A 144179-nucleotide genomic window follows, 5' to 3' on the forward strand; every position below is an offset into this window, starting at 1 on the left:
ATTAATCATTGATTACTAGAAGGTTCCTCTTAGGGATATGCATTTTAAAAGTCAGCCTTCTAACATGAACTATGTACAATACATATGAGATATATTTTCTTCAGGAACACTCAGCAATGAAAGAGAAAAAAAAAAAAAAAACCTTTCAACTAAATGACTTGGAAGTAGCCCTGCCTACGTGACTCATTATGGGCCACTAACATGAGTCACAAGTACCAAAGCTCAGTTACACGTTCCTGACATTGTGTCATCACATGACTGTGCTGACAAGCTTAACTGCTTAAACTTTAATTTCATAATTAACTTTTTCAAGGTAAGATGGATCTGGCATCAGTGATTACCAAGCTTTCAGTAAAAGCCTGGAATATGTAAAATGTTTTGTTGGCAACTTAGAGACTGCTAAGTGTAGGTCATATAACATTAGTTAATGCTAAAGGGACTATGATTTTACTTTTAACACTGAAATTATGATGAAGTGTGGCCTTTCTAGCTCTTGGCTAATTTTGTTTCATTATGACTGATGTTTCCCAAAAGGAAAAGTTATTTTCCTGGTTACTTTCTCTTTGGAAAATTCAGATACTTCCAGTGGTACCGAGGAAAACATACAGTGCCAAACTTTGATTTGCACACATGTACCCCATGGATATTCCCCATTTGATGAGTTGACTTGTGGACATAGACAGACATTTGGCATATCTTCTCACTGAGTTGAGAGCATTTGACTGACAGGTGAGGTAATCCTGCTGTTTAAAGGACATGCTTTGGATTTACTGGAAATATATATTTTAAATGATGAATAAATTGATAAATAAATATTTTAATGCATTTACTTTTTATCTAACACTGTTTAGCTTTACACCTAATTGATTTTCTCTTCCTCACTCTCTCTGATCAATTTTCTATACCGATAGAGGCAAATGATGACATGGATAATCTTAAAAAAAATAGATACTTTTAAAAAAATCAGTGTTTATGGGCTGGTGCTTAATTCTGAAGCTAAAGAATAGTCTGTATCATATTCTTCTCCATTGTAAATCTGCAAGAGCACCAGATCCTGTCTTGTTTGACTATATTAAGGATATAGTTCAGTGTGTGGCATATAGTAGGTATTTTAAACTATAAATTGAGCAAAAAAAAATTATTATTAATTATTAACAATTACACTAACAGGGCCCATGTTGGCAGACCAGGAAAGCAATCCAACCCAAATTATCCAGTTACCAAGGTCACTAGGGTTCACTGCATGCTAGAAACTGACTATGAAGTACTAAAATTTAATTCCTTTGTTCTATGTTTCTTTTGAATATTTTACTTTTGACTTTGCAACTAAGAACGAAACAAGTATCAACAGGCTCCTCAGTTCTCACTGCCTACACAGTTCATTAAATTTTCTAGCAATTATACTTACATTGAATGGAAATTTTCCCAGAAAAGTTTTAGAAGTCTTTTGTCACTTTCATTGTTTCCAAAGTTTCCCACTTTGGAAGATATATTTGTTGCACTTCTCAGTGAATCTGAACATGATCCATGTTCTCTAAGGATAAAGAATATTGGCTTATTGATTCTGATAATAAACTCCCATGGCACTGGCACCAAGTCAGTATCACTTCTTCATCTTCTTTGGTGTATTCTTTGTCTTTGCCACATGTATATTGAGTATTCACAAATTGAGCCAGACGTCTTGGAGTATGAAGTCAACTGGGCCTTAGCAGTACAAAACACGTTAGTGAGGTGACAGAATTCCAGCTAAACTATTTCAAATCCTAAAAGATGATGCTGTTAAAGTGCTACACTCATTATGCCAGCAAATTTGGAACTCAGCAGTAGCCACAGGACTGGAAAAGGTCAGTTTTCATTCCAGTCCAAAGAAAGGCAATGCCAAAGAATGCTCAAACTACTGAGCAATTGTACTCATTTCACTTGCTAGCAAAGTAACGTTCAAAATTCTCCAAGCTGGGCTTTAACAATACGTGACCCAAGAGCTTCCAGATGTTCTTACTGGATTTTAAAAAGGCAGAGGAACCAGAGATCAAATTGCCAACATCCGACTGTGTGGATCACAATAAACTGTGGAAAATTCTGAAAGAGATGGGAATCTGACCTGAAAGAGACCATCTGACCTGTCTCTTGAGAAACCTGTATGCAGGTCAGGAAGCAACAGTTAGAACTGGATATGGTACAACTGATTGGCTCCAAATAGGAAAAGGAGTATGTCAAGGCTGTATACTGTCACTCTGATTATTTAACTTATATGCAGAGTACATCATGAGAAACGCTGGACTGGAAGAAGCACAAGCTGGAATCAAGATTGCCAGGAGAAATATCAATAACCTCAGATAAGCAGATGACACCACCCTTATGGCAGAAAGAGAAGAGGAACTGAAAAGCCTCTTGATGAAAGTAAAACAGGAGAGTGAAAAAGTTGGCTTAAAGCTGAACATTCAGAAAACTAAGATTATGGCATCTAGTCCCATCACTTCTCGGGGAATAGATGGGGAAACAGTGGAAACAGTGTCAGACTTTATTTTTTGGGCTCCAAAATCACTGCAGATGGACATTGCAGCCATGAAATTAAAAGACACTTACTCCTTGGAAGGAAAGTTATGACCAACCTAGATAGCATATTAAAAAAGCAGAGACACTACTTTGCCAACAAAGGTCCATCTAGTCAAGGCTATGGTTTTTCCAGTAGTCATGTATGGATGTGAGAGTTGGATGGTGAAGAAAGCTGAGCACCAAAGAATTGATGCTTTTGAACTGTGGTGTTGGAGAAGACTCTTGAGAGTCCCTTGGATTGCAAGAAGATCCAACCAGTCCATCCTGAAGGAAATCAGTCCTGAATATTCTTTGGAAGGACTGATGCTGAAGCTGAAACTCCAATACTTTGGCCATCTCATGCAAAGAGTTGACTCATTGGAAAAGACCCTGATGCTGGGAAGGATTGGGGGCAGGAGGAGAAGGGGACGAACAGAGGATGAGATGGCTAGGTGGCATCACCGACTCAATGGACATGGGTTTGGGTAGACTCTGGGAGTTAGTGATGGACAGGTAGGCCTGGCATGCTGCGATTCATGGGGTGGCAAAGAGTCAGACACGATTGAGCGACTGAGCGACAGAACTGAACTGAACTGTTGGATCATAGAAAAAGCAAGAGATTTCCAGAAAATTATCTACTTTTGCTTCATTGACTATGCTAAAGTCTTTGACTGTGTGGGTCACAACAAACTGTGGAAAATTTTAAAGAGGTAGGAATACCTCTTGAGAAATCTGTATGCATGTCAAGAAGCAACAGTTAAAACTGAACACAGAACAATGGACTGGTTTCAAATTGGGAAAAGAGTTCATCAAGGCTGTATATTGTCACTCTGCTTATTTAACGTATATGCAGAGTACATCATGTGAAATGCCGGGCTGGATGAAGCACTATCTGGAAGCAAGATTGCTGGGAGAAATATCAGTAACCTCAGATATGCAGATGACACCACCATTATGGCAGAAAGTGAAGAGCAACAAACAGCCTCTTGATGAAAGTGAAAGAGGAGAGTGAAAAAGTTGGTTTAAAACTCCACATTCGAAAAACTAAGATCATGGCATCCAGTCCCATTGCTTCATGGCAAATAGATGGGGAAACAATAGAAATAGTGACATTTATTTTTGGAGGCTCCAAAATCACTGGAGATGGTGACTGAAGTTATGAAATTAAAAGACACCTGTTCCTTGAAAGAAAACGTATGATCAACCTAGACAGCATTTTAAAAAGGAGAAACATGACTTTGCCAACAAAGGTCCATCTAGTAAAAGCTATGGTTTTTCCAGTAGTCATGTATGGATGTGACTATACATGACTATACATATAATTGGACTATAAAGAAAGCTGAGCGTGAAGAATTGATGCTTTTGAACTGTGGTGTTGGAGAAGACTCTTGAGAGTCCCTTGGACTGCAAGGAGAGCCATCCAGTCCATCCTAAAGGAGATCAGTCCTGGGTGTTCATTGGAAGGACTGATGCTGAGGCTGAAACTCCAATACTTTGGCCAGCTGATTCAAAGAACTGACTCACTGGGAAAGACCCTGATGCTGGGAAAGATGAAGGCAGAAGAAGGGGGCAACAGAGGATGAGATGGTTGATTGGCATCACCAACCTGATGGACATGAGTTTGAGCAAGCTCCGAGAGTTGGTGATGGAGAGGGAAGCCTGGCGTGATGCAGTCCATAGGGTTGCAAACAGTTGGACTCTACTGAGCAACTGAAATGAACTGAACTGAAAATCACTGCAGATGGTGACTGCATCCATGCAATTAAAAGATGCTTGCTCCTTGGAAGAAAACCTTTAACAACCCTAGACTGTGTATTAAAATCCAGAGACATCACTTTACCAACAAAGGTCTGTCTTGTCAAAGCTATGGTTTTTCCAGTAGTCATGTATGGATGTGAGAGCTGGACCATAAAGATAGCTGAGTGTGAAGAATTGATGCTTTTGAACTGTGGTGCTGGAGAAGACTTTTGAAAGTCCTTTGGACTTCAAAGAGATCAAACCAGTCCATCCTGAAGAAATAAATCCTGAATATTCATTGGAAGGACTGGTGCCAAAGCGGAAGCTCCAATACTTTGGCCACCTGATGAGAAGAGCTGACTCATTAGAAAAGACCTGAAGCTGGGAAAGATTGAAGGCAGAAGGAGAAGGGTATGACAGAGCATGAGATGGTTGGATGGCATCACTGACTTGATGGACATGAGTTTGAGAAATCTCCAGGAGATGGTGATGGACAGATGGTCCTCCCTGATGGACAGGGAGGCCTGGTGTGCTGCAGTCAGTGGGGTCACAAAGAGTCGGATGGGACTGAATGACTGAATGACAACAGCCTGTTGAGAAATTAAGTTGAATATGTAGTTTTAGTGGTTCACTGTGACACCATGATTCCATCACTTGGCAATGATTTGCTTTGTAGTTTATTCATACATGAGCAGAAGTCCTTTCTTCCACCTAGGAGAAAAAGAATCTATCATTCCATTTGGCTCAAGTGAGGTTCAGGCCTTGCTTTTGTGAGAATTATTTTCTCCTGATCAGCAGCCTCACTCTCCAGTTAAGCAAAACTTTTAAAGCATCTGAACGTTGATTAAAGGATTAGCCAACACCATATATCATCCATTATGAACAGGGGAGACTGAGAAGAAGTAGAAGAAAGGTCAAGAAGAAGAAGAGAAGGGAGAATAGATTTTGGCTCATACTCTCAAATGATCTAGTAGTTGAAATGAAATGAACATGGCCCAAGCTTAAAGATTGTTTAAAAAGATAGGTAGACATGTATATTATCTAGGGTGAAACAGATCAACAGCCCAGGCTGGATGCATGAGACAAGTGCTCGGGCCTGGTGCACTGGGAAGACCCAGAGGGATTGGGTGAAAAGGGAGGTGGGAGGGGGGATCGGGATGGGGAATACATGTAAATCCATGGCTGATTCATGTCAATGTATGACAAAAACCACTACAATATTGTAAAGTAATTAGCCTCCAACTAATAAAAATAAATGAAAAAAAAAAAAAGATAGGTAGAATACAGATGGCCAAAACGCACATGAGAAGATGCTCAATATCACTAATATTAGAGAAATGAAAGTCAAAACTAAATTGAGGCATCACCTTACCCTGGTCAGGATGGCCATCATCAAAAATCTACAAACAAATTCTAGAGAGGGAGTGGAGAAAAGGGAAACTTCCTCCACTGTTGGTGGGAATGTAAACTGGTGCAGCCACTATGAAAAACAATATGGAAATTCCTTGCAAAACCTAAAAATAGGACTACCATATGATGCAGCAATTCTACTCCTGGGAAGATATCCACAGAAAATGATAATGTGAAAAGATATATGCAGTCCAATGTTCGTTGCAGCACTGTTTACAATAGCCTGAGACACGCAAGCAACATAGATGTTCATTGACATATGAATGAATAAAGAAGATGTGGTACATATATGCATATTACTCAGCCATAAAAAAGAGCAAAATAATGCAATTTGCAGCAACATGGATGAACCTAGAGACTGTCATACTGAGTGAAATAAATCAGACAGAGAAAGACAAATATTTTATGATATCACTTAGAGGTGGAATCTAAAATAAATGGTACAAATGAGCTTATCTGTAAAACAGAAATTGAGTCACGGACGTAAAAAACAAATTTATGTTTACCAGGGTGGAAAAGGAGGGGGGGGAATAACTTGGGAGATTGGGATTCACTTATATACATCACCACATATAAAACAGATAACTAATAAAGACCTACTGCATAGCACAGGGAACTCTTCTCAATACTCTGCCATGGCCTATGTGGGAAAAGAATCTTAAAAAGAGTGCATATATCTATATGTGTAACTGATTCAGTTTGCCCTACACTTGAAACTAATAGAACATTGTAAACCAACTATACTTCAATAAATTTTTTAAAAAGGTAGATAGAGCAAGATGCTGGGATCTTCCTTTTATATTTGAACATATTAAGACTTAGAGATAAGAACATTGGAGACACAAGTTTTTATGCTTGTTTGTCAAACTTGGGATCATTGACTTAGATCCAGCAAGCTATCCTGTTAAGACATTGAAGACATTTTACAGTGAAATAAGATGGGTACCTAGATGGGGCAGTTGTGTTGAGAGTTTCCATTGTTGTTATCAAGCTAGAGGAGATGCCTGCCGGTAGAAGGAACTTCACTAATGAAAATAGAAGGAATGGTAATGATGTAAGTTTTTTAAGAAGTAAGAGAGGAACACAATAGTATTTACTGTCGGAAAGTAGCTTTCTACAAAATTTTCTCTGTCCAGAGGGAAAAGATGAATATAAATGTAGGCAGAGAGAGATATGAGAGCTCACCCAAGATGGATTTTAGCTGAGATGGAGGGTTAAAATGAGAGAGTGGAAGGGAAGCCTCAAGAAGAGGAAGGTCAGGCAATTCCTGTCTTGTCATCACTAAAGAACCAGCCCAGTGATCTACTAAATGATTTCACAGGTCTGGAAGGGATCCAGCTGAAGTTTGGCCAGTCACTTCTGCACTTGACCTAGTACTGCTCAGGGGCTGGAGCAAAACTAGAGGAAAGAAAGTCGGGAGCCGTCGAGACTGGGATTGGCCAGCTGGGCCTGATGGGTATGAAGCCGTGAGCCTGGGCTGGTGGAAGGGCGGTGCTGGGGCTGCCCAAGGTCTGCTCTGCTGCCTGGGAGTCAGAGTGCCATCTGGAGTTCCTGTTTATCAGGAAGGCTGATCAAAAACTGCTAACTAGTGAGAACCTCCTGTTTAGCTCAGGAAACCCTACCCTGCTCTGTGGGGACCTAAATGGGAAGGAATTTCAAAGAAGGATATATGCATACATAGAGCCAATTCACTTTGCTATAAGCAGCAACTAACACAATATTATAAAGCAACTACACTCCAATAAAAATTAATTAAAAACACTACTTTCGTGTTCTCTCTCTGTCCTCTCAGAAGATTAAAAAAAAAAAAAAGATTAATCTCCTCTCTATTGAGCATAAGCTTGGGTTTCCTGGGGCTTCATCTTATTTTTATTGAAATGTTCAGCTGTGTAATGTTAATACGCTTTATATATGAATCACAAGAAAAGTAAAAGAACCAAGCAGGCTCTAGTGAATTAAGTGTAGAGAAAAAAAATATCAGTCATATGCCTTATAGGAAAAGAATAGCCAGGTTAGATACTATCACTGTTATCAGACAGTGCGGTGCCTAAAAAAAAGAAAGAAAAATAGTTCTCAAGGTACCCATTCCAGAAGAGAGCTGATTTCATGAAAAATTTAAGGATTTGAAAAATTATTCTGAAGCAGGCACATTCTAAAGTGCTATATTTGACATGAACGAGAAGGAAAGATTCAACAAGTTTGACTTTTCAGAAGTTTTACCTATATGTAATTCCGTCTTCCTAATTATGTGGGCCTTGGTTACTAAAGCTGGAGAAGGAAATGGCAACCCACTCCAATATTCTTGCCTGGAGAATCTCCTGGACAGAGGAGCCTGGGGGGTTACAGTCCAGGGGGTTGCAAAGATTCGGACACAACTTAAGTGACTAACACTGGTCACTAAAGCAGGCAAAGAGAAACATCCAGAACTTTATTTTAGACTTGGTAGTAACAGAACACAAATTATTATGCTGTGTATATACCACATATTCAAAACAAATCATGCTCTTAATACAAAAATTGAACTGCTAAAAATTAAAATTAATCCTACCCTGGGGACGACAGAGGATGAGATGGTTGGATGGCATCATCGACTCAATGGACATGAGTTTGAGCAAACTCCGGGAGTTGGTGATGGACAGGGAAGCCTGGAGTGCTTCTCTGGGGTCTCAAAGAGTCAGACACAACTGAGTGACTGAACTGAACTGAACTACCCTGGGGAAAATCATTTGGATCTTTGCATTCCTATAGTTTTAAATGTGAAGATATTTTTAAAGTAAAATAAAACCCAAGGGATAAAAATATACCAAAAATACAATAAACAGATTATAGCAAGTTATTTTGTGTATATTGACAAATTGATATATAAAGGTTATAAGGAAATTAAAAGACCTAGAATAACCAACACAGTAGTGAAGGAGGAGAACAAAGTCAGAGGACTAATGCTCCCAGATCTTAAGACTTACTAGATAAGTTGCAGTTATCAAGACATCAAATCAGCCAAGCACATCCATGGAGCAGAATGGAGAACTCACAAATAAACCCACACCAATATAGTTAACCAATCTTTCACAGAGAAGCAAAGGTAACTTAGTGGAGAAAGGATGGTGTTTTATTTAAGTTTTTATTTTATTTTGGAACATGGCCAATTAACAATGCTGTGACAGTTTCAGGTGGACAGCAGAGGGACTCAGCCATAGATATACATGTATCCATTCTCCCCCAAGCTCCCCTCCCATCTAGCCTGTCACATAACATTGAATAGACGTCCCTATGCTGTATAGTAGGTCCTTGTTGGTTATTCATTTAAAATATAGCAGTGTGTATATGTTGATCCCAAACTTCCTAACTATCCCTTCACCCCACCTTTCTCCCTGGTAACCATAAGTTCATTTTCTAAGTCTGTTGTTGTTGTTTTTAAATGATGTTACTGGAACAACTGAACATCAACATGCAGAAAGACAAATTGAGACGCAGACATTAATTCTACTTGGGGCTCAGCTTCTTGAAGGCTGTAGGTTTATTGCTCTGCTGTGCTTAGTCGCTCAGTCATGTCTGACTCTTTGCAACCCCGTGGACTAGCCCACCAGGCTCCTCTGTCCATGGGGATTCTCCAGGCAAGAATACTGGGGTGCGTTGCCATGCCCTCCTCCAGGGGATCTTCCCAAGCCAGAGAGTGAACCCAGGTCTCCTGCATTGCAGGTGGATCCTTTACCGTCTGAGCCACCAGGGAAGTTCAAAGATACTGGAGTGGGTAGCCTATCCCTTCTCAGGGGGTCTTCCCAATCCAGGAACTGAGCTGGGGTCTCCTGCATGGTAGGCAGATGCTTTACTAACTGAGCTACCAGGGACGTCCCTGTTGGTTTATATTGTTTATCACATTTAGGAAATTTTCAACCATTATTTCTTTGGGTGCTCTTTAAGCCTCTCTTCCCTGTTTCCTTTTAGGATTCCAATCATACAAATGATGGATCTTTTGTTACTTCCCCTTGGATCCCTAACGTCCTTTCTCTCTCTCTCTGGTGGGAGCTAGTTAGACGCCCTGTCACTGTGCTGCGTCTCTAGCCCCGGAGTTTCTAACCACTTTGCTTCCTTCTTTCCTTTTTTTTTTTTTTTTCCTTTTGGCTTCCTTTGGCACTTTTCCAAGGTTTATAGCTATATATAGCAGATAAGAGCAGGGCAAAATCAGTTTACAAAATCATGCCTAGACTGTTATTCTTCTTTAAAAATATCATTCTGATATTTTTGTAGAGACTAAGCTGATTGTCAGTGAAACTAATGGACCAATAAATAACTATTGCAATAGTTGAGGTTAATATGTGAAACATATCACTGAAGTGGAAAGGGATAATAATTCAGAAGATATTTTATGATCAAATCAACTGAACTTGTGCCTAGTAACTTAAAACTTCATTGATATGTACTGAGGCTTTAAAAAAAAAAAATCCAGAATCCTTTTCCTGTAACTTTCAAATCTTGGTAAGAATAGTGATAACAATAATAACTTATATGATATCACTCATATGTGGGATCTAATTTTTAAAAATGATACAAAAGATCTTATTTACAAAACAAAAACAGACTCACAGACAAAGGAAACAAATTTATGGTTACCAAAAAGGAAATGCAGGGGGAAGGGATGAATCAGGAGTTCGGGCTTAACATAAGCACACTCATATATGTGATAATCGACAGGATCTCCTGTGCAGCAGCACGTAGAACTGGACTCAGTGTTCTGTGACAACCTATATGAGAAAAGAACCTAAAAAAGGATTAACACATGTGTATGTACAGCTGAGTCACTTTGCTGTACACCTTAAACTAATGCAACATTGTAAATCAAATATACTCCAATAAAGATTTTAAAATATGAGATTACCAGCCCAGGTTGGATGCATGAGGTATATCTTCTTCAGAGTCTGCCCTAGTATACATCATGCTATAAAGCCTTGCTAAGTAGGAGTTTGATCATTTGTTTTATTTCCAGATAGGCAAGAAGGCAATATGGGCATATATCACATAGATCTAGAAAAGAGAGTTTGGAATTGAAGAAGTCACAGTATCACCAAGGATATTACTGTAAAAATACTGGGAAGACCCAGAGGGATGGGGTGGGGAGGGAGGTGGGAGGGGGGATCGGGATGGGGAATATGTAAATCCATGGCTGATTCATGTCAATGTATGGCAAAACCACTACAATATTGTAAAGTAATTAGCCTCCAACTAACAAAAATAAATGAAAAAAAAAAAGAATTGATGATGAAACAAGGAAATGTAATTTGGATGAAAAAATTCTTTAAATCTAAAATTAATTTTTTATTTTTATTTATTTATTTAATTTATTTAATTTTATTATTTTAATTTATTTATTTTATTAAATTTATTTGTTTATTTATAAATTTATTAAATTAAATTGATTTTATTTTATTAATTAAAAAATTAATGAATAAAAATACTCTGTAAATCTAAATAAAAAATATGAGATTAAAGTCTGGAAAAAACACTAATGTAATAAAAATTAATCATCATGTTGTTAATACATATCAAGATGTTATTTTGTGTTAACTATTGTGCTAATGCCTTAAATAGACATTTTCAGGTAATCATCTTACAGGAATAATTGTATTAGGCGGTCATTTATAATAACAGTTTTTTTATAATTGAGATTGCTATGGTTTAAACTGGTTAAGAAAAACTTGTCCACATCTGCTCAACTAGCAAATATAGATTTGTGGCTTGGACACAGTCTTTAAACTTTGTGGTTAACTGTCTCCATATTAAATCAACAGATAACTAATGACTTGATGCTCACTTTTTAAAACCAAAATAATAAGCATATTCTTATTAACGTTTTGAAATCTGCTGTTAAAGTTTCAAGTATATTTAAGCTGTTTAAATTCTTACTCTATGTTGAAATCTTAAGACATTGTTTCCCTCATAATCTAAGGGACATAATATCCACAAGAAACAATAAATTCCACCATGTTCTTATCAGAACTCATGTCACTGACTCATGCCTAACTAGCAAGTTACTGGCATAAGTAAGAAGGGTTGTGTGCCCTTGAAGAAGTTATATTAGATTATATTTAACACCAATTTCCTGCCATTCTGGCCTCTTTCCATCCAGCCAAGGAAATTAGAGGAAGAAAAGATCCAGTAGTGACTGAACAACAGAGTGTTGCAAATTAACAATTACTATTGCACCTCCCTCCTCTTCAATGGATCACAGGCTGCAGCTCTAAGTGAAATGACACAAAAATTTCCATTGATTGTAATAAGTGTTTGGCAACAGTGATCTCTTCTATCATGTATGGTAGAGCTTGAATTTGTCACTAAATTGCTGTACTAGATACAGTATGTTCCCAACTGGTTAACAATGCCGATTCAAAATGAGACTCTGAAATTGCTATTCCACTTGTCTTATTCTGAAAACTAGTTTCTGGAGCATTGTTAATGACATATTCTTTTACTAGCTCTCAAAATCCTTTCTGATTATTTTAACAAGGGAGAGGATGGACAAAGAATTTCCATATCATCTGTCATAATGTAACCTAAGAGAGCACTGCATTTTGGGTTAGGTGAATTTGTATTAATATGTTTCTAAAAATGATTATTTTTCTATCTATAAAATGAAGCAAATATGAATTATAATGCTAACTTTGTTCTAAAATTCCTCAAAGAAATATTGGGAAGAGATACCAAAAGTGGTTAGCTTAAGTGCTTTTGTAAAATCACATCCATAAGGGATCATTTGGTAATTTGAGGGTAATTATTAGTTTAAATATGTTAATAACTTTATATTAATATATAAATATCATTTATACTATCATAATTTATATAAATATGCATTTTAGTCTTACTAAAATTATTTTTTTACCCTATAATATATCATAAATAATTTAAAACATATGACTGGCCTAACTTTATCAGAATTATTAGGATTTGAAAGTTAAATAGAAAAATTCAATGAACAGATTTCTTGTCAGTTTAGAAAATTTGTTCAAGGTTAGGTTTGTGATGCAAGTAGAAATGCACTTAATCATATGTTAATTAAATCAAAAGAAAACCATTTGATTGATGGTTTAAACTTTTCTTCAAGCATCTTTCCTTAATCAACAGAGCACCTATTACTTCTGCACCAGGCACTAATTTATGATCAATTTTTAGTGTCCTTGGAAGAGTTAAGTCATTCCTGAGGACGTTTTCCATAGAGGAACACAAAGCAGAATACTCAGGGAACCATGTAGATGTTTGAGGTGCTAAGGTCAAACACCTGAATATTTTTAAAGGCAGCTACTTTTCATCGGCCTAAAGCACAGGTTTACGGAGCACTCACAGGGTGCCAGGGGTCATAGGCACAGCAGGAAACAGACAGGAAACTTGCCCCGGATCCTACAATTGATAACACACAAGCAGCTTAGTGGACTGCAAGTTCATAATGTAATTACCCAAAATGCCGAGGGATTTTTCTGAATATCTTCTATTAAGTATATACACCTGGTAATCTATATATCTCATTATTTATTTATCTTCTTCACATGTTCATGTAGGAAAGACCTTTTTTTCCATTGTTCTATGGAGAAATAAAGGTACAATGCAATTCAAGAACTTAGAGTGCCAGACAAGTCTGTTGAGGCAAAAATGCTACAATAAACAATATTCTGGGGATCTGAACCATCTTATTCACATAAGAAGTATATGTCAATACAGAGGAGGAAAAAATCCTGGTGCAGGAGCTAGGAAGCCAGACACTGAGCCCTTTGCAGCTAACTATACTCATCAATATCTAGTGGTAAAACTAGTGACTTCTTTTGAAATTTGGGTTGCCTCATCTATGAAATAAGGGCAGTGAATCCAGAATCCTCAGTCATCATTCAATTCTACATGTATGTGATTCATAACTTCGGATATAAGTGCATTGAAAAATGTTATAGCAACCATTTGAAATAAACATACTTATTACCAACTTCTACTTGGGCAAGGCAGAGAGAGTTTTCCTACATAAATTTTTTTTAAGTTTTTGTTGTTGTTGTTGTTGCACTGGGTCATCAATGCAGGATGGACTTTTCTCTAGTTGCGGTAAATGGGGGCTACTCTCCAGGTGTGGTGGGCAGCCTTCTTACTGAAGTGGCTTCTCTTGTTGCGAGCATGGCTCTAGGGCACTTGGTAGTGACAATAGGCAGGCTCAGTAGCCGCGGGTCCCAGGCTCCAGAGCAGAGGCCCAGGAGCTGTTGCACACAGGCTAGGGGATCGAACCCACGTCTCCTGCACTGGCCAATGAGTTCTCTCCCACTGAGCCACCAGAGACACCCCCTACATGCTTTCAATGCGCAGAGTTGGCTTTTCAATACCTGTGGAACATAGGAATACCTCTGCGTTTCTACTGAACATGAAATTTAAATTTAGCTAAATTGCTTTTTTCTTTACGTACTATCTTCATTTCAATAATTTGAATTAAATGTCATAGAATTTAAGGAATAAATGGATTATTCTTGTCTGTTTACACTCATATTCAAATTATTTTACACATTAATGTGGATAAAACTAATTTTGAGAGGATTTATAATTGCATATGGCAGGCAAAGGGGCTCTCCTGGTGGCTCAGACCGTAAAGAATCTGCCTGCAATGCAGGAGACCTGGGTTCTGTCCCTGGGTAAGGAAGATCCCCTGGAGGAGGGCGTGACAACCTACTCCAGTATTCTTGCCTGGAGAATCACATGGATGGAGGAACCTGGTGGGCTACAGTCCATAGGGTCGCAGAGTTGGACACAACTAAGTGACTAAGCATGCACGCATGGCAGACAAAAATGTATGTGACTCTGAGCCAAAAGTTAGATGTCTAATTTCCAGTTACATAGTTTTCTGGCTCCAAATTGAGAGGAACCAGGATGCATACGAAAGGAGGCTTGGGATTGTTTATGAGGGTGAGGTGTTCAAACTAAGAGATAAGTCATTGAACATAAGCGCCAACTACTTTTCAGTTCTGTCTTTCCTTTTCTGACTTTTCTGTTGTCTCTTTGCTTCAGCTTGACTAATAAATTCATTCGACAAACTTTTTTAAAAGGCACAAACATGAGGATACTATAGGGAATAAAAGTTGTTCTTGAACAATTTATATGTTGTTTATCATATATTTATCATATAAATGATAGTATAAATGATATTTATATAAAGTTATTAACATATTTAAACTAATAATTACCCTCAAATTACCAAATGATCCCTTATGGATGTGATTTTACAAAAGCACTTAAGCTAACCACTTTTGGTATCTCTTCCCAATATTTCCTTGAGGAATTTTAGAACAAAGTTAGCATTATAATTCATATTTGCTTCATTTTATAGATAGAAAAATCATTTTTAGAAACGTGTTAATACAAACATATTTGTATTATATTATATTAATACGAATATAAATATATGATAAATATATGAATATTTATCTCTTACCATGATATCTTTATACAACAATAAGGTGTCAAATATTTCAAGAATGAGAATGAATAATTATAAATTAACCTGAAATTGTTTGACCACCTTCTAGTTAAGTGACTGTTTATTTTGGGAATTTGTTTTTTAAATATGACTTCTAACGTGCTGAATCTAGACTTGCTTCCATGTCCTAAATGCATGGCAATTCCTATCCTTACCTGATGCATTTTAAAATTAAGAATGTGCTCCGTACATCAATGGACTAATAAGGACCTAATTTTTATTGGTTTCTTTCTAAATAACATATTTTGAATAATTGTGGCTAAGTCATTTACCATTTAATATGAAAGTAAATAAAAATGTTGCATAAAATGTTTTCTTTCTCAAATATTTTATGATCAATATTGAAGCAATAATTTTTGTGAGCAAATCTTGCCATATTGAACTCTGATAACCTGATACTGTGCTACTCAAATTTCATTTTGTGAGTGCTAGTTTTTCTTGGACTCATTTCTATTTTGTCACTTCTCTTGCTGAGAAGCCTTAGTGCCTGGCTCTGTCCCAGCACAGTCAGGGGCTAGACCTTTACACAAAGCTTCCGCCATTTTCAGACCCATCCATACTCCTAATTGACAGCTCCAACTCTGCACCTCCAATGCAGTCAGGCTGTCTTCTCAGACTCATCATTCCCCACCCAACACAGAAGATGGAGCATGGACAGTTCTCATGATGGTCTTTAATCTTGGTCCAGAGTCTGTTGCTGAGCACAAGTGGACTTACCTTTGTCCCTGCTCTGTTATTATCTGACCCCTCAGGGACTCTGTTTGGACCATGCTGATTCTCATCACTTTTCCTCATAAGTCACACAGGTTTTCAACATAGTGTCTCTGGATGCAGAGCCATTCACTCTACATACTTTATTTTATTAATAAAAAATTTATCATCTTGGGGATAAAGTGTGAGGAACTCTTGTAGTATTGTTTCCAACTATTTCGATAGCTATTACAAAGAATCTTGTCTCTCCAGCTAGATTATGGGCAGCCATTACACCTTAAATTCATTAAATAAAAATGCTGAAGTAATAGGGATAAAAATAAAAGGAGTCATTCCCCTAGTAGAATCTCTTAGATTCAGTGTTCATTATTTGTCTGAACTTGCACAAAGTGTGTTGGGGCAGGAGTTTATCAGCTGGTAAGGAAGAGGGAGGAAGAGAAAGGTTCTTAGTCTGCAAGGAAAAAAAGAAATAGCCTATATAAACTTACAAGGAAGTGGATGGATTTTGTGCTTTGTAGAATTTGTTTTTTGTAATCATTTCTTAGGTTTAAGTGTGTGTGTGTGTGTGTGTGTGTGTGTGTGTGTGTGTGTGTGTGCACCCGCGTGAGCTGTTTTTGCTGGGATCTGGCATGAGTAACTATACAGCTTTGCTCCCCAACATGTACTCCATGAACCAGCGTCATCATCATCATTGTGAGTTTGTCAGAATGAGGAAACTTCAGTACTACTCCAGATCTATGGAAACAGAATTCTCATTTTTAACAAAATCTTCATCACCACTCTGGCCTGCCTCCCCCAAGCCTGGTGATTCTTAAGTACACTTAATTTTGAAAACCCCTGGTCTATATCATGTGTAGGATACAGTGTGGGTGGAATAGGTCATGTGGTCATCGCTACAGATAAGCTTGGCCGTGCAACTGGAACGGAATATAAGACTTGTTCACTCTATTAAGCTGTTCGATGAAGCTGTGCTGTGCGGTGCTTAGTCTCTCAGCCGTGTCCAAAAGCTAGGGATCCAGAAACACGCATCCATTTACACCATCTGGCATAAAAATTTCAGGAATTTTCAGAGCCCATCTAGAGTTCAAATATGAAATGCAATTGTTAGTTGTAAATTAAGTAAGTGACAAGATCAGATTTGTGCTGTGGAAAAATGAATAGCAGTGGTTTAAAGGAAGGAGAAAAGAGAGACAAAATTTGGAGGCCATTTTAAGATCCAGTTAAGAGAAGTGCAATTTCTCAACATATATTCAATATCTGTGCTGTACTTAGTCATGTCTGACTCTTTGCAACCCCATGGACTGTAGCCTACCAGCCTCCTCTGTCCATGGGGATTCTCCAGGCAAGAATACTGGAGGCGGTTGCCATGCCCTCCTCCAGATGATTTTCCCAACCCAGGGATCAAACCAAGGTCTCCCACATTGCAGGCGGATTCTTTACAGTCTGAGCCACCAGGAAAACCCATATATATGCAAAATCCAGGAAAGAACATTTAAATTTTAGATTGTAATGCAACTGTTAAATATTCAAATTGATGAATGAGGATCAGGAGGAGCTAGTTAGTTGCTAAATAGAAGTCTGCACACTTAACCTAATCCTATTTTCTGCTCCCAGATTTGAATAGGATCCTTTCATCTTGACTCATTAGGAATCTTCATGAGCTTTTGCACAACTCTAGAGATTTGTAGATTTACCTGGTACCAAACCCTCTGCAGTGACTTTTGTATCATGGACATCAATTTCACTATTGTCATAGGCTGTTCATTTCCTCAAGAGACATCCCTCTGCAAGGGTCTGTGTTCCATCTCCCTTCCACTATGAAAGGCTGAAGATTCTTCTTCAAGGCTGAAAGTTCTGCTTACCACCCCATCCTGAAGGAGGAAACTACATGATTTTCTTTTTGTTTGCTCCAACAATTTTCTACTCATGTTTCCTTTCCCTACTGATTTTTCTGAGGTGACCTGTTTCCATCCCTTCCCCTGTAACTACCCAGTCCGATTTAATTTTTTTTTTTTTAAAAAAAGCCTTTAAAATAAAATATAAAATAACCCTTTAAAGTGATATTTGAAGCGACATTTGACAAAACTTGTCATAAGGGACACTTTTACTGCTTGTGATGATTGTAGTTGCCGCTTGTGACTCTCATCCTGACTTTCTCTTTAACTTTTAAACCCAGATTTATAATTGACTTTTAGTGCCCACTCATGTTCTTGAGTACTTAGTCTGTGCCAGTGTTGTCCAGGACTTTAAGCGAATTCACTCATTTAGTTTAAGCAGTAACCGGGACAGGTATCATAACAGGTTTAGCATTTGGTATATATGTCAAACTCTGAAGATTCATTCTATTGAAAAGAATCAGCAAGCTTCAGTAGATCTTAACATAAAAAAATACTATACTGAAGATCCTGCTTCTCCTTGGTGTCATAGTTTCCTAAATTGTAATGCAGTAGCTAAAAAACATCTGCAAATAAGAATAATGTGTGAGTCTTATTTAAAGTTTTAGGTCAGTTTCGCCATGATACATCATTCACCATCTGTCAAGTTGTCAGCCTGTGGAAGGTCTCCAGAGAATAAAGAATATTCAGCTAGAAACAGTCTCCTCCAATTTTCTCTTTAAATAATGACTTGGGTCAAAATCGCTCTTACTCAGTCACTGCTAAATAATATTTCTGATATGTTTGACATGTTACTCTGCATTCCATCAAACCAAATTTTGATCATATTTTATAAGACTTCTGATATGCAATGGTTTTCTCTCAGTGAGCTATCAAACGTGGTAATTGATGCCCAATATCTACCTCTCATCATTTTAGTTTTTGCTTTAAATTTTTCTTTGCTATTTTTTATCTCTAGACCCTGGCATTACTTCATGATTTATTAGTACCTATGTTCAGTTACTTAGTTTCGTCATCCATTAAATGGGAGTATAATAGTGCCTATGTTGTAATGTTATTATGAGGATAAAATGAGTTAGTGTAGGAACTTCTAACTGATTCATTATTAAAATATAGGGTTAAAAATGAATTTATTTCTCTGAGTGAAACGAGAATGATAATTAAAGGGGAATTATTTGCATTCTTTACATACTTCTATTCACTCATTGCAGGAACATGCATGCCCGTTAAGCTACCAGCATGACTTAATCTAATAATGTGCTTATTTACATGAGGCTCCTCTAGGCCCCAAGAATATATTCGACTCTTCTGATGTATATTTCCTGCACTTAGAGACTTGGTTTTCTTTCTCTTCCTGTGTTGCTTCACATTTGTTTCATTATGCTCTTGCCTGTATAATGTGCATTAAAGATGTAAATGTTCTTGTTCTTTTAACTTCAACAAAGTTTTTGTAATATTAAAAAGTAATCAATAACCACTCAAATATTTGTGGGCAAAGATGTTAAAAAAAATGGTCATAGGCAGATCATCTCCCTCCCCCAGCCTGCTGTCCCCAAGCAAAAGTAATCAGCCTCCTCCTCCAATCCCAGGCTCTTTCCCACATGATGGAGTATACTAGATCAGGGGTCCCCAACCCCAGGGTCACAGACTGGTATTGGCTTGTGACTTATTAGGACTGGGTCACACAGCAGGAGGTGATTAGCGGGTGAGCCAGTGAAGCTTCATCTGTATTTACAATGGCTTCCCATTGCTTTCATTACCCACTGAACTCCACCTCCCATCAGACCAGTGGTGGCATAATAAATGTAATGTACTTGAATCATCCCAAGACCATCCCCCATCCCTGTCCATGGAAAAATTGTCTTCCATGAAATTGGTCTTGTCTTCCATGAAACTGGTCCATGGTGCCAAAAAGGTTGGGGACCAGATCATGTTCATCTAGCTTGCTATTCTAATCTCCATCTGGAGCGAATCAATTTGTGCTGTAACCAAGAAGGATGAAACACTGGAAGAAATTGTATTAACCTGGAATAAGTGTAACATTTTCATTTATGGGGGGAGGATAGTTTTCATTAGCACATTAATCTAAGCTTCCCTCCATCTGCCAAAAATAAAGAGCAGTCAACTGATGTACTGCATTAGTGCTAGCCATCACTTGACTTCCTCCAAATGGTGCAGCTCTTAAACTGCCCTGTTTCCTCTCTGGAGGGGTCTTCTTGAATGTAAGTTCCATGATGCTGCAGCTACAGTGAGGTCTAAAAGTCAAATCTGATCAGGTTATTTGCATGCTTGAAAATCTTGTACTGTTTCCCTGCTGCTTATAGGATAAGGTCAATTCACTCTTACAAGGTCTTTCGTGATCTAGCATGTTTGTATCTGCAGCCCATCCACTTCCCCTGACCCTCCATCAGGATCATTGTGCTTGCATTATCTGGAAAGCAACGTTTTCTGTATATCCCTGCTTTGTCTGTTTAACTCATTTGTCTTCCTGGAGAACTAGCTTAAGATCCTTACCCTTCAGACCCCCAAGTAAGAATACTTCACTGCCCTTTCAGGTCAGAAAATATTATCATATTTTTGCTGTAGCATTATTGCTGTTATTTTTTTTTTTTCAATATTTCCTTCTGCCACTGACTGTGGGCTCCAAAGATAGGTCTTAGATTGTCAGAGCTGCTAATATTGGTAAATTATTCTTTGCTACAGATACTTCAAAGACCAAAAGGTATTTTTGAAACTTTTAGAAGAGAGTAGAGAAAGTCATGCATGGAATTTTTTCATTAAGCTGGGCAAGGATAATGAGAAATCTGGGGAAAGGCTTAGATAAACTAAGATGGGATTGCAAGAGGATAGTTGGGTAATTAACATTAATTGGGCACCTCTTAAGTGCCAGGAATTTTACTGGAATCTTTTTATGAGTCCACTCAGACAAGTAAATAAGGTTGTAAAGAACTTAGAACACAACAGTCCAAGCTGAACCATGAAATAAAAGTTAGTTCCGGCCACTAGTTTCTCAAATCAGAAAACTTTTAACCATGTTATCTCCATGCTTGCCAAATATTCAATCAAATACATAAAGTATATAGAGAAACAGTTTATACTCATGTTAACAATCATGTAATTCTTGTGTTTAATTTAGCTTTTGGGACTTGAGCCTAAGAGTTTAGGACTGTTTATTGATCTAGACAGAGGCACAGTAGAAGCTACCTCAGTGTATATAGATTATGAAACTCTAGATTTTAACAAATTAAGATACATTATGAATCTTATGGAATAAATTTACTTTGAATGATGCTGACACTTTCAAGACTCTTTATAGAAGAGTATATAGATCATGTATTAAAAATCATTGATTATTTTTAGGTTTTGTATACTTTCTGTGTGAACATAAGAAAAGTATTAATAGTGAATTTATTTTTTTGGTTGTGCTATGTGGCTTGCTGTGCCTGAGTTCCCGACCAGGAGCTGAACCTCAGGCCACAACAGTAAAAGCCCTGAGTCCTAACCATTAGATAGTCAGGAAAATCCCCTGAATAAGGAATTCTTCATCCAAATTTAATATTATCAACAAATATTAAATCTAAAACTCATTTAAATTAAGTAATTCAGATTAATTATAATATTATTATATAATTAATTATTGTATGAATATAATTGTGACTATAACAATATAATAATGATATGCATGTATACTCAGGCTTAAGTATACGAGGTGTCTGTCTGACACATGGTGGGTTTAAGCAAGTCTTAATTCACATTAATTTTCTTCTTACATATTTCAATAAAACTCTGAGGGCATATCATTAAAATTACTTCAGTGAGGGTAGTTACAGAGCAAACATATGTCTCCAAGGTTCATACATTCTTCTGGGAGTTTGGAACCAAAAAGAGAAGTTAAGTAGCTGGAAGAATGGATGGGAGATGAATACCTGAGAACATCCTTGTTGTTCTGACGGTGCCATTATGACAACAGTGTCAGATGCAGTCAAATTGCAGTGATTTCTCAGGGCTGCCATAGTGAAGCAGGACAGATTGAGTGGCTTAAAAACAGAAATTTATTTTCTCACAACTCTGAAAGCTACAGGTCTGAGACCGAGATATCAGGTTGGTTGATTTCTTCTGAAGCCTCTCTCCCGGGTTGTAGAGGACTGCCTCCTCACTGTATCTCTGCATAGTTCTCCCTCTATGCTTGTCTGTGTCTTGATCTCCCCCTCTTATAAGGACACTAGTCATACTGGCTTACAAGCCAAACCATGTGACCACATTTTACCTTAACTACCTTTTAAAAAGTGCTTTCTCCAAATAAGCCACATTCTGGGCTGCTGGGGGCTAGGGCTTTAAAATACAAATTTCGAGAGGAAACAGTTAAACCCATACAAGGTTATATTCACTAATAATTACAGTTAATTTTTAATCAATGTTTATTTTGTATGAAAAGCATTGTTCTAAGGACATATATGTGTATCATCTCCTTTAATTCTCACAAGTTATGAGGAAAATACTATCATCATTCCTAGGATAGATATGGAAAACTTGAGGTCCATAGGGGCAAATAACTTGGCTACCAAGTATAAAAGTCAGGAATTGAATTCAAACAATGTATTTGCAAGTCTTTGCTCATAACCAGAAGAAATTACTGCACCTATGAGGTTGGAATCTCCTTAAAGGTGAGATGTTGAGCTCATCCTGTATTTTATTCATTCTTATATTTATTCACCATTGATTCATTAACAAAAATACCAAGCATATTCATAACACTTGTCTATAGAAGTTACTTAAATATGTTAATAATATACTGACACATTAGCCTTATCTGACATCATAGAAGCTTATGGCATAACTCATCCATATTGTAACTTTTGGTACTGATTTCAGAGATGACAGAAAATCAGTTGGGTGCCTATGATCTTCTATCAGATAACAGAAACAAACAGAAACAAATAAGACAGTAAAAGTCACTCTTGTGTCTGACTCTTTGTGACCTCATGGGATATAAACTACCAGTCTCCTCTGTCCATGGAATTCTTCAGGCAAGAATACTGGAATGGGTAGCCATTTCTCTAGGGGCTCTTCCTGACCCAAGGACTGAACCCAGGTCTCCCACACTGTAGGCAGATTCTTTACCATCTGAGCCACCAGGGAAGCCCTTGATCTTTTTTTTTTTTTTTTCTGCAGAGCAGTTATGTTTATTTGTTGTAAATATTTAAAATATTTTAAATATACCAAAGGTTATTTATAACCTTGTTTGTTATTTCTTCACTTTTCAATATAACATAAAAAACTGGCTTCTCTAATCTCTAAGAGGCCCCAGTTTCTGTATTTGTTTTAGGACCAGACAACTTACTGACCTCTCCTTTATTTCTTTTTCCTTTTTTTAATTAATTAATTTATTTATTTTACTTTACAACACTGTATTGGTTTTGCCGTACATTGACTTGAATCCGCCATGGGTGTACATGTGGTCCCCATCCTGAACCCCCCTCCCACCTCCCTCCCCATCCCATTCCTCTGGGTCATCCCAGGGCACCAGCCCCGAGCCCTTGTCTCATGCATTGAACCTGGACTGATGATTTGTTTCACATATGATATTTTACATGATTCAGTGCCATTCTCCCATGTCATCCCACCCTCAGCCTCTCCCACAGAGTCCAAAAGACTGTTCAATACATCTGTGTCTCTTGCTGTCTCGCATGCAGGGTTATCGTTACCATCTTTCTAAATTCCGTATATATGCATTAGTATACTGTATTGGTGTTTTTCTTTCTGGCTTACTTCCCGCTGTATAATAGGCTCCAGTTTCATCCACCTCATTAGAACTGATTCAAATGCATTCTTTTTAATGGCTGAGTAATATTCCATTGTGTATATGTATCACAACTTTCTTATACTTGATCTTAAATATCGTAGACCTTAGAGTTCAAGGGGGGAAATAGACATCAATAAAAAATAACACTAATGTGTGAAATAGTTATAATTGTTCTGAAAACAAACAGGAATAGAATAATAAGAGTTTCTAACAAAGAAATATAACCTATACTAGTAGTTAAGGAATACTTTTCTGGATAAAGATCTGCTTGTGTTGAATCTACTGCAGAAAAAGTAGCAGCTAATTTGAGTTCCAAGAGATGGTAAGACGATATGTTTAGTATTTTGTACATATGGATAAAACAATATCTACAAAAGCCAGTGACCAGCTCAAGACACTTAAAGGAAGTTTGTGTGGCCAGGGTGCAGAGAGAGGGGATGAGAACACAGTAAACGAGGTTGGAGAATTAGGACTGTGGTATGCCATGTTGATTTTTTTTTTTTTCTTTAAATCCTAAACACCCATGGCAGATTTTTGAAGATTTTTTAAGGGTGATGACATATTTGCCTTTTAAAAGATCACTTTGATCGAGGTGTGGACAACAGGTTGAAGGAGGGCAGAATGGATGAGAGAAAACCTATTGAAAGACTATTTGAAATTGTCCAGGTGAGACACTGCTGTGGTTTGGACTTCAATGACAGTGAAAATGAAAAACCAAAAAATATACTCAAGAGATGATTAAGAAATGAAAATTACAAGTTGATTATGCTCCACAGGTCTTGTGGAAAAGAGGCACATGGAGATTCTCCTGTTTTGGGTTTGCATAACTCTAAGGATGGTGGTGCCACTCAGAACAGGATGGGGATTCTGGGCAAGGACAAGGTCGGTAGAGTGAATATCACGGATTTGACCTTGGTAGCATTGAACTTGATGTACATATGTGGACTAAGGAATTTTTCTAGATTAGCATGGTCATTGGTCCTACAATGTCCTGTGTACATTTTGTTACCTGGGAAAAGAGTGTAAGGAAATAGTGATAAAAGAAGAAGAATTAGAATTAAAGTTTGAGGAACTGAGAAGTTTAATGGCTGAAAGAGAGGAATAAATTGGTGAGAAACTACTAAGAAAGGGCCAGAAAAGTGATCAAGAAATCAGGAAAGCATGTATTTGTGTACATTAAGATGAGTAGTGCGGGAAGTAGGGGAGATTTTTCTTGACAAAAGACAAGGTGGGTTATGTAAGATCAAGACAAAGTAAGTGCTAGCTATCAAAGATATGCAGTATCTCTTGGACAAAAAACTCAGCTCCTGGGTCTAATTGCCACCTTCTCAAGATTATTAGGATTAGAATATAAGGACTGGTTCTGAAAATCAAGTGAGTCATAGAGGCCATACTGAATGTTAAAAACTATTTCTTGTTGCCTATAGACATTGTTAATGGTCTATCGACTTTTAGAAAAGCATAGGATTGGTCAGTCCAAGTAACAGTATTTAGAAATCATGTAAGAAATAATCATTGTCTTGGATATATACTTATCATGTCAAACAGTAGGAAGAGCCCTGAAGTATGGAAAAAAGTTGGATTCAAGATTGAACAGAAGAAGTGAAAAGACTTGAGCAGAGTGGTGGTTGAAGGGGTTACTAGTGAATGGGCTGATATGAAGAGGAAGATATCATTTTGGTATTCAAACTGTTGAGTTCTCAGTTATTGTTGAAATTCGCTCTTTCCTTGGTTTCCATATCAACATCTTTTCTCCAAGATCTTTTCCATCTCTGTTTCTGACTGTGAAGCCTCAGAACTTTATACCTAATGCTGTCAGATATTCCCACCAGTATTCCACAGACACCTAATAATCAATATGTGCAACTTTAATGCTACTGCTTTCTCATTTTCTTTAATGGCATGCACCAATATGTTGTATCAATCAGAGAATATTTTCCTCACTGTAAGTGCTTGCCTTAAGCTGGTACATTTTGCTTTTTGACCCTGCTAATCAAAAAGTCGGACACGACTGAGCTACTGAACTGAACTGAACTGAACTGAATCAAAAAGTCTCCCTGGAGAAGGAAATGGCAACCCACTCAAGTATTCTTGCGTGGAGAATTCCATGGACAGAGGTGCCTGATGGGCTATAGTCCATGGAGTCGCAAAGTCAGACATAACTGAGCAACTAATACACACACACACACACACACACACACACACACACAAGTATACTCTAACTATGAAAACTGCTTTTGAGTAAAAACTAGTTTATACGTAAGGGGAGGTTGGCTGTTTGAAATTTATTAAGAGGATATGTGAACTTTGGTCATCTTCTTTTTATCAGCCAAACCAAAATCAACCTCCTTGCTTTTTTGGTATATTTCTTCCTTATTTATGATGCCCTGTGGATATTTTTGCCTTTTATCTCCCCTTTATTACTTCTGTATTCTCTTACTAGCTACCATTTCTGCATTCCCTCTCAAATACTCTGCTTGCTGACAGACAGCCGGTAGTATCTGTGGAGCCTAATAAGAAATCTCTGTATTTGTTAACAAAAGGGAAAATAGCTGCTCTAGTCAGTGTTTAAGGGCATCAGGATTTTTAATCTCTATTATTGGACATATAAATCAAATTTTGCAGAAGTTTTCTTCTGGGTCATCAGAATTGATATATTATTCTATTTGCATTAACAAAGATAGTGATACACTTTGTTTCACCATGTTCCAAAAATAAAACTTGGACCTTCAGGACCAAAGCATTTCATATTATTTTCTCATAGAAGTTTCTAAGGAGAGTCAGTTAAGTAACCCATTAAATGAGAAGAGCAATAGAGCATTCACTTTCATCAGGCATGGATATTTTATTGCCATTTTACTGTAATTTTTGTTGATCTAAAAAATGCCCTTTTTATTTTTTAACTAATTTTTGTTGGAGTACAGCTGCTTTACAATTTTGTGTTAGTTTCTATTAACAGAGCGCTCACTGTGTGTACAGCGAAATGTATCAGCCATACATATACATATATCCTCTCCCTTTTGGACTTAGAACTCTACTAAAGTGTTGTTTTTTAAAGGTGGAATGGGACAATTGCTTTAATTCTCAACAATGCAAGGGGAATGGAGGAGAATGGGAAATAACTAGGGCACGTTGGCTAAGACAGTTCCTTGGCAGGCACAGCTGGAAGACCAGTTGGATCCCTCTCAGCGGGGTGATCTCTTAGTGACTCTATCAGTTACACTAAAACTAATTTGCCCCCTCTCACTCCTGAAGTTCCACTAAACCCCTGTAATTCTGATAGGGTAGACTAGAAAACACAGAACTCATGTTGACTGTCAGCTATGATAATAATCCATAATGACTTGCAGCCATGAAATTAGAAGACACTTGCTTCTTGGGAGGAAAACTATGACAAACCTAGACAGAGTATTAAAAAGCAAAGACATCACCTTGTCGTCAAAAGTCTGTATAGTCAAGGCTATGGTTTTTCCAGAACTCATGTACAGATGTGAGAGCTAGACCATAAACATTGCTGAGCACCAAAGAATTGATGCTTTAGAATTGTGGTGTTGGAGAAGACTCTTGAAAGTCTCTTGTACTGCAAAGAGATCAAACCAGTCAATTTTAAAGGAAATCAACTCTGAATATTCACTGGAAAGATTGATGCTGAAGCTGAAGCTCCGATACTTTGGCCAGCTGTTGCAAAGAACTGACACATTGGAAAAGACCCTGATGCTGGGAAACTTGAAGGCAAAAGAAGAGGGTGGTAGAGGATGAGATGGTTAGATAGCATCACCAACTCAGTGGACATGAGTTCTAGCAAACTCCAGGAGATAGTGGAGGACAGTGATGCCTGGCATGCTGCAGTCCACAGGGTCACAAAGAGTTGGACATGACTTAATGACTGAACAACAACAGTGGCAACAATTAGCATATATTGCCAACTAGTGGGCTTCCTGGATAGCTCAGGTGGTAAAGAATGCATCTGCAGGAGACCCCAGTTTGATTTCTAGGTCAGGGAGTTCTCCTGGAGAAGGATAGGCTACTCACTCCAGTATTCTTGGGCTTCCCTGGTGTCTCAGATTGTAAAGAATTCACCTGCAGTGCAGGAGACCTGGGATCAATCCCCGGGTTGAGAAGATCCCCTGGAAGAGGGCATGGCAACCCACTCCAGTATTCTTGCCTGGAGAATCTACATGGACAGAGGAGCCTGGTGGGCTACAGCCCTTGGGGTCCCAAAGAGTCAGACATGACTGAATGACTAAGCACAGCACACCACCAATTAGTAGGCACTCTTTTTGATCCTGTAAAAGGCTAGTGAAGGTGAATGGTTCCTAAGTTAGGAAAATGATTGTCATCCTAGATATTCTCCTCAGATTAAGGTGTTGCATCCTCCCAACCCCATCCTAAACCATATCCAGTTACTGAACAGACACACATGATGCCATCCAAACACACGGAGTTTGGGTTCTAAAGCCTTTGGGTATTCATTCCCTCTCTTCCATCCTAGGTGATGAGGATTATCAGATTCTCATCATTTTCAGGTTCTCATCCTCATCTCAAGTATGGGGCTAGTTCATTTGGGCTTTTCTGTAAGATGTTATAGAAAAACTGGAATGGACTTTTTGGTCAACCCAATTTTTAAATGCTTAATAATGTTCTTTCTAAATTGTACCTTGTCCTCATATAATCCATTCTTCACGCTGCCTTGTTAGTTGATTTTTCTAAAATATAAACTGGATCAGTTACTGTTCTTCTTAAAAGATTGTCATGGCTCCACAGTGCTTACAGAATAAAATCCAAATTGCTTCATGGCCCAGACAGTTTTTAGGATATTGCAAATCATGTTCTCCAAAGTTATCTTTCATTATTCCTTTTATTCTTCTCAATCCCTACCAATCTATTAATTCTTTTAGTTTGCCCAATATACCACGTAATTTTAGAGACTTAGAGCTTTGCCGTTCCCTCTATTTGGATAGCCTTTTCTTTCCCTCTTCCCGGCTGCTTTCTCTGGCAAATGCCCACTCATCATTATAGATAAAACTCAGATATTATATTCTCAATGAAGCATGTGAGGTTCTCACAGTTATTGATCCATTTTCTCCTCCGTCCCACCATGGTACAGCGCACATGTTATTAACTACTCTCATCATTTCAGCTTCATTCCCATTTTTCAACCCAGAATTCACGAAGGAAGCCTAGGCACACAGCACAAGCAAGCCTGGCACATAATCAACAGCTGGTGTTATTCCATCATCCTTTCAAGCTTGATGTATTCAAATAAGAGCTCCCCCTCTGCCATCTAATGTCCTCTGATTGTCTGAGCTGGTAAAGGTGTGATTATTCTTCTTATCATTTGGGATTAAGTTCTTGGTGTCTGCTCTAACTTAGCTTTCTCCTTCACTCTGGATGTCTAATCAGGCAACAGGATCATTCTCTAAAACAGAATGTGGGCTTCGCCACTGGCTCAGATGATCAAGAATCTGTCTGCAGTGTAGGAGACCTGGGTTTGATCTCTGGGTTTGGAAGATTCCCCTGTAGAAGGGAATGGCCACCCACTCCAGTATTCTTTCCTGGAGAACTCCAGGGATGGAGGAGCCTGACGGGCTACAGTCCATGGGGTCGCAAAGAGTCAGACACGACTGAGTGACTAATACACACTCACACACACAAAGAGAATGCAGAGCCTCCAAGGTTTACCTTCAAAGGATAGTCTTCTGATATAGTTTCCAGTTATTGAGTTTTACTGTTCCTTTCTTTAGTTACCCCAGACAACAAAATGCTGCCTAACACAGACCAGGATGCACCCCCTTTTTTTAACAGTGTAGCCTAGCTTTTTAGGCTATCAGCATGCATCTTTCTTCTGACTCCATTTAGGGCAAATAAACTAGATTAGAACTTTCAAAAGATTTACCTAGCTGCTAACTTAAAAAAAAAAAAATAAGCCTAGTAATTTAAAAACACATAAACATAATATGACTTTCATAGCACATATTTCTGATGCTTCACCCCCATATTTGCTACCTCTACCTGCAAGTTCCATCCTACTTTACATTTAGTCTTGAATCAGTTATACCAACTCCAAAGGGTTGGTATAACTTTGTAGGCGACTTTTCTGAGTTTCTAGCTTCTGAACTCCAGTCTGCTTTTGTGTGTAAGGTACTATCTTACCACCCACTGTCTAGGAATTAATTTTAGTAATTCAACCAAGAATTACCATGGAGGTCTTTTTCTGCACACTCCTTTCGTATCTGCAGAATCCTCATCCTTCAGATAATGTAAATGGTGAACGTGCTTTACATGAGAACCCACTACTATTGAAATATCACTTCTGCTAACATATCATAGATCTAAACTAGACATACAGTTTTACATTATTTGAAGGGAGTGAGATATTTAGTCTTCTAGTGCTCAGAAGGGAGAGAAGAATCAAGTGTGAGTGTATGCTAGAAATTTCTCTTGTTAACCTATTTGGTTTAGTGGTGTTTAAAATAAAGCTTCAGGAAACAACCAATTGTGTTTCCAGGGGAGAATGAAGGTTGAATTCTAAACAGCTGACTTATTAGACTTTTGTGACTCAGTTTTTTTGGAAAAGGACATTGAATGTATCATCTTGCCAATGATATTGTCCTGTTAAGGCAAGGATTTTTCCCTGTACTTCTTTTAAACAGTCAGAAAAGTTTTCACTGAACATGAGGATACTAGTTTAGTAATTTATAAAATAAATCAATAAAGTCTGAATTAACAGCTGCCTGACTGTATCTGTACATGAGAAGAATTTCCTGCTTCTTAAGTAAATATAATATTTCCTTTGTGAAGCTATTTCCAGAGAGAGTTTTATAATGATAGAACAGTAATGTAGTGATCCAAGGAATGCCCATTGAGTTATAATTTAATAAAATTGGATGTTTTGGTATTATAAGTTTGATTGAGAGTGTCCTTCCATCTTATAAATAAGTTTTGTTCTATGTGCATAGCCAACAATTGATTGTCCCCAATGAGTCTGGTTTCAAATTCACATATTATGATTAGATATGATTCAGTTCTCCATCATTACATAGCCATACAAAGCTATATTGCAAAAGGAAAGGTCAGTAATACTATTCTACTTTACTTATATTTTGATATTTTTATCATCTTAGATTTTCTGTGTTAATTCTGATTCTTTAAAATGTTGCCTTAAAATATTATTTCTTTTGATTACTGAATTTATCTGGAAGCTCCCCTTAAATTTTGTATTAGAAGCAAATACCTCACTTACCTCACCCTAGTCCTAGCCCTGTGGTCATGCCTGACTTCTCAAGGATGGGGGAGAGCAATTCTGTCTTATATACTAGGGAAATAGAATGGACGGGGATTGATGAATGGTGTCAATGACTAGCATACCGAGGTAATATAATAGATTCTATTGCAGAATGTCTAATTGGAAGACTATGATACAGCAAAACTCAGGGCATCTTTCATTCTTCATCAAATAACTCAAAAGTGTAATTCTAGTTACACAGTTTATATTCCTATTATTAGTAAATTATCCTTTTCCCCCTAGAAGTCTGTCTTAATAATTTCACTTTGAAAAATCTCTCTTTGAAAGTCAAAGTCAAATTTTTTTTTTCTCAATCAATTGAGATGAAATAATTGCACTGTTGTTACATAAAAGCTCCCTGTGGCTTTTAACATTTAGTACTTCTTTAAATTGCTTTTTTCAGGTATTCAAAAATGTTTATGTTAACTCAGTTTGTGGTATGTTTTTAGCATATTTTGATTTGTTTTTCCTAGCTCACCATGATTCTTCTCTCTCTGACTAATAAACAACAACACCTGAAAAACAGCCCAAAAAAGTGTATGGAATTTAACAAATATCTCGGTTTTAAGAAACATAACATTCATCTTAATAATGCCATTCAGTGTCCTCTACGATTGTATATTAAAATGCTTTACAGAATTTTTTTTACATAGTTTATTTGTTATGAAGAAATGTTTTGAATGAATGCAATAATGTATTCTTTTCAGCAATGTCAGTTACTAAAAATAATGTGTGGTTATAAGCAGAGACATTACTTTGCCAACAAAGGTCCACTTAGTCAAGGCTATGGTTTTTCCAGTGGTCATGTATAGATGTGAGAGTTGGACTATGAAGAAAGCTGAGTGCTGGAGAAGACTCTTGAGAGTCCCTTGGATTGCAAGGAGATCCAACCAGTCCATCCTAAAGGAGATCAGTCCTGGGTGTTCATTGGAAGGACTGATGCTGAAGCTGAAACTCCAACACTTTGGCCACCTCATGAGAAGAGTTGACTCATTGGAAAAGACCCTCATGCTGGGAAAGATCGAGGGCAGGAGGAGAAGGGGATAACAGAGGATGAGATGGCTGGATGGCATCACCTACTCAATGGACATGGAGTGAGTAAACTCCGGGAGTTGGTGATGGACAGGGAGGCCTGGCGTGCTGCGCACATCAGGGGGTCACAAAGAGTCGGACAAGACTGAGCGACTGAACTGAACTGAACTGAATGAAATATCAAAAAACTTTTTTAATGTTAACTAATAAAATACTTACATATTTCATCAGCTTTAGAAATATGACTGGCTATTCCACAAGAATTTTTAAGGTTTAGTAGTAGCTTTAATGACAGAAACAAAAGAAAAATTTCATCTCTAATGAAAGCCAGGTTTATTCCAAGCAGAAAGTCGAAACTCTCAGCAGATGTTTTTCTGCATAACCTTTCCATTCCGTGTAGCTGCAGTGTGTAGGTCTGTGCTGGGTCTATTACTCCACTATAACCTATACCTCAGCATTAACAGTCCTCACTAGAGGGCTGGAAAGTCTCACTTTGTCATAACATTAATTTGTTCTCTCAGCCTCAGACACCAAATTAGAAACACGAATGCTCCACCATAACTTGTGTGACCTTTTCTGCTTGCTAGGAGGCTCAGAGAGAGAGTTGGTATCAAAGGAGGTTTGGTTTTGTTTTGTTGTTGAACACTTTGAAAAAATTCCATATATTGACAGGCAACTTACTGCAGTTCTATCAATTGAGAAACACACGCCCAAAGCAACTTTATTACAAGGCAAATTATTTTTGGCACAGAGTATTTTCAGTGTGTTGTTCATGGAATTAGGTCCTGAGACAGTTCAGAAAATATGTGAGATGCTTCGATATTTTTTTATACACTGTATCCTATTTATGTATGTATGTAAATAAATACAATTAATTATATAAGTCAAATTTGAGATAATTTGAAACTACATGATTTTAACATATCAGGTAAAAATTTTACCTGCAATATGTAGTTCTGAACAATTACATTAACTCAGAATAAAAAAGGAAATAATTTTTTTCCCATGATTCACTTTCTAAATGAAGTACAATGACCTTCAATCCTGGCAAGAAGTCTAAAAAGATATTTTTTTACCTGAAAGTCACTAAGTGGGAAAAACAAGGTTTTCATAGATTTTCAATTAACTTATTTTGTCAACAAATAATAGTCTATATATATATATACATATATATATGTAAAAGTGTATACAACATAAGAATTCCACTTCTGTGTACACACTAAAAGTGATCACCACAATATATCTAGTTGCTCTCCATCACCATACTATTGACCCCCTTTACCCATTTGCCCATCTCCCAACACCATTCCTCTCTGTTCTCTGTGAGTTTTGGTTGGCTGTGCTTTTTAAAATATTTTTACACATACCAGTGGTATCGTTGTATTTGCCTTCCTCTGACTTATTTCACTTAGTTTAGCACCTTTGTGGTACATCTATGCTATTATAAATCACAAGATTTCCTTCTTTTTTATTGTTGAGCAATATTCCATTGCACACGTACAACACTTCATTATCCATTCATCTGCTGATGGACACTTGAGGTTGTTTCCATAACTTGACTATTTTAAACAATGCTGCAATGAACATAGTGGAGCATGTAGCTTTCTGAATTAACGTTTTTGTTCTTTGGATAAATACTCAGAAGTGGAATAGTTGCATTATATGGTAGTACTATCATTTTTTTAAAGGAAAATCTATATTTTTCAATAGGAGCTGCACTAATTTACATACTCAACCACAGTGCACAAGGATTCTCTTTTTTCCATATACACTCGGACATTTATTTGTAGACTTTTTGGTGATAGACATCTGACAGGTATGAAGTAATACCTCATTGTAGTTTTCCTTTGCATTACCCTGATGATTAGTGATGTTGAACATCTTTTCATGTACTTGCTGGCCATTTTTATGTCTTTTTTTGGAAAAAATACTTTTTCAGAACTTCTGTCAATTTTAAAATAAAATTGTTATTTTTCATTGAGTTGTCTGAAATCTTTATATATTTTGGATAGTAACTCCTTATCAGATTTTTGATTTGCAAATATTTTCTCCCATTCAGTACATTGTCTTTTCACTTTGTTAATGTCTTCCTGTGCTATGGAGTCTTCTTGTTTTGTTTTTAGCTTGATATAATTCTACTTTTAAATTTTTGCTTTTATTGCCTTAGCTTTTGGGCTCAGATCCAAAAATTCCACTTCAGGGCGAATGTCCAGGAGCTCACTGCCTAACTTCTCTTCTAGGAGTTTTATGGTTTCAGGTCTTACACTCAAATTAATTCATTGTGAGTTAATTTTTGTGTGCAATATAAGATGGTGGTCTAATTTCTTTATTTTTATTTATCTGTCCAGTTTTCCTAGCACCATTTAATGAAGAAATTGTCCTTTCCCCATTGTATATCCTTGGCTCCTTTGTCTAAGTAAATTAACCACACATACGTGTTTATTTCTGGGATTCCCATTCTATTTCATTGAGCTGTGTATCTGTTTTTATGTCAATATGACACAGCTCCCATTGAGATAGCTTTGTAGTATACTTTGAAATTAGGGAGCAAGATACTTCAACATTTGATTGTCCTTCTCAAGATTGGCTATTTGGGGCCTTTTGTGGTTCCATAAATATTTTTTGAACAATCTTACTTGTCTATTTTCGGCTATGCTGAGTTTTCGGTGCTGGGGGGTTTTCTCTAGTCGCAGTGAGCAAGTAGCAAGGGCTTCTCTCTGGCTGTGGGCCGTGGACTTCTCGTTGCGGTGGCTTCCTTCTTGCAGAGCATAGGCTCTCGAGTCCTCAGGGGCAGTCGCTGCAGCGGGTGTCGGGAGTCGCTGCTCCTGGCTCTAGGGTGCAGGCTCGGTAGTCGTAGCACGTGGGCTTAGTTGCTCCGTGGCATGCGGGATCTTCCCGGGCCAGGGGTCCACCCCGCATCTCCTATATTGACAGGTGGACTCTTTACCACTGAGCCACGAGGGAAGCCCTCAGGCATACTTTATATTCTAGTTCTCCACATGATATCTGGTGAAAGAGGCCAAGATCAAGAGGCCTGAGAGCTGGGAGTCCTCCACCATAGTTGTGGATCTGCCATCAAAAGTTCTGGGGCCTTCGGTGAGTGCTCCAACTTTCCTGGGCCTGTTTCCTCTGCTCAAAAATGCCCCTTTGCTCACTAAGTTGTGTCTAACTCATTTGCAACCCCATGGACAGGAGCCCACCAAGCTCCTCTGACCACGGGATTTCAAAGGCAAGACTTTGGGAGTGGGTTGCCATTTCCTTCTCCATCCATAAATATTTTATAATTAATTTTTTCCAGTTCTGAGAAAAACTCTATGGGAATCTTGATAGGTATTGCACTGAGGTTTTGTAGATTGCTTAGGATAGCATGGACATTTTAACAATATTAATTATTCAGTCCATGAGCACAAAACAGCTTTCCTTTTCTGTCTTTTCCAATTTCTTTCATCAATGCCTAACAGATTTCAGAAAACAGGTTTTTCACCTCCTTTTTAAAAATTATTCCTGGGTATTTTGCTCTATTTGTTACCATTGTAAAAAGGATTCTTTTCTTAATAATTATCATATTTTTTATTAGTATATAGAAGCACAACCTATTTCTGTATATTGATATTTGTTTTGCAGCATTATTGAACTCATTTATTAGTTCTAATAGTTTTTCAGTAGAGTCCTGCATATATTATCAAATCATCTTGCAAAGAGTAACATATTTACTTTCTCCTTTCTAATTTGGAAAGCACTTATTTCTTTTCCTTGCCTAATCATTGTGGCTACAACATCCAATATAAATGGCAGCAGTGGGCAGTCTTATCTTCTGGGCATTCATGATTTCAGAGAAAAAGCTTTTAGCATTTTGTTGGGGAGTGTGATCTTAGTTGTGGGTTTGTCAATAAGATTTTTACTGCATTGAGGTACCTTTCATATGTATACACTCTGTTGAGTTTTGTTATAAATGTATATTGAAATTGTCAAAATCTTTTTCCACAACAACTGAGATGATCATGTGATTTTTAAACTTCAATTTGTTAAGTAGTACATCACATTGATTGATTTACAGACATTGAACCATCCTTGCATTCCTGGAATAAATCCAACTGAATCATGCTGTATAATCCTTTTAAGATATTGTTAAATTTGATTTACTAATATACTGCCGTATAAAGTAGTATAATATTACTAATATACTTCCAACAACACAAGAGAAGACTCTACACATGGACATCACCAGATGGTCAATACTGAAATCAAATTGATTATATTATTTGCAGCCAAATATGGAGAAGCTCTATACAGTCAGCAAAAACAAGAGTGGGAGTTCAGATCATGAACTCCTTGTTGCCAAATTCAGACTTGAATTGAAGAAAATAGGGAAAACCACTAGACCATTCAGGTATGATCTAAATCAAATCCCTTATGATTATACAGTGAAAGTGACAAATAGATTCAAGGAATTAGATCTGATAGACAGGCTGCCTGAAGAACTATGGACTGAGGTTTGTGATATTATGCAGGAGGCAGGGATCAAGACCATCCACAAGAAAAAGAAATGCAAAAAGGCAAAATGGCTGTCTGAGGAGGCCTTACAAATAGCTAAGTAAAGAAGACAAGCTAAAGACAAAGGAGAAAAGGAAAGATATACCCATTTGAATGCAGAGTTTCAAAGAATAGCAAGGAGAGATCAGAAAGTCTTCCTCAGTTACCAATGCAAAGAAACAGAGGGAAAAAATAAAATGGGAAAGACTAGAGATCTCAAGAAAATTACAGATACCAGGGGAAATTTTCATGCAAAAATGGGCACAAAAAAGGACAGAAATGGTATGGACCTAACAAAACAGAGTAAGAGGTGGCAAGAATGCACAGAAGAACTATTCAAAAAGATCTTAATGACTCAGATAACCATGATGCTCTGATCACTCACCTAGAGCCAGACGTCCTGGGATGTGAAGTCAAGTGGGCCTTAGGAAGCATGATTACAAACAAAGCTAATGGAAGTGATGGAATTTCAGGTGAGCTATTTCAAATCTTGAAAGATGACACTGTGAAAGTGCTGCACTCAATATGTCAGCAAATTTGGAAAACTCAGCAGTGGCCACAGGAGTGGAAAAGGTCAGTTTTCATTCCAATCTCAAAGAAAGGCAATCCCAAAGAATGCTCAAACTACCGCACAATTGCATTCATCTCACACGCTAGTAAAGTAATGCTCAAAATTCTCCAAGCCAGGCTTCAGCAATACGTGAACCATGAACTTACAGATGTTCAAGCTGGTTTTAGAAAAGGCAGAGGAACCAGAGATCATATTGCCAACATCTGCTTGTTCATTGAAAAAGCAAGAGAGTTCCAAAATAACATCTATTTCTGCTTTATTGACTATGCCAAAGCCTTTGACTGTGTGGATCACAACAAACTGTGGAAAATTCTGGAAGAGATGGGAATACCAGACCATCTGACCTGCCTCTTGAGAAACCTGTATGCAGGTCAGGAAGCAACAGGTAGAACTGGACATGGAACAACAGACTGGTTCCAAATAGGAAAAGGAGTACGTCAAGGCTATATATTGTCACCCTGCTTATTTAACTTATATGCAGAGTACATCCTGAGAAACGCTGGGCTGGAAGAAGCACAAGCTGGAATCAAGATTGCCAAGAGAAATATCAATAACCTCAGATAAGCAGATGACACCACCCTTATGGCAGAAAGTGAGGAAGAACTAAAGAGCCTCTTGATGAAAGTGAAAGAGGAGAGTGAAAAAGTTGGCTTAAAGCTCAACGTTCAGAAAACTAAGATCATGGCATCCAGTGTCATCACTTCCTGGCAAACAGATGGGGAAACAGTGGAAACAATGGCTGACTTTATTTTTCTGGGCTGCAAAATCACTGCAGATGGTGATTGCAGCCATGAAATTAAAAGACGCTTGCTCTTTGGAAGGAAAGTTATGACCAACCTAGACAGCATATTAAAAAGCAGAGACATTACTTTGCCTGCAAAGGTCCATCTAGTCAAGGCTATGGTTTTTAGTGGTCATGTATGGATGTGAGAGTTGGACTGTGAAGAAAGCTGAGTGCCAAAAAATTGATGCTTTTGAACTGTGGTATTGGAGAAGACTCTTGAGAGTCCCTTGGACTGCAAGGAGATCCAACCAGTCCATCCTGAAGGAGATCAGTCCTGGGTGTTCATTGGAAGGACTGATGTGGGAGCTGAAACTCCAACACTTTGGCCACCTGATGAGAAGAGCTGACTCACTTGAAAAGACCCTGATGCTGGGAGGGATTGGGGGCAGGAGGAGAAGGGGACGACAGAGGATGAGGTGTTTGGATCGCATCACCAGCTTGATGGACACGGGTTTGGGTGGACTCCAGAAGTTGGTGATGGACAGGGAGGCCTGGCATGGGGTCGCAGAGTCGGACACGACTGAGTGACTGAACTGAATTGAACTGAACTGACACTATGATAAATGCTGGGCTGGGTGAAACACAAGCTGGAATCAAGATTGCTGGGAGAAATATCAATAACTTCAGATATGTAGATGACACCACCCTTATGGCCGAAAGTGAAGACCTAAAGAACTTCTTGATGAAAGTGAAAGAAGAGAGTGAAAAAGCTGACTTAAAAGTCAGCATTCAGAAAACTAAGATCATGGGATCCAGTCCCATCACTTCACGACAAATAAATGGGGAAACAATGGAAACAGTGACCGACTTTATTTTTTCGCACTCCAAAATCACTGCAGATGGTGACTGCAGCCATGAAATTAAAAGATGCTTGCTCCTTGGAAGAAAAGCTATGACCAACCTAGACTGCATTGAGTCAGTTCTGAGTTGGGTGAACCTAGAACCTATTATACAGAGTGAAGTGAGTCAGAAAGAGAAGGTAAATACCATATTCTAACACATATATATGGAATCTAGAAAAATGGTATGAAGGGTTTATTTACAGGGCAACAATGGGGAAACAGACATAGAGAACAGACGTATCGACATGGAGAGAGGGGAGGAGAGGGTGAGGTGTATGAAAAGAGTAACATGGGAACTTACATCACCATATGTAAAATAGATAACCAAGGGGAATTTGCTGTGTGGCTCAGGAAACTCAACCATAGGCTCTGTATCAACCTAGAGGGGTGGGATGGGGAAGGAGATGGGGGGAGGTTCAAAAAGGAGGGGATATGTTTATACCTATGGCTAGTTCATGCTGAGGTTTGACAGAAAACAGCAAAATTCTGTAAAGCATTTATCCTTCAATAAAAAATAATTTTTTTTTTAAAAGAGCAGAGACATTACTTTGCCAAGAAAGGTCCATCTAGTCAAAGCTGTGGTTTTTCTAGTAGTCATGTATGGATGTGAGAGTTGGACCATAAAGAAAGCTGAGTGCCAAAGAATTGATGCTTTTGAACTGTGGTGTTGGAGAAGACTCTTGAGAGTTCCTTGGATTGCAAGAAGATCCAACCAGTCTATCCTAAAGGAAATCAGTCCTGAATATTCATTGGAAGGACTGATGGTGAAGCTGAAGCTCCAATACTGTGGCCACCGATGTGAAGAGCTTACTCATTTGAAAAGACCCTGATGCTGGAAAAGATTGAAGGCGGGAGGAGAAGGGTATCACAGAGGATGAGATGGTTGGATGGCATCACCGATGCAATGGACATGAGTTTGAGCAAGCTCCAGGAGTTGGTGATGGACAGGCACGCTGCAGTTCATGGGGTCACAGAGTCACACATGACTGAGTGACTGAACTTACTGTTCATTTTTACATCTATGTTCATAGGAATATTGGCTATAACTTTCTCTTTTATGGATTTTTTTTGTCGGGTTTTTGGTATCAGGATAAGTCTGAGTGAGTTTGCAAGTTTCACTTCCTATCCCATTTCTTTGAAGTTTGAGAAGGATAAGTGTTAACTCTTTTTGGATGTTTGGTAGAATTTACCAGGGAAGCCATCTTGTCCTAGAATTTTATTTGGGGGCAGAGGTTTGGTTATGCATTCAATCTCCTCATTAGTAGTCAGCCTATTCAGATTTTCTATTTTTTTCATGATTGCTTTGGACAATAGCATGTTTCTAGGAATTTATCCATTTTCTAGGTCATCTAATTCATTGGCATATCATTTTTAAAGGCAGGATCTTAAGATCCTTTGTATTTCTGTTAGGAGTTATAACTTTTTAAAAAATTTCTACTTTTATTTATTTGAGCTTTATCTCTCTTTCTTGGAGAATCTAGCTAATGTTTTGTCAATTTGGTTTATGTTTTCATAGAACCTGCACTTAGTTTTATTGATCTTTTACTTTTTTGGAGGATGTTTCTATTTCACTTATATCCACTCTGAGTTTTATCTCCTTTCTTCTATAAACTTTGGAGCTTGTTTGTTCTTTTTTCTCCATGTTTTTAGGTGTAATGTTAGGTTGTTTATTTGAAATTTTTCTTATTTCTGTAGCTGGGACTGTGTTGTTATGAACTTCTCTCTTAAAAATGTTTTTGTTGCAACCTCTATGTTTTGGAAGGTTGTATTTTCATTTCCACTTGTCTCTGGGTATTTTTAAATTGTTTCTTTCATTTCTTCATTGACCCACTGGTCTCCAGTAGCATGTTGTTTAATCTCCACATTTGTTTCTGTTGTACATGAATTCATAGACTGACTAAAATCTATCTGAAATATAAGAAACATATATCAAGTACTAGGAAGTATTTTTTGGCTGCACCATGCAGCATGTGAGATCTCAGTCAGGAATTGAACCCACACCCATGCATTGGAAGATGGAGTCTTAACCACTGGACTAACAAGGAAGTCCCAAGGTCAAGTATTCATAATCACTCTTGCCTCAGGGCACAAGAGATTTGCAGAACCACTCTCATGCTTATCATATTCATGAATATTCATCTAAGGAGTTTCTTTCCTCTGGTTTAAAGTGGACTATTGAGCCATATTTTTGGTGCTGAAATGTCAACATGTCCTTGCCATTTCTTTTCCATTTAGAGTATTTGTTCCCAAGAAATAACACTTGGACTTGTCATGGACCGTAATGGTCACCTCCGATCTGACAAACAGTTGACAGCATTGATATTATTGTAGGTTCTTGTCCCATCCATTCTAATCATTACTCTCTAGAGTGGATGCAATGCTCTCCCCTGCCCAACGTACTCTGTCACTTGTTGGGGCAACACAGCACAGGGATTCACACCAAGAATATCAAACACACGTAGGAGTAAACTTAGTCCATTATTTGCCATTTGACCTCAGCAAGTTATACTACTGACCTCTCTCAAGTCTGCGATTTAGGACTTTGGGACATTGATATGTATATGCATATATATATATATATATACATTTTTATATGTATAAATAATCCTAGGAGATTATATATGTGTTTTATGTATGTATTATATATGTGTATATATATTATATTATATATGTATTATATATGTATAATCTCCTAAGATTATAAAAATTAACTGAGATAATATAACATTATGGTTCTTCCTAGCAAATACTGTTACATATAGTTGTTATGATTATTATCATGAATATCAAAATCATATACTACCTTGAAATATTATTTCCTTTTATTCACTTAATAACAGAGCTCTCAATTCTGTTTTCACCATATTTTCTCTCACAGACAACTTAGAAGGAAACCCTAAGGGACCTGGATCAGAAAACAATCAGAAGCATTTGTTTCTCTGCTGTGATTCTGACCATTGCCTCAATGCTTTGATTTTCCCTATATATTAGGAAAGGTCTTCCCTATCAGGTACAAATGGTGACTTAAGAGCAGCCTGTCAACCTCAGAAGTTTAACTTACTCCTTCTCCTTTGAGGCTCCCCAAGACTTCATGTAAATGGTCCCCAAGTTATCATGACTGCTATAGACTGAACTGTATCCCCCCAGAATCTATATGTTAAAGCTTGACTCCTAATGTGACTGTATTTGAGCTTATAAAGAGGTGGTTAAAATTAAGTGAGCTTATGGGGATGAGGTTCAAATGCGAGAGAACTGGTGTTCCTGTAAGAGGAGGAAAAGACAGGGGCGCTCTGTCTCCTTGACGCACGTGGCGCAGTGACAAGATGGCGCTCACCAACGGCTGAAACGGCCGCCATCTTGCTCTGGCACTTCTGCCTCTAGAACCAGGAAAAGATAAACTTCTGTTGCTTAAGCATCCAGTCTATTGTATTTTGGACTTCCCAGATGGCTGAGTTATAAAGAATGCACCTGACAATACAGGTGAGGTTCCATCCCTGGGTTGGGAAGATCCCCTGGAAAAGGAAATGGCAACCCACTCCAGTATCCTTGCCTGGGAAAACCCATGCACAGAGGAGCCTGGCGGGCTACAGTCCGTGGGGTCACAAAGAGTTGGGCACAACTTGGGAATAAACAACAACAACTATAGTATTTTGTTGCAACAGTCCAGGCAGAATGAGATTGACCAAATACCTCATTGGAAAGATGTTCTATTGTTTATTTAGTTTTGTTTATGTGGCCAAAGGCCTCCTATACACAATTGTGTAAGTAGGGAATTCAGGTCACACACAATACCTATAACTTTACCAAATTATTTTTTCATCAGTTCCAAAGTCTAGGAAATGTCAGGCTTACTTTACTGAAAATATGTCTTAACTTTCAGACCTCCTTCCAGTAACTCTTTACTCCTGACTATCTTGTACACCACCTCTAGATTAAGTTTTCCTAAAATATCCTTTTCATTAATCATTATATTACCTCTAGAGAGCCCTTAGGCACATAGCATGGACTATATTGAGATTCATCATTCTGGACTCAAGGTTTGCCCTCAATGGCCTGCCATAAGTAGCTAGCCTTTTTTATAAAGGTTGTCCTTATACAGTTCTTCAACAAGGCTGATGGCCTTATTTTAAAAATAGTATTCATCCTCATAATGTTGCTTTGAAGATCAAATGAAATATTATATGTAGAACATTACAGTGTCTGGGATATAATAATATATAATAGTGTATTATTGTTTTAAATTATAATAACAGGCAATTCTTGACAATTTAATATATACAGTACTAAAATTTAGTTTAATTTTAATCCTGAAAGAGGTAAGTAATGGTTGATCATTTTTCCCTTCCCATTTTATATCTCAGAAAACTGAGCTAAAGAAAGGTGATACAACTTGCCCAAAGTCACAAAGAAAAACTGTTTGCTCACAGCAGAGCAAAAATTTGATATCAAGCAGTGTAGTCCCAGAGTCTGCAAGCTTAATCACTACCTTAACTGCCTCCTTTTTCTACACTTACTTATACTATGTGCTCTGTTAACGTGTCTTTCTGGAATATTCCTGAATATTTTTCCTTTTCTTTGTATAAAACTAAATTTTGTATTTCCTCAGTGTTAGCTCAAAACTCATCTCTTCCATCATATTTCAACACACTGGAATTCCCCCAGTTGTTCAGTCACCAAGTTGTGTTCAATTCTTTGCGACTCTGTAGCCCACCAGGCTCCTCTGTCCATGGGATTCTCCAGGCAAGAATACTGGGGTAGGTTGCCATGCCCTTCACTGGGGGATCTTCCCTATCCAGGAACCAAACCCAGGTCTCTTAGTCTCCTGCATTGGCAGGCAGGTTCTTTACTACTAGAGAAATGTGGGAAGCCCTGTGTTTCTACTTGCATTATATAGTATCTGAATCCTAGTACCATGCAGCACTTACATACATATTATAGTCTTACAAGTATATTAATGCTTATTCAGTTTGAAGGTAAGCTCCTAATGGCATGGGCCATTCATGTTTTTTTTAAATATAAATGTATTTATTTTAATTGGAGGCTAATTACTTTACAATATTGTTGTGGTTTTGCCTTACATTGACATGAATCCGCCATGGGTGTACATGTGTCCCCCATCCTGAACCCCCCTCCCACCTCCCTCCCCATCCCATCCCTCAAGGTCATCCCAGTGCACCAGCCCCGAGCACCCTGTCTCATGCATTGAACCTGGACTGGTGATCTGTTTCATATATGATAATATACTGAAAATCTTACCCATTTAAAAAAAAATTCAAATGAAGTACGTTAAAAAGAAAAATTTATGTTTATCAAAAGATACCATTAAGAGAATAGATAAGGAAGAAAATATTTTCAAAACATATAATTGGCCAAAAAAAAAGTGTCTGAAATGTATAATAACTATACCAACCACAAAGAAAAAGACAAACAACTTAAGAGTAAATTGATATTTACTATTTAAATAAGATATATCAATAGGCACTACACAAAGGGGGATATAGTATAAATAAATATAGGAAATGATGATCAACTTTATTAGTCATTAGGAAAATGCAAATTAAAGCTATCATACAATAATACTACATACTTGTCAGAATGATCAAAATTTTAAATGCTAATAAGTGGGTTGGTGAGTGCAGGTAAGAATAGAGGAATTAAAAAAAAAAAAAAGAAAAGAGAAAAGAAAATAGCCTAAATGAAATGAAATTGATAGAACTGAAAAAAGAAATGGGAAAAGTCCTCACTATTATAGTAGGAAGTGTCAATATCCCTCTCTCAATAAGTATTAGAACAATTGTACTGAAACTCAGCAAAGATATAAATGAACTCAACAACACTAACTCATTGGAGCTAATCAATGCTTACATATCACTTCACACAAGTAAATAGCACATTATTTTCAAGTGGCCACAGAACATACACCAAAATACAACACCCTCGGGCATTAAATAAACATCACCAAAAATAAAGACATCAAAATCACTTCAAGTATGTTCTCTAACCATAATGGAATCAAACTTGAAGTCAGTATTATAAAGAAAACAAGAAAATCTCAAAGCATTTGTGAAATGATAAAACAGATTTTTAAATACTCCATACATCAAAGAGAAAGTCTTAGGGGGATTTTTAAAATACAGTAGACCAAATGAAAATAAAAATTCAATACATCAAAATTGTGGGGCATTCTTAAGGTAGTAATGATAGGGAAATTTATGCCATTACATGTGTACATTAGAAAAGAAGAAAAGTCTAAGCTTGAACTTCAAAAATCTAGAAAAAGAAAAGCAAGCTATAGCCAAAGTAAGCAGAAAAAATAATATGCAAGCAGAAATCCACAGAATTAGAAGTTCAACAAAAAAGAAAAATGATGAGACTAAATCCATGTTCTTTGAAAAGTTAGTAAAATTGACAAATAAGTAGCAAGACTGACAAAGAAAAAAAAGAAATAAGATGGAGCATGGCAACCTATTCCAGTATTCTTGCCAGGACAATCCCATGGATAGAGGAGCGTGGCAGGCCATAGTCCAAAGGGTCACAAAAAGCTGAAAATGATTGAAGCATCAGCATGCATACACATATTAAATAAAAAAATGAAACAGAAGATATTACTAAATATCCTTCAGACTGAAGAAGTATAAGGGAGCAAGTACAACTCAAACATGTACATTTGAAAATTTAAGTAAAATGGGACAATTTTTTGAATAGCACAGATCAATACAACTCACTCAATATGAAAAGGACTATGTTATAAGCCTTAGGCATATTAAAGAAACTAAGTTCATAATTGCACAAAACAAAACAAAAAAACCTTCCCCAAAGAAATCTCCAGGCACAAATGTTTTCACTGGAAGACTATACCAAAAGACTAAAGAAATTTCATACCAATTCTATACAATCTCTCCAGAAAATGAAAAAGAAAACATTTTAAATTTATATCTTGGTATCATCTTCATATCAAAACCAGATAAAGAGAATATAAATAAAACTATAGAATGACATGCATGAAAACAGACTTAAAAATCCTTAACAAAATATTAGGAAATATAATTCACCAATCCATAAGAAAAAATATGTACCATGATTGAGTGGGGTTTATTCTGGGAATGTAGGGCTGGTTTAATACCTGAAAAACAAAACAGATCTGCAGGTCAGTGGAGTAGAAGACCCTAGAATTCTCTTTCTATTTTTTATAAGGAGACAAACATTTGGTAAACAGTTTTATAGAACCATCAGAGTTTCTACTAAAATTTTAAAATTTCTTAGCCAGTTCCACAGTACGATCTGAAAGTTATTAGAAAACTGTATTTGTTAAAAAATCTTTGCTATGAATCTTCTTAAAGATGAAACATCTTTACAAAATATCAGAGTAAAACATAACTTTCTATGAGTGGCAAAAACTTTAAAAAAGCATGTTTAAAGCAGGGCATCCAAAGTCTGTGCTCTGGGATAACCCAGAGGGATGGGGTGGGGAGCGGGCTGGGAGGGGGTTTTAGGATGGGGGGACACATGTTTGCTGTGGCTGATTCATGTTGATGTGTGGCGAAAATCATCACAGTATTGTAAGGTAATTAGCCTCCAATTAAAAGACATACATTAATTTTTTAAAAAGTTAAAAAACCTGATCTGATTAGAACATAATTGACAGCTAACAAAGAAAATTAATCAATTTGCTAAGATATATGTTTTAAGATAATTAGAACTATTACTGATCATTACAAAAAGACTCATGAAAGTTTTAGAATTTTATATAACTTCTAGAATGTTAATACTAATGACATTAGCCTACATACTATAACCAAAGAATGTTTATCTCCATTCATTTGATAATGATTCATAAAATGAAAAAAAAAAAAAAGATGGACTGCATCAAAATTAGAAACATTTTCTCTGTGAAAGAGCCTAATAGGAAGATGAAAGGACAAGTTGCAGACCATGAGAAATATTTTCAAACCAAAAAGCAGTGAGTATGTAGCATATAAAATGCACCCTCACTATAATAAAAACAGTGTAAAACAAACAATTCAATTAGAAAATGAGCAAAAAAGATAGAGATATTTCAATGAAGAGGATATAGAGATTGCAAATAGATACCTGGAAAGAGGTTCATAGAAATGCAAATGAAAACCATGTCAATATCATTATATATCTACTGGAATGGTTAAAATAAGAAATAGTGACAACACAAAATGCTGGTTAAGATGCAGAGAAAGTGGATCTCATAAACCTTTTAATGGTACAGTTACTCTGGAAAAATACTTCAGCAGTTTCTTTAAAAAGTTAACATGGAGCTACCATATAACTCAGTAGTTGCATTCCTTGGCTATTATTGCAAACAAATGAAGACTTGTGTTCACAGAAACACACAAACACAAATTTACAGCAGCTTTATCTGTGATAACCTCAAACTGCAAACCACCCATAGTTTCTTCAATGGTTGTCCCTCAGTGAGTGATTTGTGAACAAACTGTGGCACATTCTTACGACAGAATACTATTTGGCAGTAAAAACAAGAAACTGCATCTCCAGAGAATTATACTTAGTGGGGAGGAAAAAAAAAAGCCAGCTCAATACAATACAAACTATGTGAATCTATTTAACATTTTTGAAATGACAAATATTACAGAAATGGTTAGGTTATTTTGTTATAGTTTTGTAAGATGTTGCTGCTGCATCACTTCAGTCATGTCTGACTCTGTGCGACCCCATAGACAGCAGTCCACCAGGCTCTGCCATCCCTGGGATTCTCCAGGCAAGAGTACTGGAGTGTTACATTGGGAGAAATAGGGAAAGTGTACATGGGATTTCTTTTTATATTACATCTTACTTCCTCATAGGAATCTTGTTGTTGCTCAGTCTCTAATTCATGTCTGACTTTTTGCAACCTCATGAACTGCAAAGCACCAGGCTCTTCTGTTCTCCACTATCTGCTGGAGTTTGCTCAAACTAATGTGCAAATTTGCTGGAACTCATGTGAGTCAGTGATGCCACCCAACCATCTCATCCTCTGCCACCCTATTTCCTTTTGCCTTCAGTCTTTCTCAGCATCAGAATCTTTTCCAATGAGTTAGCTCTTCATGTCAAGTGGCCAAAGTATTGGAGCTTCAGCTTCAGCAACAGTCCTTCCAATGAATATTCAGGGTTGATTTCCTTTCAAATTGACTAGTTTGATCTCCTTGCAGTCTAAGGAACTCTCATGAGTCTTCAGCATCACAAAATTTGAAAGCATCAGTTCTTCAGGGCTCAGCCTTGTTCATGGTCCAACTCTCACATCCACACATGACTACTGGAAAAACCATAGCTTTGGCTGTATGGAACTTTGTAGGCAATATGATGTCTCTGCTTTTTAATATGTTGTCTATGTTTGTTCCTTTCCTTCCAAGGAGCAAGTGTCTTTTATTTTCAGGCTGCAGTCACTGCCCACAGTGACTTTGGAGCCCAAGAAAAGAAAATCTGTCACTGCTTCCACCTTTTCCCATCTATTTGCCATGAAGTGATGGGGCTGGATGCCATGATCTTATAGTCTTTTGCATGTTGAGCTTTAAGCCAGCTTTTTCACTCCTCTCTTTCACTTTCATTCAGAGTCTTTTTAGTTCCTCTTCACTTTCTGCCATGAGAGTGGTATCACCTGCATAGCTGAGGTTGTTGATGTTTCTCTCAGCAATCTTGATCCCAGTTGTGATTCATTCGGTCTGGTATTTGCATGATGTACTCTGCATAGAAGTTAAATAAACAGGGTGCTACACAGACTTCTTTTGCTCCTTTCCCAATTTGAACCAGACAGTTGTTCCATATCCAGTTCTAACTGTTGCTTCTTGAGCCATATACAGGTTTCTCAGGAGACAGGTAAGAAGGTCTGGTATTCCCATCTCTTTAAGAATTTTCCACAGTTTGTTGTGATCCACACAGTCAAAGACTTTAGTGCAGTCTATGAAGCAGGAGTAGGTGCCAACTAACATTGGCAATTTGGTCTCTGGTTCCCTGCCTCTTAGAAACACAGCTTGTACATCTGGGAGTTCTCAGTTCACAAATTGCTGAAGTCTAGCTTGAAGGTGTTTGAACATTAGCTTGTTAGCATGTAAAATGAGTGTAATTGTACGGTAGTTTGAAGATTCTTTGGCATTGCCCTTCTTTTGAGATTGCACCTAAGTACTGAGTTTCAGAACTCTTGTTGACAAGGGCTATTTCATTTCTTCTAAGGAATTCTTGCCTGCAGTAATAGATACAATGGTCAGCTGAATTAAAGTCACCCATTCCCATTCATTTTGGTTCACTGATTCCTAAGATGTTGATGTTCAATCTTGCCATCTCCTGCTTGACCACCTCCAATTCACCTTGATTCATGAAGTAATATTCCAGGTTCCTATGCAATATCATTCTTCATGGCACAGGACTTTACTTTCCCGACTAGATACTTTCACAACTGAGTGCCATTTCTGCTTTGGCCCAGCAGCTCCATTCTTTCTGGAGCTATTAGTAATTGCTCTTCAGTCTTCCCCAGTAGCATATTGGATGCCTGACCTGACGAGGCTCATCTTCTGGTATCATATCTTTTTGCCTTTTCATACCGTCCACGGAGTTCTCCTGGCAAGAATACTGGAGTGGGTTGCCATTCCCTCCTCCAATAGACCACATTTTGTCAGAACTCTTCACTATGACTCACCCATCTTTGGTGGCACTGCAAGGTATGACTCATAGCTTCATTGAGTCACACAAGCCCCTTTTCCATGACAAGACTGTGATTCATGAAGGGGGCATATGAATCTGGAATTTTCTAAGGATAAAAATTAATTAACAATATAAACATGTGCTACTTTAAAATTTTAGAATAAATCTATCAAATACCTGTCAGATGTATATGCAATACAATTGAAATATATTGAAGATTACAAAATAAAATTGAATAAATGAATTGGAAATTTCAATTTTATAAAAAAAATTTCCAAAATTAATCAATACATTAATCAATATATCAGCAAATTTCTGGGGGATGAGGAGGAGGAAATAATGAGCTGATGATATAACTCTTTAGAAAGAGCCAAAGCTGAAATTATTTGGAAAAAGGAAACAAATGGAAGGAGTGTGATATTCAAAACCATAGAGATAAGGCCATATACAACAAACCCACAGCAAACATTATTCTGAATGGTGAAAAGCTGAACACATTCCCTCTAAGATCAGGAACAAGACAAGGATGCCCACTCTGGCCACTAGTATTCCACATAGTTTCAGAAGTCCTAGCTATGGCGACCAGAGAAGAAAAAGGAAAAGAATCCAGTTAGGAAAAGAAGAAGTAAAACTCTGACTGCAGGTGATATGACACTATACATAGAAAATCCTAAAGATACTATCACAAAATGACTAGAGCTAATCAGTGAATATAGCAATGTTACAGGATACAAAACCAATACACAGAAATCACTTGCATTCCTATACAATAACAATGAAAAATCAGAAAGGAAAATTAAGAAATCAATCCCTTTTACAATTGCAACAAAAAGAATAAAGTACCTAGGAACAAACCTTCCTAAGGAGACAAGAGAACTCCATACAGAAAACTATAAGATACTGGTGAAAGAAGTCAAAGATGACATAAACAGATGAAGAGCTATTCCCTGTTCCTGGGTTGAAAGAATCAGTATCATGAAAATGAATAACCTACCAAATGCAATCTACAGATTCAGTGCAATCCCTATCAAATAAACAGTTGCCTTTTTCACAGAACTAGTACAAAAAGCTTCACAGTTTATGTGGAAACACAAAAGACTCTGAATAGCCAAAGCAGTCTTGAGAAAGAAGAGTGGAGCTGGGGGGATCAGCATTTTGGCTTTAGACACTATACTACAAAGTTACAGTCATCAGGACAGCATGGTGCTGACACAAAAACAGAAATACAGACTGATGGAACAAGATAGAGATAAACCCATGCACATATGGGTACCTAGTCTTTTATAAAAGAGGCAAGAATATACAATAGGGCAGATAGTCTCTTCAATAAGTGGTGCTAGGAAAACTGGACAGGCTATATGTAAAAGAATGAAATTAGAACACTTCCTAATGCCATACACAAAGATAAACTCAAAATGGATTAAAGACCTAAATGTAAGACTACAAACTAAAAAAATCTTAGAGGAAAACATAGGCAGAACACATAGATCACAGCAAGATCCTCTATGACCCACTTCCTAGAGTAATGGAAATAAAAACAAAACTAAACAAATGGGGCTTAATTAAGCTTAAAAGCTTTTGCACAGTGAAGGAAATTATAAACAAGGTAAAATCCTCAGAATGGGAGAAAATAATAGCAAACAAAATAGCTGACAAAGAACTAATCTCCAAAATATACAAGCAGCACATTCAGCTTGATACCAAAAAAAAAAAAAAAATGAATCAAAAAGTGGGCAGAAGAACTAAACATATTTGTCCAAAGAAAACATACAGAGAAATGCCAATCAAAACTATAATGAGCTATCACCTCACTCTGGCCAGAATGGCTATCATCAAAAAAAAAAAAAAAAAAACAACCCACAAACAGTAAATGCTGGAGAGAGTGTGGAGAAAAGAGAATCCTCTTGCACTGTTGCTGTGAATGTAAATGATAAAGCCACTATGAGAGTATGGAAGTTCCTTAAAAACTAGGAATAAAACTACCATATGACCCAGCAATCCCACTGCTAGGCATACACTCTGAGGAAACCAAAATTGAAAAAGACACGTGTACCCCAATGTTCACTGCAGAACAATTTACAATAGCTTGGACATGGAAGCAACCTAGATGTCTATCAATGGATGAATGGAAAAAGAAGCTGTGGTACATATATACAATGGAATATTACTCAGCCATAAAATAACTGTATTTGAGTCCATTCTAATGAGGTGGATGAACCTTGAGCCTATTATACAGAATGAAGTGTCAGAAAGAGAAAAACAAATATTGTATATCAATGTATCTATATGGAATCTAGAAAGATGGTACTGATGAACCTGTTTTCCAGGCAGTAATGGAGATGCAGACGTGGAGAACAGACCTGTGGACCTGGGCGTGGGGGGTGGGGGCAGGGAGGAAGGAGAGGGTGGGACGAAGGGAGGGAGTAGCGTGGAAGCATATACACCACCATATGTAAAGCAGAAAGCCAGTGGGAATTTGCTGTATGGCTCAGGGACCATCAACTGGGGCTCTGTGACAATCTAGAGGGGTGGGAAGGGGTGGGAGGAAGGAGGGAGTTCAAGAGGGAGGAGACATATGTATGCCTATGGCTGACTGATGTTTATCTATGGCAGAAACCAATGCAATATTGTAAAGCCATTATCCTAAATTAAAAATAAATAAATTAAAAAAAAAAAAAAACAGAAGAGATGAATGAGGTAACAAGATCCCCAGTTATGTTGTACAATCTCCAGTGATGCTGCAGAATCTCTCTCATATTTGCAAGCTTTGAAACCTTGATATAGGTCAACACTGAGTAATGGGAAGATCATATAAAAAATGATACTGATGGTACTAAGGGTTATCCATAGAGGGAAATATAAAATTAGATTCCAACATTACACCACACCAGGCAAAGTCAATTCCATGTGGAACAAGCACTTAAATATAAAAAGCAAAACTCTGAAACTTTGAAAAGAAATGATAGAGTATCTATGATCTTGAGGCAACAAAGAATTTCTTATACAAGATATGTAAGGTATATTTTCAAAAGATTGCTAAATTTGAAATAATTACAATGAAGACAATATTCTAGATATTTAAACATTATAAATAAGGTTTAAACCTAGCCATGCTCCTTTATGTAATTCACAAAGCATCACCTTCAGGAAATAAGAATACCAAAAGTCAGTAAGAAAAAGAAACAGTCCAATAAAAAAATAAATGCAGGCGAAAGGTATGGGCAGACAATTTAGAGGAGAGGAAATATGAATTGCGCTAATATATTTCATATATCAAGAATGATATGTGAAGCTTACTAATACATAAAATATAAAAAATTCATGTAAAAGCAATAATAATGCACTTTTCAAATTAGCAAAAATTAAATAGTTTTACATATCAATACTGGTGAAGATGTGCAGAAATGAAAACTCTCAAATACTGCTGGTGGGGCTGTTAATTGATAAAACCACTTCACAAATATGAAGATTTGTGAACTCCAAGTGTATATACTTTAGGGAAATGATCCCACATGTGAATCTGTAGTCATGTAGAATTGCTTTCCTGCCATACATTGGAAACAAACTAAATATATGAGTAGAAGCGTAAGAAAATACATTGTGATATATTCAGACTAAACACTACCAAGACAACTAAAAAAGAAGAGTTAAAGCTACATTTATGAGGGCTGACAAACTGCAAACACAAAATGTTGAGTGGAAATGAAACGTGTTCTTTCTCTATATAAACTTAAAAGCATGTAAACCATTATTCAAAAATTACTATATTTGGCTTATAGAACTATTCATATAGAATACAGTTATAAAAATGTTCATGGGAATCGTAAATTTGAAACATAGGATAGTAGTTCTACTTATAGAGAGGAGGAGAGGAGAGTATTGGGGAGGTATTCACAGTGGGCTTCAAATGAAACTTTAATAAATATTTTAAAACTAAAGAATTTAAAGCATTTTTTAAAAACTAAAGTATTAAATTTGACAAAGATTTAGCAAATATCAAAACTAGTTCATAGGTACATGAATGCTTATTACATTATCTTTTCCACCTCCCTATGCTTTGCCATTATCATAAGTTAAAATGCTTAACAACCAATGTGATAAAATAGTGAAAAAAGAGAACTGTTACAAGTTGTAAATTTTTTTAAATAAATGTTTCTTTATAAATCTGTTGTTTTCATGTTTGTCCAAATCTATTACCAAACTAAAATATTGAAAACAAAAGTGCATAGAGAATCCCTGTAGATGGCTTCTCCACGTATAGAAATGTAACATCACAGGATGTTTCAACAGAATGCAATCAAATATTTTAATGTTAAATCATAAAATGGCTATCACAAGACTTCCCCTTGGTCCAGTCGTTAAGAATCTGCCCTGCGGGGGACTCTTTACCCCCTCTCCGTGTCTATGCTGGGAGCGTCATACTTTCCTCCTCTTTAATAAACCCTGTTCGCTTGCTACCATGAGTTTCTGTGTGTTTGTGGATTCCATTCTTCCCGCTCCGCGGACGGGAACTCCGATTCCTGATTCCCATCTCAAGAGCAGCCCTGAAACATGCAGGGAGCCAAAATGCCGCCTTCCAAAGGACCTCTGCATTGTTCTGCTGCGGGCGGATGCGCAAGGCTGGCACCCCCAGCCTGCGGGGGAACTCAGAGCCCCACGCATCCTCAACTGGGTGGAGAGAGCCTGACAACGTGTTGGACTTCAGAAAATAACTTGTCAAAGAGAAAACGCTTCTCTCTCTCTGAGGTGGGGGGGTGGGGGTGGTATCTGCCTTGCAATGCAGAGTAAGTGAGAGTTTGATCCCTGATCCAGGAAAATTCCGCATGCCCCAGGGCACCTACTGAACCCGCGCATCACAGTTAAGAGAGCTGTGCACCACAATGACAACTCCCACATGATACAAGGAAGATCCTATGTGCCACAGCTACAACTAAGACCCGACACAAACAAATTAATTTTAAAAATCTGTTCACTCTGTGGTGCTGTGCATAACCAAATACACCATGGAAGACTGTCTCCGCTGTGTCCTCGTGAAACAGGAGCTCTGTGCATGCCTGCTGGTCGTGTCCAACTCTTTGCAACCCCATGGACAGTAGCCCACCAGACTCCTCTATCCATGGAATTTTCCAGGCAAGAATACTGGAGTGGGTTGCCATTTCCTACTCCAGGGGATTTTCCCCACCCAGGGATTGAACCCGCAGCTCTTTGGCAGGTGGATTCTTTACCATTGTACTGAACAGGAGGCACTGGCCAAAAACTAAGTAAAATAGAATTCTTTAGACTAGCTTCATTATGTTAAACTGTACAGATTTATTTTAATGCCTGTTTCCCACTTTCCCTAACTAGAAAACTAACATTTACAACGTATTTCCAGATAGCGGTTATTTTGAAAATAAGACAATTTAATTATGCTAACGTTTATCTTTTTAAAAATAATAAAATCTACACAGAATTATTTCAGATAAAAGCTCATTTTCATAATTATATTAATATCTCAGGGCTTCCCAGGTGGCACAGTGGTAGAGACTCTTCCTGCCAGAGCAGGAGACATGGGTTCGATTCATGGGTAGGGAAGATCCCTCGGAGGAGGAAGATTTCCCAGTGTTCTTGCCTGGGAAATCCCATGCACAGGGGCACCTAGAGGGCTACAGTTCATGGGGTCACAGAGTCAGATACAGTTGAGAACACACACTCACTTACTCACTTACTTATTAATATCTGATCACAGTACTTGCCAATAGATATTGATTTTAGTAAATACTTGGTGCTTAATAGGTACTTGATAATAAAGTATAACTTAAAAAAAATTTAACTGTTCTATTAGTGATACAGCATTGTGATTTGATTTGATTTGATTTGCATTTTCAGGATGGCTAATGATATTAACCATCTTTTGTGTGTTTGTCTATCTACCATCCATTTACTTTATTGTTCATTGTAAATTGGACATTTTTTTTTTTTGTCATTGAATTTTTATATATTCCGTGTGCCTGCATGCATTCCAAGGACAGGATGGGGGAGGGGCCTCCAATTCCCCAGGTCCAGTTCTTGGGTCAACTGTCAGTCATGTTCTCTAGATCAGGGATCCCCAACCCCAGGATTGGTCCATGGCCTGTTAGGAACTAGGCTGCACAGCCGGCAGTGAGTCACAGGAGAGCAAGCAGAGCTTCATTTGTATTTACAACTGCCCTCCATCACTCAGATTACCACTTGAGATCACAAATGATGGTGGCCTTAAAACTATATTATCTAGGGTGAAACAGATCACCAGCCCAGGCTGGCTGCATGAGACAAGTGCTCGGGCCTGGTGCACTGGGAAGACCCAGAGGAATCGGGTGGAGAGGGAGGTGGGAGGGGGGATCAGGATGGGGAATACTTGTAAATCCATGGCTGATTCATGTCAATGTATGACAAAAACCACTACAATATTGTAAAGTAATTAGCCTCCAACTAATAAAAATAAATGAAAAAAAAAAAAAAAACTATGCTGGAGACAACTTCAAATCTCCATAATGTCTGGAGAATCCCTGAAATTGTCACACAAGCACTGAAAACTTCCTTCCATTTCCAACATCCTTTCTTTGTGAAGCAGGGTTTTCTGCAGTGACAGCAACCAAAGTCTTATGGAGTAGACTGGACACAAGGAACTCTCTGCAGGGGTCACTGTCTCCCATCACTCCCAGGTGGGACCAACTGGTGGCAGGAAAACAAGCTCAGGGATCCCACAGATTCTGCATTATGGTGCATCGTACAATTATTTCATTACATATCACAATGTAATAATAATAGAAATAAAATGCACAATACATACAGTGCACTTAAAGCATCCTGAAACTACTCTTCACCCCTATCCATGAAAAGAATGTCTTCCATGAAACTGGTCCCAGGTGGGACTCAAAACTCAATGATAAAAAAAAATGTCCAAAAAAGCTGGGGACTGCTGCACTAGATGACCTCCTCCAACAAAGAACTTTGTCAGATACAAGTTAATAGCCTTTCAAATATCATAAGTCTTAATTTTGATGAGGTGTAATTGATCAATCTTTCCTTTTATGGATTGTGCATTTAGTGCCAAATCTAAGAACTCATTGCTCTCCTAGATCACCTAAGTTTTCTTCTGTTTTTTTATATCTAAATATGTCATAGTTATACGTTGTATATTTATGTTTATGATCCGAGTTAATGTTTTTAGAAGGTGTAAGGTTTAGGTCAATTCCATTTTTCTATGAAATGTCCAAGTATTCCTTCACCATTTATCAAAAATGCTGTCCTTCTTCCATTGGATTGCTATCAAATCGCCAAAATAACGATCCCCAGTTTGGTCAATGTACCAGGGGTCCTTTGGTAGTCATATTACCCTTCAGCTGCACTTGACCTGACTGGTCTGGCTCTTCCCCAAATGCTCTGTCTCTCTCTCTTCCATTCCTGGTACCAAGCTCTGAAGATTTTACTCTGAGTCATCTGTTCTTTCAACCTCTGTTTCCAGTTTATCTTCTTTTACTTGTCCTTTAGATACTGAAGTCCCTCTCTCCCTAGATAACTACACTCCTGGCATCAATTACCATCTGTATTCTAGTGCGGTAGAAAAGTTTTACTTCTCACAACCCTGCCTGACTCTACTCTAGTCACACTGTCCTGTTGTTTCTTGAAGAGAGCAAGTTCATTCTTGCCTCCCTGCCTTTGCATTCAACAGTCCTACCTGCCAGGAATCGACCTTTGGCAGAGTCCTCTGTCTCCTGCTTCTTTTTATTCAGATATTCTCCAAAACATTACTTGCTCATAGATACTTTGCTTGACCCTCATTTTTATGATGGCACCACCAACACGCCCTTCACCTTGTTGCTTTGTATTTCTTCACAGCAGTTTTTTCCAACTCATATTTTATCGTAGATTTGTCTGTTTAGAATGTAAACCTCAGGATGGAACGGAGATTGTTACTTCATTCACTAGTGTGTTCTTAGGGCTTAGCACATAGATACTCAGTTGTTATTTGTTGAAAAAATACTTGTGGCAAAGAGGGAAAGAAAAGTCATTGCTGTCTGTACACAGATCCTGGATCTGTTTCTTTGTGCCTATGTGAACTTGGATAAGCTACTTATTTTCAAATTTCACATTTGCAGCAGAGTTACTATGAGGAATAAATGATATGACTCTTGTAAAAGTGCTGAGCAGAGTGCCTAGTACCCAGCAGAAATACAAAAATATAAAATATATATATTTTCCTTTTCACAGAATAAACATTCTTCCCTTCCTTCTATTAACAGTAATTACACGAAAGACGAGGTTGTGGTCTGTTTCTCACTAAAGGTACCTTACCTTTGGCTAATAGTGTAGTATGACTCTGTCAACTGTACATTTTTATTTCATATTTTTCATAAGTCTCTTAATGTCCATCCATGCCACTGTGAGGATGCTGACCACTGTCTTTGTCTGAAATAACCCCTCTTTTAATTGTCCTAATCCTTCCTTTGTAAGGCTTTTGAAGAGCACTCTAGGTATTGATTCTGTTATGCCAAGTAATGAACAAGTCTTCCAATGTATACCCACATGTATACCCACATGATTTAAAATTTTATAAGATTAAAAAGATATTTTTAAAATGAGACTTCAGCTTTCTAATCCTTTCAGTCTTTCACTCATATATTCGTCCTTCTTTGAAAGCTATCTTTTTTTTGCTGGCTTGATATATCATCCTAGTGTCATGATGAGAGCTGCATGGGGTTTTTCTGGTGTAGAAGTGTTTGTTTTATATCAATTATTGTCAAACAAAGGTAGCCTAGAAGTGAGTGGCACATAAACAGGAGGGAAGGGTTTAAAATTTTTTAAATAAATATGATCTCCTTCTCTACCTTCACTCCTACTTCCTTCTTCTTGGGAAAACCTGCTTTTGAAATAAAGAATTTTTCTTTTTATTTTCCTGCTGGGTTATCTTCATATCTTTTATCTGACAAAGATTTCTGAATCCCCTTTGAATCCAAGCAAGATGTTTTATTGCTTCATCGTCTTTCAAGTCAATATCCTCCTTTCCCAAGATGGCAATGGGGAGCTCAGAGTTTCCACCAAATGCACACAGCTTGAGTTATGTTCCTCATTGTAAAATGATCTGCTGTTTCGTTGTTCCACTCATAACCACCCACTATCTGTCGACTGTGGGGGTAGATATCAGAGTCAAGCCTGGAGGTACTGCCGGACTGAAGTGAAGTCGCTCGCTCAGTCTTGTCTGACTCTTTACAACCCCATGGACTGTAGCCTACCAGTCTCCTAGGTCCGTGGGATTTTCCAGGCAAGAGCACTGGAGTGGGTTGCCATTTCCTTTTCCAGGGGATCTTCCTAACCCAGGGATCGAACCCCGGTCTCCCGCATTGCAGGCAGACGCTTTACCGTCTGACCTACTCTCTAACCTTTGTAAACGCTATCGTTTGGTCATCTCATTGATATGATTCGGTAGCTTCAGTGTATCTCCATTTTGTTTCTGTTCAAAAGTAAACAGGCAGACTCATATTCAAGACCTTACATAAATAGAGACTCAATTGGTTAAACACACGCCCATGTGTTCTGCTCCATGTCACCGTGAGCTCTGGCTATTCATGAGCAGCACCATGCCTGTAATTTCCCATGTGCTTTACTAAACATCTGTATCTGTCTTCATCTTTAATTGCCAATGTCTTCTCTATACTTTGAGGGCCAATCCAAGTGCTACCATCTCTGAAGACATCTATTTTAACCTACTTCAAAATGGGAAAGGAGTATGTCAAGGCTGCATATTGTCACCCTTCTTATTTAACTTATATGCAGAGTACATCATGAGAAATGCTGGGCTGGATAAAGCACAAGCTGAAATTAAGATTTCTGGGAGAAATCTCAATAACCTCAGATCTGCAAAGAACATCTTCCTTTTGGCAGAAAGCAAAGAGGAATTAAAGAGCCTCTTAATGAAGGTGAAAGATGAGAGTGAAAAAGCTGGCTTAAAACTCAACATTCAAAAAACTAAGATCATGGTATCTGGTTCCATCACTTCATGGCAAATAGATGGGAAACAATGGAAACAGTGGTAGATTTTATTTTCTTGGGTTCCAAAATCACTCTAGATGGTGACTGCGTCCAAGAAATTAAAAGATGCTTGCTCCTTGGAAGAAAAGCTATGACCAACCTAGACAGCATATCATATTGAAAAGTAGAGACATCACTTTGCTCACAAAGGTCTGTATAGTCAAAGCTATGGTTTTTCCAGTAGTCATGTATGGATGTGAGAGCTGATTGCTGAAGAACTGATGTCTTCAAACTATGATGCTGGAGAAGACTCTTGAGAGTCCCTTGGACATCAAGGAAGTCCAACCCATCTGTCCTAAAGGAAGTCAATCCTGAATATTCACTAGAAGGCCTGTTGCTGAAGCTCCAATACTTTGGCCATCTGACTCATTGGAAAAGACCCTGGTTCTGGGAAAGATTGAAGGCAGGAGGAGAAGGGGATGACAGAGGATGGGATGGCTGGATGGTATCACTGACTCAATGGACATGAGTTTGAGCAAGCTCCAGGAGATGGTGAAGGACAAAGAAGTCTGAAGTGCTGCAGTCCATGGGGTTGCAAAGAGTTGGATATGACTTGGCGACTGAACAAAAACAGCTTCATGTTTTATAATTCTCTTCAGGTTTTTATGATATAAACTTTATGTTTTTATATAAAATACTCTCCACTCAATGTTAGATTTCTTGAGAAACTAAATATATGGTGTTGGTGTGATCAATACTTGTTTAATGACTCAATGCAACAACTTAGAATTCATTGTGTCAAAGAAGGAAAATAAAATTAATTAAATGGCTTGGTAATCATTTTGAATTAGCACCAGCTTGACATTCTGTTATATGGGCATCATGCTTTTAGCAAGTGGATACCTAGTATGGGGCTATGGTCTGTTGGATGTCCAACAATGTAAGCAGGAACCCCTAACAACATAAACTTTACAAGAGGAAATAAGTTATTTCAGTACGTCCAGCAATTTTAATCATGTTTCTTCACTTCCAGCAACTGTCACTTTCCACTTCCTTTCATATTTTCCTGTAGAAACACAGCTATCCACAACTTTTCACTAGTATTTCAATAAATAACTTTAAATATAGTCTATTAAAAATTATTTACAGACTAGGTCATATTGTGAGTGTTTCCACAGGACTGCACTGCTTCCTGTTAGAATAAAATCAATGGAAATATTATCATCATAATCTTTCACTCTCAGGTCACTCATTTTGGTGGTGTTATAGTTTTTCAAAGACATTGAAAGTTATTTTAAGAAAAGTGGGAAGTTATTCAGGATGTTCAGAGAGGAAATTAAAAGAAAATATCGCAACAGAAATATGTTTGCTATTGTTAACACAAAATAAAACATTAAACAGAAGGGTAGAATTTCCTTAAGTCAGAGGCACTTTAATGTAAAACTGACTTTAGTATAAAACTCTCCTTAAATTTATAGCCCATTATAGAGCCTAAAGCATTTTCACAACTATTATTTCATTTGATTCTCAGAAACCCTGTAAGGCAGGTAGGAAGATTATTGTCCTCACTTTGCAGCTTAAGAAATTGAGATTATGAAATGCTTAATTACTTTGCAAATACCACACGGTCTTTTACTGGCAACTCATACTTTGGTAGGTAGAATTCTTTATATATATCCACCAAACATTAAAAATACTACCTGGAATTCTCTAAGCTGTCTAAGCCTTCTTCCCTGACTCTCTTCAGGTAAAATCTTGAGTACTTCTCTTCTTCTGTCTGGTTACCAGTAAGTCCTGTTGTTACAGAGAACTTCCAAGGATCTGTAGACTCCTTCCACAAGAACTGGTTGGGTAGCCCATTCTCAGATAAATGAAAATTGGGAATCTCTGGTCATGTTGCTTAAAGAGCAGCTATAAATTCTTAAAATCCATCTCACAGTTCTACAGACCTGCCTGTCATTCAAGCTTGGCCATGCCCTCAGAAAACAGCCATGGGACTGCATTCTTTTTCTTGTTGATGGCATATAATAACATATTCAGTGAATTGTTAAATGAAAAATCCAATACCTTGTAATCACTTCAAAGTGTACATTTGGAAACACAAATTGGACTGTTACATCAGCTTCATTAAGACCTTCAGCTATTAGTCCCAGTCCTGGCACCAAATTTTCTAGGCTTCATTTTTTTTCCCCAAGCCTAAAAGGAGACATTTGACCCTTCCAGTGGTTATAGGACTTTGCTGCTTCTAAATGTTTTAGAAGCATGATATCATGGGTTATTCATTATAATTCTATGAGGTTGATGAAACATTATAAATTACCCATGATGGAAGAGAAAAATTTGGCTTATGTGACTCCCCAACATCATACAAATAATAAATTAAGACCTAAAGTTGCCCCAGAGATTTCTAACATGTATTACTAACTCTAAAAGTCTCAAATCTACTCAGCACTGCAATTTTCCATCAATGCGATTGTATAAATCATGACACCTTCTTCCATGCTCTTTAAAAATATTAATGAAAAGGACATGACCTAAAGTTTATTAACTGAGCACACTAATATATTGAGCCAAGGATTTTCTTTTCTTTTCTTTTCTTTTTCATATGGAGTCTTTGGAGCAATGTTTTCAATTTCATATGCAATTTCCTGGCAGCAAGTGGACACAGCAGGTAAGCTCCCTCAGAACTGGATGAAACATTCCAGAACAGAAGAATAACTAGATGAAATTGGGGAAAGACTCATCCTGACGAATTTGAGATAGAATTCTAAACATGTCTTTACAGATCCTGCCTAATGAGGTTTGTCTCTCCCTCCAAGGAATGAGCCTTACAACAGCGTGAGTAACCTTCTGGGTCAAGAATCTCTCAGGCAAATACTTGCTTAAACAGTTTAAATATAGGCTTTATTTTCAGTGTCATATAATTCCCTCCCCGGGTTACTCTTCATTATGAGTAGTAGGTTGGAATTGGTTGATGGCCTGGTCTTGAGACCTTAAGGCTGAGACAGGTTGCCAATATATATTCTGATTTGAGTCAGTGGGAATCAGAAGCGTTGTAGTTCAGCAGATGTTCTGTCGGCAGTCGTCTGGGCAAAAATGCTGCAACTTGTTTTGCTTGTGTGTTTGAAGGGCAGCTGATGTAACTGATAGAAATAATGTTGTGACATCACAGATGAAAGTCTAAAGATTCTGTGACAGTAGAAACTCATAGCTGCTGAAGAAGGCTCCCCATGCCTGTGGTTTGAGGCACCTCAGTGGAGGGGAGTCATGAAGTCTTAGCCATAGCTTTTCATACTAGGTTTGTGTTTTGGAAAAAGAACCTCAGCTTGCAATACATTGATTTAATGCCAGCCATACTCACCACCCTCAGCTTGGAGAAAGCAGGGTTTTGATTCAAGAGGTATGAAAAGCTTTTTAAGGAGTTTACTGTAGCTGCTGTTTTCTATGAATGTGCCAAGCTCAGTTTTAAACTGAGAGGAAAGGGGAGAAAGTAGAATTGCATTGTGGATTGATAACTTGACATAGTTTAATTTACTCATAAATGTAGTATTAATAACAAGACACTTTGTCATCCACATATAAAATTTACTCATTCCTAGAATAGAGGTATGGAGAATCTTGTGATGAAAATACCTGACAAATTTCAACCAAAGCAAAGATATATAAATAATAAAGATATTCAACAATGGACAGTCTTTTTTCCTTGAGAAATGTTTAGAACAAATACTCTGATGACCTAAAAATATTATCTTCTAAACATTTCCAATTTCAAATTTCCATAAGGCTTCAGAGAAAATAAGCTTAATTTTCCTAAATTTATGAAACTACTGACATCAACTTGAAAGCATATTTTACGAGCAATGCTCTTTTTAAAAAGGTGGACATCTGTAATGTGCTGTTTTGCAAGATTCCTTGGGCTAAAACTTAGTGAAATTGGCATCTCTCTCATTCTTTTAGAAGCAGAGAAGAAAGTCAGGTTGCAGTTTTACATGTCTCTCTGTCTTGGCTCTAAACTCCAGAAATAATCATCAACATCACACCCAGATCACTTGTTTGGTCATGCAGAGAAGAACTTGAAAAGATGAAAGAAAATATTAGCTCCCATAATACACTCAAATGACCTGCAGCATGGATTTCCAAATTGTTGCTTACATATGTTGTATTCATACGAACTTCAGGTATTCCAGGTCAGGTGGGGTGAACTTTCCCAAGACTGGATATGAAGTTTGGACCCTTCCTTCTCAACAGCAAAACAGATAACATGGTTTTTTTTTTTTTTTTTTTCTTTTTTTCTTTTTCTTTTACAGCAATGCCAAGAAAACTCAGGTAGATTATACAGGGTCACTTAGATTATGACCCTCCTGAGAAATTCATCCAGCCACAGAGATCCTTGCTTATTATATTATTGTTCTCTACATCTTCATTCTTAACTGATGCAATATTAATTCATGAAAACCACTTTAAATCTCTAACTATCTAGTGGGTTTCCTTGAAACATTCTCTATCTCCTCCAGTTCTACCTCCATACCAGGCAGGGTATTCTGAGAGTTAGAAGCATCATTATCCAGGGTCAAGTTTGCAGCTCAAGACCTGGCATCGAACTACCTGGTAGTTCAGTTCAGTTCAGTTGCTCAGTCGTGTCCGACTCTTTGCGACTTCATGAACCACAGAATGTCAGGCCTCCCTATCTCTCACCAACTCCCGGAGTCCACCCAAACCCATGTCCGTTGAGTCGGTGATGCCATCCAACCATCTCATTCTCTGTCGTCCCCTTCTCCTCCTGCCCCCAATCCCTCCCAGCATCAGGGTCTTTTCCAATGAGTCAGCTCTTCGCATGAGGTGGCCAAAGTACTGGAATTTCAGCTTCAGCATCAGTCCATCCAATGAACACCCAGGACTGATCTCCTTCAGGATGGACTGGCTGGATCTCCTTGCAGTCCAAGGGACTCTCAAGAGTCTTCTCCAACACCACAGTTCAAAAGCATCAATTTTTTGGTGCTCAGCTTTCTTCACAGTCCAACTCTCACATCCATACATGACCACTGGAAAAACCATAGTCTTGACTAGACAGACCTTTGTTGGCAAAGTAATGTTTCTGCTTTTTAATAGGCTGTCTGGGTTGGTCATAACTTTCTTTCCAAGGAGTAAGCACCTTTTGATTTCATGGCTGCAGTCACCATCTGCAGTGATTTTGGAGCCCCCCAAAATAAAGTCTGACACTGTTTCCACTGTCTCCCCATCTATTTCCCATGAGGTGATGGAACCAGATCCCATGATCTTAGTTTTCTGAATGTTGAGCTTTAAGCCAACTTTTTCATTCTCCTCTTTCACTTTCATCAAGAGGCTCTTTAGTTCTTCACTTTCTGCCGTAAGGGTGGTGTCATCTGCATATCTGAGGTTAACTGCCTGGTAAGCCTGAAGCAAAAAAACAGTCCCACTGAAATTTAGCCTTTCCAAAAACTTACAGAATCTACCCAGTCCTGATCATGTGTCCATTCATCATTTTCCTACCTGCCTTGAGAACTTGATCTGAAAACTAAAGCAGCATCTCTCAAGGCATGACTACATCCTTTTAACAATGCAAGGAATTCCCAATCTCTACATAATCAGACTTTAGGAGGATAATACTCAGGAACCTAAATTTAAACAAGTTTACCCAGGTAACTCCTATATATGCTATTTTGAGGACCACTACCTCAGTGCACAGTTCTATTGTCTTCCTAAGGGCTGAACATCTTGGCTGTCTGCAGTCTCTGTCTACTGGGATACATCAGTAGATCCATTGGATTCCAGGTCTGGAGACTCATCAGAGTCAATTCTAAATGAGCTGTACATGTCTGGATAACCCAGCTCAGCTGCCCGCTCTTCCTCTCTCCTGGGCCAGCCCTGCCTTCTCCCTTCTCCCCACCCATCACATGGGCAGGGCCTCTGCAGGCCAAAGTTCCAAAATCCCAGGTGTTCTTTTCCTTAATCCACTTCTCTCTCTCTCTCTCTCTCTCTCTCTTTTAAATTCTTTCTCTCATACCATTCTGATGTTTAGATTCCTTCTGTCTTTAGCTACCATCAGCCAGGCTTTTGTAGCTGTGTGCTGCATAACATTTCCATGTTTCCACAGGGAAATTCACAACCAACTCAGAAGTGTAGCCAAGAAATACCATGATAGGGAATTTCCTTCATTCTTTATCATTCATTGTAGGAGATGACATTAAACAGAGTGTGCTGAAGTGTATTGATAACATTTTACACCTATTTGCATCTTGATGTTAGGTTCCCATTTGCTATACAAACCAGCTTACTCCTCAAAATGCAGGTTATAACCCATTGGTGGTTTATGGAGTCAATTTATGATTCCCTAGCAGCACTTAGCAAATAGAATAAATAAGAAATATCAGATTTTATTACAAATAGGAAGAGTAAGTATTATGTATGAGAGTATTTTCATAAATGTGTGTGTGTTTGTGTGAACATTGGGGCATGATAGAAAGTGTTTTAATTTTTAGTCATTTTCTGTACTTGTAAAAAATGTCAAAGCCGTGTCTCTAAAGTTTAGAGGATTAACACTATCTTCCACATGCTGTGAGGTCACAGTGTCTTTTTATGTGAAAGCTGTCTCTCCAGGGAACCGAGCTTCTGTATTTTTCTTCCCAAATAAAGCATGTGTTCTCTTCGGTTGACATAAATCAGTCAGAGCTTAAACTCTCCATCTTGATGCTGTTTCATCAAATTTAAGAGAAATATAAAATGTTGACACACGCTATTTAATCTACTACTTAGCCATCTTACTGTCAGTTTTTTCAACTGTAAAAATAGAGATATAAAGACAGGGTCTTTAACTAATAAATAAAAATAAATAAATAAATAAAGACAGGGTCTTTGGTAAAGATTAAATGAGATAAATTGCATCAAGTACTGAGAATCCATGTTTAGCACCTAGGAACCAACAAGAAATGTCAGCATTCATCATTATTATGGCATTCAATTCCACAAGTCATTATTATTATCATATTCAGTGACATAAACCAGATACAATTGCTGGCTCAAATCAATGCAAATAAATAGGCAATCAGCACCAAAATCTTGCCTTTGAACACTGTTGTAAATTTGTTCAAAGGTTTTCAGAAAGGCTTCTTAGAAAGTCTCAGAGGACACTTCAAGGAAAGGTTTCTGTTCATGACCTTGCCAGATTGTTGAAAATTAATTAACTACTGAATGTCAGCCAAAACAAATATGGACAACCCCTTCAGATCTAAGAATGCACAATACTCTAAACTGAATATCTGAGGTTATTCTTCTTCTGACATGGGGTAGAGAGGCAGAAATAGAGAGAAAGAGAGAGAGGCCTACAATACTTTAAAACTGATTTTACTTTATTAATCCGTTGCTGTTTCTCTCTGTGCATCTTTCTTGTCCATTTAACCATGCAAAGACACAAGCTGGTGTGTATCTTCAGCTATCACTGTCTATGTTTGTTTGCTATAACTTAACCTTTATTCCAGGTGCTGTGAGTCACCACCAGTGTAATTAAGTATCTGGCAGCGGGTATGAGTTTACAGTCACCCTTTTCTACTGCTCTCTGTTCACCACTGCCTGCTTTCTGGATGTGTGCATCTGGGAAAGCCTGATGTTCCTCCCACAGCCTGGCTTCTTGGAGACAGCGTTATTTAAAATAGGTCATTCATATTGGTTCATGTTTAGGGAATTTAAGAGAAGTAGATTTTAATATTGTCTATAAAAGCCAAGTTGACTGACAGCTTTTGACTGCCCAGTGGTAAGGCTTATTAAACAATTATTCCATTGTGTTCTCAATAGGGCCATTCAGCTGCCCAGGCTTGCCGTAATCAGTGGGGAATCTCACTCAAAGGCTGCTGCTGCTGATTGGAATGTTCAAGCCTAGAAAAGGAAAGTAATGATTGTTTTATAATCGGCCTGACTCCATTTAATTAAATGTTGGATGTGGACTTAAGGTAGGGGAGAAGCAGAGTGGTGAGAAAGAAAAGGTTGAGAAAAATACACTAACTCAAAAAGTGGCAGAAAATAGCTCAATTCTATCACAGACCTGCTTCAGAGATACACTGTGGACTCTGTTCCAGACCACCACAACTGAGCAAATATTGCAATAAAGTGAGTCACATGAATTTTTTGGTTTCCCAGTACATATAAAAAGTTGTGTTTACACTATGTTGTTATGCTATAGTCTTAAGTGGGCAATAGCAGTATGTCTAAGAAAACAATGTATACATGTTAAACAAAATATACTGCTAAAAATGCTAACCATCATCTGAGCCTTCAGTGAATCATTTGCTGGTGAGGGTCTTACCTCAGTGCTGACAGCTATTAATTGATCATGGGCTTCCCCGGAAGCTCAGTGGTAAAGAATTGGCCTGCAATGTGGGAGACTTGGAAACACTGGTTGGATCCCTGGGTCAGGAACTGAATGCACCTGATCATGTCTGATCTTGGAAGCTAAGAAGGGGTGGGCCTGGATGGGAGGTTAGTACTCGGACGGGAGACACCTGGGAATACTGGGTACTGTAGGATCTGGGGGCTTCCCAGGTGGTCCAGTGGTAAAGAATCCAGCTGCCAATGCAGGTAGATGCAAGACACTCAGGTTTGATCCCTGGCGCACACTCACTGGTTGCTGAAGGTTGGGGTGGCCATGGCAAAATTTTTAATGTAAGACAACATTGCAGTTTGCCACATTCTTTGACTTTCCCTTTGGTGAATGATTTCTCTGCAATATGTAATGCTATTTGATGGGATTTTACCCACAGTAAAACTCCTTTCAAAATTGGGATAGAACCTCTCAAACCCAGTCACTGCTTTATCAACTCAGTTTACATAATACTCTCAATCCTTTATTGTCATTTCAACAGTCTTTATGTCACCTTCACCAGGAGTATATTCCATCTCAAAAAACCACTTTATTTGCTGATTCATAAGAAGCAATTCCTCACCTGTTTAAGTTTTATCATAAGATCGCAGCAATTCAGTCATACCTTCAGGATCCTCTTCTAATTCAAGTTCTGTGGCTGTTTCTACCGCATCTGCAGTTACTTTCCCCACTAAAGTCTGGAACCCCAGGAAGTCATCCATGAGGGTTATAATCAACTTCTTCCAAACTCCTGTTAATGTTGATATTTTGACCTCCTCCCAGGAATCACAAATTTTCTTCATAGCATCCGGAATGGTGAATCCTTTCCAGAAGTGTTCAGTTGATCTTGCCCAGATCCATTTGAGGAATCACTATCTATGGCAGCTGTAGCCTTGTTAAATGTATTTCTTAAATAATAAGACTCGGTTCAGTTGCTCAGTTGTGTCTGACTCTTTGTGACCCCATTGACTGCAGCACGCCAGGCTTCCCTGTCCATCACCAACTCCCAGAGCTTGCTCAAACTCACGTCCATCGAGTCGGTGATGCCATCCAACCATCTCATCCTCTGTCATCCCCTTCTCCTCCTGCCTTCAATCTTTCCCAGCATCAGGGTCTTTTCCAGTGAGTCAGTTCTTCGCATCAGGTGGCCAAAATATTGGACTTTCAGCTTCAGCATCAGCCCTTCCAATGAATAATCAGGACTGATTTCCTTTAGGTTTGACTGGTTGGATGTCCTTGCAGTCCAAGGAACTCTCAAGAATCTTCCTCAACACCACAGTTCAAAAGCATCAATTCTTTGGTACTCAGCTTTCTTCATAGTCCAACTCTCACATCCATACATGACTACTAGAAAAACTATAGCTTTGACTAGATGGACCTTTGTTGGCAAAGTAATGTCTCTGCTTTTTAATATGCTGTCTAGGTTGGTCATAGCTTTTCTTCCAAGGAGTAAGCATCTTTTAATTTCATGGCTGCAGTCCCCAATCTGTAGTGATTTTGGAGCCCAAGAAAATAAAGTCTGTCACTGTTTCCATTGTTTCCCCATCTATTTGCCATGAAATGATGGGACCAGATGCCATGATCTTAGTTTTTTTATTGTTGAGTTTTAAGTCAACTTTTTTACTCTCCTCTTTAAGACTAGAAAGTTGAAATTACTCCTTGACCCATTGGCTGCAGGATGGATGTTGTGTTAGCAGGCATTAAAATATCAATCTCATCGTACATCTCCATCAAACACTTTGAATGAGCAGGTGCATTGTCAGTGAACAGTAATGTTTTGAAAGGGATGTTTTTATTTTGACTAATGGGTCACAAAACTGGGTTTTAAAAAAGTAAACCATTTTACAAACAGACACGCTATCATTTAGGCTGTGTTATTCCATTCATTGTGCACAGAGAGAGTAGATTTAATTCTTAAGGATGCTATGCTTTTCAGAATGTTAAATAAACTTTGGGTTCAACTTCAAGTCACTGGCTTCATTAGCCCCTTACAAGAAAGTTAGCCTGTCCTTTGAAGCTTTAATGTCGGGCATTGACTTCTCCTCTCTAGCTATGAAAGTCCTAGGTGGCATCTCCTTCCAATGTAAGGCTGCTTCATCTATCTTGGAAATTTACTTTTTAGTGTAGCCACCTTCATTCATTGTCTTAGTTAAATCTTCTGGATAACTTTCTTCAGCTGCTACATCAGGGCTTGCTGCTTTACCTTTTACTGTTATGTGTTAAATGCCGTGACTCTGCAAGCCTCAGACTTTCTTCTGCAGCTTCCACACCTCTCCCAGCCTTCATATAATTCAAGGGAGTTAGGGCCTTGCTCTAGATTGAGTTTTGGCTTAAGAAAGTGTTGAAGCTGTTTGATCATCTATCCAGACACTAAAACTTTCTTCATATCGGCTATGCCATTTGTGTGCTAACTATAGTAGCACTTTGAATCTCTTTCAAGAACTTTTCCTTTGAATTCACAGCTATCTCAGCTTTTGACAAGCTTTCCTCACTAAGCATAAGCATTTCTAGCATTAATTTAAGATGAGACTCTTCCTTTCACTGGTACACTTAAAGGCCATTGTAGGTTTTTATTAACTGGCCTAAAATTTCAGTATTTCTGTGTCTCAGGGAATAGGGAGGCCCAGGGAGAGGGAGAGACAGGGAAACGGCCAGCCAGTGGAGCAGTCAGAACACATGCATTTATTGATTAAGCTCACTGTCTTACATGGGTACTGTTCCTGGCACCTCAAAACAATCACAACAGCCTTATCAAAATCACTGATCATAGGTCACCCTAACAAATAATAATGGAAAAGTTTGAGAAAGTGCAAGAATTACCAAAACGTGACCAAGTGAGCAAATGCTGTTAGTAAAGGACACTCAGGGGCTTGCCTGGTCAAGGTTGCCACAAGCCTTCAACTTGTGAAAAATGCAATATCTGCAAAGCAAAGTAAAGTGAAGCACAAACATTTAAAACAGTTCTGGCAGTGATGCTAATGTGTTTATATGGAAGACCTCCAAGAAGCATGCAGAGACACAGAGAAACGCAGACATCTAAACTAAGGCAGAGGTGGACATGCAAGCAGATGATGTTAGTCATAAGAGAATGTGCAGGGACATCACTGGTAAAATCAGGAGAATAATAAACATGGTGGCTCAAATGTAAAGACTCTGCCTGGAATGCAGGAGACCTGCGTTCAATCCCTGGGTCAGGACGGTTGCCTGGAGAAGAGAATGGCAACCCACTCCAGTATCCTTGCCTGGAAAATTCCATGGATAGGGGAGCCTGGTGGGCTGCAGTCCATGGGATCGCAAAGAGTCTGATATGACTGAGCGACTAACATTTTCACTTTCAATAAATATCGTTGATCTAGAACATGGTGTTCTAAGTGAGTAGGTATTTTTGATTGATACTTGGTTGATACCATAAATACATTATAAAGTTACACATTAAGTTTTGCTATCTTTTTAAAGGCACAGTACGATAACAGAATGTTCCTAAATTTCTTAAATCTACCTGCTTAATCCAAGATGACCACCTAAAGTGTGTTACAAACATCACCACCTGCTCTTCAGGTGCTCACACTGCAGCTGAATACTCAGCACACACATGAAGGGAGCCCAAATTGAGGCTGAGCCACCCCATGGGAAAGGTATGGTGACATTACAAGTATAAAGTCATATAAAACAGAATGGCTTTATGGGGGAATGGTGATGTTTAAATGCTGCTGCCTGGGATGACACAACAATTTCCTTTTCTCTTTTCAGGTCACTATGTTGAAATTATAACTAAACCTGAGTTTAAACAGTATTGACCAATAAAATTTAAATTAAAAACCTACTAAAATTAAGTAAAAACTATAAAAAAAATAAGGCTAGAACATGAACAGAAACATGTTCTAATTCATGAATTCGAGATTCATAAACTTTAGCCAATGTGTGTTAAGTTGCCAATTAGTGTCCAACTCTGTGACCCCATGGACTGCAGCATATCAGGCTTCCGTGTCCTTCTCTATCTCCTGAAATTTGCTCAAACTCATGTCCATTGAGTCAGTGATGCCATTCAGCCACCTCTCCTCTGCCACCACCTTCTCCTCCTGTCCTCAATCTTTCCCAGCATCAGGGTCTTTTCCAATGAGTCGGCTCTTTACATCAGGTGGCCAAAGTTTTGCAGCTTCAGCTTCAACATCAGTCCTTCCAATGAATATTTAGGGTTGTTTTCCTTTAGGATAGAAAGGTTTGTTGTCCTTGCTGTCCAAAGAACTCTCAAGAGTCTTCTCCAACACCACAGTTCAAAACCATCAATTCTTCTGCACTCAGCATTCCTTATGGTCCAACTCTCGCATCGATACATGACTACTGGAAAAAACATAGCTTTGACTATACAGACCTTTTTCAGTAAAGTGATGTCTCTGCTTTTTAATATTCTGTATAGATTTGTCATAGCTCTCCTTCCAAAGAGCAAGTGTCTTTTAATTTCATGGCTGCAGTTGTCATCCACAGTGATTTTAGAGCCCAAGAAAATAAAATCTGTTCCTGTTTCCACTTTTTCCCCATCTATTTGCCATGAAATGATGGGACTCGATGCCATGATCTTAATTTTTGAATGTTAAGTTTTAATTCAGTTTTTTCACTCTCTTCTTTCACCCTCATCAAGAGGCTCTGTAGTTCTTTGCTTTCTGCCATTAGAGTGGTATCATCTGCATACCTGAGGCTGTTGATATTTCTCCTGGCAATCTTGATTCTAGCTTGAGCTTCATCCAATCTGACATTTTGCATGATGTACTCTGCACAGAAGTTAAATAAACAAGGTGTTAATATACAGGCATGTTGTGCTACTTTCTCCATTTTGGACCAGTCAGTTGTTCCATGTCTAGTTCTAACTGCTGCTCTTTGAACTGCATACAGGTTTTTCAGGAGATAGGTAAGGGGATCTGATATTCCCATCTCTTTAAGAATTTTCCACAGTTTCTTGTGATTCACACAGTCAAAGTTTACAGAATGGTCAATGAAGCAGAAGTAGATATTTTTCTGGAATTCCCTTGCTTTTTCTATGATCCAATGGATGTTGGCAATTTAACCTCTGGTTCTTCTGCCTTTTCTAAAACCAGCTTGAACATCTGTTCTTGGTTCGCATCCTATTGAGGCCTAGCTTGAAGGATTTTAATTGTTACCTTGCTAGATGTGAAATAAGGTCAATTGTGCGCTAGTTTGAACATTCTTTGGCATTGCCCTTCTTTGGGATTGGAATGAAAACTGACCATTTCCAGTCCTGTGGCCACTGCTGAGTTTTCCAAATTTGCTGAAATTTGGGTGCAGCACTTTAACAGTATCATCTTTTAGGATTTGAAATAGCTCAACTGAAATTCCTTCACCTCTGCTAGCTTTGTTCCTTGTAATGCTTCCTAAGGCCCACTTGACTTCACACTCCAGGATGTCTGGCTCTAGGTGAGTGATGACATCATCATGGCTATCTGGGTCATTAAGATCTTTTTTGTACAGCTCTTCTGTGTATTCTTGCCACCTCTTCTTAATCTCTTCTGCTTCTGCTAGGTCATTGTCATTGCTGTCCTTCATTGTGCCCATTTTTGCATGAAATGTGCCCTGGGCATCTCTAATTTTCTTAAAGAGATCTCTAGTCTTTCCTATTCTATTGTTTTCCTCTATTTCTTTGCATTGTTCACTTAAGAAGGCTTTCTTATCTCTTCTTGCTATTCTCTGGAACTCTGCATTCAGTTGGACATGTCTTTCCCTTTCCCCTTTGCCTTTTGCTTCTTCTTTTCTCAGGTATTTATAAGACTTCCTCAAACAACCACCTTACCTTCTTGCATTTCTTTTTCTTGGGGATGGTTTTGAACACTGCTTTCTGCACAGTGTTACAAACATCTGTCCACAGTTCTTTAAGCATTCTGTCTATCTGATCAATTCCTTGAATCCATTCATCACCTCCACTGTATAGTCACAAGGGATTTGATTTAGGTCATACCTGAATGGCCTAGTGGTTTTCCCTACTTTCTTCAATTTAAGCCTGAATTTTCCAACAAGGAGCTGACGATCCAAGCCACAGTCAGCTCTAGGTCTTGTTTTTGCTGACTATGTAGAGCTTCTCCGTCTTCAGTTGCAAAGAATATAATCAATCTGATTTCAGTATTGATCATTTGGTGATGTCCATGTGTAGAGTTGTCTCTTGTGTTGTTGGAAGATGATATTTGCTATGACCAGTGCATTCTCTTGACAAAACTCTGTTAGCCTTTGCCCTGCTTCATTTTGTTCTCCAAGATCAAACTTGCCTGTTACTTCAGGTAGTTCTTGGCTTTCAACTTTTGCATTCCAGTTCCCTATGAAGCCAAGGACATCTTTTTTTTTTTTTTTTTTTTTTTTCGGTTTAGTTCTAGGTCTTGTAGGTCTTCATAGAACTGGTCAGCTTCAGCTTCTTTGGCATTACTGGTTGGGGTATAGTCTCGGATTATTCTGATGTTGAATGGTTTGCTTAGAAACAAATTGAGACCATTCCATCATTTTTGAGATTGCACCCAAGTACTGCATTTCAGACTCTTTTGTTGACTGTAAGGTCTACTCCATTTCTTTTAAGGGATTCTTACCCACAGTAGTAGATATAATGATCATCTAAATTAAATTTGCCTGTTTCCATTCATTTTAGTTCACTGATTCCTCAAATGCCAATGTTCCCTCTTGCCATCTCCTGCTTAACCATGACCACGTTACCTTGACTCATGGACCTAATATTCCAGGTTCCACTGCAATATTGTTCTTACAGCACTGGACTTTGCTTTCACCACCAGAGACATCCACAACTGAGCACTGCTTCTGATTTGACCCAGCCTGTTCATTCTTCCTGGAGCTGTTTCTTTACTTTTCCCCAGTAGCATACCCCTCTTCTGACCTGGGTGGGGGGGTGGGCTCCTCTTCCAGTGTCGTATCTTTTTGCCTTTTCATACTGGTCATGGGGTTCTCAAGGCAAGAATACTGGAGTGGTTTGCCATTCCCTCCTCCAGTGGGCTATATTTTGTCAGAACTCTCCACTATGACCCGTCTGTCTTGGGTGGCCCTGCATGGCATGGTTCATGGGTTCACAGAGTTACACAAGGCTGTGATACATGTGATCATTTTGGTTAGCTTTCTGTGACTGTGATTTTCACTCTGGAGGCCTTTGGATTATAGTTCTTGCTTCTTCTGTCTGCCCTCTGATGGATGAGGATAAGAGCCTTGTGCAAGCTTCCTGATGGGAAGAACTGGCTGTGGGAAACAGGGTCTTACTCAGGTGGGCAGGGCCATGCTCAGTAAATCTTTAATCCAATTGTCCCCATAACAGGAAGGGGCTCTGCTGCCTTCCTGTTAGTTGTTTGGACCGAGGTGTTTACCTATTCTCAGAATTGTAAGCACAATTCCCTTAAAACTAATATAGCTTTGTGTTTCGTTATAGCAAAAAGAAAAAAAAAAAGTGGAGGCTATAACTGTGTAGCATGAGGCAACTTAATCTCAATGCAAAAGAAAGAAAAAGAAATAGTCAAAAGATGTAAAAATATCTCAGCTGATTAAATGATCATGATTTTGGGCAAGTGAGTTACCTGTTATAAAATTTGAGCACTGTAGCAGCAAAGAACTAGGGAGTACCTACTATTTATGACAAGAATCAAGAGAAGCTTTGTCCTTCTCTTTTTTTCTTTTTATTTTTTTTATTGAAGGAGAATTGCTTTACAGAATTTTGTTGCTTGCTGTCAAACCTCAACATTAATCAGCCATAGGCATCATATATTCCCTCCCTTTTGAACCTCCCTCCCTTCTCCAACCCCATCCCACCCCTCCAGGTTGACACAGAGCCCCTGTTTCAGTTTCCTGAGCCATAAAACAAATTCCCACTGGCTATCTATTTTACATATGATATTGTAAATTTCCATGTTACTCTTTCCACACATCTCACCCGCTCCTCCCCTCTCCCCATGTCCACAAGTCTACTCTCTGTGTTTGTTTCTCCATTGCTGCCCTGTAAATGAATTCTTCAGTATCATTCTTCTAGATTCCAGATATATGTTCTAGAATACAGCATGTATCTTTCTTTCTGACTTACATCACTCTGTATAATAGACTCTAAGTTCATCCACCTCATTAGAACTGACTCAAATGCATTCCTTTTTGTGGCTGAGTAATATTCCATTGTGTATATGTATCACAGCTTCTTTATCCATTCATCTGTCAATGGACATCTAGGCTGCTTCCATGTTCTAGCTATTGTAAATAGTGCTGCAGTGAACAATGGGATACATGTGTCTTTTTCAGTTTGTTTTCCTCAGGGTATATGCCTAGGAGTGGGATTGCTGGGTCATACGGTGGTTTTATTCCTAGCTTTTGAAGGAATCTCTATATCATCTTCCACAGGGGCTGTATCAAATTACATTCCCACCAACAGTGCAAGAGTGTTTCCTTTTCTCCACACTCTCTCCAGCATTTATTGTTTGTAGACTTTTTGATAATGGCCGTTCTGACTGGTGTGAGGTGATAGCTCATTTTGATTTGCATTTCTCTAATAATGAGCGATGTTGAGTATCGTTTGATGTGTTTGTTAGCCATCTGTATGTCTTCTTTGGACAAATGTCTGTTTAGGTTGTTTTCCCACTTTTTGATTGTGTTGTTTGTTTTTCTGGTATTGAGTTGTATGACCTGCTTGTGTATTTTGGAAATTAATTCTTTGTCAGTTGTTTCATTTGCTATTATTTTCTTCCATTCTGAGGGCTGTCTTTTCACCTTGCTTATAATAAGTTTCCTTTGCTGTGCAAAAGCTTTTAAGTTTAATCAGGTGTCACTTGTCTACTTTTGTTTTTATTTCCATTACTCTGGGAGGTGGTCATAGGGGATCTTACTTTGATTTATGTCATCGAGTGTTCTGCCAATGTTTTCCTCTGAGAATTGTGTCGTTTCTGGCTTTACATTTAGGCTTTTAATCTGTTTTGAATTTGTCTTTGTGTATGGTGTTAGGAAGTGTTCTAATTTCATTCTTTTACATGTAGCTGTCCAGTTTTTCCAGCACCATTTATTGAAGAGGCTGTCTTTGCCCCATTGTATATTCTTGCCTCCTTTGTCAAAAATAAGGTACCCATAAGTGCATGGTTTTATTTCTGGGCTTTCTATCTTGTTCCATTTGTCTGTATTTCTGTTTCTGTGCCAGTACCATAGTGCCTTGGTGACTGTAGCTTTGTAGTATAACCTGAAGTCAGGAAGGCTGATTCCTCCAGCTCCATTCTTCTTTCTCAAGACTACTTTGGCTATTCGGGGTCTTTTGTGTTTCCATATGAATTGTGAAATTTTTTGTACTAGTTCTATGAAAAATGCCATTGGTAATTTGATAGGGATCACATTGAATCTGTAGATTGCATTTGGTAGTATAGACATTTTCACAATATTGATTTTTCCTACCAAAGAACATGGAATATCTCTCCATCTGTTTATGTCATCTTTGATTTCTTTCACTAGTGTCTTACAATTTCCTGTGTACAGTTCTTTCATCTCCTTAGGTAAGTTTATTCCTAGATAATTAATTCTTTTTGTTGCAATGGTGAATGGGATTGATTCCTTAATTTCCTTAATTTCTCTTTCTGGTTCTTCACTGTTAGTATATAGAAATGCAAATGATTTCTTTGTATTGATTTTGTATCCTGCAACTTTGCTAAATTCACTGATTAGCTCTAGTAACTTTCTGATACTATCTTTAGGGTATCTATGTACAGTATCATGCCATCTGCAAACAGTGAGAGCTTTACTTCTTCTCTTCTGATCTAGATTCCTTTTATTTCTTTTTCTTCTCTGATTGCTATGTCAAGGATTTCCAGAACTATGTTGAGTAATAGTAGTGAAAATGGAAACCCTTGTCTTGTTCCAGATCTTAGGGGGAATGCTTTCAGGTTTTCACCATTGAGAATAATGTTTGTTGTAGGCTTATCATATATGGCCTTTATGATGTTGAGGTAGGCTCCTTCTATGCTCTTTTTTTGAAGGGTTTTAATCATAAATGAGAGCTGAATTTTGTCAAAGGCTCTTTCTACATTTATTGAGGTTATCATATGCTTTTTTATCTTTCAATTTGTCAATGTGGTATATCACATTGATTGATTTTTGTATATTGAAGAATCCTTGCATCCCTGGAATAAACCCAGTTGATCATGGTGTATGAGCTTTTTCATGTGTTGCTGAATTCTGTTTGCTCAAATTTTGTTGAGGATTTTTGCATCTATGTACATCAGTGATATTGGCCAGAAGTTTTCTTTTTTTGTGTTATCTTTGGTTTTGGTATCAGGGTGATCATGGCCTCATAGAATGAGCTTGGAAGTGCTCCCTCCTCTGCAATTTTTTGAAAGAGTTTTGATGGGCCAGCCTCTCTATTGTTCAGCTGCCGATGCTGGTGTGTGGGAAGAGAGAGGCTATGGTGACGGGTTCACCCCTTATGCATGACTCAGCAGTATTGCCTTGCTTCCATGGCTGCCTGGCTTTCCTCCACAGGCATTTCCCACCAGAATCTCCTCCCTCACATCCCCTGGACCCATCTGCCCACAGTCAACAGCAGCCCTCACCCTGGGATCACTCCACAATCCCTAAACTCCAGCTCCCAGCTGCTATGCCTTCCAGGGACCTGTGTCCCTGTCTGGGGTATGTATGGCTGAGGCAAAGACTATCTGATTCTCATTCCATTTAGGCTGCCACAGATCAGCGGTTTCACTCTCAGCCTTAAAAGTTTCTCCTCTGACTCAGACAATTGCCCCAATGTGGGGATCATACCCCTGCTTCAGTTCCCCCACCCGCTGAGGGCAGGTCCAGTCCTACAAACACTCCTGTTTTTCCCCCTAGTTCCTTTGTCCCTGAGTTTTGTGTGGTTCTATATATTCTTTTCTACTGGTCAGGTGCTCCTGTGTGCTCACAGCTGGTGTTCTGCATGCACTTCTCTGTTGAAGGTGTATTCCTGATGTATCCATGGAGAGAGGTGTACTCCATGTCCACCTACTACTCCACCAGGAGGAGTTCAGGTCTCTGTCCTCTTACTCACTTATCTTTTTCCTGTTAAATACTAGCTAGGTTGATTAGATATAGAACTGGAAAGTTTCCAGTTTTCTCCTGGTAAAGAGGCTTGGTTTGTAACATACATGCTCTTTGCAGATACAGAACATATGTAGCTGGTTTGCATCATTACTCATATGCATTGCGTTTATTCTCTTACCCTGTTCAGTCACATGAACAACTTGCTTCTAAGACTGAAAATAACAGCTTGTTCTATAATCCTGGGAGGATGAAAGAAGAGGGAACTGAGGAAATGATGGATATCGAGCTGCAGGAATGGAGAAGCAGCCTTCCCCAGGAGATGAAGATGAGAAAGTCAGGACCAGTCCACATGTCTGGAGGCATGAGAGAGCGATCACGGGGCAGACAGAGAGTTACTCAGGGAATGTGAGTGTGATGGCTGAGATGTGTGGGCAGGCTGAACCTGTGTGGGCAGGAGAAACAGAGCAGCCAGTGGAGGAGCAGCGGAAGCTAGAGAAGATAATCTTTGAAGAAGTGTGGAATGAGAGACCCACAGCAAAAGGAGGTCTTAATGGAGAGAAGTGGAAACCATTTGCAGAAGGAATAGCCAAAGCCTTAATAGAAGCAATAGTTCTTTGACACAACAATAAGGGAGAATATAATATTGCCTGCAGCATCCTTAAAAATCCTGATATGGAAACGATAGGAAATGATGGATTTGGCAAAAACAGAGTCCCCTAACCAGCCATATACAGAAACATAACTAGCTCAGGGATTTCTGGTCTGAACCTAGTTCACACAAATTTGTATCTTTTTCATGTTTGACACGAAACATGATGATTATATTGTTTTATTATATTTATTATATTGTTTTTAATTTATTATATTATATATCATATATAATATATATTTATTATATTGTTATGTTATTGTATAGAATATCTCCAATTTTTAGGATTTTAACATAATTGTTTAGTATGCCTACTTGAAAGATTGTTATTTGTAAGCAAATCTGTTTTTCTGATAAATCTCTGTATAAGACATCAAGGATTTGAAAATCTAACGTCTCAAAGGTAGGGTGTATGAATGCATGAAGTGGCTGGAGATAAAAATGCTGGGAATAGAGGGAAAAAATCTAACCAAGGAGTCCATTCCCTACAAAAGATACCCATGTTGACTGAAAGTGTAGATTTCTACAACCAAAATGGCAGCCACAACAAAATCCCACCCTGTTGGCCAAGAAACACCCAGCAGCTGGCTACTTGGCTCAGTGAGTTGTCCCTTTGTGACCCTGGTCTGACCTTTCTCCTGGCTGTTAAAGCCTGAATTGATCTGTTTGCTGAACAGGAGTGATACAGACCTGGTTTACCAGTCACCCAAGCTGCCCAGAAGCTTGACGGAGAGGGGAGGACAGGAATGAGCATTCTGAGCAGGAGGAAACATAAAGTGTCTTCCTGGTTTCTAAGTAGGCTCACTCAGGCAGAAGCTGAAGTCACAAACACATTTAGGAGCGTTATAAGAAGTTATTTTGCTTATGTGTACACATTCAAAGGCAGGGTTGAGACCCCTCTTCCAAGCCTTTGCTTAATAGTTTGTTTTAAAAATTAAAGAGAGATGAGCGTGGTGCTTCTATTTCCACTCAGCATACCCTGTCTCTGACCTTTCCAATTTCACTTCACCTGACTACTACCTCCCAGGATTAGTAGAAGAAACAGCCATAAAATCTAAATGACTTCACATTAAAATAGAGCTACCTGCTCCATGCAGCATCATTTTCTTTCATTTTGTGCATTAATTGACAAAAAGAAAGAGATAAATAAAATCTAAGTTACAAACTATGCTTTAAAAGTCAACCTCTGATCTAATGAACTGGCCATTGTGCAGCGAAAGAGCAGTAGAAGGTCAAGTTTGGAGAAGGAAGTTCCAGAAAGCACAGCGCTAGAAGCAGCAGCAGCAGAGATATATTTTAATTTGATTTTATGCTCTTTGGTTTCCTAAATAAGGAACTGTGGCAGTTAATATGTCATGTCTGTGTTTAGCGCTTTTATGGTTCTTTCAGATTAGTTGAGAGCATGGCTTTAATTTAGCATACTTTGAGGTGAACCATCTTTTGATGAACTTCTACAAAGAAGATCGAAGTCCCACCCTGCCCGCCCCCACCCCCCCCCAGGCCCTGTCCCACCACCCCCATATTGCAATATGCCGATGGGGGCACTTTTATGTTTCACCATAATTTTAGTAGGAAAAGTTGCATTTCAATACCAATTGCCTGCATGAATTCTAGTGTGTACCTGCCTCTGTTTTCAGCATATTCAGCAATATTTTTCTCCATTACTGTGTTGGCTTTCAAGCTTTAATTAATAAACATGGTAAAATCAGTGTAGTAAAGAGTGACTATCTCTTGTCAACCATGTCAAATCAGAGATCATGGAACCATTTGCCATAGTTTTACTCATATGGTTCATTACACAGAGTTCCCAATAAGCAGTGCTCATAGAATTTTCTGTTATAATGGAAATGGCCTCTATTTGCACTGCTCAATATTGTAGGACAGCCACATCAGCGCTTATGTGGCCAATCTGACTGAGGGATGTAATTTTAAATTTTATTTAAATTTAATTGCTTTCAACACATTCAAATAGCCACAGGTAACTAGCAGTTATATTGAAGATCAGGGAACTAAACTAAAATCTTCCTGAGGGATGAGCTGTTGTCCATCCCTGAATCTCCCATCTATTTGTTGCCTAGCAGGTGCCTGAAATATGCTGAACACACTGTGACAGTGAATTACGGAAAAACTATCACTCACTCTTCTTATTCCCTAGATTCTTAATCTTTGAAGTGTATCACTCAGCAACATCTGGCAAGGATACTCCAACAATTGCTAATTACAGAGTTTATAGCAAATAGAGTTGGTCTCAGAGAGTTCAGTCACTTATAAAATGCTTCTCCTTGGGAGAGTTACTAAAACTCATAATCCTGGTTTGCCCATCTGCAAAATGGAAAAAAAAAAAAAGTGGCTTCAGTTTTGGTAGTGCTGTTATGATGGTCAAAGAGATTGTAGAGACTTTATACTTGTCTTGTGCTTATTAAACTCAACTGCTACTAACTCTAGACACAGAACACTCTGCCACCCAAACAGAACCTACATGAAACATTTTCATCGAGAATTGAAAGCCAGGTAAATGGAAATCATGGCAAAAGTTTCATGTAGATGCATAATCTGGAAAAAATAAAAGGAGCCTTCTGAAATATTGGGACTGACTTAGGGTCAGTGTAGTAATTTAAATGCTTAAAAGCTTAGCAAGGATTTTTCCTCCTGGATGTATTGTTTTGACATAGGGTTGACCAACAGAATTAAGTGCTGAAAAGTGGAATAAGTATAGGTTGGTATGAACAGAAGAATAAGGCACAATTTCTCATAATAAAATATAGCCGGGATCTGCTGAATAAACACCTGGGAAGACAGTCAACAAGTATTGATTGAGCACCAGAATGTTCTACCAGTCTTTCAGTAAAGAGGCATAGCCTGTCCTGCCGCAAATGTCACCAAACTTTTCCCAGCCCTACACAAGCCAAGCAATTGTGTCTCATTTCAGACACGAGGAACAACAGTGTTTGTTACTGTATACAAATTGACATGACAAAGAAATCCTATTTGCTGATAGATTTGTAGAAGGAAATTTGAGAACACCTGTTGAAAGGAATTAGAACACCTGGCTTGAGCCCCATAAATTCACCAGGCACTGCAGGCACGTGGAGACAGAAGAATTAAGTGCCTGCTGTTACCTCAACGTGGGGAACATTTTATGATGTCCTGAGCCTGACTGTGAATAATGGAATGGTTTGGCAATATTTCAGGAATAACAGCTAATAAACCAAATGAAAATCCAGTCATAAATTTTCAGGTATTTCTTTTCCTTTTTTACATGAAAGAATTTCTAATTTTATTCCTGCTACTTGTTAAATGACTACAAAATGGTGCTATAATTATCTTCAAAATGATTGAAACATGTTTACAATGGCTATTTCAGTTAAGCCATCTTTGTAATCAGAATTTAATCTCCAGTCAGAGCCAAGGTCACTCATGTGTGTGGTATTAGGCAATGGTTAGACTCAGCCACTAGAATTTTTGTCAGCTTTGTATATGTGTCTGACTTTTCATTTCCCCCTGGCCATATCAGTATATCAGATACTCTGTTTGGTTCCTTAATGCCTAGCTAGCAGAATGAAATAGAAAAGTCTTCTTAATAATGGTCACTAGTTAGATTTTTTAATTTGCCCCGAAAGGACATTTTTATCTATAAAGTTAGATATTTCAGTAGAAACTAATAAAGAAGACTGAGTGCCATAAAATTGATACTTTCGAACTGTGGTGCTGGAGAAGCCTCTTGAGAGTCCCTTGGACAACAATGATATCAAACCAGTCAATCCTAAAGGAAATCAACTCAATATTCATTGCAAGGACCGGTGCTGAAAAACTGAAGCTCCAGTACTTAGACCACCTGATGCAAGGAGCCGACCCACAGGAAAAGACCCTGATGCTGGGAAAGATTGAGTGCAGGAGGAGAAGGGGGAGACAGAGGACGAGATGGTTGGATGATATTACTGACTCAATGATCATGACTTTGAGCAAACTCTGGGAGATGGTGAAAGACAGGGAACCTTGGCAAGCTGCAGTTCATGGAGTTGCCAAGAGTCAGACGCAATTCAGCAACTCAACAACAACAACAACAACCTTGTGTGCTTTTGAATTGCCTGAGTGACATTTTCACTTTGAATATCAGCCCTCTGCTCCCGTCTCAGAACTTCTAAATTAATATCTGCAGCAGGAACAAGTCTCAGGAATCTGTAGTTTCTTTAAAGACCCTGTGGTGTAATTTTCTGCCATAGACCACCCCTATGATCTATTCCTCCTCCTGTATAACAAAGTTGTTCCCCATTATGTAAAAACTTATTTATTAACCATTGTTCTTTGTTGGCAAAATTATGCCAGACCTGCTAAACTCAGCTGTGGAATGTGAGATGTTTTCCTTTTGATCTCTTTCTAACCACATAAAATGACTAGACCAAAGTTAAATGATGATTTGTTCTTAATGTAGTTAGAGATGGTAGAGACTTCAGATCTTCATTCTGAAGGTGATAATTCAGCTATACCATAAAGAATGGGTTGTTTTTATTAAAAAATTGATTGAGAAGAAGGAGACTGTCAGAAAAAAAGAAAAACTAAAGAAGAAGTGATCAAAAATAGAGCAAACAAATCTTATATCATGAAAACCAATTGAAAAAACTTTTAGAAGGAGAGAGTAATGAACACTGTTAAAATACTGTTAAAAGCTTCCAGAATGAGGTGTAGGAGCCCCTTGAATTTGGCAAGAGAAAAATCAGAAGGGAAATAATTATAAGCTGAGGGATGGAATGTCCTAGAAGATTTTTCTCATCAAATTATTATCAGAATTCAGAAAGGAGAAGAGAGCTTGAGGTGAGTAAGATTTTGAACTCAGGGTTGTTCTAACTCTCAGTGACCAAAAAGAGAGACTGATGCCTCTGTCTGCTATTTATTAAGGGATAAACACCTATGATCATAACCAAATGTTTAAGCCATGTCACATTCCAGGGAACAGAACAGAGAATGGACTAATTTGCTCAATAAATATTTATTGAAGACATTGTTACATGCAAAGAACTAAAGACAGAGCAATGAAAATAAAATCCCAGTGGTTGCAGAGTGGGAAGGACTATTGGGAAAATACTGTCCTAGGCAAGATTTCTTCCTGTTGAACACGCATACATAAAAACATGGAGAACTTTTTAAAATGTAGATCCTGATTCAGTATTTCTGAGGCAAAGCCAAGTACCCTACAATTCTAATAAGCACCTATGTGGTACCTACAATGTTGGAAGATGGACTACAACTTGAGTACAAGAACAGTGACAGTCTCCAGGCTTGCATCCCCTGAATCACCTTAGCAAAATGCAGATGTGTGACTCCCATTGTAGATTTTGATCTATATACTGTTCTCTCAACTCCATGGATAATTCTAAAGCTGACCCAAGTATGGTGACCACTGATGTCACCCAATCACCTCACATTACAGGGAACTAAAGAGGATTAATCATTAGTGACCAGCTGAATCAAAATTCAGGGTTGCAAGCAGAGGAAGGAGAAGGTGGGATGAATTAAGAGAGCAGCGTTGACATTCATACACTACCATTTGGAGACACAGGAGATGTGGGTTCCATCCCAAGGTCAGGATGCAAAATGATCCCCTGGAGGAAGGCAAGGCAATCCACTCCAGTATTCTCACCTGAAGAATCCCATGGACAGAAGACCCTGGCGGGTTACAGTCCATAGGGCTGCAAACAGCTGGACGTAACTGAAGCAATTGAGCATGCACACATATGTGCATCTATAAATAGATAGCCGCGGGCAGCAGCTGCATAGCACAGGGAACTCAGCTTGGTGCCCTGTGATGACCTGGAGTGTTGGGTGGGTGGGGTGGGAGGGAGGCCCTAAAGGAAGGGGACGTGTGTATAACCACGACTGATCCACCTTGTTGTACGGCAGAAACCACACAAAACTGTAAAGCAATCACCCTCCAAGTAAAAATTAAAAAAAAAAAAAAAAGATTCAGAGTTGCTGATAATTGTTGGAATGATGGAGGGCATCTAAATAATGGCATCACCTTCTCCACACCCAATTTCTGAACACAATGTATAAGAAGGCAAACCATAGCCATCTTGATTTCTGATGACAGCTAGGGTGGAAGATATAGCTTACATAGAGCATCAGATCAACTTCCTAAGATAAGCCAGAATTAGGCAGGCTCAGGCAGCCAGTCACAGGCGCACACAGTGCTGGACCAGGGCCAGCTTCCTCCAGGAAGGAAGCAGGGGAGGGCAGGCTGGAAGAAAGCAAAGAATGTATGCTCCTGGTGGGCAGCCAATTCCCAAAGAAAGAAGGCAGAAACTAAACAAAACATTTCCAGGTTTTCTTTTAGAATTAACCAATGCCACGGTGATACTCCTGAGAAGGAGTAAGTGATGGGGCAGAGAGGAGCCAGAAGAATCATATGTCCACGTGAAAAGCAAGTTCAGGAATGCAGGAGGCCCTTTCCCAAAGCATCAATCCATCCAGCTCTCTTCCCACTGTGCGGCCTTCCTGCCATGCACCAGGCACTAAGCCAAATGTGAAGATAACTCGAGGTAAGATTTTTGTGAATTTTACATACTAGCCAAGAACCAGGGCAATGCTTCTCAAGCATCACTCTGTACTCAGATCACCCAGGGATAAGACTCTGATTCTGGAAATCTGGGGATGGCCCTGAGATTCCAGTTCTAAGATGCTTCCAGAGTCACCATACTTTGAGTAGCAAGGGAATGGGATCCCTTATTCAAAAATTAAATTTTGTATCTGCTTCCCTGGTGGCTCAGAGCGTAAAAGCGTCTGCCTGCAATGCGAGAGACCCGGGTTCGATCCCTGGGTCGGGAAGATCCCTGGAGAAGGAAATGGCAACCCACTCCAGTATTCTTGCCTGGAAAATCCCATGGGCAGAGAAGCCTGATAGGCTACAGTCCATGGGGTCGCAAAGAGTTGGACACGACTGAGCGACTTCACTTTTACTTTTCACATTTGAAAAGCAAGAATATTGGTTGCTATTGTTTAGTCACTAAATTGTGTCTGATTCTTTGTGACTCCATGAACTGTGTAGCCCACCAGGCTCCTCTGTCCATGAGATTTCCAAGGCAAGAATACTGGAGTGGGTTGCCAAACTCTCCTCCAGGGAATCTTCCCGACCCAGGAATCGAACACATGTCTCCCCCATTGGCAGATAGATTCTTTACCACTGAGTCACCTGGATTTGTTCTTATTTTCTGTTTTGTATGGTTTTGCTAGCTTACACACTGTGTGTTGTCACTAGTAGCTAATATTTACAGGCAAAGTTTCTTGTTATTAATAAGAAAAATAAAGATCTATTCGTCAAATCTGTTCTTTTTCTGTAGCCAATAAAGAGTTGACAGTCATTGAGGGGGGTGGGGGGGATGTGATATACAAGCCCAGAGTAACATAAGTAGATGTCAATGCATGGGATAAAAACTCCTTTCTTCTGAATCCAAGGCTAGGGTCTTTTCCACCATCCCTGTGCCATTTACTGTTGGCAGGCTGACCTGTGAGACTGCTTTCCACGTGTATTCACATGTGCTCAACAAAGCTACACCAATCAAGTTCTCTCTCTGTTGCCCTTGAATGTCTGTAGAGCCATGATGTGATTGTTCCAAACACCTCTGAAATATTGGTGCAACTTAATTTGGCACAATATTTCCTGTATCACTACTCAAGTCAAGGTCTTACTCCTTTTTGACATGGACAGTTTAGGGCCTTGAAATTTAACTTGGGGCTTCTCACTGCCTCTCTCTCCTTCTCTCTCTTTAGGTCTAACCTGCAAAGAAATTGATCTCTGACAAATTCAGCTGTGATTAATGTGCACCAAAGATCACTGAGAACGTCCATGCCCTATGTCATCAAGGTCAAGTTTATCACAGTGTGCAGCCCCGCAGCAGATCACACACTGGGGTCTCTGATCTGCGGGCTTCGGCACAGTCGGGCACCGTGTACAACACATCTGGGACAGTGCTTCTCAGGCCACTGATAGGAGGCTGATAGGCCGACACAGGTCATCCTTTACTGATAACTGGAACATTGTGAGTGGCATCAGTCTTGTCCAGAGGCCTTCAAAATCAACTAAACACTCACTCACCTAGTCTATTTATAAAAAGATAGTCATGCATTTAAACATTGTCTCTCCAAAATAAATAAATAAAAGACAGAAAAACTTAAAAGGAATATACATGAAGTATTTCTCAATTTCTGTTTTAATCAGATTTTCAAGCACCCTATACACAGAATGCTTGAAAATCTGATTAAAACAAAAATTAGGAAATGCCTCATGTGCCTCATGTATACTCCTCTTAAGCTTCCCTGCATTGATTTTTTTTTTTTTTGTAGAATGAAAACACCTCCTTTAAAGGAAGATATGTGTATGAGAAACTGTTGGTTAAATTTAAGCATAGAGATTCTGTATGTCTTATGGTTGACATTGTTATTAATAACCCTACACTGAATACTAATAGGCTTGTTGATTTTATTATCTTTAGAACTTAATATTGAATAGGAAACCTGGTTGAGTATTAAGAGATTCATAAGTATTTCACAAGTAAGCCAGTGAAGAGTTAATGGATTTACGTAATATTTATATAACAGGGTAATTTGTTTCAATGACTTGAAACTAGGTCCATAGAACTTTAACTAAAGGCTAAGCTTTTAGAGTAATAGGCTTCGAAATAGCTACCCCAGAGTTCATGTCTCAAAGTCTGGGTTATGTTTTAAATTTATGATTTAGAATAAAAGGTGTTGGTAAAAGATAAATAAAATTATGCAGTGTACCTCATCTGTGTAAAGGCATTTGTCTATTATAATTGCATCTATCTATATTCAATGATTGTATAAAGTGAATAATTTCAGAATTTCCTGTCAGAGTCAATGATGGTATTAGATCTATTTCTGGCCCTTTCTTTCAGCTGGTTCTCAGCTTGTTAAAGGTCAAAATTTCACTATTCACCATTCCAGACCGAAATGAGTCACTGCTATTTTTTGCAAAAACCTAGTAAATAATCTTGTTTTTTAGAAACCAAATCTTTTATAATATTACTATTTTCATAAATATTTTTGTATGTCTAAACCTCCCTGGCAATCACTCTAAAAATCAGAAGTATCATGCTAGATGTTAGTGAGAGGCAGGTGGAAAAAAATATATATGGAGAGAACCTTTCAATCTACCAGCTCTCAAGTGAATACAGACTCTGTAGCCCTCATGCTCACAGGACCACCCAGCCTCACCAATGTAGTCTCTCCCAGGGGACCCTGGTCTTCTGATAAACCCAACTTCATATAGTATGTCCACCATGCCTATGTTGCTGCTGTCTCTCAAGCCAACTCTTTCCATGTATGAATTTATTTTTTCTTCTACTTCACATTTTCGTTATTGGAATATCTTTTATTTCAGCCAAGACTCTCATATAAGGAAGGTCATCACATTATTATTTATAATAACAAAAAGAAAAAGCACAGTAAATGTCAATAATGAGAATTTACAGAATAAAGTGATGAAACGGGCTTCCCTGGTGGCTCAGATGGTAAAGAATTCAGCTGCAATTCAGGAGACCCCAGTTCGATCGCTGGGTTGGGAAGATCCTCTGGAGAAGGGATGACAACCCACTCCAGTATTCTTGCCTGGAGAATTCTATGGACAGAGGAGCCTAGTGGGCCACAGTTCATGGGGTCGCAAAGAGTCAGACATGACTGAGTGGCTAACATATGCATATATCCCCTCTTTTTGAAGTCTTTCCCCACATAGGCAATTGCAGAGTACTGAGGAGAGTCCCCTGTGCTATGCAATAGGCTCTTTTTAGTTTTCTTTCTTAGACAGTAGTCTGGGCATACCAGCCTTAGTCTCCCAATTTATCCCTCCCCCTCCATCCCGTAGTAACCACAAGTTTTTTTCTACATCTGTGACTCCACTTCCGTTTTGTAACTCAGTTCATTTGTACCTGTTATTTAGACTCCATGTATGTTATCATATGCTATCTGTCTTACTTCACTCAGCATGACAATTTCCAGGTCCGTCCATGTTGCTGCAAACAGCCTATCCTGTTTAATGTATTCTTATAGCTAGATGGAGGATACAAATTTGGAAGTATGTCTTATTGCAAGAGAGTAAATATACTATTTTATAGAAATATAATGAAAGTGAAAGGCTCTCAGTCGTGCCCAACCCTCTGTAAGCCCACAGACTTTACAGTCCATGGAGTTCTCCAGGCCAGAATACTGGAGTGGGTAGCATTTCCCTTCTCCGGGGGATATTCCCAACCCAGGGATAGAACCCAGGTCTCCTTCACTGCAGGTGAATTCTTTACCAGCTGAGCCACAAGGGAAGCCCAAGAATACCAGAGTGGGTAACCTACTCCTTCTCCAGTGGATCTTCCCCACCCAAGAATCGAACCGGGGTCTCCTGCATTGCAGGCAGATCCTTTACCAACTGAGCTATCAGGGAATCCCTAATAGCAAAGGAAAATGACCAGACTGTAATTTTAAGCAAATGAAGAAAATGTGAATGCATGTGTTTCATATGTTTATGATTTTGAGAAAAATATATGAGTGTAAGGCTTTCCTGGTGGCTCAGATGGTAAAGAATCTCCCTATGATGCAGGAGACCTGGGTTTGATCCCTGGGTCAGAAAGATCCCCTGGAGGAGAAAATGACTACCATCTCCAGTATTCTTGCCTGGGAAATCCCAAGGACAGAGGAGCCTGGCGGGCTACAGTACACAGGGTTGTGAAGAGTGGGACACAACTGAGCTACTAACACTTTCATAGAAAAAAATATAAGTTATGAAAAGTCAATGATACTTACCTCTGAGGGATATGGTAACAATTATATTAATGACTTATATGCATTTCCCAATTTCTATCTGATGAACCTACATTGTCTTCAAAAGGAGAACCAGGAAAACTTGCACTGACTTGATTGCTGTCTCTTCTGTGATATTTCCTCATCCCTATGACTGGAAACCCTCTCTTCTCTCTTTATGCCTCATGGATGATTTGTGTTGCTTTTCTCACACTACGGTTATTTGTACACCTCTTTGCTTGAAAGTAATCTCCATGAGGACAGGGAACACGTCTAATTCAATGTTAAATCTTCTACAGCATTTTACCAAGTGCCTTACACGTAGAATTCAGCAAGAATAAATAAATAATTTATGAATGAATTATTCACTTAGGGAATTTCCATTTGTAATATCTCATCTGGTATCCCATACACTTTAAGAAAAGAAACTGGGACAGTTTCCCTTCATCATTATATACAGAGGGAGATAAGGATGTAGCTCTCCAATATTTTCATTTTGTATAAGACAATCAATGCATTTAAGGGATAAAACAAATCAACAGACTCCATCAGTTAACTTTTCTTTCTGCCATAGCAAAACACAGATTAAAGAAATGTGTGATTATTGACACCGGTAGGAAAGGCTGTCAGCATCAACTTCTCTATTCCTCTGCAGCAACCTCTCTACTCTGCCTCAGCATGGTTTAGACTGCCGAGTTTAGAACTGGAAAGAAAGTGAAAGTGGTGAAACAGATCACCAGCCCAGGTTGGATGCATGAGACAAGTGCTCGGGCCTGGTGCACTGGGAAGACCCAGAGGGATTGGGTAGAGAGGGAGGTGGGAGGGGGGATCAGGATGGGGAATACATGTAAATCCATGGCTAATTCATGTCAATGTACGACAAAAACTACTACAACATTGTAAAGTAATTAGCCTCCAACTAATAAAAATAAATGGAAAAATAAATAAATACTTAAAAAAAAGAAAGTGAAAGTGAAAATCCCTCAGTTGTGTCCGACTGTTTGTGACCTCATGGACTATATAGTCCTTGGAATTCTCCAGGCCACAGTAGCCTTTTCCTTCTCCAGGGGATCTTCCCAAACCAGGAATCGAACTGGGGTCTCCTGTATTGCAGGCAGATTCTTTACCAACTGAGCTATCAGGGAAGCCTGGGCCAGACTTTTAAAAAATAATTCTATCACAAAATTAGGTCATTTGTATTAGACTTCAGTCTTGCAACTCAAGTGACCTGAAATTCCACCTATCAAAATTTTAAATTCAATTTTAAAATTTGTAGGAAAACACCATTCAGTTACTTTGAAACCTTATCCCTCCATGTCAGTCACTAGACCTGAGTAATGAAAAAGGGATAGAAAGTTACCTACTGAGGACCTGTGATGCACTTGTGACTTCACATACAGAATCATATTTCATTCTCATAAAATTCCTTCAGAGTTGGGTTTATTATCCCCATTTACAGACAAGGAAACTGAGAGGCTCATGCAAGTTAAGTGTAAAGTTCAGTCAGTTCAGTTCAGTCGCTCAGTTGTGTCCGACTCTTTGTGACTCCATGAATCGCAGCACGCCAGGCCTCCCTGTCCAACACCAACTCCCGGAGTTTACTCAAACTCATGTCCATCGAGTCGGTGATGCCATGCAGCCATCTCATCCTCTGTCGTCCCCTTCTCCTCCTGCCCCCAATCCCTCCAGCATCAGGGTCTTTTCCAATGAGTCAACTCTTCACATGAGGTGGCCAAAGTATTGGAGTTTCAGCTTTAGCATCAGTCCTTCCAATGAACACCAGGGACTGATCTCCCTTAGGATATAAAGTTAATCCTAAGTAAAATAGTAAATGAAAAACTGTGTGTTTGGTAGATTCATATTTTAGACATATAAAGATAAATGGATGGACAGATAGATATATAAATACATAGAACAAAGATTAGAAGAGATGTCTTCAAAGTGGAGACAGTTAACAAGTGGACATTTTAGTCCCCAGAATGGTAATTATGTGACACTATACAAGGGAAGTCAATTTGCAAAATAAATCAGATCAACACATTGTATACTTTAAATTTAAACAACGTTATATGTCAATTTTATCTCAATAAAACTGAGGGAAAATATCTGCCTAAATCCAAAACTGAAGGGTTTATTCCCTAGAATGTGGTTTCTGAATAACGCGGCGTATTTGTCTAAGTGTGCTGTGCTGTGCTTAGTCGCTCAGTCGTGTCTGACTCTGCGACCCCATGGACTGTCGCCCGCCAGGCTCCTCTGTCCATGGGATTCTCCAGGCAAGAATGTTGGAGCGGGTTGCCATGCCCTCCTCCAGGGGGACTTCCCAACCCAGGTATTGAACCCAGGCTTTTGCATTGCAGGCAAATTCTTTATCATCTGAGCCACTAGGGAGGCCCAAGAATACTGGAATGGGTAGCCTATCCTTCTCCAGGGGATCTTCCTGATCCAGGAATGGAACTAGGCTTTCCTGCTTTGCAGACAGATTCTTTCCCAACTAGGCTACCAGGAAAGCCCAAATATGCTACTGTGTGCAAATTGCTAACATTAAAATTCATGTGTTTCACTAGAGGAGTTACTGTGACCTAGAGTTGTGGTTGCCAGTTCAATGCCTTATGAGTGGGGGGTGAAATGAGTGAAGGGGGGCTCAGAGCAAGGCTCTGAGGAGTGATGGAGGGAGGGGAGGAAGGGAGGTTGGAGGGAACTGGAAAGTTCATGCCTGATCCTGGGAGACACCTCTGTGCTGTCTCCACGTCTTCAGTATCCGGAATTGTTGGTGCAATGTTGCCTCACCTTCTGATTTTCAGAAGAAGCCAGAAATGAAGATTTTTCTGATATATGATATCAGTTACATGTGGAATCTAAAATGTAACACAAATGAACTTATCTCTGAAGCAGAAACAGAATCACAAACATATGGTTGCCCAGCAAAGAGGAGAGGAGGGAAGGACTTGGAGGGAGTTTGGGATTAGCAGATGCAACTATTACACAGAGGATGAATGAAAAACAAGGTCCTACTGTATAGCACATGGAACTATATCTAATATCCTATGATAAACTAGAATAGAAAAAACTGAAAAAGAATATATATATATATGTATGTGTCTGTGTAACTGAATCACTTTGTTGTACAGTAAAAATTCAACATTGAAAATTAAATATTCAATAAAGTTAAAAAATTGAAACAAAAAAATTTTTATGATAAAATATCATTCAATTTTGGAAACCAATTCAAAATATTTTGAAACACTATGGAAAAAAAGTGAAAATGTTAGTTGCTCAGTCATGTCTGACTCTATGCGAACCCATGACTATATATAGCCCACCAGGCTCCCCTGTCCACAGAATTCTCCAGGCAAGAATGCTGGAGTAGTTAGCCATACCCTCCTCCAGGGATCAAACCTGGGTCTCCCTCATTGCTGGCAGATTCTTTATAATCTGAGCCACCAGGGAAGCTATTACTTAACTTATATTCAGAGTACATAATGAGAAATGCCTGACTGGATGGCTCACAAGCTGAAATCAAGGTTGCTGGGAGAAATAGCAACAATCTCAGATAAGCAGATGATACCAATTTAATGACAGAAAGCAAAGAGGAACTAAAGAGCCTCTTGATGAATGAGAAAGAGAAAGAGTTTTAAGCTGGCTTAAAACTCAACATTGAAAAAGCTAAGATCATAGTATCCGGTCTCATCACTTCAAGGCAAATAGATGGGGAAAAGTGGAAACAGTGACAGATTTTATTTTCATGGGCTCCAAAATCACTGCAGACAATGACTGCAGCCATGAAATTAAAAGATGCTTGCTCCTTGAAAAGAAAGCTATGACCAACCTAAACAAGCATAGTAAAAAGCAGAAACATCACTTTGCCAACAAAGGTCCATGTAGTCAAAACTATGGTTTTTCCAGGAGTCATGTATGGTTATGAGAGTTGGACCATAAAGAAGGCTGAGCACTGAAGAATTTATGCTTTCAAATTGTGGTGCTGGAGAACACTCTTTAGAGTCCTTGGACTGCAAGGAGATCAAACCAGTCCATCCTAAAGTAAAGCAACCCTAAATATTCATTGGAAGGACTGATGCTGAAGCTGAAACTCCAATATTTTGGTCACCCGATGCAAAGAGCTGACTCATTGGAAAACACCCTGATGCTGGGAAAGACTGAGGCAGGAGGAGAAGGAGACAAAAGAGGATGAGCTAGTTGGATGGCCTCACCAACTCAATGGACAGGAGTTTGAGCAAACTCTGGGAGACAGTGAAGGACAGGGAAGCCTGGCATGCTGCTGTCTGTAGGTTCACAAAGAGTCGGACACAACTTAGCCACTTAACAACAGCTCCATCTCTTAAGGTTTAAGAAACAAAACTTTATCAGGGTCTTCTTTTAAATTTTGTTTCTAGATTTCTTTACATATTGTTTTATCATATCTAATCCACTGAAAATCAAAAAAAATCATGATTCCCAAGATTACTAAATACTAAAAAGAAACTAATACTTCTTTGTATGCATTGGATTGCATTTTTAAAAAAAAAATGTTGGAGTAATCCTATTTAGAAAATTTGCTAAAATATTGGAGTCCATATTTAACTTTTGGCTGTCTTCTCAGAATGTTTATACCTTACCAAACCATAGTATATTTTTCCAAACTAAGGAAGTATCATCGTTACAATACTTTTACCTAAACTAGAGACCTTAATTTGGAATTTACATTTTTTTTCACTAATGCCTTTTATATGTTCCAGGATCCAATTTATTTTATTTTTTAAAGTTTTTATTGGAGTGCAGTTGCTTTACTGCATTTAATGCTACATTAGTTTCTGGTGTACAACCCAGTAAATCAGTTACATGTATTCATATAGCCCCTCTTTTTTAGACATCCTTTCCATTTAGGTCCCCACAGAGCATTCAGTAGAGTTCCATGTGCTATACAATAGGTCTCATTAGTTATCTATTTTATACAAAGTATCAATAGTGTATATATATCAATCCCAATTTTGGATACCATGTTGTTTTGTAGAGAGTTACTTTTAAGGAAGCAGTTGATTGTGCAATCTACATCAGCATAGGATCCTAAAAATAAAGTTTCACAATTATTTCTACTTTATGCCTGAGATGACAGTCATCATCACTCAAGAGTAGCATTTACAATAATAGGGTGTGTGGCTGCCTGAAGCAATGACCCCTCCCTTCTTCCAGGCACCATGATTCTGGGCAGGTAAGACCATCGCCCTTCCTCTGAGCAAAGCAGTTAGCTTTGCTGTACACAAGTTCTCAGGAAGTCATGGACTTTACTGTAAAGGATTTTAAATTATGGATCACAGCTTAGAAGATAAGTAATGTACAGGATCTCACTCTAGAAGGAAGTCATAATTCTTTGACATTTAAAAACACATACACATTTTAAGAACCAATCTTATATCTTCTGCCCCCTGGAAATATAGATTATTAGGGCACTATATTAGCCACAAACTTTTGTATTATGTGTCTGATGTCCTTAAGAATTTAACCAAAATTTCACAGAAAGCAAAGCAAAGCGAAAAGTCTTCCCCGGTGGCTCAGGTATAAAGAATTCACCTGCAAAGCAGGAAACTTGGGTCTAATTCTTGGTCAGGAAGATCCCCTGGAGAAGGAAATGACACCCCATTCTAGCATTCATCTTAAAAAATCCCATGGACAGAGAAGCCTGGCAGGCTACAATCCATGGGGACACTAAAGAGTCAGACATGACTTAGTGACTCAACAATAACAACAACAGCAAAGCAAAACAAAACAAAACAAAACAAAAACTTCCTTCTAAAAGCCTTGAAGACAAACCAAAAGCCAGTTCAGTGGTTAGGTACAGTTGGAAAGCATTTGCTTAAAACATAGGCTCACTCAAAATTTAATATAATATTTATGTGTACCATATGTCTGAATAATGGAATATGGCTTGAAATGTTTCCTAAACATAAATTAACTGGAGAACACTCTTTTTTAATAAAAACATATTAACTTCTCATAAAGAATACAGCTTAAGGAATGTTGAAAACATATTTACTCATTGAATCAAAGTGGATAGAAATTTAGAAGTCTTTAGTTCAAATTTCTATTTTTTTTCCATTTATTTTTATTAGTTGGAGGCTGATTACTTTACAATATTGTAGTGGTTTTTGTCATACATTGACATGAATTTAAAGCAATCCTTACAGAAGTTTCATCAGCCTCTACTTCCAAAGACATGTAAAAGTGTGCTATTCTACTCCCAGAAAACTCTAGTTATAATAAACTTTAGTTTTTATTCTGTGCCTGAATTACCCTGCTTTTAACACCCTTCAAAGTTACATCCATCCCAAGTTACTCCTACAAAGTGACATAGGACCTTCCATTTGGTGACCAAAGCTTTCTTTGAGGTCAGTTCTTCTCTGGTGGATCAGATGGTAAAGAAACTGTGTGCAATAGAAGAGACCCAGGTTCGATTCCTGGGTCAGGAAAATCCCCTAGAGAAGGGAATAGCTACCTACTCCAGTATTCTTGCCTAGAGAATTCCACAGACAGAGAGGCCTGGAGGGCTACAGTCCATGGGATTGCAAAGGATCAGACACGACTGAGTGACTAACATTTTCACTACTGTTACTTCTGAATTACCAGTTCGCTGGTCAGCTGTCAAGGACTTTGAGTGTTTAAAAGAATTCCTTCCTGGGGGCTTCTAGCCAAGTCCCTACCGGTACTGACTATGGCCTTAGTCACAGTCTTGCTTTCATTGATGGCTTTTTAATGAGGGTGGAAAGATGAGGTAAGGAGACGCCCTGAGCATGAGAGTGTAGGCAGGTAGAGCCGGTCCGACAGGTAGCTCACTGATTCTGCACTGAGGGAAGAAAATCTCTGCCCTGCCCATGTCTGATGGAATTACAGATTTAGCAAGACAGTTGAGAAGTGCAGCTTTGTCTTTGAAAAAGCCCCCTGCTGTTCACCAAGGGAAAGCCCACAGAAAAAACGCTGATAACCTGTGTTGCCAGAATGGTCATCTGCCCCAGGGTATCAGATTGGGACAGTCAAGTGCTGGGCTGATCAAGCAAAATGATCAAGCATTTTGAGAACATATCTATAGAGAAAGAGAGAGAATTTCCTTACTTTCCATAGACTCGGAATGCCCTTCTGAGCCTGAAATATATTTTTAAAGGTTATGCTTTCATAATACTTCAAAAATATCAAAATTATAGTTTATTCCTTATTATAGTTTAATTCCTTAGTCTGAGAAACAATTTCCATTGAAAATTAAAATTTTTTTATTCAGTGTTTAGAAAGATTTCTTTTTGTAACAGATAGAAATTAGAAAAAGACACAGCACATGTATAAAAGCATGTGTCATATAAGTAGATGTGATTGAAGTACAATTTATTTAGAATGTAGAATATTTTAAAAACACAAATGCTTAAGACATAGAAAATATGGAATAATACTATGGGATATGTTCCTAGGGATACCATAAAGTTATTACTGAATTGTGTAACTCTGGGGTGGGAGTGATACCAACCAGCATTCTTGGCCTCCTTAATCAATAGAAGTTGATCAGAGGCCACACAAGAAATTCAGGCAAGGCTTTATTGGGGCTCCTGCTGCAGCAGGGAGCAGTGAGAAGAAATCACACTTCCCCTTGCTAGCTTGGTCCCCAGTGGGGGAAATGAGCTTGTTCTTTATACGGGGTGATAATAAGGGTGTGTCCAGGGACTGGGCTGGAGGGGTGGCTTAGGAGTGTTCCACCCACTCCTCTGGCGGTATTTATGTGCAGGACGGGCATGCACGGTACCCTGCTTTTGCATCCAACATCCTATTTTTGCTCCCTGCTTGCCGGGGTCCAGCCTCGGCAGGATCCAGGGGATACCCTCAGGATGAACGGCGTCGGCGAGAGAGAGACCAGCCTTGATAGGGCCAAGTCTGCGAGGGAGAGAGAGAGAAAGAGAGAGAGAGAGTGACCAGACGGGGGTGTTTGCAGGGTCTGGCAGAGTCTGGCAATGCTTTATTTTTTACCGTGGCTTTTATACCCTAAATTAGTACATTTCTAAGGGGAAGATAGTTTAACATTACATCAGCTTGTTCTTCACGAAACCAGGGTGTTTTCTGCATGCTTCTTTGTTTATGAGGGTCTTGTACATTATCTTCTGGCCTTGGGGCCTATTGACATTTTATGACCTAGGTGAATCCAAAGCTGTTTTCCGTAATCTATTCTTTAATGAACACAAAGGTCAGTCCTTTTGCAGAAGTTATCAGTTAAATTTATCGAAAAGGTTTACCACACAAAGACTCTGCAGCTCCAGTGAGGCAGCCCCTGTTTAGCATTCCTGGTTAAAATTAACAATTCTAAACTCTTATTTTTCTAAATCTTTAACTATAACAGCTTTTAGAATAATATTTTATGCTCTCTAATAGGGCTTCCTCACCCCTGAAGGGCTCTGTGCCTATTAGGGCCTTTATGTGATCAGGTTCTTTATGCTGTTTATGATTAAGGTGTCGTGAGCAGTCGCGTGCATTAGTACGCATTTGCCAAGCAGGCTAGAATGCCAGCAAAGGGGTCTAAATTGAAACACTCCTTTCATCCTGGTTAATCTTATAGGATACCACCGTCCGGGGGACATATTGATTACAGTTCTAAGGTGATTCTGTTTGGAAAGAGATCGGGGAAGGCCTTCTACCCATGTCACAGAAATTAGGGAGTAGTCTAATATAGCAAGCATCAGAAAGACAGAGATCATCTTTAAGGTGAGCGCCGGGGCAGCTTTTCGAAATCCCTGAATTCCTGATCTGCCTTGCTTGTCAGGTCTCCTCCTCATGACCTTGTCATGGGTGGGATCTCGTGTGCTGGCTCCAGGCACCTGCTCTTCCACACTTTTTCAGTTTGGGTTCTTTTTGTATCTTTTTGTCCATTTTTTGTCCCAATTGTGCATGCATACAGTTATTTTTAGTCCCTTAGAGTTTCCTTGTATCTTGTTGTCCAGGTGCAAGCATTGCAGCACTGCAGCTAAGGGTCCCAGGTCCCAAGCTGTCTCAGGAGGAGCCTCAGAAAAGCAAGATAGGGCCAGAATGGGGCAAAGGCCCATGTCTTCCTCAATCAACTCCCTTGAGAGCAAAGTAGACAGGAATGCCTCCCTCTGCCCCGTGTGTGTAACTACCCTCCACCCCGACAACCCCTCCCTCTGACCCGCTCAGGCTGTCCGCCCTTCTGTAACTTCTTCACCACTTCCAAATTCCCTTTGATGCTTATTGTAACTGTTGTGTTTTATACAAATGTGAGTCAGGTGCAGAAAACAAGCAACATCAGCCATCTACCCCAAGCCGACACCTGTGTACAACCCAGCAGTGATACCTGGAGTCGAGGCATTAATGAGAAGACCAACAGTTTCCAGCTGCAGCTGGGGCTGAGATCACCTTTGAACTTTGTACCTAGCCTTCCAGGATGCCTTGTCCAATCTCATCTCTTCAGTCGGTTGTTCTAAACCCTTTCCAGCTCCTGAAATCCAGGACCTGATATCTAGCTGCTTGCCCTAAGAAGCTGATTAAATCTTTTCACAAAGGAAATAAAGAACATTAACAGTGCTTTCTCTCTGCATTCCTCCTTGCAATACCCACAATCATCCTTGCCTTGTCAAAGGACACAGATGCTGCTTCTTTCAGGGGAGTGCCCTCTGGCCCCTCGATAGCACCTTCTCATCTACACTCTCTATGATCTCTTGTCCTTACTGTCCTCTCTCCAATGAACGTCTTCTCAAGTTTGTCACATCCTGAAGGTAAAGAAAACTTCCTCATCATTGCTTCTCTCTCAAAACCATTGTTTCATCTCTGTGTGCCTTTGAAACAATGTCCCTTTATTGTTCTGTCCCCACTGTTCTTGCACCTTCACCCAATGTGCTCTGTAGCCTCAATACTTCACTTAATCTACTGTCCCAGAACAGTAATGCCCCCAATGGTCTTCTCACTTTTACCCCGATTTCATAGCAATTGACCTATTTGAACTTTTATCCAATAAGAAACATCTCTTCTCTTGTTGTCCACAAAGCCATTTCCACCAGCATCCCCTTTCGACATGCCTGTGGAATACTAGACGTTGCTGTCTGCTCCAGCCTTGCAGTCCTTTAATTTGAGGATTCCCCATCATTGCTTTCTTTCTTTCTTGTACATTTGCAATGAGTCTTTTGCAAGTGAGCTCATCTCTTCCTATGGCTTAGTTAGAAGTGTTCAGCTGCAAGAGAAAAAAGCAGCAACATTCTACAGGGGTTTGGTTAAATAGGTGTTGACTTCCTTTAGTGCAGCAAGATTAAATCCGATTGGTAGTTGCTGGTGTTGTTCAGAACTTCAAGGTGTCAAGGAAAATTCCTCTTTCTTTTCTAATGTTAGGCAGTATGGCTAGTGCAGCTTGGCCGACCTTTCCACAGTCCAAAACCGAGAAGAATAAAGAAGCAAAAGTAGAAAAGAGGGCAAAACCTTAAGCCTGAGGGCAAAGATTTTCCCATAAATCCCCATTAGACTTCCCTTATGTCTCACTAGTCCACCTACTTACAAGGAATTCTGGGAAAGTGGCACTGGAAAAAGATGTAGAAATGGGTATTGAGTGAATCAACCTAAAGTACATAGCAGGTCCTGTACATATGAATGAGTTCCATTCCCAGAGTGCATTCACAAGTCCAATTTGCTTGGAAGCTCAACAGAGTTAGCCTACATACCCAACTACCACAATCGCCTATATAATACTGTGCTGTAATAGGTTTATAATACTTTTCACACAAATAATACATAAGCAAACAAACACAAAAACAAAATACTTTTAATCTTACAGTAAAGTACCTTGGAAAGTATAGTGGTGCAGGACAACTGCTGGCCTACTGGGTCTGGTGGCAAGTGAGTAGGCAAGAAGAGTTATTGATTGGAGGAGGTGGGGTATGGCAGAGCTGAAGGATCGTCAGCAATAGGAGATGGAGAGCAAGCTACCGACTTCACTCACGCCTGATGCTGAGGGAACACACATTAACATATTTGAAATTTTGCAACTTGAATATTCACATGTAGGGGACTCACTGCATTTAATAATTTCATCATCCTTAAGACTCCAATGGAAGTGACACTTACTGTGTAAAATATTACCTTATTAGCCCTGTGGATATTGGTCTATGGAGGCAGGTCTTAGCTCTGTGCCTGTAGAGCATGTGTCATATTACACTGTAATTCTTTATCTTTTAGGTGCCCATTGTCATGGTCCTTACCCTCATATCTCCCAATTAAATCACGATCTTCTCAGTAGCAACCAACGTTAGATCCATTAGTGGATCTATGAGCCTCAGGGCCTGGCACAACAAAAACCGTGTATATAGTTTCAATAGTATACAGTATATTGAAAGTAAAATTGAATTCTGGATGTTAAGTATCTGAGTTCTAAATACAGCTATTTATTATTACTACCTTGATTGTTCAGTCCAATAAACTGGAAAATTCTTAAAGATATGGGAATACCAGACCACCTGACCTGCCTCTTGAGAAACCTGTATGCAGGTCAGGAAGCAACAGTTAGAACTGGACATGGAACAACAGGCTGGTTCCAAATAGGAAAAGGAGTACATCAAGGCTGTATATTGTCACCCTGCTTATTTAACTTATATGCAGAGTACATGATGAGACACGCTGGGCTGGAGGAAGCACAAGCTGGAATCAAGATTGCTGGGAGAAATATCAATATCCTCAGATATGCAGATGACACCACCCATTTGGCAGAAAGTGAAGAACTAAAGAGCCTCTTGATGAAAGTGAAAGAGGAGAGTGAAAAAATTGACTTAAAGTTCAACATTCAGAAAATTAAGATCATGGCATCCAGTCCCATCTCTTCATGGCAAATAGATGGGGAAACAATGGAACAGTGGCTGACTTTATTTTGGGGGGCTCCAAAATCACTGCAGATGGTGATTGCAGCCATGAAATTAAAAGACACTTACTCCTTGGAAGGAGAGTTATGACCAACCTAGACAGCATATTAAAAAGCAGAGACATTACCTTGCCAACAAAGGTCCATCTAGTCAAGGCTATGGTTTTTCCAGTAGTCATGTATGGATGTGAGAGTTGGACTATAAAGAAAGCTGAGCACCGAAGAATTGATGCTTTTGAACTGTGGTATTGGAGAAGACTCTTGAGAGTCCCTTGGCCTGCAAGGAGATCCAACCAGTCCATCTTAAAGGAGATCAGTCCTGGGTGTTCATTGGAAGGACTGATGCTGAAGCTGAAACTCCAATACTTTGGCCACCTCATACTAAGAGCTGACTCATTGGAAAAGACTCTGATGATGGGAAAGATTGAAGGCAGGAGAAGAAGGGGACGACAGAGGATGAGATGGCATCACCGACTCGATGGACATGAGTTTGAGTAAACTCTGGGAGTTGGTGATGGACAGGGAGGCCTGGTGTGCTGCGATTCATGCAGTCGCAAGGAGTTAGACACGACTGAATGACTGAACTGAACTGATTGTTCAGAGCTAGACAGTGTGATTTGACACTATAGTTCACTATTGGCCCTTCTGAACCCTCAGTTTAGAGCTGATGTGATATTTTGGCAGGTTCCAGTATTTATTTTTTCTGTCCATTTTGTATCTGACTTCTCTTTTTCTGTTCTCATCACAGCTGCTCTTTTCTTTCTGATCCATGTACTCTTTCCAGCCTGTAGGAATCATATAGCAAATCTGGCATCACTGTGACATAAGAACCATCACATCTATTGCTTCTCTGCTACTTTTGTTTGATTGGAATATGGGTTTCTGAATGTTTCCACTATAACTAAATGTTTGGAGGGGCTTCTGTGGTAACTCAGCTGGTAAAGAGTCCTCCTGCAAGGCAGGAGACAGGGAAATGACTGAGCATTTCTAGAAAGAAAAGGAGGAAGAAAGGAATAGATATCTTTAACCAGAGATTTGCAAATGTGACATTCCTTTAATCCTATAGTCTATGTGATTTATGTTTCTGTATTCAGCCTGCCAAATGCATCTCTTTGGAGCGTTGTCATTGTAATAATGGGAACTGTCATCTAACGTCTTAAAACATGTGTACCTATGTTTCATCCCTTTTAATATCAACATGACTTGAAAGGAAAGTGTCAGGTACTTCACTCTCTGCTTTAGGTTTCTGTTCAATCTAATATCTTATTCAGGAATATTCAGTGCACTTGTCTTTTTATTAGCGCAGTGTTGTGAAAATGAGTAACTATTTAGAATATTCATTTAAAAATATTGGTAAAGCTCAAAATCTTTTAGAGAAATAAAATAGTAGTAAAGTGTATTGTCAAAAGTTACATGAATAAAGCATTAAAAGAAGTTATATTAATAATCATATACTCTGCTTGTTCAGCTTCTTGAGAAAACCCTGACTAATACAGAGTCTCAACATGAAATTGTACAGGATCCTCTTTGTAAACAAGAAGTCTTGAATTTTCTATTGGGCTGACATATCCATGGAACCCTTTCCCACAGTACCGACAAGGTTGTTATCATCTCATCATTTAAGTCTCTCCCCAAATATCATCTCCTTCAAACTGCTATTTCAGGTTATCTTCAAATATTCCCCCCTACATCAGTTGCACTCTATTTCATTATTCTGTTCTATTTTCTTTGTAAGACCTATCCGAATGCAATCAAAGGAGAAAGAAAAACACACTATGTCTGTTTTGCAACTTCCTTCTCTCTTGCCAACCTCACCACAGGGTCTCTAAACACTTGCTTTCCCAGACTCTGTTACAGCTTGACCAAGTCCCTGTGACTCAGTTCTGTTCACGAAGGGCAAGAGTGCTGAGGGTTCCCGGGAATGGTATTTAATTTCCTGTTAAAAGGAAAAGTAACACAAAACGAGTTTTCTTGATCTCAGATGAGATTCCTGGAGCTGTACCATCCATTTTAAAAAACTTGAAGGTAAACAAAGCATAAAAACTAAAAACAATCGCATTAAGAACAATGGTTTGAAAAGAGAAAAAGTACCGGGTACCTGTTTTGTTACCTGACCCTACCTGATTGCTGCTTTTCTCTGAATTCTTTGCTCTATAAACACTGGCCACTTTTGCAGTTTAATTCATTGCTGTCTGGGTATTCTGTTATGTGTGGCCAAAGGTAATTCTCAAACAAATGTGAAGTGATCTTATTTATTCATTTATTTACTTGATCCTTGTTTCTAGCCTACTGTTTAAAATGTAAGCTGTTTTAAAATAAAGATCGTGTTTATTTCCATGTGGGTTCCTCTATTTTTGTAGTAGAGTCTGGTGCATAGGTAACATTCAGTGAATGTATGTTGAATCCATGGATGACAAGTGAATGTAAATGATTAACTTAATGCTGCTTTACATATTCTTGGAGCACAAATGGGGTGATCAGTGTGGATGTCGGAGCTGGGATATTGTAAGAATCCACACACTGAGTGTGCTAGGAGCTCATCTCTTAAAAGTAAAAATCTTAACCTGTCTATTCTATTAAATGGTTTCTACATATTTTGCCAGGAAGAAAGCTATTTTTCCAGACCTATCATTTAAAAAATCTGAGAACTACCTGAGTTTTGACCAAAGAGCCACTATCTATTAAGTTGGAAGTATCATAGATTTTTTTCTAGCACTTAGGCATGTTAATTTTAGTGATTTCATAGTTCTACATATTCATGGAAATTCTTTCATTTAAACTTGTTGTTGTTTAGTGACTAGGTCATGTCTGACTCTTCGTGACTCTATGAATTATAACCCACTAGCCTCCTCTGTTCATGGGATTTCCCAGTCAAGAATGTTAGAGTGGGTTGCCATTTCCTTCTCCAGGGGATCAACCCTACTCAGGGATCAAACTCGTATCTCCTGCATTGGTAGGCGGATTCTCTACTGCTGAGCCACCTGAGAAGCCCTTTCACTTAGACTAATGCTGTTCAATAGAAATATTATGTGAGTCATATATATAATTTTACACTGAAAAAATGAAAAGAGGGAACTTTGTACTATATTTTATTTGACCCAATATATTCAAAATATCATTTTATCATGTTGTATTAGTAAACATGTGATCAACAGAATATCATTCAAGTTGTTGTATAACCCAGGAAGTTCTGTGCAGTACTCTGTGATGGCCTAGAGGGGAAGGATCGGGGTGAGAAGGAGGCCCAAGAAGAAGGGTAATATATGTATACTTACGTCTGATTCATGTTGTTTAATGGCAGAAACCAACACAATATGGTAAAGCAATTATCCTCTAGGTAAAAATAATTTTTTTTAGAAAGAATATTTAATAATGTTTGGATTCAGTGATTTAGCATGCATTTTCCACTTACAGTACAACTCAACTTGAACTAGTCATATTTCAAGTCACAGATAGCTAGTGGCTTCCATATTGAACAATGCCGATTAAGATGAATTCATTCCACAAAAGAAAACTCATTCTATTAAGCCCTCCTGACACACTTTTAGGTTAAACGAGGGTATAAATGCAATTGGCCCTGTGTTAAGTACTAACGGCACACCGATAGGTAAGCCATCCTTACTCCCCCCTACCCCCGCCCCCAAAGGGGTGCACCGCATCGACAAATGAATCACCAAAAACGTCATTATAAAGATCGCGTGTAAGATTGTGAAGGACGTATTCATAGGACACTAGAGGAGCACTTGGGTTGGTGGGGGCTCTAGTTAGGAGGGAGGTGGTTAGGACAGGCTCTTGGAGGCTGAGATGCCCATACTTAGCCTTAGGACTGAGGAGAGCTTATCTTGCTGAAGGAAAGGGATTCCAGGCCAGGCATCATCACTGAGAATCAAATAAAGAGCAGATTCTAAATGTTGAGAGGAATTGAATGTTGAGAGGTAAAGGCTGGCTGGAGAGACAGACAGAGGCCAGGTCATGGGAGACTTTGGATAGTTGAACATTCATCCCACAAAATATTTCCCTGCCTCCCGCTTCCATCTTCTATGTTATTACGCTGAATGGTTCTAACCGCTGTTTCACTGGAAAAGGCTCCCATTCTCAATACTCACTACCCTATTTCTCCCATCCCTGCCACTCTGGTCCTGTAAAAAATGCAGACCCTGGCCCCTAACTTGTTCTCATTTTCACTGTCTAAGTTGACTGTCCTTCCTCTCAACATTTTCTATGTTTCTGGCTGTTCCTATGATGACAGATTTAAATCTCTATATTCACCCCTGACCCTTTGTCTGCAACATCAGACATGGGGAAAATATAATTAAAAACAAAATCTTCTTCTAACCCAGAAAACCTCTTAGCAAAGGTGGAAGACAAAAAAACAAATTTTCTTACTGACTAAGCATTAAACCGTAAATGTGATATGTGTTGCAGGCAATCACCTAAGAGATGGCAGAGACAAAAAATAAATATCAACTTTTATTGTTTTTCCCTTTACAAAATTTTATTGGAGTACTTTTTATTGGACTTACAGTGTTGTGTTAATTTCAGGTATGCAGCAAAGTGGTTTAGTTACACGCACACACATGTATATATATGTATATGTCAGGATACACACATACACACACACACACACACACACACATATTCCTTTTCTGATTCTTTTCTGTTAGAGGTTGCAGGTTATTACTAGATATTGAATATAGCTTCCTGGGCTATCCAATAGGTCTTTCTTGGTTATCTATTCCATACATAGTATGTGTATTTGTTAATCCCAAGCTCCCAATTTATTTCCCCCCACCCCCGCCATTTCTCTTTCGATAATCATAAATTTGGTAAATCTCACCCTATTATATAGCCAAGCAGATGCAACCCATCACATACATACTATTAAGATAATCTGTATCCAGTTCTCAAGTAAGAGGACTTGAGATCCACCTGTCATACATAATTCATCCTAACTTTACCAGGGTATTGGGGTGACCCTTGTGTGAGGTAGTTAGCATGAACCATCTCTCTTAATGACAGGATGCAGTTTTGCAGCTCAGAGCAAGTCAGAGCTCATCGAGTTGTAAGTTAGGCTCCTACCTTCCCAATAGAAACTAGGGGGTGGGATGCTGCCCCCCTTAATGTTTGAATTTCAAAAGCTTGCAGGTTCAAGAGAAGGACATTTGAGGGTCATAAAGATGACAAAAGATGTATATCATTTTCAAAAGAATTTATATACATTTGGACAGATAAGAAAGTATTTACAAGCTTTCTAAGGTAAATGAGAATTAAGTTTCATATTTTTAATTTGTATTTGTCCTTACACATGCTTCCTCCATGGTATCACTCCTTGGTTATTTCACCATCTCCTCAAATTAAATATACACATTTTTTATTTTTATTTTTTCTGATTTTATTCACTTTTTAAAATTGAAAGGTAATTGCTTTATAGAATTTTGTTTTCTGCCAAATATCAACATGAATCATCCATGGGTATACATATATACCCTTCCTCTTGATATTTTTATTTCTAAATCAAGTTTAATTTCATATCTCCTGTCCAAACTGATGTCTTCATTTGTACCAATGCTTTTATTTCCCAGTACCCAAGCTTTCTTTCAATCTGCCACTAAATTGTCAGCTGTCCTCTCCAATTTTTTCACTTTTTTATTACTACAGCCCCCTCCCCACTTCACACCTCGACTATGGACTGGGTGTTTCACTGACATTTCATTTTACTCTACACTTCTGCTCCCCTAACTGATCTTCACAATCATCTAGCCTTTCTTGTTCAAAATCTGCCATGGGTTTTTTAAGAGCAATAAGAAAAAGGTCATCACTACTTTGATGTTATCTTATTCAGCTAACTTGGTCTTTCTGCATATTTCACACCAAATAAGTCCTCGGCTCAAGGCCAGGTCTTCCCTTCTACTAGTCAACCACACCGAGCTTGTGAACTTCAGGTTTTTTATCCAAACGCACTCTATTTCCTCATTTTCTTTTCTCTTCACTTCTCTAAAAACCCACTCTATCTATCCAGCACTGCCAAGACAGCATCATTCCTGATTTATTCTAATTAACCTGCTTATATTTTCCACTTCTAATCATGTTCCATACAACGTGATGCCTGAGACATCATTCCATTGTCTCGGGTCCATCTGGGTTCTACAAAGCTCTCTGCAAAGCTTATCTTAACTCATTTTATAACCTTTAAAAGAAGACTAGAAAAATAAGTATTCTGCATTTTAGTGTGTTATGTTTCCATATCAAACTAATACAAACACCCTTTCCAAAGCTCTATATTTATAAATAATATACTTCATGGACAGTTTAAGTTCACAAAATTCAATGGCTATTTTTATGGAATTGCCTCCATTAACTTTCTAATAAATCACTTATAATCCTGATATGCCCTACTTAAAAATTATATTCTTGATTTTAGTATTTACATCAGGCAAAAAAACTCTTCATTAACTCTGCAAACAGTTACTTATCTTAGTCAATAGTAAAGACAAATTCCCTTCCTGGACTTTGCGATTTAATCTAAAATAGTGAACTTCTTAATTCTTTGGAAACCCATATAAAGAAAGTATTTCTTCTTTCTATAATGCACTGAGAATGTAAAATATTCTTCAGTTTACATAGAGGAACATAGTGTCTTAAATATTCATGCAGTTTAAGTAAAGTAATGAGTAAATGAATATTTTAGCTTAAACCACATTACAACACCATATATAGAAAAGGCAAGGGTCGTGTATCGATATTACTCTTCTAATTGTCCTTTGTGGAGAAGGAAATGGCAACCGACTCCAGTGTTCTTGCCTAGAGAATCCTGTGGACGGAGGAGCCTGGTGGGCTGGCCTCTATGGGGTTACACAGAGTTGGACAGGACTGAAGCGACTTAGCAGCAGCAGCAGCAATAATTGTCTAGTAATTGACTAGTAATTGACTAGTAAAGTATCTGGTATAAAATGTGTTAAATTATTTCCTTTTTGAATGAGTAAAAACTGATTGATTTTTAAGATTCAGCTTCTCAACACAGACCTCCCTTTACCAACCATCCAAATCCATAGCCATCTCTTCTTAATACCATAATATTTATATTTGCCATTTGCTATCATTCTGTATTATAGAGGTGCTAAATCAACAAATGGCAAAATAATGGGGCAGAAATTCCCCATTTAAAAAACTAAACAAAATCCTTGTCTATTTTTCACTCTGATTATGGCAGTTCAAGGTTTTAAAGCCAAGCCAACATTCAATGTCAAAGGAATAAGATGACTTGTCATATTCTAAACTGCTGATGAGTCCAGCTGCTTCAAGCAGCTGTTAAGAGAAACTTCAGAAAGGTTCATTTCTGACATATTTGTGTGAATTTCTTCCTCGGGAATTGAAAATGCTCCAATCAAGACCGGAGTTTAAAAGGTAGCTGAATAAATGTCAAAGCTCAGCCCTGAAGAAACAAGAAAGCAAGAGAAGTCAGAACTGCTCTTGTCAAGTCTGCAGTGCGTTTCATGTGATAATTACTGTGGCTGCCTTGTGGAGATGCTTATCTTACCCTTTAAGTGGAGATACACCCCACAAGCAAAAAATTGTTAGGAGAGCAAGTGTGTTTAGACAGCACATGAAATTCTATGCCAACAGTCACCAGAGAGGGCATTGTTCTGTAAGAACATGTTCAGTTTGTTTCTCATTTGATCTGTGAGTATATTCTTTGTCTGAGGGATTTAAAATTAATTGAATATCAGAAGCATTTTCCAATGTAAGGAACCAGCATCTAAAAAAGATACAAAATAAGCCATATACAGCACTCACTTATGTTTTTGAAACTTGTAATAAATGTTTCTGAAAGGAAGATAACTCACTAGGATGTAAAACTAAAGAGTAAATTTTTCAATAGCTTTGAATGGATTCAGTGCCAGTTATAAGCTGAAGCAAAGCCTTCCCCATGAGCACAGGAAAATACTCATTTAATCTGAGTCACTCAAGACCACCTGTCAGGGATGCCATAAAGAGACTCATTTGAATGATAATGCACAGAAAAGCCATGGAAGGTAATCAGCAGGTATATTTTGGAAAACTAGAGTGAATTTACAATCTCTTACAGTTTTACAAGAAAATAGCAATGACTTAAAGTGGCTAGGCAGAATTACACTCCCCATCAAAGTGCTTGAGAGCTTTTAAACATTCACACTTTGTGCCAGACTTCAGTTCAATGATGTAAAAAATATATAATATTTATTGCTTCTTTTATATATTGAGGGCCAGTCATGCCAGTCAGTGGGGAAATAAAGCACAAGTAACATATCAACATACAGCAGGAAGAGGGAACAAGAATAAGGAAGATTTGAAACGCCACATGGTGATGTATGGAATATGAAATGACCCATGAATGCATGGGGGCAGATTCTGTGTTCTTTGAGAAACAAGAGTACAGATGGGGACTTCCCTGGTGGTTCAGTGATTAGGACTTTGTCTTCCAATGCAGGGGCTTCCCTTGTGGCTCAGCTGGTAAAGAATCCACCTGCAGCGCTGGAGACCCGGGTTTGATCCCTGGGTTGGGAAGATCCCCTGGAGAAGGGAAAGGCTACCCACCCCAGTATTCTGGCCTGGAGAATTCCCTGGACTGCATAGTCCATGGGGTTGCAAAGAGTTGGACGTGACTGAGCGACTTTCACTTTCACTTTCCATTGCAGAGGGTATAGATTCAATCCTTGGTCGGCGAGATAAGATCCCAAATACCTCATAGCCAAAAAAAACCAAAACATAAAACAGAAGCAATGTTGTAACAAGTCCAATAAAGATTTTAGAAATGGCCCACATCCAAAAAAAAAAAAAAATCTTTAAAAAGAAAACAGATGGCATTTGACCTAGTTAAGCCTTATAGAATGACTAAGCTTTTGAGAGATGAAAAAATGAGATAACTATTCCAGGGAGAGATAAAATAGGACAAAAAGCGCAGAGCACTGAAGTACGTGAATCAGAAAGATGTGTTTTTGGTGGATGACAGGAGCAGAGAGAAGTAAGAATAGTGCTGGGAGGTGAGGCTGAAAGGCAGTTTGGGGCAGATTGACCATTGAAATTTAATTAAGCAATTGTCAGACAATGCAGGAGGTGTGGAATAGAAATATAGTTTGAATGTGGTTAGGTCCTTCTGATTTGCAGGTGCAGATGATAGTGTATTAGCATCAAAACTCAAACTTAGGTCTCTGGCATCTCCTTGAGTAACTTCAGGATCATCACCCTACCTGGTCTGTAAAGAGTTCTGGAGTCCAGAGGACATGTCCAGAAAACTGGACAGCTACAGGTAAAACACTAAGATTAGAATATTTCCTTACACCATGTACATAATAAACTAAAAATGGATTAAAGACTTAAATTCTTATAATCAGAGTGGGATTTTGACCAAGCCATTCTTATCTTAAATGATGTACTATGTGTTATGAAAAGGATTTAACTACATTTTATTTACAAATTGGGATTAAAAATAGAAAAATAGAAAAAAAAAGTTTCCTTCATGAATGATTAAAAATTTAACCAATAATTTTAATAACTTTGGAAAAGATAAGTTTCCTTGGGATTTTGCCTCTATCTCTGGATGGAGCATTAAGCCTTCAGACCCATGTTTGAAACAAAGCAAGGTTCTGAGCCAGGGGTCAGGAGCAGACTCTTCTACAAAGGGCCAGTAAGTAAACAGTATTAGGTTTTATGGACCACAGAGTCTTTATCACAACTAGCCAGTGTTGCTGTTGAGGGTAAAAATAGCCATAAACAGTACACTACTTTGCCTAGAGTCTTTCCAGTTGATTGTCAAACATTTTTAAAGGAATCCGACAGCTCTATTTTCCTTTTTGTATCCTTATAATTCACAGTTGCCTTTTTCACTACCTCGCTGAATCTCTCAGACATGAGACTGGATCATAAAGGGAAACAGAATCTTCTTTAACTGAAACCACAAGTGTGCCAAGAATTAGGGAGTCACTGAACTTCTGGGAATCCATCAACCTGTGGTTATTCTCAAGACCACCTTGGATATGTCAGCAATATCTTCCTAAAGGCCATTAACGATCACAGGAAATTCAGGTCACTACAAATGAGTGAAAAGGCCACAGAGAACTAGAAACACAGTGGTGAGAGTTACTGCCTGCCTCCCAAATATAGTCACCTCTTTGTAGCCACTGCCTAGACCTTTCCGATATCAGAGACTAAGTTCTCTGTAAATAGGGCCCTGGAAATGAACTAATACTCTTTAAGAAATGTTAAGTTCAGAGGAAAGTTGGGATGTAGATATCATACATGTACTTGAAGTCTGAGGCTTCTTTTTAGTTTTTATACCCTCTTTTAAAATTGAAGGATAATGTAGACATGTAAATCCATGGCTGATTCATGTCAATGTATGACAAAACCCACTACAATATTGTAAAGTAATTAGCCTCCAACTAATAAAAATAAATGAAAAAAAAATTGAAAGATAGCTGATTTTCAGTTCAGCTCAGTTGCTCAGTCATGTCCAACTCTTTGTGACCCTGTGGACTTCCTGTTCATCACCTTCCCTATTCATCACCAACTCCCGGAGCCTACGCAAACTCATGTCCATTTCGACGGTGATGCCATACAAACTTCTCATTCTCTGTCGTCCCTTTCTTCTCCTGCCTTTAATCTTTCCCAGCATCAGGGTCTTTTCAAATGAATCAGTTCTTCGCATCAGGTGGCCAAAGTATTGGAGTTTCAGCTTCACCATCAGTCCTTCCAATGAATATTCAGGATTGATTTCTTTTAGGATGGACTGGTTGGATCTCCTTGCAGTCCAAAGGACTCTCAAGAGTCTTCTCCAACATCACACTTCAAAAGCATCAATTCTTCCCATTGGTTCTCTGTGTCTGTGAGTCTATTTCTGTTTCACAGATAGGTTCATCTGTGTCATACTTTAGATTCCTCACATGGAGGCTTTTTTTATAAGATAAATTTCTAGTGTATTTCTAGTCCTTGCTAAAAATATCTCTCAAAATGCAATTTATACCTCAAAGCAAATGTAGAGCCAAGACACTACAGGTGATCTAGTCTAACCAACCCACTGTCCATGTGAGTAAACTGAGTCTTGGGCCTGCTAAGGGACCCAAAAAATTTCCTGAACCTCCCCATAGTTAAGTGAAGGATGACTCTTTAATACTCAGTTAAACGTTGCTAGTATTGATTTTTTTCTTTTTTTCTTTTTGCACTTCATTGTGATGCCTGTGAATGAAGCAATACAAAGAAAGCCTGAGATTCTTCAGGACGATTCATGCCCTTCAGTGTTAAGTACTGTCCTAGAGCTGGGGACACAGTAGCAGGTAGAATAAAGTCCCTTCCCCGAGGACCGTACACAGACATATACACCAACGTGGTGCCCACCACATGCCAGGCATGCTGTGTTGTAAGTCACTTAATTCTCAGCAAAAAGAGCTACACATAGACACTTTTCCAGTTTGAAAGAAAGCAAACCATACATTGACATGAATCAGCCATGGATTTACATGTTGTCCCCATCCTGAACCCCCCTCCCACCTACCTCCCCATCCCACTACAACATTGTAAAGTAATTAGCCTCCAACTAATAAATATTTTAAAAAAAGAAAAAAGAAAGAAAGCAAACCAAAGAAATGGAAAAAGTCATTCTAAAATGGAAAATATATGAGTTCTGAAAGGAAGTATATAAAATGATTGGCTTTGCAAGGAAACTTAGAGATCTGTAGTCCTGCACCTTTTAAACTCAATGCTTTAAGAGTTGAGGGAGGTGGGGGAACTTGAGGTTTTCATTTTGGCATTCTTCCTTTGATTATCCTCAGAAGTTCCAAGCATAGTCTTTCCTCAACAAATTCACCACTGCCCTGTAATAAAGTTTGTGAAGTTTTTAACAACAAAAATTACTCATTCATCAAAACTGCATGTTTTACTAATCATACTAATTTTACACATGACTAATTTTAAGAAACCTAGGATGATGGATTTGGGGAAACTTCTTATTTCATTGCAGTGGGCTATTCTGTACCTAGGAGGGAAGAGATGCTTGTTAGCACTCTGTATTATTTCTCCAAATACCCAATGATATTGCTGGTCATTCTAAAATTATACACATACCATCTTCTCTCTCAAAAAGCATGATTGGAAATTATAATAAAAATCTACCTGAGATGGTGAGGAATTTTCTACAATTTCCAAAACAACTGAAATGCAAGTTCCTCCTCCCATCTTTTAAAGTAGATCTGGTTTCTTCAACAAAAGGATAAATTTGCAAAATAGTCATCATGCTCTTCAGGCCTGGTGTTAGCTTCAATGCTGGTGAAAAGCTGCAAGAGGCCAAATGTATGTAGAGTATCTAGATTTCTTGGTAAAATATTGTACAATTCTATCTTATGATGTTTATATATAGGTTTTATACAGCATTCAATTGACAACTTTTTACCAAGTCAAGGACAAATACAACAGTACTTGAGGGAATACTAGAATTTCTATATTAGTGTTTCAGTGAATAAAATATTTCTGAAAGAATTTAAGCACTGCATGAATTTGAAATGCCATAATAAATGGACTTCCATCAGAGTAGTAGTTTAAGCTAATTAGAGGTTTTAGCAATAGACTCCCCTCTTATACTCTGAACTCAGCCTCCAGACTGATAATCAGATCAGACTATTATATCAATAGACTTGTTATGAATAATTGTTATTTTTGAGAAGCAAAAGAACTTAAAGCAAATCCAAACAAAACTCACCCAGTTCTGAGAATGAACCTCTTCAGTCAGCTCAGGAAACAACAGCCATCTAACCATTAAATAAACTCCTTCCTGCATCCTTCCTCGCTGTAAATTTTTGTAAACTGTTAAGAATTTGTCTCACCCAGTTTTGTAAGACAAAACTAACCCTGAAAACTAAGAGATCATAGCAGCAGTTTAACAATTTTAAATATATTTAATATATATTCCAACACTTTCAGAAATGGAAATACATTAAAATAGAAAAAGTGAGAAATATTGACTCTTGTCAGCAAGCCGTTTCCATCCGAGGTGACCCACAGATGTGCCTAGTGACCCATTTCTCTGTCTGGTCACTTTGCAAGGTTTCATATATTTGCTCCTCACAAACACTTTTTGAAGCTGCAGGGGGGAATTGTTCTTTTTGTTGTCGTTTGTTTTTATTATTGCTGTTTCTACACTGTTCTTCTTTCTTTTTCTAGTAATTAATTCAATTTTTTTCCTGTTTCTCTACTTGCCATTTCTTTCTCCTATTTCTCTACAAAGTTAAATTTTGACCCTCCTTTATTTTCCTTTTTTCTTGAAGAGGTCATGCAATTTCACCTATCTTTTAAAATAAAAGGTAATTTTAAGCGTTGGAGTGGACTGATTTTGCAACATATATAGAATTCAAATGTAACATGGATATATTAATCAACAAAATTCATTTGCAGATATTTTTCCAACCATCCACACATCTCCCTGCTAAGGTAGGGTTTGAGAGGATTATTTATTTATAGTAGCCATTTCTGGCCACAGGAAAATGGGAAGTTGCTTTGATGTTCTTGTCCACAGATTGTCCTCTGAAGCTCCAATTTTCTAATTCTTTTGGGCAATATTTACCCTTAGGTCTCTCCAGAGCATAGCAAGCCTCACAGGATGACTCTAATCCAAGATGAGTATTGTCTTACTGTTAAACGTTGTTGGTAAAGTGGTATTGCCCTTTGATGTCTGGAGTCTTCTTTGGCTGCTACTATTTTAATAAATCATCACATTTCTACTCTCTTCCTCTTGGAACCAACCTCTTTCCCTCATTTTTCATCCAATTATTTATTGATCTATTGGCAAAATTTCCATTGAAAGATTGCTGTTGGACTGTGCACAATGGCCATTTTAACTTATCAGTAAATAGTAACTGTTACAATGTCTTTTAAAACTTATTATTAATATTTTGTCACCATAACAGGGCTTTCCTGATTGCTTCATTGGTAAAGATTCTGGCTGCAATGCAGGAGACCCCAGTTCAAATCCTGGGTCTGGAAGATCATTGGAGAGAAGGGCTAGGCTACCCACTCCAGTATTCTTGGACTTCCCTTGTGGCTCAGCTGGTAAAGAATCCGCTGCAATGCACGAGACCTGGTTTAGATCCCTGGCTTGGGAAGATCCCCTGGAGAAGGGAAAGGCTACCCACTCCAGTATTCTGGCCTAGAGAATTCCATGAACTGTATAGTCCATGCGGTTGCAGAGTCGGACACCATTGAGCGACTTTTACTTTCACCAAAACAGATCTATCTGTGCTAGTTTCTATAATCATTCCTAGTTTGTGAATGACTTAAAAATTCTACATGCTTGAGTCTAACTTGTTTCCTATCTTACATCTAAATTTTCATCAGTCTCCTAGATATTTTGTTTTCTTTTTTGAAAAGAAAATTGTGTTCTTGGACATTTGAGTTTCTTTATTTCTAGATTCTTTACCTTTTGCCCACCTTTCTGTCTCACAAATGCATATTTTTATCTGCTGGGGGTTTTTAGTGGATGTCTTAAAGCACCATTGTCAACTCTATGTCACTCTGTCCAAAAAGGAATTCTTTTCCCCAAAACCCAGTAGATCCAACTTATTTTCCATTTCCATGATTGGTACATTCATTTTTATCCCTTCCTGCAGTTCAGGATACTCCTTGCTAATATCACTCAGCTGGCCATAAATTGTCTTTGAAGCATGGCATTTCTTTACTGGTATTAAACATTTACCATTGATAGTTACTGCCTGCAATGGTCAAACAAAATACTTATCTTCATAAAAGTAGCCAGGGCTGGGGCTTCTAATAGGGCCCATCTGAGTGTCTGGAAAGCCTGTTTCATTGGCTCAGTCCAAGTCCAATTTGGGGTCTCTTTACTTCCCTCATACAAGGGCCGGGCCTTCTCAGCAAACCCCATGATCCACAGTCTGCAATATCCAACAGTCCCCAGAAACTCTCTTACCTGGCGGGGGGTCTTGGGCCTTCATGGTCTGGGTTAGCCACCTTTGCCCCTGCCTGATCTTATACCCCAAACAGGTGACCTCTTGCCGGGCTATTAATTGTGTAGCAGAAGGACCTCTGGGTGGCAAGTCTGATATTCGTAGAGGTCCTCACTCAGAGCCTCTTTTTAAACCTCTGTGGGATTACCGGTTGGCCTTCCCCCTCAGTCCACTCAAAGGCAAATATCTCCTGGCTCTGGGCCGCCAGGGGTAGGCTGAAAAAGGCATCTTTCAAGTCCAGCACAGTGTACCAAGTGTACTCAGGCAGCAAACTGCTCAGGAGGGTATATGGGTTAGGGACAGTGGGATGTATATCACTCACCCATTTGTTGACTTCTCGAATCTGTCCCCCCTGACTTCTTCACCGGCAGTAAGGGTGTGTTTCAAGGGGATTGGCACCGCTTGAGAATTCCGGCATCCATGAGACGTCGAATGTGGGGAGTGATCCCCCGCCAAGCTTCCTGGCTCATGGGGTACTGTCTCACCCTCACAGGAGTTGCCCCGGCCTTTAGCTCGATGACGACCGGATGTCTCTGTTTGGCCAGTCCCATCCCTGCCATTTCAGCCCAGGCCAACAGGTATTTATTCATCTCTTAAGGCTAAGGATAAGACATGAGACTGTCATTCTCCCAGGTCTGTAGGCTTAACTGAATAAAACCCAATGGCCTCTCCTTTCTTCCACAGAATCTTAGCATAATCAGTACTGCTATGACACAGGAATGGGATCTCATTTCTCTCCATCTCCTGCTTTAACCACTCTCTCCCCAAGAGTTCTCACCTGCTTAAGCCCCTCCCTAGAAGGGACAGATGTTTTCAGAATATCATCAGTAGCCCACCACTGATCAGCAAGGTAAAGTGCCACAGCTGTGAGTGAGTCCTCAGGTGCAAAAGAGCAAGAACTTTCTGGGTCTGATCTCCACCATAGAGAGGTACAAAGCCTACATTTGACAGGCTAATAGGATCCAGATTTTCAGGGTCCCAACACCTCAGATCTAACATGTAATCTTCAGGAGAATTTTCTAGTTCCTCATGACTGCAACTATCCAACACATCCACAGGGAATGTCATCGGTAGTATTCAACAGGTCTCTTCCAAGTAGAGGGGCTGGGCATTCTGGTATCACCAAAAACGAATGGGACTCCTGGTGGGTCCCCAGATCTACTTTTCGTTACCCAGGACTTGGGGAGGGGTGCCGAGTCTTGACTCCCCTAGTCACTGTCTTCCCCTGCATATAGAACTCGAGTTCCAGGGGAGATTCTCTAGCTCCCTCTGGTTCTTCCGGTTTTCCCTCATTCTATATTCTCTATCTTCCTTCCTGATCTTCTCAGCTAATTCCCTTTCCCTCCCGTCGAATTCGTTCTTCCCTTTCTTCTGGGGTCTCCCTATTATTAAATACCTTTTCGGTAAATCCTGTATCGTCTGTTCTCCCAATCCCTCTATCTTTTGTAACTTCTTCCTAATATCTGGGGCTGCCTGATTTACAAACGCTAACAGAACTGCAGCGCTGACTCCTCAGCCTGGGGGTCCATAGGTGTATATTGCCTGAAAGCTTCCATTAGCCTCTCTAGGAAGGCTGCCGGGCTCTCAGTGGGACTAAATTTACCTTTGCCAAATTTGTTGGCTTTCTTGCTGAGGCCTGCAGGCCTGCCATCAGAGTCTGGAGGTACACTCGGAGACGCTCCCTACCTTCCACTCGCTCAAAATCCCAGTTAGGCCGCAACAGAGGAAACCCCTTGTCCACGAGATGAGGCTGGGCAGTTGGCCTCCCGTCGTCCCCTGGGACCCGTTTCCACGCTTCTGCCAGAATTCGCTCCTGCAACAGCTGCTGACAATCGTAGTGAAAGGAGAGTTTCACCTGGTTGGGCTCTAGTTACTGAGGCTCACTTATTGTAGGGCCTTCAGAGTCCGCCAGAGTGTAGCCCTGGCCGGGACTCATCAATTGCCCCACAACCATTTGCCTGTTCCTGAAAAGAGTAGGAACGAGACCAGAGACAATGCCGGCATACACACAAACACGTACAAACACGGAGAGCCGAAGACAAACACACGGACAGACAAACGTCAGCCGACAACACAGCGCTGGGATTTCAGGCCCCCTGACCAGACTCGGGATCAGGAGAGGAATTCTCCTTCCCACAGAGCCGGCTGCCTTCCAGCGCACTTGCTGGCCTCGGCCTTACGCCGGCTGGAGAAAGCTTTCTCCTGTGCCAGATACCTTCCTGCTCTACAGCAGGGCCCCGGAATTACTCTGGACTTCCTGTGCCAGATACCTTCCTGCTTCACAGCAGGGCCCCGGAATTACTCTGAACTTCCTGTGCCAGATACCTTCCTGCTTCACAGCAGGGCTCCAGAATTACTCTGGACTTCCTGTGCCAGATACCTTCCTGCTTCACAGCAGGGCCCCGGAATTACTCTGGACTTCCTGTGCCAGATACCTTCCTGCTTCACAGCAGGGCCCCGGAATTACTCTGGACTTCCTGTCCTGCCTGAGACAATGCCGGCACACACACAAACACAGAGAGCCAAAGGCAAACACACGGACAGCTGACAACACAGCGCTGGGTTTTTGGGCCCCCTGAGTTTTCCTGAGCACCGGTGCTATTATCTATCCTTCCCCTCTGTCCAGGAAGTGTTCTCTTCCCCCGGTAAAGGGATCCCAGACGAGCCCCCAAATGTTATGCCCGATGTCCGAATCCCCGAGCGGGAAGAGAGAAGGCTTCCAAGACAATGCAACTCGCAGGAAGGGAAGTTTATTACTGACTCGAGCCAGGACTCTCCACCAGCAACCAACACAGTGGTGTGAGTCAGAGAGCCCTGAGCCCAAGCTGTTACACAATTTTATAGGGTGAGAAGCGGATTGGTTAAACAATTTCATTGGTCAATACTTTCACGCGCGCGGGACTTTCCTGGGGGTTTCCGCCCGGTTCCTAATTTCCTAATTGGCAAACATCGGTCAGTGTTAAGTGAATGCTAATTGGTCCTAACTGGCAAACAGTGGTCATTGTTAAGCAAAAGCTACCTGATAATCTTACCAAGTAGGAAGGCCTACTCCTAATCTAAGTTGCGTTACTTCTGTTCGCCTCACAATAAATATACTTAATTTTTATAGACATTATCCATAGATGTTAGGTTTCTCCAGCTAGAAATGTATTTTAAACATAGTAACCTAAAATAGAAGTGTCTTCCCAAGAATATCTGATTAAACATCACAGACAAACACTTATAAATAGTTATTGGTTGTGTGAATAGCTCAAGTTGAAGTGTAGGGTAAATAAAGAGAAATTTTTACTTTTGAGAAAAGTTTCCATTCAAATGGTAAAAGGACCATTTGATTTGTTTTTTCAAATTGATTTTTATTGGATTATAGTCGCACCACAAACTGTAGTTGTGTAATTTTCAGCTGTACAGAAAATATATCAGTCATGCATATACATCTCCCTCTTATTTTTGGATTTCCTTCCCATTAAGTCCCCACAGAGCCCTGAGCAGAGCTCCCTGGCCCTGCAGTAGGCCCTCGTTAGTAACCATTTATTACTGAGGGCTGTATGCCAGCCCCAATCTCTCCATCCACCCCACTCCCTCCCGCTTCGTAGCCCATGCTAGCTCTCTATATCCGCGTCTCTATTTCTGCTTTGCAGATAAGGCCACCTATATAATTTTAACAGATTCCACATATGTGCTTTAATATAAGATGTCTGTCTTTCTCTTTCTGACTTACCTCACTCTGTATGACAGCCTTTAGGTCCGTCCGTGTCTCTGCAGTTTCACTCCTTCTAAGGGATGAGTAGTATCCCATTGCAGGTGTGCACCACGTCTGTATACAGTCCTCTGTCGGCGGACATGTCCGCTCTAAACTGCCATCTCCTTTTGTCTGTTAGGTGGTCTCTAAGTAATTAATATCAAACAGTTCTGTAATTCATTAATATAAACACATAAGACTTTTTTTAATGCTACCTATTCTCCTCAGAATTGTCTTTTGAATCATTTTATTAGTAGGATTTCCTCGTTTATTTCTTGTAATTTAATTGAGTAAATTGCCTTTAGTGGAACTCAATATAGAAATACATTATATGGAATAATTTGAACAGCAATTTCCATGAATGAACTTCTAGTGTCAATGATGAAATAAATTCTATATGCTGAATACTGAAGGAAGTATTCCTACAGAATAAACATGTAATTTACTGTAAGTAAATTGTTATTGTAAAGAAAAAATATATTAAATAAACTTCAGGATTTGTCTAGACATTTCAAAATTCATGTTTAGAAAAAATAAACCACAAAAATATGTTTTTGAAGTTGATCTACCTTTTATTTACTCTTGGAATCTAAATGTGTTCATCACAAGCCATAGGAATTAGTGGTAAAGCACAAACCCAGGACACTCCAAAAACAATTAGTTCCCTCCCAGCAATATTAATCTCTGTGAACAAGGTGTAATGATTACATGCATGGAATTAACTGAGCTAGAGAATTGTGTCTTCTAGGTCATTTGTGGGAAACAGTGACAGTTTTTCTATGACATCAAAATAAAAGCTGAGTAGTGATTCAATTGAAAAAAAGAGTGGTTGATGATTCTCAGAGTCCTTCTTGGGTTTTAGGAAGGCAGACACACATACTGCATGGTGGCTGAAGAGCTGGGCTACAATCTTGGTTGCCTGTCTAACCCTTAGTTAGTTAACACTTTCACTTGTTAGAACAAAGATAATGACTGAATCATGTTTAGACACCTGCTAAGAAATAGTAAGAAACCAGCATTTGAATGTCCTCTTAGATACTACGAACTGCTTTGATGTATGTGATCTCATCTGAACTGCCCTATGAGCAACTGAAGTAAAACTGAGGACATGATGCCTTATGGAGGTGAGATCTCTTTTCCAACGTCACACGGATAGTGTGAAAATGTCAATACTCCTGACCTGTGACTGAAAATCCCATGTTTCTTCTGATAACCTCTGCTTCCTAAAGTGAGTGCACACTTAGCAGGGATCATTGATATTCTCTTGACCCAGCTACTCAAATCGTTTCTATAATTCATTGCTTGCTGCAGCTTCCCTGTAATTTGCATATTTTAGCTAATCAGATTTTAACTAGACTATGCATTGATTTGTGCTCATGATTCTTAAACATTTTTCTTCACTTCAGCATCCCAGTCATTCTGTGTCTTTTGAATACCTTACTTCGATATCGTTTACTTCTAATTAGATGGATATCAACAGTTGGAGCACTTATCTTGAATACAGCTTCAACCTTTTTCTTTGTCCACAACCAATAGCATTGACTGATGATACAAATTTATCCGGCATATTAACTGCTATCCTAATTTGGCATTTCCACCCAACTTCAATTACACAGGTTTAGACACTACTGATTAATTTATGATCTTAGAATAACAATGTTGCAGTCACAGTTGATTTGGACTATATGAGATATAGAGGCATTTTGGAATGAGTACCTATTTCTGATTCAGGGTTTTTATTCCATATCTTCTGAGGAGGTGTTTAGTCATGTGTTTAATCAATTATAATGCTATCTTATTCTGTTGATTTTGTTCTTGCCTTGTGTTCTTTAATATCAGAGCCTTTTTCATTTAGTGGTGTTACATTTTAAATTAAACTTATTCAGAGGGAATTAGTTTTCATGTCAAATGAACTTATTTTTTTTTAATGTTCTTGATCTCCTGAGGTCAGATACTCTGAACACTAATATCATTCTGTTGGAAAAACTGTGTGAATGTTTAACGGATGCATTTTACTTCCTGTAAACAAAATGGCACGGTGTAGGTTTGACTCACTAAATAGTTACATGCATATATTCATAAAAGTTGAATTTTTAGAAGAATTTTGATTAGAAATGTCTTAGAGTTCTTTCAAACTGGGACTTTCTTATTCTCACTTCATATTTGACTATTGCACTATTGATTGTCCTGCTTTGCAGAAAGTTTTCACTTTTGACTCAGTTTCAAAGGATGTGTTAACCAAATAAGCCACTTGGTATACACAAATATATAATGCCAATATTTATTAGAGAATTATCTAGCTTACTTTCAATATACTAACATTAAAAGAGAAGAGAAATAGAAACAGCAGAGGATACATCACCAAATTGAGTTTTGACCAACATTAAGACTTTGGTGCTGAAGTCCTGTGTCACAGCACATCTGGAGTTTCAATTGGGAAAAGATCTCAGTCAGCACCTCTGCGCAGGGGCTACCACTTAAAATCTCAGGACCCAGACTGATATCCTCATCAAGCTATGAGCACATTTCAGCTCTGGCTTCATGTTAATGCTGTTACTTTAATCATGTAAAACTTGGAATGTTGCTAAGCCCGGGGCTTAGTTGGCCAGATCCCCTCCAGGGGCTCAACAATCTCAAGATTCATCCCCTATCTGATCTATGGTGCAGCAAGTCTTGCACTCACAGCAGGCAGTCAGGGCACTCACAGTCAGGATGGTGTCCAGACAGGTTAGAAACAAGCTCAGAGGCCTGCTCTCCTTTGTCTCTGAAGCCTAGACAAGACTATCTATCTAATTTCCATTTGTTCTTCAGTTGCTCTGTCATGTTCAACTCTTCACAACCCCATGGACTGAAGCAGGCCAGGCTTCCCTGTCCTTCATCATCTCCCAGCGTTTGTTCAAACTCATGTCCACTGAGTTGGTGATGCCATCCATTTCATCTTCTGTCGTCCCCTTCTCCTCCTGCCTTCAGTCTTTCCCAGCATAAGGGTCTTTGCCAGTGAGTCGGCTCTTCGCACCAGGTGGCCAAAGTATTGGGGCTTCAGCTTCAGTATCAGTCCTTCCAATGAATATTCCTGGTTGATTTTCTTTAGGATTTAATTTCCCTGACATGGATGAAATATATTCCCAACAGAACACTGCTCAGAGACATTAGCTATCCCCAGGGACCTATAATATCAATATGAGAATGTCTTCCAACTTTTTAAATTTGATCCTAGGAAAACTGAGTCATGGCAATGTTGGATAAGTTGGCCAAATGCTCCCATTAGTTGGCATCAGAATCAGACTTAGGACCTAGATCTCCTTCCACCCCTTTTGTCTTTTTGCTTATTCCTTATTTTGCCAAACATTAAGGGTCCAGTCTACCTCTGACTTAGAAGGTGTTTTGTGTGTTGGGAAAGAAGCAAAGTGTGAAGTATTGATATTGCCTTATTAATAGAGGAATATGTTTATAAAAAGAGAATTGTCCAGTAAGGACCAACCCGACAGGTCTCTTGCTCTACCATCCTCAATGAAGCTGTTTCTCAGGGGGAAAGCAGAAGTAGTGTGATGGAACCCTGTGGCTGAGTTAGTAGATGCTCATGTGGCCATGGGAAGTCTGTGTGTACCAGTGGACTTGGATCTCAGACTGGGATGCTTGACTCAATACGCCTTGATCAGAGACCAGAATTGACCTTGACTAACTTAGACAGGGGGCTTCCCAGGTGCGCTAGTGGTAAAGAGCCTGCCTGCCAATGCAGGAGACATAAGAGATGCGGGTTTGATCCTGGGTGGGGAAGATCCCTTGGAAGAGGGCCTGACAACCCACTCCAATAGTCTTACTGGAGAATCCCATGGACAGTGGAGCCTGTTGCGCTACAGTCCATGGGGTGGCAAAGAGTCCAACACGACTGAACTGACTTAGACCCATGGATGCACAACCTAGATCAATGCATCTTAGCAGAGGCAGAAGAACTCTCAGGAGGCATTTAGAGAAGCTGAAGCAGCTTTTAAAAAGCTGTTATAACGGTTAGGGAGAATGAAAGGTATACTGTGGATGAAAGTAGGGGGAGTGAAAGATACTAGGAGTCACACAGAGAAAGTGCTATGCTGTGCTTAGTCGCTCAGTCATGACCGACTCTTTGCAACCCCATGGACTGTAGCCCACTAGGCTCCTCTGTCCATGGGGATTCTCCAGGCAAGAATACTAGAGTGGGTTGCCATGTCCTCCTCCGGGGGATCTTCCAAACCCAGGGATCTAACCCAGGTCTCCCACATTGCAGGCAGATTCTTTACCAGCTAAGCCACCAGGGAAGGTCAAGGATACTGATGTGGGTAGCCTATCCCTTCTCCAGGGGATCTTTCTGACCCAGAAATTGAATCGTGGTCTCCTGAATTGAAGACAGATTCTTTACCTTCTGAGCCACAAAGGAAGCCCAAGAATACTGAAGTGGGTAGCCTATCTCTTCTCCAGGAGATCTTTCTGACCTAGGAATGGGGGTCTCCTGAATTGAAGGCAGATTCTTTATCTGCTGAGCTACCAGGGAACCCCCTACACAGAGAACAGTTCTGCATAAAAAAAGAATTCCTTTGTGTTCCATGAGACATTCAAATGTTCTGGTAGACCCTCAGGTAGAAAGTCCTATGTGATTGAAATTGGTTCATTATCACTGATCCTTACATTATATTTTGCTTTAAGTTCCATCCACAATTCTGCTTTTATTATTCCTGTACTTCTTGTATGGAATGGCTTCTGATTTTCTGATGTCTCTTCAATTTGAGCTTGATTATTATATAGAAATTTGCTGATTTAGTGACTTGAATATGTTTCTAGTAGAGCTGTGACTAAACATTTATATATTGAAACCCACATGATATTAATTGCATTATGTTATTTTAATTTATACTGTGTATTACAATTAAAGTACTATATTACATAGGTGAATAGATGATTCTCACATTAAGATAACACAGATAGCATTACAAATGGTGGCTCTGAGATTGTTACAGTTGAGACCCATTGTCTTAAATCAATTAATGCCAACTGCTGGGCACAATGCCACCATGTAAGAGTCAGCAGGGGATGGATGATAAGAGAGGACCTTTTACATGTGTGATTCTCTCATCTAGTTTAATAAAATGTATGTATATCATAGAAGTAATTCCTATAAAAGCTAAGGTACTCAATCTCAGATTATCTCATTCATGATCAGTAATGGAACCCTAATATGGTCTAAAAAATCTCATATTTTGTATAGTAATATTTTAAACCTATGTAAAGCAGTTAAGAATTTAAGAGGTGTGTATTTACTTTCTAAATACTAGTCCAATGCAGTGCATTTTAAATTATTCCTCAGTGTATGTTATTGCATATTAAAGCAGTATGCAAGCTTCTTTAGTTTTTTAATTGAAGGGTAATTGCTTTACAGACTTTTCTTGTTTTCTGTCAAACCTCAACATGAATCAGCCATAGGCATACATATATCCCCTCAATTTTGAAACTCCCTCCCGTCTCCCTTCCCATCCCACCCCTCTGGGTAGATACAGAGCCCCTGTTTGAGTTTCCTGAGCCATACAGCAAATTCCCATTGGCTATTTATTTTACATATAGTAATATAAGTTTCCATGTTACTGTTTCCACACATCTCACCCTCTCCTCCCCTCTCCCCATGTTCACAAGTGTATTCTCTATGTCTGCTTCTCCATTGCCACCCTGTAAATAAATTCTTCAGTACCATTTTTCTAGATTCCGTGTATATGCATTAGAATATGGTGTTTATCTTTCTCTTTCTGACTCACTTCACTCTGTATAATAGGTTCATCCATCTCATTAGAACTGACTCAAATGCATTGCTTTTCATGGCTGAGTAATATCCCATTGTGTGTATGTACCACTGCTTCTTTATCCATTCATCTGTCAATGGACATCTAGGTTGTTTTTATGTTCTAGCTATTGTAAACAGTGCTGCAATGAACAATAGGATATATGTGTCTTTTTCAATTTTGGTTTCCTCATGGTATATGCCTAGGAGTGGTATTGCTGGGTCATATGGTACTTTTATTCCTAGTTTTTAAAGGAATCTCCATACCATCTTCCATAGACGTTGTATCAATTTATATTCCCACCAACAGTGCAAGAGCATTCCCTTTCCTCCACACTTTCTCCAGCATTTATTGTTTCTAGACCTTTTGATGATGGTCAATCTGACTGGTGTGAGGTGATATCTCATTGCAGTTTTGATTTGCATTTCTCTAATAATGAGCGATGTTGAGCATCTTTTCATGTGTTTGTTAGCCATCTGTATGTCTTCTTTGGAGAAATGTCTGTTTAGATCTTTTCCCCACTTTTTGATTGGGTTGTTTTTCTGGCATTGAGTTTTAAGAGCTACTTGTATATTTTGGAAATTAATCCTTTGTCAGCTGTTTCATTTGCTATTATTTTCTCCTATTCTGAGGGTTGTCTTTTCACCTTGCTTATAGTTTCCTTTGCTGCACAAAAACTTTTAAGTTTAATCAGGTCCCACCTGTTTACTTTTGTTTTTATTTTCATTACTCTAGGAGGTGGGTCATAGAGGATCTTACTTTGATTTATGTCCTTGAATGTTCTGCCTATGTTTTCCTCTAAGTGTTTTCTAGTTTCTGGTTTTACATTTAGGTCTTTAATCCATTTTGAGTTTATCTTTAGGTATGATGTTAGGAGGTGTTCTAATTTCATTCTTTTACATGTAGCTGTCCAGTTTTCCCAGCACCATTTATTAAAGAGACTGTCTTTGCCCCATTGTATATTCTTGCCTCCTTTGTCAAAAATAAGGTACCCATAGGTACATGGGTTTATTTCTGGGCTTTCTATCTTGTTCCATTTGTCTATATTTCTATTTTTATGTCAGCACCATACTGTCTTGATGACTGTAGCTTTGTTGTATAATCTGAAGTCAGGAAGGTTGATTCCTCCAGCTCCATTCTTCTTTCTCAAGACTGCTTTGACTATTCAGGGTCTTTTGTGTTTCCATGTGAATTGTGAATTTTTTTGTTCTAGTTCTCTGAAAAATGCCATTGGTAATTTGATAGGGATCACATTGAATCTGTAGATTATGTTTGGTAGTATAGTCATTTTCACAGTATTGATTCTTCTAACCCATGAACATGGAATAGCTCTCCACCTGTTTATGTCACCTTTAATTTCTTTCATCAATGTCTTATAATTTTCTGTGTACAGATCTTTTGTCTCCTTAGGCAAGTTTATTCCTAGATAATTAATTCTTTTGTTGCAATGGTGAATGGGATTGATTCCTTAAATCCTTTTTCTGAGTTTTTATTGTTAGTATATAAAATGCAAATGATTTCAATGTATTGATTTTGTATCCTGCAATTTTGCTAAATTCACTGATTAGCTCTAGTAACTTTTTGATACTATCTTTGGGGTTTTCTATGTACAGTATCATTCCATCTGTAAACAATGAGAAATTTACTTCTTCCTTTCTGATCTGGAGTCCTTTTATTTCCTTTTCTTCTCTGATTTCTGTAGGTAGGACTTCCAGATCTATGTTGGATAATAGTGGTGAAAGTGGACACCCTTGTCTTGTTCCTGATCTTAGGGGGAATGCTTTCAGATTTTCACCATTAAGAATAATGTTTGCTGTTAGTTTACCATATATGGCCTTTATGATGTTGAGGAAGGTTCTGTCTATGTCCATTTTTTGAAGAGTTTTAATCATAAATGGGTGCTGATTTTGTCAAAGGCTTTTTCTGAATCTATTGAGATGTCCATATGGTTTTTATCTTTCAATTTTTTAATATGGTGTATCACACTGATTGATTTTTGTGTATTGAAGAATCCTCATATCCCTGGAATAAACCCAACTTGATCATGGTGTATGAGCTTTTTCATTCTGTTTGCTAAAATTTTGTTGAGGATTTTTACATCTATGTACATCAGTGATATTGGCCTGTAGTTTTCTTTGTGTGTGTGTGTTGTCTTTGTCTGGTTTTGGTATCAGGGTGATGGTGGCCTTGTAGAAGAATTTGGGAAGTGTTCCTTTCTTTGCGATTTTTTGAAATACTTTTAGAAGGATAGGCATTAGTTCTTCTCTAAATGTTCGATAGAATTCTCCTATGAAGCCATCTGGTCCTGCACTTTTGTTTTTTGGGAGATTTTTGATCACAGCTTCATTTTCAGTACCTGTAATTGGATTGTTCATAATTTCTATTTCTTCCTGGTTCAGTCTTGGGAGATTGAACTTTTCTGAGTCTGTCCATTTCTTGCAGGTATCCATTTTGTTGCCATAGAATTGTTCATAATAGTCTCTTATAATCCTTTGTATTTCTGCATTGTCTCTTGCAACCTCTGCTTTTTGATTTCTAATTTTGTTGATTTGATTCTTCTCTCTTTTTCTTTTGAAATGGCTGGCTAAATGTTTGTCAATTTTATCTTCTCGAAGAACCAGCTTTTAGCTTCATTGAGCTTTATTATTGTTTTTTAAATTTCTTTTTCACTTATTTCTGCTCAGATGTTTATGATTTCTTTCCTTCTACTAATTTTGGGGTTTATTTGTTCTCCTTTTCCCACTTATTTTAGGTGTAAAGTTAGGTTGTCTATTCGATGATTTTTCTGTTTCTTGAGGTAGGATTGTATTGCTATAATCTTCCCTCTTAGAACTGCTTTTGCTGCGTCCCATAGGTTTTGAGTTGCCTTGTTTTCAGTATCACTTATTTCTAGAAATGTTTTTATTTCCCTTTTGATTTCTTCAGTAACCTGTTGGTTATTTAGAAATGTATTGTTTAATCTCCATGTATTTGTGCTTTTACATTTTTTTTTCTAGTAATATATGTCTAGTCTCATAGTGTTGTGGTCAGAGATGATGCTTGATATGATTTCAATTTTCTTAAAATTTACTTAGATTTGATTTGTGACTGAAGATGTGGTCTATCCTAGAGAATGTTACATGTGCACTTGAGAAGAAAGTGTATTCTTCTGCATTTGGATGGAATGTCCTGAAGATATCAATGATATCCATCTCATCTAAAGTATCATTTAAGACATGTTTCCTTATTAATTCTCTGTTTTGATGACCTGTCCATTGGTGTGAGTGGGGTGTTAAAGTCTCCTACTATTATTTTGTTGCTTTCAATTTCTCCTTTTATGTCTGTTAGTGTCTGTCTTATGTTTGAGGTGCTCCTGTGTTGGATGCATAGATATTTACAATTGTTATGTCTTCTTGGATTGATCCCTTGATCATTATGTAGTGTCCTTATTTATCTCTTGTAATATTCTTTATTTTAAAGTCTATTTTGTCTGATGTGAGGATTGCTACTCCAGCATTATTTTTGCTTCCTTTTGCATGGAATATGTTTTTCCATCCTCTCACTTTCAGTCTACATGTATCTTTAGGTCTGAAGTGGGTTTCTTGTAGACAGCATATATGTGAGTCTTGTTTTTGTATCCATTCAGCTAGTCTGTGTCTTTTGCTTAGAGCATTTAATCTGTTTGCATTTAAAGTTATTACTGATATATATGTTCCTATTGTCATTTTCTTAATTGTTTGGGGTTGATTTTGTAGATCTTGTTCTTCTCTCCTATTTCTTGACTATATAAGTTCCTTTAACATTTGTTGTAAAGCTGGTTTGGTGATACTGAATTCTCTTAACTTTTGTTTTTCTGAAAAGCTTTTGATTTCTCCATACATTTTGAATGAGCTCCTTGCCAGGTACAGTGATCTTTGCTGTCGCTTTTTCCCTTTCAGTACTTTAAATATTTCCTTCCATTCCCTTCTGGCTTGCAGAGATTTTGCTGAAAGATCAGCTGTTAAACATATGGGCTTTCCCTTGTATGTTACTTGTTGCTTCTCCCTTGCTGCTTTTAATATTTTCTTTGTGTTTAGTCTTAGTTTGATTAGTATGTGTCTTGGCATGTTTCTCCTTGATTTATCCTGTATGGGACTCATTGTGCCTCTTGGACTTGATTAACTATTTCCTTTTCCATGTTGGGGAAATTTTCAACTATCTCTTCAAAATTTTTCTCATACCCTTTCCTTTTTTCTTTTTCTTCTGGGACCCCTTTAATTTGAATGTTGGTGCATTTGATATTGTCCCAGAGGTCTCTGAGACTATCCTCAGTTCTTTTGATTCTTTTTACTTTTTCTGCTCTTCAGAAATTATTTCCACCATTTTATCTTCCAGTCACTGATTCGCTCTTCTGCTTCAGATATTCTACTATTTATTCCTTCTTGAGTATTTTTAATTTCAGTAATCCTGTAGTTTGTCTCTGTATGTTTATTCTTTAATTCTTCTAGGTCTTTGTTAATTGATTCTTGCATTTTCTCCATTTTGTTTTCAAGGTATTTAATCATCTTTACTGTCATTATTCTGAATTATTTTTCAGATAGTTTGCTTATTTCCTGTTCATGTATTTGGGCTTCTGTGTTTCTAGTTTGTTCTTTCATTTGTGTAGTATTTTTCTGCCTTTTGGTTATTATTTTTTTAGCTTACTGTGTTTGAGGTGTCCTTTTCCCAAGCTTCGAGGTTGAATTCTTTCTTCCTTTTGGTTTCTGCCCTCCTAAGTTTGGTTCAATGGCTTGTGTAAGCTTCATTTAGGGTGAGATTTGGTGTGAGTTTTTTTTGTTTGTTTGTTTTTCTGCTGATGAGTGTGACTGAGTGAGGTGGGAATCCTGTTTGCTGATGACTGGGTTTTTTATTTTTACTTTGTTTGTTGTTTAGATGAGGGGTTCTGCACAAGGCACTACTGGTGGTTGGGTGATGCCTGGTCTTGTATTCAGGTGGTTTCCTTTGTGTGAGTTCTCACTATTTGATACTCACTAGGGTTAGTTCTCTGGTGGTCTAGGGTCCTGGAGTCAGTGCTCCCACTCCAAAGCCTCAGGGCTTGATCTCCAGTAGAGAAGTACAGATGGTGAAAACACTGGTTATGCCTGGAAAGTTGCCATCTCTTCGTCCCAGGAGCATCTTCCTGTTGATGGCTAGCAGTAGAGGGGCCCATGCCCAGAGCAGCTGCTACCAGACTGTTTTTATTCTGATGAATTCTTGGGTGCTAGTTCTTGTCATGCTTCACATCTCAGGGTACATTAAAGCATGGCATTTCCTTGCACAGAATTTCATCCAATAGCAGTTTCTGCAGTAAGACAAGGAAGACTCCTTCAGGAGATTTGGCAGCAGAACAGAACAGAGCAAGGTAAGCAGGTTGAAAGTGAGAAATGCAGGGAAATTTTAACATTTAAGCCTAGGCTGGGTCTAGTTTTCAAATCTTCCCAGCCAGCCCGCGAAGTTGTCACTCTATGCAACCTTCGACTACTTTCAGGATTCGAATTATTTTCTAAAGACTATGTCCTGCTAATGAAATATGTGTGTGTGTGTGTGTGTGTGTGTGTGTACCTATTATCTATTTAGGGATATGTATATATTTAAAGTCACTGGAAAACATACATAGGTGGTGCTAGAGGTAAAGAAACTGCCTGCCAATGCAGGAGACCTAAATGACACAGGTTCAATCCCTGGGTCAGGAAGATCATCTGGAGGAGGGCATGGCAATCCACTCCAGTATTATTGCCTGGAGAATCCCATGGACAGAGGGGCCTCCAAATCCATAGGGTCACAAAGAGCCGAACATGACTAAAGTGACTTAGCACAGAAAACATGCATACAGGTGCACATATACATGCAACTAAACAGAAGAAGATAACCAGGAGGTAAGGAAACTCAGATATCCTTAGTTATATTACAAATTTAGTAATTAGCCTCCAACTAATAAAAATAAATGAAAAAAAAAAAAAAAAAAAAAAACACCAAAGGCAGTTTAGCCTAAAGAAGGAAAGATTTGAGGGTTGCAAGATTTTTATTTTCAAGCATTCTCATCAAGAGTGAGATGAAGTAAAGTAGGCTCTCCTACTTTACTCCAGAGCCAGAAAGGAAGCATGCATAGGGAACAACAATTCAGTTCAGTATAAGGAAGAAATTCCCAGCACTCAACACTGCCCCCTGAGCAAAACGTATCCACTCTTACTTTGAATAAATAGATTGATCTTGCACACTAGCTGATAGGAAGGCCATGGGAGAGAATTCTACATGAGTCCAATGAGTAAATTAGAGTTATTTCCAAGTCTCTGCTCCTAGGTAGCAACTTTGGAAATTTTATCTGCAGTTTGTATCAATGATTTCGCACAACTTTCTCTCAATGGAATCACATTCAATCCAGCCAGGCTTACCTTCAATAATTATTGGGTATGAAATGTCACTGATCTCTCCGATAGCAAATGACCGCTATGGACCTGGAGAGGGTACCACACAGAGTATGAATCTTATCTCCTGCATCCCTTGGGAGTCAGAAGTGGGAAAAGGCAAAGCTCTTGCCATTTCTCTTCTGGGAAATTTTTGAGGCCACGTTCAACTTCTCTCTTACAAATCTGCATTAAATGTTCACAATCAGTGTTGTTTCCATGAATGATGGATATGTTATTTCTCTGTTTCCTTTAAGGAGAAGCATTACTATCTAGAAACAGCAGAGTGAAAGAAAGGAAAGAAAAACATTTCTGCTACTCCATTCAAAATGTCAACTCATATTGAAGGCAACATGCCACTAGGGGAAAAAAATGTGTGTGTGTGTATTTGTTAATACTAGGGGCCCCCTTTTCATGGGGCCCAAAATCTTTTCTCTTCTCCACAGGGAGCCTATCATATGGTTTTCCAAGAGAGCAATCCAGAATTAATATTTCAATCTTCCTCAGGAGGGCAGAATTTATAGCATCACTGATAAAATAGTAAGTGTCTTAATGGCATAAGTTTTTTTTTTCCTCTTATTTTGAACTAATAAAGCATGTCTCTAAAGACTTTTATGAATGCCTTAAACTTCTACTTCTTGAGACATCACTTAGAAAGAAAAATAATACTCCTTTGCTTACTTGAAAGAAAATTACCAATTGTCTGCTCATAAGAATCTCAATAACCACTTTTAATGCTAAAATTTTCACAGTAAGGGTAAAAGCTATATTGAGTTTTTAATTTTAATGTATTTCTAGAAAGTGGCATAGAGCATTTCCCTTCTGATTTCTGAGAAATGCATATTCCATGCATAATTAATTGCTATAAAAGAAACTTAATAACTGATATTCACTGCTACCAACTTTCTCATCTCTTCCAAATATGTCCAATCTGAAATTAAAATCTACAGATGACTGAGATCAGGGCAATGATGAGTGCTCCATGATGGCCTGGCGCATAGTAGGTACGACACATACAGACATACACACAGTGAATGAATGACTCTTGCTTCTCTCGTTTCTTAGTGGAGCTAGAAGGGACTCTGAAGATCTCAAGAGCATATGAAAAGTTATCAATCCCTGGACTGAGCCTCCACTCAGATCCTGGCCTGTCAGTGACAAACCAATCAGACATCTTTTGTTACTTTGATGGTATCCTTTTTTTTTTTTTTTTTTTTAATTTCAGGAGCTGCGTGGACTGAAGACTGTCCACATGGCCAAGAAAAAGAGAGGAGTGGATCTTTTTAGGGACCACCCTCTCCCCTATCCTGCTACCAAAGTTCCCCTATTTCAGGCATCTGCTGTCCCTAGTCTCACTTATCAGAGACCACTTGTCAATAGACCCCCACACCTGCCTTTTCCAATCTACTTCCAAATGGCCACTTCACCAGTCAGAACTCTAGTCCAGTCCTCCACGGTACCAGTAGAAATATGAAATTCTCTCCCTATCCACATGTCATCCAGAGCCTGGGTTCTATCTATGCTTCCTCCTTCCTTTAAATACACTTCACAAAAGCAACAAGAGTGTAAGTATTATAAGACACAGAAATGTCTGGTTTTGTTTTATGAGCCTTCTACCTGCTGTGGTTAATCACCTTGTGTCTATGGGAGATCTCAGTAGCTAATAATTACGTTCATGGATGCCATCCAATATCATGTTGTATTCACTGACTGTTCTAATTTGTATTTTTCTGAGAAAACTTTAATGGAGTTGGGAAAAATTTCAAAGCTCAAACTTCATATTTTACATAATCACAGGTGAAAAGTTCTTTCAAGTCATCACACCTTCATTTCAAATCACAATCTTAATTTCTTAAGCCAGCAAAAGTTGACTACAGAAGAGTTCTTCATTCCATCTAGCATCTAGCAAAAGATCTAATACACAATAAGTACTAAATCTAAAGTTTGGAAACAATTAAGCCGAACAAATCCCTGCCCATTTTCTTCTCTGTAAAATGGAGATTGAGGAAAAATAACACATCCCCCTAGTTCATGGCTTGGGGCACCCGCGGGGGCTCCATGGTAAGGAGCCCTCCTGCTGCGGCAGGAGACTCGGGTTTGATCCCTGAGTCGGGAAGATCCCCTGGAGGAGGACATGGCAACCCACTCCAGTGTTCTTGCCTGGAGAATCCCATGGGCAGAGGAGCCTGGCAGGCTACAGTCCTTGGGGTCACAAACAGCCAGACACAACGGAAGCAACTTAGCATGCATGCAAGCCCAGGACACAGCAAGTGTATCATGCACTCCTTTCCTCTGGACGTACCACGTTCTGATGCCTCTGCACCTCTGCTCATCCTGTGACTAGGATTTGAAGAAATGTGTCTCCATTCACCCAGTGAAACTTCCCCACTCAAATATTACTCCTGTGGCAGGCGCTCTCCTAGTTTCTCCTGCTCCTCCAGGCTCCCCTTCTGCTTTATCCACACTCCCTTTGTTCATGTTACTGTCACAGTATGGGTCGCTTATTGGTCCAATTACAAGCATTTGTATAATAACATTATGACATCACTGAGAACAGGGACTATGTCTTATTAGGTTTCATATCCCTTAAATACCTCACACAGCCAAAGCTATTTTTTTGAGTCAGTGAATAAATCAGTAAACTATTTGCAGGCTGGCGTGCTGCAGTCCACGGGGTCACTCTTCCCAGTTGTCTCTTAGTGTTTCCTGTAGCTGTTGTCGTGTTGTTGCTCAGCCAGATCCAACTCTTTGCAACCCCATGATCTGCAGCATGTCAGGCCTCCCTGTCCTTCACTGTCTTTGAGTTGCTTCTAGCTTCCCTGGTGACTCAGCGATAACCCTATATGCAGAACAGAAAAAGAGACACAGAAATACAGAACAGACTTTTGAACTTTGTGGGAGAATGTGAGGGTGGGATATTTCAAAAGAACAGCATGTATACTATCTATGGTGAAACAGATCACCAGCCCAGGTGGGATGCACGAGACAAGTGCTCCGGCCTGGTGCACTGGGAAGACCCAGAGGAATCGGGTGGAGAGGGAGGTGGGAGGGGGGATCGGGATTGGGAATACATGTAAATCCATGGCTGATTCATATCAATGTATGACAAAACCCACTGGAAAAAAAAATAAATAAATAAATAAAAGAAAAAGAAAGTAAGTAAAGAAAGAGAGAAATGAAGGGAAAAAAAATAAAAAAAAAAAAAAAAAAAGAATCCGCCTGTAATGCAGGAGACCTGGGTTCGATCCCTGGGTTGGAAAGATCCCCTGGAGAAAGGAAAGGCTACCCATTCCAGTATTCTGGCCTGGTACTGTGTGTAGTCCAGGGGGTCACAAAGAGTCGGACATGACTGAGTGACTTTCACTTTCATGAATATTTTACTAAAAGACTGCCTTGGTTCAAAACTGGTTTTGATCTAAATAAATTATGAAAACTCTGAGTTTTGAGAATTGTTTTAAAGTAATGTGAACTGGTACATAATATACTCCCAACTGAACACAGGGAAAGTTCACTTCTGGGCTACTTTTGATTATGTCTCCTTTTCAGTAATCTTGAGAAAACTGGTTCTCTCTTAGCCTTGGTTATTACAATTTAAAATGGGAGGATTAGGGTAGATCAGGAATCACAAGCTCAAATGTCTTCAGAGGACAGGTTATATGAGTGAAGCAGCCAGGTGCATGTGGCACTGTCAATAAAAATATGCCACCTGCCATATCAGTAAGCAAAGGATGTTGCAGCTGTCAAGCCATCACATTAGAACCATCCTGACAGTGAGGCCTGAGGAAGCTCAGGATGCCTAGCACCAAGCAGACAGTCACTGCAGCCACACCTCATGGTGAGGAGACGGGATGAGATGCTGGAACCTGATGGCTGAGGCGCCTTACTTCAGGGAGCCTAGATTCCTACATAGTATCTTTTCATACATAGAAAAATGCTAAATTCGTTAACTTGAGTTGTCTGGCTTGCTTTAACAGTAATCTTTTGATGTTCTGCCTCCCAGGTCTTTGTTGCAAAACTTCTGTGTATCCTGGCTCCTCCCTTACCTCTTAGGAGCAACATCTGGAGAAATCTGAGAGGCTGTGTCCCAGGCTTAAGTCTTCAGTTTTGCCTGCTAAATAAATAGAATTCTCAGCTTTTATACTGTACGTTTCTCTCAGTCAACAGAACCACAGTAAGAGCTGGCAGGCTGGGGTGGATTGGAACTCTTCAGCCTGTCCAGAGGCATCCACATTCAAGAGAATGTCAGTGTCCTCTGAGAACAAACAGCACATCTGTGGACAGGTTCCCTGACCTCCTGCTGCCTAAGGTGGGGAACTTGCCCTGTATCTCTCCTCACCTTGCTTTCTTCAATACTGCTCCTAAATGCCACACATGATGCTTGTACATCACATTAAGTTATCATCCTTTGGAGCAGTATCCTATCTGCTTATCCTGCCTTCATTATTTTCCTACTGAAATCAGTATGTCTTTCCTTCCTCACTCATTTTTTTCTATCCAGTAGGATTAAACACTTAGAGGTTCCTTTTATGACAAAGTGAAGTCTCTCAGTCGTGTCCGACTCTTTTCAACCCCATAGCCTACCAGGCTCCTCTGTCCATGGGATTTTCCAGGCACGAGTACTGGAGTGGGTTGCCATTTCCTTCTCCAGGAGATCTTTCCAACCCAGGGATCGAACCCAGGTCTCCCACCTTGTAGGCAGACGCTTTACTGTCTGAGCCACCAGGGAAGTCCATGACAAAAGAAACAGTTGAAACTATCCAAAGAATTCCAAAATGGGTCGAAGCAAATTCAAAGGAAAAAAATAATTGAGCCCAGGATTATGAAATCACTTTTCTTCCCTTTTGCTCAGTGGATATATTGGGCCATTAAAAGTAAGCTTTGATAAGAAGCCCTCTATTCTGCAATACCATAAAAATAATAAAGAATTCCATCCCACACACTGCAAATCCATCACTCCCTGAAAGCATTCTTGTCTGCCACTTTCCCTTCAATATTCATAATGTTCTACTGTGGGCTGGGGAGGTGCTATTTCAGAGCTCAGTGGGATTTGTCTTCTTTTCATCAGATTTTTGACACTTTGGGAAGTAAATTTTAGTTATGATGGCCTTACAAAACCCAAGTATCAAGTACGTTTCTTTTCTCTTGCTTTCTTACCACTGTTTCTCTCCCAACACACCAAATTCTGCCTTAAATTTGCTTCATATGTGAAGTGAGGAGGAAGAGGCACTTCAGAATTAAATCATCTAGCACTCCTCTGCAAAATGTTTTCCCTCGCAGTGTGCATTTCTTTTTACACGGTAGGAAGTTTGTTGATGTCTGAGTCTTGCTCAAGCTTTGGGACCTGTTTATATGCAACTGGTGATGAAGCTAAGCAATGCAAATCCTTTTCCTTTGTGATGAATGCTGAATTTTCTTCTCTATGTGGCATCTAGCTAAGGAGAAGGACAGAGTCATTCCATGTTTGAGGGAGAGAACAGGCAGAGGTCTGATGATTGTGAAAGAAATGATATAATTTGACTGAAGATATAAAACTACTCTGACTCTCCTCATTTCCCAATCCCTCGTGTTCACCAGCCAACGAAAATTAAAGTTTGTGCTTCATACTTGTGGGTTTAGTTATTCACACGTGAATTCATGAGCTAACCTAGTTCTTGGTATTGAGAAGGATCCAATAAGAAACTTAAGGCTGTCTCAGATTAGCGTCAGTAAAGTGCCTAACAGTATGTGTGTGTGTGTGTGTGTGTGTGTGTGTCTGCTCAGTCGTGTCCGACTCTTTGGACTTTTCCTGCCAGACTCCTCTGTCCATGGGATTTTCCAGGCAAGAATACTAGAGTGGTTACCATTTCCTGCTCCGGGGGATAGTCCCAATTCAGGGATTGAATTCACAACCCCTGGGTCTCCTGCCTTGCAGGTCAATTCTTTACCCATTGAGCCATCCAGGAAACCTATAATATGTACATATTTATTCATTTATTTGACTGTACCAGGTTTTAGTTGTGGCATGTGGCTCTAGTTCCCTGACCAGGAATGGAACTCCTGTCCCCTGAATTGGGAGTGTGGATTCTTAGCTACAGGACCACAAGGGAAGAGCCCCAAAAGTGCACTAGGTCAATTCAGTTGGGTCCAAATCTGCGACCCTGTTTACTGCAGCCCTCTAGGCTCCTCTGTCCAGGGGATTATCCAGAAAAGAATACTGGAGTGGCTTGCCATGCCCTTGCCCCTGGAGGATCCAGGGGATCTTCCAGACCCAGGTCAAATTCATGTATTTCACATTTCCTGCATTGGCAGGTGAGTTCTTTACCACTAGCATCACCACTTGTTGTTACTCAGTTGCCAAGTCATGTCCAACTCTTTGCAACCTCATGGACTACAGCATGCCAGGCTCCCCTGTCTCCCAGAGTTTGCTCAAACTCAATGGATATTTAGGACTGATTTCCTTAAGAATTGACTGATTGGATCTCCTTGCTGTCCAAGGGACTCTCAAGTGTCATCTCTAGCACCACAATTTGAAAACATCAATTCTTCAGCACTCATCTTTCTTTCAGTTCAGTTCAGTTCAGTTCAGTCACTCCGTTGTGTCTGACTCTTTGCTGCCCCATGGACTATAGCATGTCAGGCTTTCCTGTCCATCACCAACTCGCGAAGCTTGCTCAAACTCATGTCCATCGAGTCGGTGATGCCATCCAACCGTCATCCTCAATGGTCCCCTTCTCCTCCTGCCTTCAATCTTTCCCAGCATCAGGGTCTTTTCCAATGAGTCAGCTCTTTGCATCAGGTGGCCAAAGTATTGGAGTTTCAGCTTCAGCATCAGTCCTTCCAATGAATATTCAGGACTGATTTCCTTTAGGATTGACAGGTTTGATCTCCTTGCAGTCCAAGGGACTCTCGAGAGTCTTCTTCAATACTGCACTTCAAAAGCATCAATTCTTTGTTGCTCAGCTTTCTTTATAGTCCAACTCTCACATCCATACATGACCATTGGAGAAACCATAGCTTTGACTAGACAGACCTTTGTCAGCAAAGTAATGTCTCTGCTTTTTAATATGCTGTCTAGACATCCTTTTTTATGGTCCACCTTTCACATCTGTACATGACTACTGGAAAAGCCATAGCTTTGACTATATGCACCTTTATTGGCAAAATGATGTCTCTGCTCTTTAATATGCTGGTTAGGTTTGTCATAGCTTTCCTTCCAAAGAGCGAGTATCTTTTAGTTTCAATGCTGCAGTCACCATCCACAGTGATTTTGGAGCCCTAGAAAATAAAATCTGTCACTGTTTCCACTTTTTCCCCATCTATTTGTCATGAAATGATGGGGTCAGATGCCATGATCTTAGTTTTTTGAATGTTGAGTTTTAAACAAGCTTTGCCACCCTCCTCTTTCACCCTCATCAAGAGCCTCTTTAGTTCCTCTTCACTTTCTGCCATTAGAACAGTATCATCTGCTTATCTGTGGTTGTTGATATTTCTCCTGGCGATCTCAGTTCCACTTTGTGAACGCTGGTCTGGCAGAGATGAAAATAGTTGTGCGTCCTGAGGTATATGTGCCTTATTCATGTCTCTGGATTGCTCCCTGCCTCCTGCCCAAGCCTGGGGTTTCTTTCCACCCTTTGCTCCCTGGAATCCTGAGTCTGATGAGGTGATTTTTGCTTTTCTTGCCTAAACATAGTGCTTCAAGCATTAGTTGTAATACTTAAAAATTTTTAAAATACACTTCAGCACAGGAACTGCAAAAGAGACTCTTCCATACTTTGGAATGAGGGCACAATTTCAGGAGATCACCAAGATGTGCAGAGGAGGATGGAAAAAAAAAAAATAAAGTGGAAAAAAATTTAGAAGTCATGTTGGTTCATATATTTACTCTGAGTTTAGAGAGCACATACTTAAGAATGTTCATCTGACATAAGCTCTGCAGCTAGGTGATGCCTATTTCTGACTGTACAGTCCCAAGCCAGGTCCATGTGGAGATGGGAAAGGCAGCTGTCCACACAGTGAAGTCCGAATGGTCCTCCGCCAGTCTCTCACTGTGCTCAGAGTACCAGCCACTGTAATCACTCATCTGAGATGGGGCACTGTGTCCTTAAGAAACCTTTGCTAATAAGAAAAGGGAGTGACTTGTTTATTCACTGCAGCTCTAACTTAATTAGGGATACAAATTCTGGATGCAGAATACTTCTGATTTGCATAAACTAGTTTATTGTAAAGTAACTGAGACATCTCTCAATGCAAGAACAGGAACAACCAGGATCAGAGAGGGGGTACACTTCAGAGGAAGGTTATCAGAAACAGAAAACTTTAAAAAAGTTCTCTCTCCCTCTCTCTCTCCATCCCCCTCCTGGGATTGCACAGTCTCTGTTGCGCTCCTTTGCAATGCTGCTGTTTCTCTCTGTCCATGATTCTCAAGGAATACGGCCGCCATACGATGTCAGCATCTGCTCTTGAGTTCAGATCCTCTCACTCCAGGTGAACAGTCCAGAAGGAATTACACCAGCTTTGTCTAAACTGAATTTTGGAGAGATTGAATCTTATGGGCTCAGCATTAGTCCTGTGTCTACCCTTTGCCTGCCTGAAAATGCACAGGAGTGCAAGATCTCTCCCTACATGTGCCTAGCAGCCCATGTAGGCAGGTTTTTTTTTTTTTTTAAGTTGAATTATAGTTGTTTTGTAATGTTGTACTAGTTTCATATGTACAGGGCAGAGATTTAGTTACATATATCTATATACATATATACATATTCTTTTTCAGATTCTTTTCCTATATAGATTATTATACTGTATTGAGTAGAGTTCCTTGTGCTATACAGTAGGGTTTTTTTCTTAAATTATTTTGTATACAGTAGTCTGTATGTGTCAATTCCAGCTTCCTAATTTGACCTTCCCCTACCCGCCTTTCCCTCTTGGTAACCAGAAATTGGTTTTCTGTGTCTGTGAGTCTCTGTTTTGAAAATAAGCTCATTTGTGATGTTTTTGCTTTTATAATATGTTCCATATATAAGCAATATCATATGATACTTGTCTTCATCTGTTTCACTTATTTCACGTTAGGATCAGTTCAGTTGCTCAGTCATGTCCAACTCTTTTGACCCCAGGGACTGCAGCACACCAGGCTTCCACCATCTATCACCAACACAAGGAGCTTGCTCAAATGCATGTTCATCATGATGCCATGATGTCATGAGTCAGTGATGCCATCCAATCACGGCATCCTCTGTCGCCCCCTTCTCCTCCTGCCTTCAATCTTTCCTAGAATCAGGGTCTTTTCCAATGAGTCAGCTCGTCACATCAGGTGGCCAAAGTAATGGAGTTTCAGCTTCAGCATCAGTCCTGCCAAAGAATATTCAGGACTGATTTCCTTTAGGATGGACTGGTTGGATCTCCCTGCAGTCCAAGGGACTCTCAAGATTCTTCTCCAACACCACAGTTCAAAAGCATCAGTTCTTCAGCGCTCAGCTTTCTTTATAGTACAACTCTCACATCCATACATGACTACTGGAAAAACCATAGCTTTGACTAGAAGGACCTTTGTTGGCAAAGTAATGTCTCCGCTTTTTAATATGCTGTCTAGGTTGGTCATAGTTTTTCTTCCAAGGAGCAAGTGTCTTTTAATTTCATAGTTGCAATCACCTACCAATTGCAGTGGTTTGGGAGCCCAAGAAAACAAAGTCTGTCACTGTTTCCATTGTTTCCCCATCTATTTGCCATGAAGTGATGGATATTTGGAAAACTGAGCAGTGGCCACAGGACTGGAAAAGATCAGCTTTTATTATAATCTCAAAGAAAGGCAACACCAAAAAATGTTCAAACTATTGCACAATTGTACTCATCTCTCATGCTAACAAAATAAAGCTCAAAATTCTCCAAGCAAGGCTTCAACAGTACATGAACTTCCAGATGTTCAAGCTGGATTTAGAAAAGGCAGAGGAACCAGAGATCAAATTGTCAACATCTGTTGGATCATAGAAAAAGCAAGAGAGTTTCAGAAAAACATCTACTTCTGCTTTATTGACTACGCCAAAGCTTTTGACTGTGTTGATCAGAAACTGTAGAAAACTCTTAAAGAGATGGGATTACCAGACCACCTTACCTGTCTCCTGAGAAAATTGTATACAGGTCAAGAAGCAACAGTTAGAATTAGACATGGAACAATGGACTGGTTTCAAATTCGGAAGAGGCTGTATTAAGGCTGTATATTGTCACCCTGTTTATTTAACTTCTATGTGAAGTATATCATGTGAAATGCTGGACTGGATGAAGCACAAGCTGGAATCAAGATTGATAGGAAAAATATCAAGAACCACAGATATGCAGATGACACCACCCTTATGGCAGAAAGTGAAGAGGAACTAAAGAGCCTCTTGATGAAAGTGAAAGAGGAGAGTGAAAAAGCTGACTTAAAACTCAGCATCCATAAGATGAAGATCATTGCATCTGGTCTCATCCCTTCCTGGCAAAGGGATGAGGGAAAAATGGACACAGTTACAGATTTCATTTTCTTGGGTTCCAGTATCACTGAAGATGATAATGGCAGCCATGAAATTAAAAGACTCTTGCTCCTTGGAAGAAAAGCTATGACAAACCTAGACAGCATATTAAAGAGCAGAGACATCACTTTGTCCACAAAAGTCCATATTAGACAAAGCTTTAGTTTTTCTAGTACTCAAGTGTGGATGTGATCATCGGACCATAAAGATGGCTGAGCGCCAACAAATTGATTCTTCTGAACTGTGGTGCTGGAGAAGACTCTTGAGAGTGCCTTGGACAGCAGGAGATCAAACCAGAGTCAACCTTAAAAGAAACCAACCCTGAATATTCATTGGAAGGGCTAATGCTGAAGCTGAAGCTCCAGTACTTAGGCCACCTGATGGGAAGAGCTGACTCATTGGAAAAGACCCTGATGCTGGGAAAGACTGAGGGAAAGGGGGAAAGTGGGTGATAGAGGATGAGATGGCTGGATGGCATCACTGACTCGATGGATATGAATTTGTGCAAACTCCGATTGCTAGTGAAGGACAGGGCAGGCTGCCTACTGCCGTCCTCGGGGTTGCAGAGTTGGATGTGACTTAGCAGCTGAACAACAGTGCAGTATTACAGGGAAAGTACCATAGTCCCAGATAAGGAGAATGGTCTGTGAACAAATTCAAAAGCATGTGCAACTTGTAGGAGAGGCAACCTGTAAGAGGACTGGACAGGAAACCAGGTGATTTGTAGTCCGGTCTCCACCATATAGTTCATGGGATGTTCAACAAGG

This window comes from Dama dama, chromosome 7 (assembly GCF_033118175.1).
Source record: "Dama dama isolate Ldn47 chromosome 7, ASM3311817v1, whole genome shotgun sequence".
Taxonomy (NCBI): Eukaryota; Metazoa; Chordata; class Mammalia; order Artiodactyla; family Cervidae; genus Dama; species Dama dama.